Source organism: Oncorhynchus mykiss, chromosome 6, assembly GCF_013265735.2.
Source record: "Oncorhynchus mykiss isolate Arlee chromosome 6, USDA_OmykA_1.1, whole genome shotgun sequence".
Lineage (NCBI taxonomy): Eukaryota > Metazoa > Chordata > Actinopteri > Salmoniformes > Salmonidae > Oncorhynchus > Oncorhynchus mykiss.
In genome coordinates this window covers 96415582-96533081 of record NC_048570.1, presented here as the reverse complement: position 1 = coordinate 96533081, position 117500 = coordinate 96415582, and the positions used below count along the sequence as shown (strand labels likewise).

Here is a 117500-nt window from a genome sequence, read left to right as displayed (position 1 = left end):
GGTACATCCCAAAGTCATTCAGCAGTAGCTATTGATCTCTATTGATTTTACCATTGAGCTATGCTAACGCTAAGGTCACTGAGTCTCAGATTAAGTCATGTCTAATAGTAACGTCAGGTCACTGAGTCTCAGTTTAAGTCATGTCTAATGGTAACGTCAGTTTAAGTTATGTCTAATGCTGGCAATTCCCTCAGATCACCACAAGTCTACGATCACGCGGTGCCGGTTTGATCCTCAGAGTCAGCACGTAGCCAGTGTCTCTGAAGACAGAACCATCAAACTGTGGGACCTGGTCTCCACCCAAACAACCCTCTCCATCAACAGGTGAAGATACCACTCATTATATTAGACTTTACACACGGTCCCTGAGATAACAGATACCACTCATTATATTAGACTTTACACACGGTCCCTGAGATATCACTCATTATATTAGACTTTACACACGGTCCCTGAGATACCACTCATTATATTAGACTTTACACACGGTCCCTGAGATATCACTCATTATATTAGACTTTACACACGGTCCCTGAGATACCACTCATTATGTTAGACTTTACACACGGTCCCTGAGATAACAGATACCACTCATTATATTAGACTTTACACACGGTCCCTGAGATAACAGATACCACTCATTATATTAGACTTTGCACACAGTTCCTGAGATACCACTCATTATATTAGACTTTGCACACAGTCCCTGAGATACCACTCATTATATTAGACTTTACACACAGTCCATGAGATAACAGATACCACTCATTATATTAGACTTTACACATGGTCCCTGAGATACCACTCATTATGTTAGACTTTACCACTCATTATATTAGACTTTGCACACAGTTCCTGAGATACCACTCATTATATTAGACTTTGCACACAGTTCCTGAGATAACACTCATTATATTAGACTTTACACACAGTCCATGAGATAACAGATACCACTCATTATATTAGACTTTACACACAGTCCCTGAGATACCACTCATTATATTAGACTTTACACACAGTCCCTGAGATACCACTCATTATATTAGTCTTTACACACAGTCCCTGAGATACCACTCAATATATTAGACTTTACACACAGTCCCTGAGATACCACTCATTATATTAGACTTTACACACAGTCCCTGAGATACCACTCATTATATTAGACTTTACACACGGTCCCTGAGATATCACTCATTATATTAGACTTTACACACGGTCCCCGAGATATCACTCATTATATTAGACTTTACACACAGTCCCTGAGATACCACTCATTATATTAGACTTTACACACGGTCCCTGAGATACCACTCAATATATTAGACTTTACACACAGTCCTTGAGATACCACTCATTATATTAGACTTTACACACAGTCCCTGAGATACCACTCATTATATTAGTCTTTACACACAGTCCCTGAGATACCACTCAATATATTAGACTTTACACACAGTTCCTGAGATACCACTCATTATATTAGACTTTGCACACAGTCCCTGAGATACCACTCATTATATTAGACTTTACACACAGTCCATGAGATAACTGATACCACTCATTATATTAGACTTCACACATGGTCCCTGAGATACCACTCATTATGTTAGACTTTACCACTCATTACCACTCATTATATTAGACTTTACACACAGTCCCTGAGATACCACTCATTAAATTAGACTTTACACACGGTCCCTGAGATGATAGACAACATGCACTGCCAGGCTGACAAATGACCAGAGCATCAAGGAACATCATGACAGCTGTTTGTCGTTGTTGACATGTCTGACCGCAGACGTCCTTAATAAAGATTTGTCAGTACCAGATATTTCATAATTCTGGTCCACGGTGGACCGGGTGAACTCATTGGTCTCATAATTACACCTCAGATCGTTGTGTTGATGGTCCACGGTGGACTGGGTGAACTCACTGGTCTCATAATTACACCTCAGATCGTTGTGTTTACGGTCCACGGTGGACTGGGTGAACTCACTGGTCTCATAATTACACCTCAGATCGTTGTGTTTACGGTCCACGGTGGACTGGGTGAACTCACTGGTCTCATAATTACACCTCAGATCGTTGTGTTTACGGTCCACGGTGGACTGGGTGAACTCACTGGTCTCATAATTACACCTCAGATCGTTGTGTTTACGGTCCACGGTGGGCTGGGGTGAACTCACTGGTCTCATAATTACACCTCAGATCGTTGTGTTTATGGTCCACGGTGGACAGGGTGAACTCACTGGTCTCATAATTACTCCTCAGATCGTTGTGTTTACGGTCCACGGTGGACTGGGTGAACTCACTGGTCTCATAATTACACCTCAGATCGTTGTGTTTACGGTCCACGGTGGACTGGGTGAACTCACTGGTCTCATAATTACACCTCAGATCGTTGTGTTTACGGTCCACGGTGGGCTGGGTGAACTCACTGGTCTCATAATTACACCTCAGATCGTTGTGTTTACGGTCCACGGTGGACTGGGTGAACTCACAGGTCTCATAATTACACCTCAGATCGTTGTGTTTATGGTCCACGGTGAACTGGGTGAACTCACTGGTCTCATAATTACACCTCAGATCGTTGTGTTTACGGTCCACGGTGGGCTGGGTGAACTCACTGGTCTCATAATTACACCTCAGATCGTTGTGTTTATGGTCCACGGTGGACAGGGTGAACTCACTGGTCTCATAATTACACCTCAGATCGTTGTGTTTACGGTCCACGGTGGACTGGGTGAACTCACTGGTCTCATAATTACACCTCAGATCGTTGTGTTTACGGTCCACGGTGGACTGGGTGAACTCACTGGTCTCATAATTACACCTCAGATCGTTGTGTTTACAGACCACGGTGGACTGGGTGAACTCACTGGTCTCATAATTACACCTCAGATCGTTGTGTTTACGGTCCACGGTGGACTGGGTGAACTCACTGGTCTCATAATTACACCTCAGATCGTTGTGTTTACAGTCCACGGTGGGCTGGGTGAACTCACTGGTCTCATAATTACACCTCAGATCGTTGTGTTTACGGTCCACGGTGGACTGGGTGAACTCACAGGTCTCATAATTACACCTCAGATCGTTGTGTTTACGGTCCACGGTGGACTGGGTGAACTCACTGGTCTCATAATTACACCTCAGATTGTTGTGTTTACGGTCCACGGTGGGCTGGGTGAACTCACTGGTCTTATAATTACACCTCAGATTGTTGTGTTTACGGTCCACGGTGGACTGGGTGAACTCACTGGTCTCATAATTACACCTCAGATTGTTGTGTTTACGGTCCACGGTGGACTGGGTGAACTCACTGGTCTCATAATTACACCTCAGATCGTTGTGTTTACGGTCCACGTTGGACTGGGTGAACTCACTGGTCTCATAATTACACCTCAGATCGTTGTGTTTACGGTCCACGGTGGACTGGGTGAACTCACTGGTCTCATAATTACACCTCAGATCGTTGTGTTTACGGTCCACGGTGGACTGGGTGAACTCACTGTTCTCATAATTACACCTCAGATCGTTGTGTTTACGGTCCACGGTGGACTGGGTGAACTCACAGGTCTCATAATTACACCTCAGATCGTTGTGTTTACGGTCCACGGTGGACTGGGTGAACTCACAGGTCTCATAATTACACTTCAGATCGTTGTGTTTACGGTCCACGGTGGACTGGGTGAACTCACTGGTCTCATAATTACACCTCAGATCGTTGTGTTTACGGTCCACGGTGGACAGGGTGAACTCACTGGTCTCATAATTACTCCTCAGATCGTTGTGTTTACGGTCCACGGTGGACTGGGTGAACTCACTGGTCTCATAATTACACCTCAGATCGTTGTGTTTACGGTCCACGGTGGACTGGGTGAACTCACTGGTCTCATAATTACACCTCAGATCGTTGTGTTTACGGTCTTACGGTGGGCTGGGTGAACTCACTGGTATCATAATTACACCTCAGATCGTTGTGTTTACGGTCCACGGTGGACTGGGTGAACTCACAGGTCTCATAATTACACCTCAGATCGTTGTGTTTACGGTCCACGGTGGGCTGGGTGAACTCACTGGTCTCATAATTACACCTCAGATCGTTGTGTTTACGGTCCACGGTGGGCTGGGTGAACTCACTGGTCTCATAATTACACCTCAGATCGTTGTGTTTATGGTCCACGGTGGACAGGGTGAACTCACTGGTCTCATAATTACACCTCAGATCGTTGTGTTTACGGTCCACGGTGGACTGGGTGAACTCACTGGTCTCATAATTACACCTCAGATCGTTGTGTTTACGGTCCACGGTGGACTGGGTGAACTCACTGGTCTCATAATTACACCTCAGATCGTTGTGTTTACGGTCCACGGTGGGCTGGGTGAACTCACTGGTCTCATAATTACACCTCAGATCGTTGTGTTTACGGTCCACGGTGGACTGGGTGAACTCACAGGTCTCATAATTACACCTCAGATCGTTGTGTTTACGGTCCACGGTGGACTGGGTGAACTCACTGGTCTCATAATTACACCTCAGATTGTTGTGTTTACGGTCCACGGTGGGCTGGGTGAACTCACTGGTCTCATAATTACACCTCAGATTGTTGTGTTTACGGTCCACGGTGGACTGGGTGAACTCACTGGTCTCATAATTACACCTCAGATCGTTGTGTTTACGGTCCACGGTGGACTGGGTGAACTCACTGGTCTCATAATTACACCTCAGATCGTTGTGTTTACGGTCCACGGTGGACTGGGTGAACTCACCGGTCTCATAATTACACCTCAGATCGTTGTGTTTACGGTCCACGGTGGACTGGGTGAACTCACCGGTCTCATAATTACACCTCAGATCGTTGTGTTTACGGTCCACGGTGGACTGGGTGAACTCACCGGTCTCATAATTACACCTCAGATCGTTGTGTTTACGGTCCACGGTGGACTGGGTGAACTCACTGGTCTCATAATTACACCTCAGATCGTTGTGTTTACCGTCCACGGTGGACTGGGTGAACTCACAGGTCTCATAATTACACCTCAGATCGTTGTGTTTACGGTCCACGGTGGACTGGGTGAACTCACAGGTCTCATAATTACACTTCAGATCGTTGTGTTTACGGTCCACGGTGGACTGGGTGAACTCACTGGTCTCATAATTACACCTCAGATCGTTGTGTTTACGGTCCACGGTGGACTGGGTGAACTCACTGGTCTCATAATTACACCACAGATCGTTGTGTTTACGGTCCACCGTGGACTGGGTGAACTCACTGGTCTCATAATTACACCACAGATCATTGTGTTTACGGTCCACGGTGGACTGGGTGAACTCACTGGTCTCATAATTACACCTCAGATCGTTGTGTTTACGGTCCACGGTGGACTGGGTGAACTCACTGGTCTCATAATTACACCACATATCGTTGTGTTTACGGTCCACAGTGGACTGGGTGAACTCACTGGTCTCATAATTACACCTCAGATCGTTGTGTTTACGGTCCACGGTGGACTGGGTGAACTCACTGGTCTCGTTTTAAAGACACGTGATTGACTGTATTATTGACTGGCGCAGAGTAAAAATAAATTAGAATCTAACCTGGCATCATGAAATGTAGACGCAGTAGCTAGACAGACTTGGCATCATGAAATGTAGACCCAGTAGCTAGACAGACTTGGCATCATGAAATGTAGACCCAGTAGCTAGACAGACTTGGCATCATGAAATGTAGACGCAGTAGCTAGACAGACTTGGCATCATGAAATGTAGACCCAGTAGCTAGAGACAGACTGTTGTAACACTCTAACCTGGCATCATGAATTGTAGACCCAGTAGCTAGAGACAGACTGTTGTAACACTCTAACTTGGCATCATGAAATGTAGACCCAGTAGCTAGACAGACTTGGCATCATGAAATGTAGACCCAGTAGCTAGAGACAGACTGTTGTAACACTCTAACTTGGCATCATGAAATGTAGACCCAGTAGCTAGACAGACTTGGCATCATGAAATGTAGACCCAGTAGCTAGACAGACTTGGCATCATGAAATGTAGACCCAGTAGCTAGAGACAGACTGTTGTAACACTCTAACCTGGCATCATGAAATGTAGACCCAGTAGCTAGAGACAGACTGTTGTAACACTCTAACCTGGCATCATGAAATGTAGACCCAGTAGCTAGACAGACTTGGCATCATGAAATGTAGACCCAGTAGCTAGAGACAGACTGTTGTAACACTCTAACCTGGCATCATGAAATGTAGACCCAGTAGCTAGAGACAGACTGTTGTAACACTCTAACTTGGCATCATGAAATGTAGACGCAGTAGCTAGACAGACTTGGCATCATGAAATGTAGACCCAGTAGCTAGACAGACTTGGCATCATGAAATGTAGACCCAGTAGCTAGAGACAGACTGTGGTAACACTCTAACTTGGCATCATGAAATGTAGACCCAGTAGCTAGAGACAGACTGTATGTCAGATCTAGGACACCTTGTGTTTTACACAGTCATCTGATACGCCTGGGTTTGAACCTTCAAACTGTCCTCTTAAAATACAGGATCAAATATCGCTGTGTCCTCGTGATAGCACTAAACACAGGACTCTCATTATAACACATGCTCTGTAGTACAGTGAACTAAAATATAGCCTGGCATTATGTCAGAGAGATTGATGTAATACAGTGAACTAAAATATAGCCTGGCATTATGTCAGAGAGATTGATGTAGTACAGTGAACTAAAATATAGCCTGGCATTATGTCAGAGAGATTGATGCAGTACAGTGAACTAAATATAGCCTGGCATTATGTCAGAGAGATTGATGTAGTACAGTGAACTAAATATAGCCTGGCATTATGTCAGAGAGATTGATGCAGTAACAGTGAACTAAAATATAGCCTGGGATTATGTCAGAGAGATTGATGTAATACAGTGAACTAAAATATAGCCTGGCATTATGTCAGAGAGATTGATGTAGTACAGTGAACTAAAATATAGCCTGGCATTATGTCAGAGAGATTGATGCAGTACAGTGAACTAAAATATAGCCTGGCATTATGTCAGAGAGATTTATGTAGTACAGTGAACTAAAATATAGCCTGGCATTATGTCAGAGAGATTGATGTAATCCAGTGAACTAAAATATAGCCTGGCATTATGTCAGATAGATTGATGCAGTAACAGTGAACTAACATATAGCCTGGCATTATGTCAGAGAGATTGATGCAGTACAGTGAACTAAATATAGCCTGGCATTATGTCAGAGAGATTGATGCAGTAACAGTGAACTAAAATATAGCCTGGCATTATGTCAGAGAGATTGATGTAGTACAGTGAACTAAAATATAGCCTGGCATTATGTCAGAGAGATTGATGTAATACAGTGAACTAAAATATAGCCTGGCATTATGTCAGAGAGATTGATGCAGTACAGTGAACTAAAATATAGCCTGGCATTATGTCAGAGAGATTGATGCAGTAACAGTGAACTAAAATATAGCCTGGCATTATGTCAGATAGATTGATGTAGTACAGTGAACTAAATATAGCCTGGCATTATGTCAGAGAGATTGATGCAGTAACAGTGAACTAAAATATAGCCTGGCATTATGTCAGAGAGATTGATGTAGTACAGTGAACTAAAATATAGCCTGGCATTATGTCAGAGAGATTGATGCAGTACAGTGAACTAAAATATAGCCAGGCATTATGTCAGAGAGATTGATGCCTTACTGTAGAGTCGTGGATATTTTAATTAACACAGAGACCTAACTCTGTCCCGTGTTGACCTGTGAGGCTGGTTGATATGTTATTGATCCCCTATGACAGCAGTAAGACCTAACTCTGTCCCGTGTTGACCTGTGAGGCTGGTTGATATGTTATTGATCCCCTATGACAGCAGTGAGACCTAACTCTGTCCCGTGTTGACCTGTGAGGCTGGTTGATATGTTATTGATCCCCTATGACAGCAGTAAGACCTAACTCTGTCGCCGTGTTGACCTGTGAGGCTGGTTGATATGTTATTGATCCCCTATGACAGCAGTAAGACCTAACTCTGTCCCGTGTTGACCTGTGAGGCTGGTTGATATGTTATTGATCCCCTATGACAGTAGTAAGACCCAACTCTGTCCCGTGTTGACCTGTGAGGCTGGTTGATATGTTATTGATCCCCTATGACAGCAGTAAGACCTAACTCTGTCCCGTGTTGACCTGTGAGGCTGGTTGATATGTTATTGATCCCCTATGACAGTAGTAAGACCCAACTCTGTCCCGTGTTGACCTGTGAGGCTGGTTGATATGTTATTGATCCCCTATGACAGTAGTAAGACCTAACTCTGTCCCGTGTTGACCTGTGAGGCTGGTTGATATGTTATTGATCTGCTGTGACAGCAGTGAGACCTAACTCTGTCCAGTGTTGACCTGTGAGGCTGGTTGATATGTTATTGATCCCCTATGACAGCAGTAAGACCTAACTCTGTCCCGTGTTGACCTGTGAGGCTGGTTGATATGTTATTGATCCCCTATGACAGCAGTAAGACCTAACTCTGTCCCGTGTTGACCTGTGAGGCTGGTTGATATGTTATTGATCCCCTATGACAGCAGTAAGACCTAACTCTGTCCCGTGTTGACCTGTGAGGCTGGTTGATATGTTATTGATCCCCTATGACAGCAGTTTATTTATTTATTTATTTCACCTTTATTTAACCAGGTAGGCAAGTTGAGAACAAGTTCTCATTTACAATTGCGACCTGGCCAAGATAAAGCAAAGCAGTTCGACACATACAACGACACAGAGTTACACATGGAGTAAAACAAACATACAGTCAATAATACAGTATAAACAAGTCTATATACGATGTGAGCAAATGAGGTGAGATAAGGGAGGTAAAGGCAAAAAAGACCATGGTGGCAAAGTAAATACAATATAGCAAGTAAAACACTGGAAAGGTAGATTTGCAGTGGGAGAATGTGCAAAGTAGAAATAAAAATAATGGGGTGCAAAGGAGCAAAATAAATAAATTAATTAAATACAGTAGGGAAAGAGGTAGTTGTTTGGCCTAAATTATAGGTGAGCTATGTACAGGTGCAGTAATCTGTGAGCTGCTCTGACAGTTGGTGCTTAAAGCTAGTGAGGGAGATAAGTGTTTCCAGTTTCAGAGATTTTTGTAGTTCGTTCCAGTCATTGGTAGCAGAGAACTGGAAGGAGAGGCAGACAGCAGTGAGACCTAACTCTGTCCCGTGTTGACCTGTGAGGCTGGTTGATATGTTATTGATCCCCTATGACAGCAGTGAGACCTAACTCTGTCCCCGTGTTGACCTGTGAGGCTGGTTGATATCCTTCACCATGGGTTGCTTTGCTCGTTATCTTATAACCTGAGTAATAACATTTCAAACGAATTAGTGTTAGTCAAGGTCACGTTGAGGCTGTCGTAACCAAGCCTCTAGAGCTTGTGGGGGGGAGACCCAATATTTCCAATATGCATTATGACAATACACATTGTTGTTCTATCCTGTCCCAAACACAGCACCCACACCAACGTCATCTCGAACTGCTGTTTCACAGCTAACGGACGCTACTTGTGCACTGCATCATGGGACAAGACTCTGCAGCTGTGGGACGTCCAGACAGGAACATTCCGTTCCCACGGTGGCCTGACCCTTAGCAAGGGACACGACGGATCCGTCAGCTCCTGCACCTTCTCTGTGGACGGTATGGTAGACATATCAGTCTTCTCTGTGGACGGTAGGGTAGACATATCAGTCTTCTCTGTGGATGGTAGGGTAGACATATCAGTCTTCTCTGTGGACGGTAGGGTAGACATATCAGTCTTCTCTGTGGACGGTAGGGTAGACATATCAGTCTTCTCTGTGGATGGTAGGGTAGACATATCAGTCTTCTCTGTGGATGGTAGGGTAGACATATCAGTCTTCTCTGTGGATGGTAGGGTAGACATATCAGTCTTCTCTGTGGACGGTAGGGTAGACATATCAGTCTTCTTCTCTGTGGATGGTAGGGTAGACATATCAGTCTTCTTCTCTGTGGATGGTAGGGTAGACATATCAGTCTTCTCTGTGGATGGTAGGGTAGACATATCAGTCTTCTTCTCTGTGGACGGTAGGGTAGACATATCAGTCTTCTCTGTGGATGGTAGGGTAGACATATCAGTCTTCTCTGTGGACGGTAGGGTAGACATATCAGTCTTTTTCTCTGTGGATGGTAGGGTAGACATATCAGTCTTCTCTGTGGATGGTAGGGTAGACATATCAGTCTTCTCTGTGGACGGTAGGGTAGACATATCAGTCTTCTCTGTGGATGGTAGGGTAGACATATCAGTCTTCTCTGTGGACGGTAGGGTAGACATATCAGTCTTCTCTGTGGATGGTAGGGTAGACATATCAGTCTTCTCTGTGGACGGTAGGGTAGACATATCAGTCTTCTCTGTGGATGGTAGGGTAGACATATCAGTCTTCTTCTTTGTGGATGGTAGGGTAGACATATCAGTCTTCTCCATGGACGGTAGGGTAGACATATCAGTCTTCTCTGTGGACGGTAGGGTAGACATATCAGTCTTTTTCTCTGTGGATGGTAGGGTAGACATATCAGTCTTCTCTGTGGATGGTAGGGTAGACATATCAGTCTTCTCTGTGGACGGTAGGGTAGACATATCAGTCTTCTCTGTGGATGGTAGGGTAGACATATCAGTCTTCTCTGTGGACGGTAGGGTAGACATATCAGTCTTCTCTGTGGATGGTAGGGTAGACATATCAGTCTTCTCTGTGGACGGTAGGGTAGACATATCAGTCTTCTCTGTGGATGGTAGGGTAGACATATCAGTCTTCTTCTTTGTGGATGGTAGGGTAGACATATCAGTCTTCTCCATGGACGGTAGGGTAGACATATCAGTCTTCTCTGTGGATGGTAGGGTAGACATATCAGTCTTCTCTGTGGATGGTAGGGTAGACATATCAGTCTTCTTCTCTGTTAATGGTAGGGTAGACATATCAGTCTTCTCTGGGGATAGTAGGATAGACATATCTGTCTTCTCTGTGGATGGTAGGGTAGACATATCAGTCTTCTCTGTGGATGGTAGGGTAGACATATCAGTCTTCTCTGTGGATGGTAGGGTAGACATATCAGTCTTCTCTGTGGATGGTAGGGTAGACATATCAGTCTTCTTCTCTGTGGATGGTAGGATAGACATATCAGTCTTCTTCTCTGTGGATGGTAGGGTAGACATATCAGTCTTCTTCTCTGTGGATGGTAGGGTAGACATATCAGTCTTCTCTGTGGATGGTAGGGTAGACATATCATTCTTCTCTGTGGATGGTAGGGTAGACATATCAGTCTTCTTCTCTGTGGATGGTAGGGTAGACATATCAGTCTTCTCTGTGGATGGTAGGGTAGACATATCAGTCTTCTTCTCTGTGGATGGTAGGGTAGACATATCAGTCTTCTCTGTGGATGGTAGGGTAGACATATCAGTCTTCTCTGTGGACGGTAGGGTAGACATATCAGTCTTCTTCTCTGTGGATGGTATGGTAGACATATCAGTCTTCTCTGTGGATGGTAGGGTAGACATATCAGTCTTCTCTGTGGATGGTAGGGTAGACATATCAGTCTTCTCTGTGGATGGTAGGGTAGACATATCAGTCTTCTTGTTCTTCAGACGTTCATTTGTCCCCAAAAAGAGGAATAAGGAACTTGTCAGCACTGTCCTCATCCAACTTTACAGAAATATGATGAGTCCTCTGCCTCTAATACCACTGACTACTATATACTAATACTACTGACTACTATATACTAATACTACTGACTACTATATACTAATACTACTGACTACTATATACTAATACCACTGACTACTATATACTAATACCACTGACTACTATATACTAATACCACTAACTACTATATACTAATACCACTAACTACTATATACTAATACCACTGACTACTATATACTAATACCACTGACTACTATATACTAATACTACTGACTACTATATACTAATACTACTGACTACTATATACTAATACTACTGACTAATACATACTAATACTACTGACTACTATATACTAATACTACTGACTACTATATACTAATACTACTGACTACTATATACTAATACCACTGACTACTATATACTAATACTACTGACTACTATATACTAATACCACTGACTACTATATACTAATACTACTGACTACTATATACTAATACCACTGACTACTATATACTAATACTACTGACTACTATATACTAATACTACTGACTACTATATACTAATACCACTGACTACTATATACTAATACTACTGACTAATACATACTAATACTACTGACTACTATATACTAATACCACTGACTACTATATACTAATACCACTGACTACTATATACTAATACTACTGACTACTATATACTAATACTACTGACTACTATATACTAATACCACTGACTACTATATACTAATACTACTGACTACTATATACTCTGCCTCTAATACCACTGCTGCCAGACTGACTGTAGTTCTCTGTTGTTGTCCAAGGTCAGTCCTTTCATCTCTGACTACTACTGACAAACTGACTGTAGTTCTCTGTTGTTGTCCAGGGTCAGTCCTCTAATACCACAGACTGACTGTAGTTCTCTGTTGTTGTCCAGGGTCAGTCCCTGTGTCGGGGGCGTATGATAGACTGACTGTAGTTCTCTGTTGTTGTCCAGGGTCAGTCCTCTGCCTCTAATACAACAGACTGACTGTAGTTCTGTTGTTGTCCAGGGTCAGTCCTCTGCCTCTAATACCACAGACTGACTGTAGTTCTCTGTTGTTGTCCAGGGTCAGTCCTCTGCCTCTAATACCACTGCTGACAGACTGACTGTAGTTCTCTGTTGTTGTCCAGGGTCAGTCCTTGTGTCGGGGGCGTATGACAGACTGACTGTAGTTCTGTTGTTGTCCAGGGTCAGTCCTCTGCCTCTAATACCACTGCTGACAGACTGACTGTAGTTCTCTGTTGTTGTCCAGGGTCAGTCCTTGTGTCGGGGGCGTATGACAGACTGACTGTAGTTCTGTTGTTGTCCAGGGTCAGTCCTCTGCCTCTAATACCACAGACTGACTGTAGTTCTCTGTTGTTGTCCAGGGTCAGTCCTCTGCCTCTAATACCACAGACTGACTGTAGTTCTCTGTTGTTGTCCAGGGTCAGTCCTCTGCCTCTAATACCACAGACTGACTGTAGTTCTCTGTTGTTGTCCAGGGTCAGTCCTTGTGTCGGGGGCGTATGACAGACTGACTGTAGTTCTGTTGTTGTCCAGGGTCAGTCCTCTGCCTCTAATACCACAGACTGACTGTAGTTCTCTGTTGTTGTCCAGGGTCAGTCCTCTGCCTCTAATACCACAGACTGACTGTAGTTCTCTGTTGTTGTCCAGGGTCAGTCCTCTGCCTCTAATACCACAGACTGACTGTAGTTCTCTGTTGTTGTCCAGGGTCAGTCCTTGTGTCGGGGGCATATGATAGAACAGTGGCTGTGTGGAACATGGAGACCCTCTGCAAGACCCTGGAGTTGAAGGTAGCTTCATGCTCTAATGTGTGTGTGTGTGTGTGTGTGTGTGTGTGTGTGTGTGTGTGTGTGTGTGTGTGTGTGTGTGTGTGTGTGTGTGTGTGTTTTTCAAATAGGTGTGTGTGTGCGTGTGTGTGTGTTTTTCAAACAGGTGTGTGTGTGTGCCCTCGTGTGTGTTTTTGCTAACCCTAGGGACATGCGGATTGGGTGACAGATGTGGCAATCAGTGCTGACAAAAAATGGGTGGCCTCAGCTTCCAAGGTACAAACACATACCTCAATGTCATGTCCTATGTCATGTCCTATCCCTGTAGGTCACAGTAAACACATACCTCAATGTCATGTCCTATCCCTGTAGGTCACAATAAACACACACCTCAATGTCATGTCCTATCCCTGTAGGTCACAGTAAACACACACCTCAATGTCATGTCCTATGTCATGTCCTATCTCTGTAGGTCACAGTAAACACACATCTCAATGTCATGTCCTACATCATGTCATATCCCTGTAGGTCACAGTAAACACATACCTCAATGTCATGTCCTATGTCATGTCCTATCCCTGTAGGTCACAGTAAACACATACCTCAATGTCATGTCCTATGTCATGTCCTATCCCTGTAGGTCACAGTAAACACACACCTCAATGTCATGTCCTATGTCATGTCCTATCCCTGTAGGTCACAGTAAACACACACCTCAATGTCATGTCCTATGTCATGTCCTATCCCTGTAGGTCACAGTAGATATACACCTCAATGTCATGTCCTAAGTCATGTCATATCCCTGTAGGTCACAGTAAACACACACCTCAATGTCATGTCCTATCCCTGTAGGTCACAGTAAACACACACCTCAATGTCATGTCCTATGTCATGTCCTATCCCTGTAGGTCACAGTAAACACTCACCTCAGTGTCATGTCCTATGTCATGTCCTATCCCTGTAGGTCACAGTAAACACACACCTCAGTGTCATGTCCTATCCCTGTAGGTCACAGTAAACACACACCTCAATGTCATGTCCTATGTCATGTCCTATCCCTGTAGGTCACAGTAAATACATACCTCAATGTCATGTCCTATCCCTGTAGGTCACAGTAAACACACACCTCAGTGTCATGTCCTATCCCTGTAGGTCACAGTAAACACACACCTCAATGTCATGTCCTATGTCATGTCCTTTTCCTGTTGGTCACAGTAAACACACACCTCAATGTCATGTCCTATCCCTGTAGGTCACAGTAAACACACACCTCAATGTCATGTCCTATGTCATGTCCTATCCCTGTAGGTCACAGTGAACACACACCTCAATGTCATGTCCTATGTCATGTCCTATCCCTATAGGTCACAGTAAACACACACCTCAATGTCAGGTCCTATCCCTGTAGGTCACAGTAAACACACACCTCAATGTCAGGTCCTATGTCATGTCCTATCCCTTTAGGTCACAGTAAACACACACCTCAATGTCATGTCCTATGTCATGTCCTATCCCTTTAGGTCACAGTAAACACACACCTCAATGTCATGTCCTATCCCTGTAGGTCACAGTATATATACACGTCAATGTCATGTCCTACGTCATGTCCTATCCCTGTAAGTCACAGTAAATATACACCTCAATGTCATGTCCTATGTCATGTCCTATCCCTGTAGGTCACAGTAAACACACCTCAATGTCATGTCCTATCCCTGTAGGTCACAGTAAATATACACCTCAATGTCATGTCCTATGTCATGTCCTATCCCTGTAGGTCACAGTAAACACACACCTCAATGTCATGTCCTATGTCATGTCCTATCCCTATAGGTCACAGTAAACACACACCTCAATGTCAGGTCCTATCCCTGTAGGTCACAGTAAACACACTCCTCAATGTGAGGTCCTATGTCATGTCCTATCCCTTTAGGTCACAGTAAACACACACCTCAATGTCATGTCCTATGTCATGTCCTATCCCTGTAGGTCACAGTAAACACACCTCAATGTCATGTCCTATCCCTGTAGGTCACAGTAAATATACACCTCAATGTCATGTCCTATGTCATGTCCTATCCCTTTAGGTCACAGTAAACACACACCTCAATGTCATGTCCTATGTCATGTCCTATCCCTTTAGGTCACAGTAAACACACACCTCAATGTCATGTCCTATCCCTGTAGGTCACAGTATATATACACGTCAATGTCATGTCCTACGTCATGTCCTATCCCTGTAAGTCACAGTAAATATACACCTCAATGTCATGTCCTATGTCATGTCCTATCCCTGTAGGTCACAGTAAACACACCTCAATGTCATGTCCTATCCCTGTAGGTCACAGTAAATATACACCTCAATGTCATGTCCTATGTCATGTCCTATCCCTGTAGGTCACAGTAAACACACACCTCAATGTCATGTCCTATGTCATGTCCTATCCCTATAGGTCACAGTAAACACACACCTCAATGTCAGGTCCTATCCCTGTAGGTCACAGTAAACACACACCTCAATGTCAGGTCCTATCCCTGTAGGTCACAGTAAACACACACCTCAATGTCAGGTCCTATGTCATGTCCTATCCCTTTAGGTCACAGTAAACACACACCTCAATGTCATGTCCTATGTCATGTCCTATCCCTTTAGGTCACAGTAAACACACACCTCAATGTCATGTCCTATCCCTGTAGGTCACAGTATATATACACGTCAATGTCATGTCCTACGTCATGTCCTATCCCTGTAAGTCACAGTAAATATACACCTCAATGTCATGTCCTATGTCATGTCCTATCCCTGTAGGTCACAGTAAACACACCTCAATGTCATGTCCTATCCCTGTAGGTCACAGTAAATATACACCTCAATGTCATGTCCTATGTCATGTCCTATCCCTGTAGGTCACAGTAAACACACACCTCAATGTCATGTCCTATGTCATGTCCTATCCCTATAGGTCACAGTAAACACACACCTCAATGTCAGGTCCTATCCCTGTAGGTCACAGTAAACACACTCCTCAATGTGAGGTCCTATGTCATGTCCTATCCCTTTAGGTCACAGTAAACACACACCTCAATGTCATGTCCTATGTCATGTCCTATCCCTGTAGGTCACAGTAAACACACCTCAATGTCATGTCCTATCCCTGTAGGTCACAGTAAATATACACCTCAATGTCATGTCCTATGTCATGTCCTATCCCTTTAGGTCACAGTAAACACACACCTCAATGTCATGTCCTATGTCATGTCCTATCCCTTTAGGTCACAGTAAACACACACCTCAATGTCATGTCCTATCCCTGTAGGTCACAGTATATATACACGTCAATGTCATGTCCTACGTCATGTCCTATCCCTGTAAGTCACAGTAAATATACACCTCAATGTCATGTCCTATGTCATGTCCTATCCCTGTAGGTCACAGTAAACACACCTCAATGTCATGTCCTATCCCTGTAGGTCACAGTAAATATACACCTCAATGTCATGTCCTATGTCATGTCCTATCCCTGTAGGTCACAGTAAACACACACCTCAATGTCATGTCCTATGTCATGTCCTATCCCTATAGGTCACAGTAAACACACACCTCAATGTCAGGTCCTATCCCTGTAGGTCACAGTAAACACACTCCTCAATGTGAGGTCCTATGTCATGTCCTATCCCTTTAGGTCACAGTAAACACACACCTCAATGTCATGTCCTATGTCATGTCCTATCCCTGTAGGTCACAGTAAACACACCTCAATGTCATGTCCTATCCCTGTAGGTCACAGTAAATATACACCTCAATGTCATGTCCTATGTCATGTCCTATCCCTGTAGGTCACAGTAAACACACACCTCAATGTCATGTCCTATGTCATGTCCTATCCCTATAGGTCACAGTAAACACACACCTCAATGTCAGGTCCTATCCCTGTAGGTCACAGTAAACACACACCTCAATGTCAGGTCCTATGTCATGTCCTATCCCTTTAGGTCACAGTAAACACACACCTCAATGTCATGTCCTATGTCATGTCCTATCCCTTTAGGTCACAGTAAACACACACCTCAATGTCATGTCCTATCCCTGTAGGTCACAGTAAACACACACCTCAATGTCATGTCCTATCCCTGTAGGTCACAGTATATATACACGTCAATGTCATGTCCTACGTCATGTCCTATCCCTGTAAGTCACAGTAAATATACACCTCAATGTCATGTCCTATGTCATGTCCTATCCCTGTAGGTCACAGTAAACACGCCTCAATGTCATGTCCTATCCCTGTAGGTCACAGTAAATATACACCTCAATGTCATGTCCTATGTCATGTCCTATCCCTGTAGGTCACAGTAAACACACACCTCAATGTCAGGTCCTATGTCATGTCCTATCCCTTTAGGTCACAGTAAACACACACCTCAATGTCATGTCCTATGTCATGTCCTATCCCTTTAGGTCACAGTAAACACACACCTCAATGTCATGTCCTATCCCTGTAGGTCACAGTATATATACACGTCAATGTCATGTCCTACGTCATGTCCTATCCCTGTAAGTCACAGTAAATATACACCTCAATGTCATGTCCTATGTCATGTCCTATCCCTGTAGGTCACAGTAAACACACCTCAATGTCATGTCCTATCCCTGTAGGTCACAGTAAATATACACCTCAATGTCATGTCCTATGTCATGTCCTATCCCTGTAGGTCACAGTAAACACACACCTCAATGTCATGTCCTATGTCATGTCCTATCCCTATAGGTCACAGTAAACACACACCTCAATGTCAGGTCCTATCCCTGTAGGTCACAGTAAACACACTCCTCAATGTGAGGTCCTATGTCATGTCCTATCCCTTTAGGTCACAGTAAACACACACCTCAATGTCATGTCCTATGTCATGTCCTATCCCTGTAGGTCACAGTAAACACACCTCAATGTCATGTCCTATCCCTGTAGGTCACAGTAAATATACACCTCAATGTCATGTCCTATGTCATGTCCTATCCCTTTAGGTCACAGTAAACACACACCTCAATGTCATGTCCTATGTCATGTCCTATCCCTTTAGGTCACAGTAAACACACACCTCAATGTCATGTCCTATCCCTGTAGGTCACAGTATATATACACGTCAATGTCATGTCCTACGTCATGTCCTATCCCTGTAAGTCACAGTAAATATACACCTCAATGTCATGTCCTATGTCATGTCCTATCCCTGTAGGTCACAGTAAACACACCTCAATGTCATGTCCTATCCCTGTAGGTCACAGTAAATATACACCTCAATGTCATGTCCTATGTCATGTCCTATCCCTGTAGGTCACAGTAAACACACACCTCAATGTCATGTCCTATGTCATGTCCTATCCCTATAGGTCACAGTAAACACACACCTCAATGTCAGGTCCTATCCCTGTAGGTCACAGTAAACACACTCCTCAATGTGAGGTCCTATGTCATGTCCTATCCCTTTAGGTCACAGTAAACACACACCTCAATGTCATGTCCTATGTCATGTCCTATCCCTGTAGGTCACAGTAAACACACCTCAATGTCATGTCCTATCCCTGTAGGTCACAGTAAATATACACCTCAATGTCATGTCCTATGTCATGTCCTATCCCTGTAGGTCACAGTAAACACACACCTCAATGTCATGTCCTATGTCATGTCCTATCCCTATAGGTCACAGTAAACACACACCTCAATGTCAGGTCCTATCCCTGTAGGTCACAGTAAACACACTCCTCAATGTGAGGTCCTATGTCATGTCCTATCCCTTTAGGTCACAGTAAACACACACCTCAATGTCATGTCCTATGTCATGTCCTATCCCTGTAGGTCACAGTAAACACACCTCAATGTCATGTCCTATCCCTGTAGGTCACAGTAAATATACACCTCAATGTCATGTCCTATGTCATGTCCTATCCCTGTAGGTCACAGTAAACACACACCTCAATGTCATGTCCTATGTCATGTCCTATCCCTATAGGTCACAGTAAACACACACCTCAATGTCAGGTCCTATCCCTGTAGGTCACAGTAAACACACACCTCAATGTCAGGTCCTATGTCATGTCCTATCCCTTTAGGTCACAGTAAACACACACCTCAATGTCATGTCCTATGTCATGTCCTATCCCTTTAGGTCACAGTAAACACACACCTCAATGTCATGTCCTATCCCTGTAGGTCACAGTAAACACACACCTCAATGTCATGTCCTATCCCTGTAGGTCACAGTATATATACACGTCAATGTCATGTCCTACGTCATGTCCTATCCCTGTAAGTCACAGTAAATATACACCTCAATGTCATGTCCTATGTCATGTCCTATCCCTGTAGGTCACAGTAAACACGCCTCAATGTCATGTCCTATCCCTGTAGGTCACAGTAAATATACACCTCAATGTCATGTCCTATGTCATGTCCTATCCCTGTAGGTCACAGTAAACACACACCTCAATGTCAGGTCCTATGTCATGTCCTATCCCTTTAGGTCACAGTAAACACACACCTCAATGTCATGTCCTATGTCATGTCCTATCCCTTTAGGTCACAGTAAACACACACCTCAATGTCATGTCCTATCCCTGTAGGTCACAGTATATATACACGTCAATGTCATGTCCTACGTCATGTCCTATCCCTGTAAGTCACAGTAAATATACACCTCAATGTCATGTCCTATGTCATGTCCTATCCCTGTAGGTCACAGTAAACACACCTCAATGTCATGTCCTATCCCTGTAGGTCACAGTAAATATACACCTCAATGTCATGTCCTATGTCATGTCCTATCCCTGTAGGTCACAGTAAACACACACCTCAATGTCATGTCCTATGTCATGTCCTATCCCTATAGGTCACAGTAAACACACACCTCAATGTCAGGTCCTATCCCTGTAGGTCACAGTAAACACACTCCTCAATGTGAGGTCCTATGTCATGTCCTATCCCTTTAGGTCACAGTAAACACACACCTCAATGTCATGTCCTATGTCATGTCCTATCCCTGTAGGTCACAGTAAACACACCTCAATGTCATGTCCTATCCCTGTAGGTCACAGTAAATATACACCTCAATGTCATGTCCTATGTCATGTCCTATCCCTTTAGGTCACAGTAAACACACACCTCAATGTCATGTCCTATGTCATGTCCTATCCCTTTAGGTCACAGTAAACACACACCTCAATGTCATGTCCTATCCCTGTAGGTCACAGTATATATACACGTCAATGTCATGTCCTACGTCATGTCCTATCCCTGTAAGTCACAGTAAATATACACCTCAATGTCATGTCCTATGTCATGTCCTATCCCTGTAGGTCACAGTAAACACACCTCAATGTCATGTCCTATCCCTGTAGGTCACAGTAAATATACACCTCAATGTCATGTCCTATGTCATGTCCTATCCCTGTAGGTCACAGTAAACACACACCTCAATGTCATGTCCTATGTCATGTCCTATCCCTATAGGTCACAGTAAACACACACCTCAATGTCAGGTCCTATCCCTGTAGGTCACAGTAAACACACTCCTCAATGTGAGGTCCTATGTCATGTCCTATCCCTTTAGGTCACAGTAAACACACACCTCAATGTCATGTCCTATGTCATGTCCTATCCCTGTAGGTCACAGTAAACACACCTCAATGTCATGTCCTATCCCTGTAGGTCACAGTAAATATACACCTCAATGTCATGTCCTATGTCATGTCCTATCCCTGTAGGTCACAGTAAACACACACCTCAATGTCATGTCCTATGTCATGTCCTATCCCTATAGGTCACAGTAAACACACACCTCAATGTCAGGTCCTATCCCTGTAGGTCACAGTAAACACACACCTCAATGTCAGGTCCTATGTCATGTCCTATCCCTTTAGGTCACAGTAAACACACACCTCAATGTCATGTCCTATGTCATGTCCTATCCCTTTAGGTCACAGTAAACACACACCTCAATGTCATGTCCTATCCCTGTAGGTCACAGTAAACACACACCTCAATGTCATGTCCTATCCCTGTAGGTCACAGTATATATACACGTCAATGTCATGTCCTACGTCATGTCCTATCCCTGTAAGTCACAGTAAATATACACCTCAATGTCATGTCCTATGTCATGTCTTATCCCTGTAGGTCACAGTAAACACGCCTCAATGTCATGTCCTATCCCTGTAGGTCACAGTAAATATACACCTCAATGTCATGTCCTATGTCATGTCCTATCCCTGTAGGTCACAGTAAACACACACCTCAATGTCATGTCCTATCCCTGTAGGTCACAGTAAATATACACCTCAATGTCATGTCCTATGTCGTGTCCTATCCTTGTAGGTCACAGAATATGTCCCTTTTGTTACCATACCATTTTGCATCATCCTAAATATTGCTATGTGTGTTTTGAAGGACACCACTGTCAGGTTGTGGAATATAGAACACTCTGAAGAGATACCGGCCGTTATTGAGACCAGGAAGGCTCAGGGAATGGGCTATCATATCCTCCAGGTTGGTAATTGTACCACACACTGCTACCTTGTATGTAGAGTGAGACCTGATCCTAGATCACCACTCCTACCCTGAGACCTGATCCTAGATCACCACTCCTACCCTGGGGCCTGATCCTAGACCTGATCCTAGATCACCACTCCTACCCTGGGGCCTGATCCTAGACCTGATCCTAGATAACCACTCCTACCCTGAGACCTGATCCTAGATCACCACTCCTATCCTGAGACCTGATCCTAGATCACCACTCCTACCCGGAGACCTGATCCTAGATCACCACTCCTACCCGGAGACCTGATCCTAGATCACCACTCCTACCCTGAGACCTGATCCTAGACAACCACTCCTACCCTGAGACCTGATCCTAGACAACCACTCCTACCCGGAGACCTGATCCTAGACCTGATCCTAGATCACCACTCCTACCCTGAGACTGATCCTAGACAACCACTCCTACCCTGAGACCTGATCCTAGACCTGATCCTAGATCACCACTCCTACCCAGAGACCTGATCCTAGACCTGATCCTAAACCTGATCCTAGATCACCACTCCTACCCAGAGACCTGATCCTAAACCTGATCCTAGACCTGATCCTAGACCACCACTCCTACCCAGAGACCTGATCCTAGACCTGATCCTAGATCACCACTCCTACCCAGAGACCTGATCCTAGACCTGATCCTAGACCTGATCCTAGATCACCACTCCTACCCAGAGACCTGATCCTAGACCTGATCCTAGACCTGATCCTAGATCACCACTCCTACCCTGAGACCTGATCCTAGACCTGATCCTAGATCACCACTCCTACCCAGAGACCTGATCCTAGACCTGATCCTAGACCTGATCCTAGACCTGATCCTAGATCACCACTCCTACCCAGAGACCTGATCCTAGACCTGATCCTAGACCTGATCCTAGACCTGATCCTAGACCTGATCCTAGACCTGATCCTAGATCACCACTCCTACCCAGAGACCTGATCCTAGACCTGATCCTAGACCTGATCCTAGACCTGATCCTAGATCACCACTCCTACCCAGAGACCTGATCCTAGACCTGATCCTAGACCTGATCCTAGACCTGATCCTAGATCACCACTCCTACCCAGAGACCTGATCCTAGACCTGATCCTAGACCTGATCCTAGACCTGATCCTAGACCTGATCCTAGACCTGATCCTAGACCACCACTCCTGCTCTGAGATGCTTTGTGAATAAAAAATATTATTTTGGTGACACTGTTTTGGTGAACCTAATCCAGTCTTGTCTTTCAGTGTGAGGAGTGTGGAAAGGCTTTCTCCATTTCTCGACTGGAGAACTCCGACTTGGTCACAAAGTGTGTGTTCTGCCGATTGAAGACGGAAACCAGATCCCATCTTCAACCTCCTCCTCCTGTTGTCTAGTGTTCTGCCGATTGATGACAGAAACCAGATCCCATCTTCAACCTCCTCTTCTGTTGTCTAGTGTTCTGCCGATTGAAGACAGAAACCAGATCCCATCTTCAACCTCCTCCTCTGTTGTCTAGTGTTCTGCCGATTGAAGACGGAAACCAGATCCCATCTTCAACCTCCTCTTCTGTTGTCTAGTGTTCTGCCGATTGAAGACAGAAACCAGATCCCATCTTCAACCTCCTCTTCTGTTGTCTAGTGTTCTGCCGATTGAAGACAGAAACCAGATCCCATCTTCAACCTCCTCTTCTGTTGTCTCGGAATTTACTGAATGTACTGTATCCTAAAACTGTATTTGATAATTGATCACTAACCTTCTAGACATCCAAACAGCAATCACTAACCTTCTAGACATCAGAACAGCAATCACTAACCTTCTAGACATCAGAACAGCGATCACTAACCTTCTAGACATCAGAACAGCGATCACTAACCTTCTAGACATCAGAACAGCGATCACTAACCTTCTAGACATCAGAACAGCGATCACTAACCTTCTAGACATCAGAACAGCGATCACTAACCTTCTAGACATCAGAACAGCAATCACTAACCTTCTAGACATCAGAACAGCGATCACTAACCTTCTAGACATCAGAACAGCGATCACTAACCTTCTAGACATCAGAACAGCGATCACTAACCTTCTAGACATCAGAACAGCGATCACTAACCTTCTAGACATCAGAACAGCGATCACTAACCTTCTAGACATCAGAACAGCGATCACTAACCTTCTAGACATCAGAACAGCGATCACTAACCTTCTAGACATCAGAACAGCAATCACTAACCTTCTAGACATCAGAACAGCAATCACTAACCTTCTAGACATCAGAACAGCGATCACTAACCTTCTAGACATCAGAACAGCGATCACTAACCTTCTAGACATCAGAACAGAGATCACTAACCTTCTAGACATCAGAACAGCGATCACTAACCTTCTAGACATCAGAACAGCGATCACTAACCTTCTAGACATCAGAACAGCCATCACTAACCTTCTAGACATCAGAACAGCGATCACTAACCTTCTAGACATCAGAACAGCGATCACTAACCTTCTAGACATCAGAACAGCAATCACTAACCTTCTAGACATCAGAACAGCGATCACTAACCTTCTAGACATCAGAACAGCGATCACTAACCTTCTAGACATCAGAACAGCGATCACTAACCTTCTAGACATCAGAACAGCGATCACTAACCTTCTAGACATCAGAACAGCAATCACTAACCTTCTAGACATCAGAACAGCGATCACTAACCTTCTAGACATCAGAACAGCGATCACTAACCTTCTAGACATCAGAACAGCAATCACTAACCTTCTAGACATCAGAACAGCGATCACTAACCTTCTAGACATCAGAACAGCGATCACTAACCTTCTAGACATCAGAACAGCGATCACTAACCTTCTAGACATCAGAACAGCGATCACTAACCTTCTAGACATCAGAACAGCGATCACTAACCTTCTAGACATCAGAACAGAGATCACTAACCTTCTAGACATCAGAACAGCGAACACTAACCTTCTAGACATCAGAACAGCGATCACTAACCTTCTAGACATCAGAACAGCGATCACTAACCTTCTAGACATCAGAACAGCGATCACTAACCTTCTAGACATCAGAACAGAGATCACTAACCTTGTTTTGGTTGAAGATTTCTACTTCACCATTTGGCAGCTGGTGATGTACTGTTCATTCCATACCAGGCTCTAATCCCCGGGACTACAAAGAGGAAGAGACGGCACAAACGAGTCAATAAACCACCGCTCTCAAGTGGCGCAGCGGTCTAAGGTACTACAGACCCTGGTTCGATTCCAGGCTGTATCACAGCGATCTAAGGCACTGCATTTCAGTGCTAGAGGCGTCACTACAGACCCTGGTTCGATTACAGGCTGTATCACAACCGGCCGTGATTGGGAGTCCCATAGGGCGGTGCACAATTGGCCCAGCGTCATCCGGGTTTGGGTTTTGCCGGAGTAGGCCGTCATTGTAAATAACAATTTGTTCTTAACTGACTTGCCTAGTTTAAATAAAGTTACATTTTAAAATATACCCTCAGTTCTATTGGTAAACGTACAATCACTGGAGAATAAACTGGATGAGCTCTGCTGGAGACTATCCTATCAACGGGACCTGAAGAACTGGGATATCCTGTTTCACGGAGTCGTGGCTGAACTATGACATGCATAATATACATCTGGCTGGTTTTTCTGTGTGAAGACCCTACGGCAGCTTTGGGTAAGGTTAAAGGGGAAGGTGTCTCTTATGTTAACAACAGCTGGTGCACCATCTCTAATGTTAAGGAAGTCTCTAGGTTTTTCTGTGTGAAGACCGTACGGCAGCTTTGGGTAAGGTTAAAGGGGAAGGTGTCTCTTATGTTAACAACAGCTGGTGCTCCATCTCTAATGTTAAGGAAGTCTCTAGGTTTTTCTGTGTGAAGACCCTACGGCAGCTTTGGGTAAGGTTAAAGGGGAAGGTGTCTCTTATGTTAACAACAGCTGGTGCACCATCTCTAATGTTAAGGAAGTCTCTAGGTTTTTCTGTGTGAAGACCGTCCGGCAGCTTTGGGTAAGGTTAAAGGGGAAGGTGTCTTTTATGTTAACAACAGCTGGTGCTCCATCTCTAATGTTAAGGAAGTCTCTAGGTTTTTCTGTGTGAAGACCGTACGGCAGCTTTGGGTAAGGTTAAAGGGGAAGGTGTCTCTTATGTTAACAACAACTGGTGCTCCATCTCTAGTGTTAAGGAAGTCTCTAGGTTTTTCTGTGTGAAGACCGTACGGCAGCTTTGGGTAAGGTTAAAGGGGAAGGAGTCTCTTATGTTAACAACAGCTGGTGCTCCATCTCTAGTGTTAAGGAAGTCTCTAGGTTTTCCTGTGTGAAGACCGTACGGCAGCTTTGGGTAAGGTGAAAGGGGAAGGTGTCTCTTATGTTAACAACAGCTGGTGCTCCATCTCTAGTGTTAAGGAAGTCTCTAGGTTTTCCTGTGTGAAGACCGTACGGCAGCTTTGGGTAAGGTTAAAGGGGAAGGTGTCTCTTATGTTAACAACAGCTGGTGCTCCATCTCTAGTGTTAAGGAAGTCTCTAGGTTTTCCTGTGTGAAGACCGTACGGCAGCTTTGGGTAAGGTTAAAGGGGAAGGTGTCTCTTATGTTAACAACAGCTGGTGCTCCATCTCTAGTGTTAAGGAAGTCTCTAGGTTTTCCTGTGTGAAGACCGTACGGCAGCTTTGGGTAAGGTTAAAGGGGAAGGTGTCTCTTATGTTAACAACAGCTGGTGCTCCATCTCTAGTGTTAAGGAAGTCTCTAGGTTTTCCTGTGTGAAGACCGTACGGCAGCTTTGGGTAAGGTGAAAGGGGAAGGTGTCTCTTATGTTAACAACAGCTGGTGCTCCATCTCTAGTGTTAAGGAAGTCTCTAGGTTTTCCTGTGTGAAGACCGTACGGCAGCTTTGGGTAAGGTTAAAGGGGAAGGTGTCTCTAGGTTTTCCTCGCCAGAGTTAAAGAGTATCTCATGCACGATAAGCTGCAGACCATACTGTTTATTAAAAACAAAAAAAAAGTATGATTTAAGAAGTAAACATCGGTCTGAAGCCGAAAAAGAAAGGAAATTCACATGAGCACCAAAATGCCTACTCCACCCACGCTCTACCAAGGTTTAACAGCACCACAATGCCTACTCCACCCACACTCTACCAAGGTTTAACAGCACCACAATGCCTACTCCACCCACGCTCTACCAAGGTTTTACAGCACCACGATGCCTACTCCACCCATGCTCTACCAAGGTTTTACAGCACCACAATGCCTACTCCACCCATGCTCTACCAAGGTTTTACAGCACCAAAATGCCTACTCCACCCATGCTCTACCAAGGTTTTAGAGCACCACAATGCCTACTCCACCCATGCCCTACCAAGGTTTTACAGCACCACGATGCCTACTCCACCCATGCCCTACCAAGGTTTTACAGCACCACAATGCCTACTCCACCCATGCTCTACCAAGGTTTTACAGCACCACGATGCCTACTCCACCCATGCCCTACCAAGGTTTTACAGCACCACAATGCCTACTGCACCCATGCTCTACCAAGGTTTTACAGCACCACAATGCCTACTCCACCCATGCTCTACCAAGGTTTTACAGCACCACAATGCCTACTCCACGTAGGTTTTTCCATCACACAGCTTTGACCTGCGACAGTAACTATGTTGCTATTGTACTGCAGACTGTGTGTAGGCAGGTCACTTAGGATTCAAACCTTCTCAAACAGCCTGATTCATACTCTTGATGTGATTGGTTTCCACGTACAAGGGAACGTATTGGATTCTTCACTCACCACACTAATGCCATTCCACTACCATTTAATTAGACTATTAAGAAAACAATCTTTGATTTTATACTGACAAGACCATCGTACTTAATGGAGCTGTTTTGTCTTGTAGTAATGTGATGCCTGACTGTATTTCCTTGTATGTCCGTAGGTACTCAACATAACAGGTGTGTTTTATGTCCGTAGGTACTCAACATAACAGGTGTGTTTTATGTCCGTAGGTACTCAACATAACAGGTGTGTTTTATGTCCGTAGGTACTCAACATAACAGGTGTGTTTTATGTCCGTAGGTACTCAACATAACAGGTGTGTTTTATGTCCGTAGGTACTCAACATAACAGGTGTGTTTTATGTCAGTAGGTACTCAACATAACAGGTGGTGTTGTGTTTTATGTCCGTAGGTACTCAACATAACAGGGGGTGGTGTGTTTTACTGTGGGGAAAAAAAGTATTTAGTCAGCCACCAATTGTGCAAGTTCTCCCACTTAAAAAGATGAGAGAGGCCTGTCATTTTCATCATAGATACACTTCAACTATGAGACAAAATGAGAAAAAAAATCCAGAAAATCACATTGTAGGATTTTTAATGAATTTATTTGCAAATTATGGTGGAAAATAAGTATTTGGTCACCTACAAACAGGCAAGATTTCTGGCTCTCACAGACCTGTAACTTCTTCTTTAAGAGGCTCCTCTGTCCTCCACTCGTTACCTGTATTAATGGCACCTGTTTGAACTTGTTATCAGTATAAAAGACACCTGTCCACAACCTCAAACAGTCACACTCCAAACTCCACTATGGCCAAGACCAAAGAGCTGTCAAAGGACACCAGAAACAAAATTGTAGACCTGCACCAGACTGGGAAGACTGAATCTGCAATAGGTAAGCAGCTTGGTTTGAAGAAATCAACTGTGGGAGCAATTATTAGGAAATGGAAGACATACAAGACCACTGATAATCTCCCTCGATCTGGGGCTCCACGCAAGATCTCACCCCGTGGGGTCAAAATGATCACAAGAACGGTGAGCAAAAATCCCAGAACCACACGGGGGGACCTAGTGAATGACCTGCTGTTAATATAGGGGTAGAACACTGCTGTTAATATAGGGGCTGGCCAAGCAGATCCACTGGTAGAACCCTGCTATTAATATAGGGGTAGAACCCTGCTGTTAATATAAGGGTTGAACCCTGCTGTTAATATAGGGGCTGGCCCAGCAGATCCACTGGTAGAACCCTGGCTACGAGGTCCACTGGTAGAACCCTGCTGTTAATATAGGGGTAGAACCCTGCTGTTAATATAGGGACTGGCCCAGCAGGACCACTGGTAGAACCCTGCTGTTAATATAGGGGTAGAACCCTGCTGTTAATATAGGGACTGGCAAAGCAGGCCCACTGGTAGAACCCTGCTGTTAATATAGGGGTAGAACCATGATGTTAATATAGGGGCTGGCCCAGCAGGTCCACTGGTAGAACCCTGCTGTTAATAAAGGGGTAGAACCCTGCTGTTAATATAGGGGCTGGCCCAGTAGGTCCACTGGTAGAACCCTGCTGTTAATATAGGGGTAGAACCCTGCTGTTAATATAGGGGCTGGCCCAGCAGATCCAATGGTAGAACCCTGCTGTTAATATAGGGGTAGAACCCTGCTGTTAATATAGGGGCTGGCCCAGCAGGTCCACTGGTAGAACCCTGATGTTAATATAGGGGTAGAACCCTGCTGTTAATATAGGGGCTGGCCCAGCAGGTCCACTGGTAGAACCCTGCTGTTAATATAGGGGTAGAACCCTGCTGTTAATATAGGGGCTGGCCCAGCAGATCCACTGGTAGAACCCTGCTGTTAATATAGGGGTAGAACCCTGCTGTTAATATAGGGGCTGGCCCAGCAGATCCACTGGTAGAACCCTGCTGTTAATATAAGGGTAGAACCCTGCTGTTAATATAGGGGTAGAACCCTGCTGTTAATATAAGGGCTGGCCCAGCAGATCCACTGGTAGAACCCTGATGTTAATATAGGGGTAGAACCCTGCTGTTAATATAGGGGCTGGCCCAGCAGATCCACTGGTAGAACCCTGCTGTTAATATAGGGGTAGAACCCTGCTGTTAATATAGGGGTAGAACCCTGCTGTTAATATAGGGGCTGGCCCAGCAGATCCACTGGTAGAACCCTGCTGTTAATATAGGGGCTGGCCCAGCAGATCCACTGGTAGAACCCTGCTATTAATATAGGGGTAGAACCCTGCTGTTAATATAGGGGTAGAACCCTGCTGTTAATATAGGGGCTGGCCCAGCAGATCCACTGGTAGAACCCTAGGCAATAACTTAACCTTGGTAACGTTCGCAGATTGCATTATATTTTAGATTTTTAGTGGTAATTAAATTTAATTTATTTAGAATTCATCATAATTAATTTCCTATAAATGGTTTAACCAGCTCCGTGTTTTCTGGAGTCAAAGTGAAAGAGGAAGAGCCCGCGCTGCGGCAGCACGACACCCCAGATCAGTGTGTATTTAATTAGATTTCTTCCTCAGCATTGTTGGGAAGGGCCGTAAAGCATTTCACTGTTACTCACCTGTGTGTTTACGAAGCATGACACAAGTACATGTTGATTTGACACACAGGTTGAGTCTGGGGCGACGACGTTATGACCGAACACCATTGTCCGAGCTTGTAAATGTTTGAAATGTAAACTATGGGATCAATAATCGCTTAATTTATGTTCTGCAATGAAGCTCACTTGAGTAATTAATTAAATACACAACACCGTATAAAATGTAAATTACAAAGCTTGAGATATACATGATGGAAATATAAAGCCTTTTTTCACGGGCACATTCACCGGCGCCGTGGCTTAGTTGGTTAAAGCGCCTGTCTAGTAAACAGGAGATCCTGAGTTCGAATCTCAGCGGAGCCTTTTGTGAACATTATTATTTTGAAGTCCAGGCACCACTTGCTTAAATTACATTTTTGCATCTACCTATTTTGGAATTTGTTGGTATTTTGGTCAATTGATATTAGTATTTTCTAAAAGTAAACATGAAAATGTCAATTTTTTTTATTTTCCCATACTACCATCATCCACATTTATAAACCACTTTAAAATGGAAATACACCAATAGGTAACTACATACAATTAATTACACATAATGTAAAAGCCCATTTCATAGAGAATGTTTCAAACTGAACTATCTATAGTAACTTACTCTGAATAGGTGGTGATTGGGCCTAAATAGCCGTTTGGTAGTCTAAATTCAGTGTACTTTTCTTCAACATTCATTTCCCAATAGTCAGACTCCCTTATATCTTCCCACAAGCCAACACAGACTCGCCCTTAGTGTTTCTCATCTTCAGAACCATCTGCATTCACCACGTTGTGTGGTTATACTTAGATATATTCTCCAGACTTGCCCAGAGGGAATTGTTGATAGGTTGTTCATTTTTTTAATTCTAAATAACATTTTCGTTGGTAAAATGCGCCAAAAATGCATTTTAACGTTACATGACTTGTATTTTACAGACATAAATATATATATTAAAAACATATATATTTATCCTCTATCTGCTCTGGACAAGTCCGGTCCTGGAGTGTCTTAAAATGAAACTAACATCTTTAGTCTGACTTCATCCAGTTTCCAGAAACATTTATTTGCGCGATATGCAAATATAGCATATTTAACGTTGTATCGCCTCATTTGCATATTTTAATAAAATATTTCAGAAAAGTTGTAATACGAAAAAGTATTATGTTTGTGTCAATATTCAACTGGTAAAACCTGACTGCGATATGATGAAGCGAAAAAAACGACCTTTGGAGAACACGGCCCCAATCTCCCGTTTCACATTTTACCAACAGTAAAGACATTTACCCTTTTATTTCCTTCACGACTCGGCGGCGCTGTGGCTTAGTTGGTTAAAGCGCCTGTCTAGTAAACAGGAGATCCTGAGTTCGAATCTCAGCAGTGCCTTTTTGTTTCTGTTAATTAAGGACCTTTTCTCGAGGAGCTCCAAGCTTTGACAACGGTGACGACGAGGATACGTCCCTGCCTTCCGGCAATCCAACCATACTGATATGTTGTAGAAAATGACATGGGGCCAGCATTTTAGTAACTAATTCGAACGAATTTAAGTTAAACAGGGTGAATACCAAAAGAGTATTAAATTCAAATCAAAGTTTATTTGTCACATGCGCCCGAATACAACAGGTGTAGTAGACCTTACAGTGAAATGCTGAATACAACAGGTGTAGTAGACCTTACAATGAAATGCTGAATACAACAGGTGTAGTAGACCATACAGTGAAATGCTGAATACAACAGGTGTAGTAGACCTTACAGTGAAATGCTGAATACAACAGGTGTAGTAGACCTTACAGTGAAATGCTGAATACAACAGGTGTAGTAGACCTTACAGTGAAATGCTGAATACAACAGGTGTAGTAGACCTCACAGTGAAATGCGGAATACAACAGGTGTAGTAGACCTTACAGTGAAATGCTAAATACAACAGGTGTAGTAGACCTTACAGTGAAATGCTGAATACAACAGGTGTAGTAGACCTCACAGTGAAATGCTGAATACAACAGGTGTAGTAGACCTCACAGTGAAATGCTGAATACAACAGGTGTAGTAGACCTCACAGTGAAATGCTGAATACAACAGGTGTAGTAGACCTCACAGTGAAATGCTGAATACAACAGGTGTAGTAGACCTTACAGTGAAATGCTGAATACAACAGGTGTAGTAGACCTCACAGTGAAATGCTGAATACAACAGGTGTAGTAGACCTTATAGTGAAATGCTGAATACAACAGGTGTAGTAGACCTCACAGTGAAATGCTGAATACAACAGGTGTAGTAGACCTCACAGTGAAATGCTGAATACAACAGGTGTAGTAGACCTCACAGTGAAATGCTGAATACAACAGGTGTAGTAGACCTCACAGTGAAATGCTGAATACAACAGGTGTAGTAGACCTTACAGTGAAATGCTGAATACAACAGGTGTAGTAGACCTCACAGTGAAATGCTGAATACAACAAGTGTAGTAGACCTTACAGTGAAATGCTGAATACAACAGGTGTAGTAGACCTCACAGTGAAATGCTGAATACAACAGGTGTAGTAGACCTCACAGTGAAATGCTGAATACAACAGGTGTAGTAGACCTCACAGTGAAATGCTGAATACAACAGGTGTAGTAGACCTCACAGTGAAATGCTGAATACAACAAGTGTAGTAGACCTTACAGTGAAATGCTGAATACAACAGGTGTAGTAGACCTCACAGTGAAATGCTTACTTACAAGCCCTTAACCAACAATGTAGCACGCCCTGGTCGAAGTATTTTGTGTTTATCTTCATTTATTTGGTCAGGCCAGGGTGTGGCATGGGTTTTTGTATGTGGTGTGTTGGTATTGGGATTGTAGCTTAGTGGGGTGTTCTAGTTAAGTCTATGGCTGTCTGAAGTGGTTCTCAATCAGAGGCAGGTGTTTATCGTTGTCTCTGATTGGGAACCATATTTAGGCAGCCATATTCTTTGAGTGTTTCGTGGGTGATTGTCCTTAGTGTGTTTGTGCACCAGTATTAGGCTGTTTCGGTGTTCGTTACGTTTTTGTAGTGTTTGTATTTAGATTCGTGTTGCTTCAGTTTAATAAACATGGATCGCAATCTACACGCTGCATTTTGGTCCGACTCTACTTCACCCAAAGAAAGCCGTTACAGTAGTTAAGAAAAATGCGTTTTAAGTAACAAATAGACAAGGAAAAAATATAAAATAAAAGTAAAATAATTAAACAGCAATAGTCAAATAAAAAGTGAGGCTATATACAAGCTGGGCACGCCCCCCTGAACACGCCCCACTGAGATATACAGGGGCACGCCCCCCTGAGATATACAGGGGCACGCCCCCCTGAACACGCCCCTCTGCGCGCGCCCCCCTGAGATATACAGGGGCACGCCCCCCTGAGATATACAGGGGCACGCCCCCCTGAGATATACAGGGGCACGCCCCCCTGAACACGCCCCTCTGCGCACGCCCCCCTGAGCACGCCCCCCTGAGCACGCCCCCCTGAGCGCGCCCCCCTGAGCGCGCCCCCCTGAGATATACAGGGGCACGCCCCACTGAGCACGCACCCCTGAGCACGCCCCCCTGAGAGGCCCCCGTGTTGAGGATCAGCGTGCAGATGTGTAGTTACCTACCCTTACCACCTGGGGGACGGCCCGTCAGGAAGTCCAGGATCCAGTTGCAGAGGGAGGTGTTTAGTCCCAGGGTCATTAGGCCAACGATTACACTGAATACTTCTACGGAGAGCGTTATAGCTGCAGGACTCAGAGTGTTTACAAAGCAAACAGTCAGAGTAAGTCTCTTTACAAAGCAAACAGCCACAGTAAGTCTCTTTACAAAGCAAACAGCCACAGTGATCGTCGGTGTCCACATCACTAACAAACTATGGGTCTTCAGATCCTCAAAAAGTTCTACAGCTGCACCATCAAGAGCATCCTGACCGGGTGCATCACCGCCTGGTATGGCAAATGCTCGGCATCCGACCGTAAGGCGCTACAGAGGGTAGTGGGAACGGCCCAGTACATCACCGGGGACAAGCTTCCTGCCATCCAGGACCTCTATACCAGGATGTGTCAGAGGAAAACCCAAAACATTGTCAAAGACTCCAGCCACCCCAGTCATAGATTGTTTTCTCAAACCATAAGACTGCTGAACGGGACTGCTTGAATCAAGTGTCTATCTGGACTATTTGCATTTATTTCCCCCCACTGCTGTCATTCACTGTTTATTATCTATGTGTAACAGTATATCTTTAGACCGTTCCCTCGCTCCGACCTGGGCGCGAACCTGGGACGCTCTGCACACGTCAACAGTCCCGCTCGAAGCATCGTTACCGATTTGAAACGCAATTTAGCGCGCACCACCGCTAACTAGCTAACCGTTTCACATCCGTTACATATGCTTAGTCTCTACCCCTTACCTACATGTACATATTACCTCAATTACCTCGACTAACCTGCACCACCTCGGTACCTGTACCCCCTGTGTATATTCTCCTGGTTGTTCTTTTATTGTGTTTATCTAGTAAATATTTTCTTAACTGTCATTTAAAAAAAAACAACCTCATTGTTAGTTAAGGGCTTGTCAGTAAGCATTACACTGTAAGGTTTATTGTTTTATTAGGCGCATGTGACAAATAAAAATGTATTTTATTTTTTATTTTAATAGAATCACTGGTGCGAATATGCAATAGCACCATCCGGCCTTTCGGGGTCAGGATTTGACGACAACATTATAACGACGTATTCAATGAAGACCTCTCTGCACGGGATGGGGAAAAAACATTATTCAATTCAAAGAAGGATCTACTCGGCATACCAAACTGCAGCGACCGCAAAAACTAGGATTTGGGTTTAATTTAAATAGGACAGACAACGCGTAACTGCACGGTAAATGATCACTGCACCATTGTCCACTTTCATGCACAGGATAGTGCCTAAAGGGAGATGAAAATAGTCGGCTGTGGACGGAGAATAAATAACAGCTATAAACACCGAACAGTCCAAACCGAAATAAAGGACGGGACTGTGTCGTAAGTGCACTGCCGACGTGTCTTTCTCTTTCTGTCTCACAAACGCAGAGACTTTTCCCTTCCTTTAGGATATAAATCAACGCGGAAACCAAACGAGCCATTGAAGCAGAGACCGACGATGTACGATTCACATCTCCTCTTTTCCCTGTATCACATTGTCCTAGTGGGCTGCCTCTGAGTAGCGTATGAAGCTTCTTCTTTTTGCGCTACAAACACAATTTACCCACGTCCTAGTTTATTTATTTTTTTTATACAGAGAGGGGACTTGAGTTCATGACATCTGCAAAGGTCACGGAAGATATTCGGAGGCTATTGCTACAGATGTTACGGAAATTACCCCCAAGATGACAAAAGAACGAGCTGGGCTGCTGGAATGATGGATCGGATTGGAGCGCCGGGGCTTCTCCTGGTCATATGGATATTAATACGGTTCGCTTCGGTCTGTGTCGGTCAGTACTCTTATTTAGACATATTACTTTTTTCTTGTTGTTCAATTTGAATGTTTTCTGATACTCTACCTGTTTCCCGTTGGATAATATTCTGTATTGATCTAAAACTTTGTCATATTTTACAAAACCACGTCATTTTAAATCACGTGTTGTCCTGCTGCATTTGGTCACAGACTCCGTTCTTCATTTCCTTCATCTATTTACACAGACTATTAATGCTCATCTGAGTTAGGTGATGGTTCGGCTACTTCTACAGGCAGAACCAGAACCAGAACCGGACAGTGTGGGTGTTAATAGTATTGGAATGTTGTGTGCTTCCCTAGAGATGGATCATCGTTGCCATGGTGGCTGTCGTTGTGGGTCATCTGCAACATGTACCATGACGGGCTTTCATTGATTTCTACTGAGAAATGATAGTCTTAGTTTGTAAACATGGGTTCTCCTGTCAGTTGATGGTGTTATGTGCAAACACTCACGCACGCACACACACACACACACACGCACACACACACCAAAACTCAGCATCGATACAGCGGACCCTCTGGCTATCTGCATTACATCATCGTGCCCAGCGTCAATCCCTTAATGTATTGCTCTAGTGCAGATGAAAACAGGGCCAGCCCACAGACACAGAGCAGAGGATAGTCTGGCTACAAGCCAGCTCACAGACACAGAGCAGAGGGTCGTCTGGCTACGAGCCAGCCCACAGACACAGCAGAGGATCGTCTGGCTACAAGCCAGCTCACAGACACAGAGCAGAGGGTCGTCTGGCTACGAGCCAGCCCACAGACACAGCAGAGGATCGTCTGGCTACAAGCCAGCTCACAGACACAGAGCAGAGGATTGTCTGGCTACGAGCCAGCCCACAGACACAGCAGAGGATCGTCTGGCTACAAGCCAGCCCACAGACACAGAGCAGAGGATCGTCTGGCTACGAGCCAGCCCACAGACACAGAGCAGAGGATCGTCTGGCTACGAGCCAGCCCACAGACACAGAGCAGAGGGTCGTCAGGCTACGAGCCAGCCCACAGACACAGCAGAGGATCGTCTGGCTACAAGCCAGCCCACAGACACAGAGCAGAGGATCGTCTGGCTACGAGCCAGCCCACAGAGCAGAGGATAGTCTGGCTACGAGCCAGCCCACAGAGCAGAGGATAGTCTGGCTACGAGCCAGCCCACAGAGCAGAGGATCGTCTGGCTACGAGCCAGCCCACAGAGCAGAGGATAGTCTGGCTACGAGCCAGCCCACAGAGCAGAGGATAGTCTGGCTACGAGCCAGCCCACAGAGCAGAGGATAGTCTGGCTACGAGCCAGCCCACAGACACAGAGCAGAGGGTCGTCAGGCTACGAGCCAGCCCACAGACACAGAGCAGAGGGTCGTCAGGCTACGAGCCAGCCCACAGACACAGAGCAGAGAACAGTCTGGCTACAAGCCAGCCCACAGAGTTGGCATTTTTCCGATAGAGCCTCAGTAATGTTAGTGTAAGTCAAATGATTATCAGGAAAAACAACACAGATATTTGAATACGTCTACAGGTGACTGTATTGAAACTTAATGCCAGAGGAAACACAAGCAGAACCCAAAGACAATATCGCATTGAAAGATGAATCCTCTGTATATGTTTATTATAGTGTAATGATTAGCCACTCAGCTACTATGGTCGATCTCTGTCTGAGCAGACATCTTCCTTCCTCTGCTACCTCAGGAGGCTGCTGCCACGCCCCCATCCCCTCCCCTCCTCACCTTCCTCCCCCTCCTCCCTCCTCCTTCTCCTCCCCCTCCTCCTCCCCCCCCTCCCTCCACCTCCTCCTCCCTCCTCCTTCTCCTCCCCCTCCTCCATCCTCCTCCCCCTCCTCCTCCCCCTCCTCCCTCCTCCTCCTCCTTCTCCTCCCTCCTCCTCCCCCTCCTCCCTCCCCCTCTTCCTTCTCCCCCCCCCCCCCCCCCCCTCATCCTCCCTCACCCTCCCCCCCCCATCCTCCTCCCTCCTCCTCCCCCTCCTCCCTCCCCCTCCTACTCCTCTCCAGTCCCATGGGGCCCCTGGTTCCAGAGGTGGAGGTGTGAACTGAAGGGATCATTATGGAGCTACAGAGTGGTGTGTGTGTGTCTGTGTCTGTGTGTGTGTGTGTCTGTGTGTGTGTGTCTGTGTGTGTGGAGAGAGAGTGGGTGTAGACCTGTAGTTTGTTCCCTCTCTTTACCTGTCACACTAAAGAGGCCTCCTAACCCCCTACTCATTTCCCTCCTCCTCCTTTCCCTCCTCCTCCTTCCTACAGGAGCAGATATAGAGAGGCTTGTTCCTACCTTATTAGGAGGCAACCTCTTACCTCCACAAAGGGCTGTTTTCTTTATCTGCAAATTATAGACCGTAACTGAAGCAGAGACAGGATGCTGACAACCGTTGTGTTCAAAGTTAGAACCTGGTGTTTTCATTGGAAGTCCTCTAGCATCTCTGCTTTACAGGTGAGCTGATCATCAGAGTAAAAATCACCTTATAAATGATGAATAAATATCACTGTCCTCTCTGTTGTCATATATTAACTATCACTGTCCTCTCTGTTGTCATATATTAACTATCACTGTCCTCTCTGTTGTCATATATTAACTATCACTGTCCTCTCTGTGGTCATATATTAACTATCACTGTCCGCTCTGTGGTCATATATTACCTATCACTGTCCTCTCTGTGGTCATATATTAACTATCACTGTCCTCTCTGTGGTCATATATTAACTATCACTGTCCTCTCTGTTGTCATATATTAACTATCACTGTCCTCTCTGTGGTCATATATTACCTATCACTGTCCTCTCTGTGGTCATATATTACCTATCACTGTCCTCTCTGTGGTCATATATTAACTATCACTGTCCTCTCTGTGGTCATATATTAACTATCACTGTCCTCTCTGTGGTCATATATTAACTATCACTGTCCTCTCTGTGGTCATATATTAACTATCACTGTCCTCTCTGTGGTCATATATTAACTATCACTGTCCTCTCTGTTGTCATATATTAACTATCACTGTCCTCTCTGTGGTCATATATTAACTATCACTGTCCTCTCTGTTGTCATATATTAACTATCACTGTCCTCTCTGTGGTCATATATTAACTATCACTGTCCTCTCTGTTGTCATATATTAACTATCACTGTCCTCTCTGTGGTCATATATTAACTATCACTGTCCTCTCTGTCCTACTGTAGTGTTTACTACATCACCATGTGTCCTGTAGTGTTTACTACATCACCATGTGTCTCTGTAGTGTTTACTACATCACCATGTGTCCTGTAGTGTTTACTACATCACCATGTGTCTCTGGTCCTGTAGTGTTTACTACATCACCATGTTTCTCTGTAGTGTTTACTACATCACCATGTGTCCTGTAGTGTTTACTACATCACCATGTGTCCTGTAGTGTTTACTACATCACCATGTGTCTCTGTAGTGTTTACTACATCACCATGTGTCTCTGGTCCTGTAGTGTTTACTACATCACCATGTGTCTCTGTAGTGTTTACTACATCACCATGTGTCTCTGGTCCTGTAGTGTTTACTACATCACCATGTGTCTCTAGTCCTGTAGTGTTTACTACATCACCATGTGTCCTGTAGTGTTTACTACATCACCATGTAGTCCTGTAGTGTTTACTACATCACCATGTGTCTCTAGTCCTGTAGTGTTTACTACATCACCATGTGTCCTGTAGTGTTTACTACATCACCATGTGTCCTGTAGTGTTTACTACATCACCATGTGTCTCTGTAGTGTTTACTACATCACCATGTGTCTCTAGTCCTGTAGTGTTTACTACATCACCATGTGTCCTGTAGTGTTTACTACATCACCATGTGTCCTGTAGTGTTTACTACATCACCATGTGTCTCTGTAGTGTTTACTACATCACCATGTGTCTCTGTAGTGTTTACTACATCACCATGTGTCCTGTAGTGTTTACTACATCACCATGTGTCCTGTAGTGTTTACTACATCACCATGTGTCTCTGTAGTGTTTACTACATCACCATGTGTCTCTGTAGTGTTTACTACATCACCATGTGTCTCTGTAGTGTTTACTACATCACCATGTGTCCTGTAGTGTTTACTACATCACCATGTTTCTCTGTAGTGTTTACTACATCACCATGTAGTCCTGTAGTGTTTACTACATCACCATGTGTCTCTGTAGTGTTTACTACATCACCATGTGTCTCTGTAGTGTTTACTACATCACCATGTGTCTCTGTAGTGTTTACTACATCACCATGTAGTCCTGTAGTGTTTACTACATCACCATGTGTCCTGTAGTGTTTACTACATCACCATGTGTCTCTGTAGTGTTTACTACATCACCATGTGTCCTGTAGTGTTTACTACATCACCATGTGTCCTGTAGTGTTTACTACATCACCATGTGTCTCTGTAGTGTTTACTACATCACCATGTGTCTCTGTAGTGTTTACTACATCACCATGTGTCTCTGTAGTGTTTACTACATCACCATGTGTCTCTGTAGTGTTTACTACATCACCATGTAGTCCTGTAGTGTTTACTACATCACCATGTGTCTCTGTAGTGTTTACTACATCATCATGTGTCTCTGTAGTGTTTACTACATCACCATGTGTCCTGTAGTGTTTACTACATCACCATGTGTCTCTGTAGTGTTTACTACATCACCATGTGTCCTGTAGTGTTTACTACATCACCATGTGTCTCTAGTCCTGTAGTGTTTACTACATCACCATGTGTCTCTGTAGTGTTTACTACATCACCATGTGTCTCTGTAGTGTTTACTACATCACCATGTGTCTCTGTAGTGTTTACTACATCACCATGTGTCTCTGTAGTGTTTACTACATCACCATGTGTCCTGTAGTGTTTACTACATCACCATGTGTCTCTAGTCCTGTAGTGTTTACTACATCACCATGTGTCTCTGTAGTGTTTACTACATCACCATGTGTCTATGTAGTGTTTACTACATCACCATGTGTCTCTGTAGTGTTTACTACATCACCATGTAGTCCTGTAGTGTTTACTACATCACCATGTGTCTCTGTAGTGTTTACTACATCACCATGTGTCTCTGTAGTGTTTACTACATCACCATGTAGTCCTGTAGTGTTTACTACATCACCATGTGTCCTGTAGTGTTTACTACATCACCATGTGTCTCTGTAGTGTTTACTACATCACCATGTGTCTCTGTAGTGTTTACTACATCACCATGTGTCTCTGTAGTGTTTACTACATCACCATGTGTCTCTGTAGTGTTTACTACATCACCATGTGTCCTGTAGTGTTTACTACATCACCATGTGTCTCTGTAGTGTTTACTACATCACCATATGTCCTGCAGTGTTTACTACATCACCATGTGTCTCTGGTCCTGTAGTGTTTACTACATCACCATGTGTCTCTGTAGTGTTTACTACATCACCATGTGTCCTGTAGTGTTTACTACATCACCATGTGTCTCTGTAGTGTTTACTACATCACCATGTGTCTCTGTAGTGTTTACTACATCACCATGTGTCTCTGTAGTGTTTACTACATCACCATGTGTCTCTGTAGTGTTTACTACATCACCATGTGTCTCTGTAGTGTTTACTACATCACCATGTGTCTCTGTAGTGTTTACTACATCACCATGTGTCTCTGTAGTGTTTACTACATCACCATGTGTCTCTGTAGTGTTTACTACATCACCATGTGTCCTGTAGTGTTTACTACATCACCATGTGTCTCTGTAGTGTTTACTACATCACCATGTGTCCTGTAGTGTTTACTACATCACCATGTGTCTCTAGTCCTGTAGTGTTTACTACATCACCATGTGTCTCTGTAGTGTTTACTACATCACCATGTGTCTCTGTAGTGTTTACTACATCACCATGTGTCTCTGTAGTGTTTACTACATCACCATGTGTCTCTGTAGTGTTTACTACATCACCATGTGTCTCTGTAGTGTTTACTACATCACCATGTGTCTCTGTAGTGTTTACTACATCACCATGTGTCTCTGTAGTGTTTACTACATCACCATGTGTCTCTGTAGTGTTTACTACATCACCATGTGTCTCTGGTCCTGTAGTGTTTACTACATCACCATGTGTCTCTGTAGTGTTTACTACATCACCATGTGTCCTGTAGTGTTTACTACATCACCATGTGTCTCTGTAGTGTTTACTACATCACCATGTGTCTCTGTAGTGTTTACTACATCACCATGTGTCCTGTAGTGTTTACTACATCACCATGTGTCTCTAGTCCTGTAGTGTTTACTACATCACCATGTGTCTCTGTAGTGTTTACTACATCACCATGTGTCTCTGTAGTGTTTACTACATCACCATGTGTCTCTAGTCCTGTAGTGTTTACTACATCACCATGTGTCTCTAGTCCTGTAGTGTTTACTACATCACCATGTGTCCTGTAGTGTTTACTACATCACCATGTGTCTCTAGTCCTGTAGTGTTTACTACATCACCATGTGTCTCTGTAGTGTTTACTACATCACCATGTGTCTCTGTAGTGTTTACTACATCACCATGTGTCCTGTAGTGTTTACTACATCACCATGTGTCTCTGTAGTGTTTACTACATCACCATGTGTCTCTGTAGTGTTTACTACATCACCATGTGTCCTGTAGTGTTTACTACATCACCATGTGTCCTGTAGTGTTTACTACATCACCATGTGTCTCTGTAGTGTTTACTACATCACCATGTGTCCTGTAGTGTTTACTACATCACCATGTGTCTCTGTAGTGTTTACTACATCATCATGTGTCTCTGTAGTGTTTACTACATCACCATGTGTCCTGTAGTGTTTACTACATCACCATGTGTCCTGTAGTGTTTACTACATCACCATGTGTCTCTGTAGTGTTTACTACATCACCATGTGTCCTGTAGTGTTTACTACATCACCATGTGTCTCTGTAGTGTTTACTACATCACCATGTGTCTCTGTAGTGTTTACTACATCACCATGTGTCTCTGTAGTGTTTACTACATCACCATGTGTCCTGTAGTGTTTACTACATCACCATGTGTCCTGTAGTGTTTACTACATCACCATGTGTCTCTGTAGTGTTTACTACATCACCATGTGTCCTGTAGTGTTTACTACATCACCATGTGTCCTGTAGTGTTTACTACATCACCATGTGTCTCAGTTCAGATCAGTCTAATGGTTTTGTTCATTGATTTTGACCAATATGTACCTTGAAGCTGCGCTGTGTGTGTGTGTGTGTGTGTGTGTGTGTGTGTGTGTGTGCGTGCGTGAGACTGATCTGCGCTGTGTGTGTGTGTGTATATATGTGTGTATATATGTTTGTGTGTGTATGTGTGTGTGTGTGTGTGTGTGTTCGATGCCCTTTCTCCTCCAGGGTGAGAGACAATTAATGAGATGGATATTTTCAGCACCTGGTGCACTGCAGATTGAAGAAATGTAAATAGAGAATTCAGAGAGAGAGAGAGAGAGAGAGAGAGGGGAGGAAGTGTGAGAGAGCTAGGGGAAGAGACAGGGAGTGTGTGAGAGAACTCGGAGGAAGAGGGAGGAAGAGAGGGAGAGGAAGAGATGGAGAGGAAGAGAGAGAGGGAGAGGATCAGAGAAAGGGAGGAAGTGTGAGAGAGCTAAGGGAGAGAAAGGGAGTGTGTGAGAGAACTCGGAGGAAGAGGGAGGAAGAGAGGGAGATGGGGAGAGAGAGGAAGATAGACAGAGAGAGAGAGAGAGAGAGAGAGAGAGGTGGAAGAGTGTATTAAAGCTAAGGTGGTGTGAGGTCACTGGGCCCTTCCTCTCTTCCTTTCCATGTCTTTGAAGCAGGGGCTTGTGGGGAACGCAGTCCTGGTCCTGATAAGAGGCTCTTCAAACAAACACAGAAAGTATTCAGACCCCACGACTTTTCCCACATTTTGTTACATTATAGACTTATTCTAAAATTCATGAAATAGTTTTTTTTCTCATTACTTTACACACAATACCCCATAATGACAAAGCAAAAACAGGTTTTTATAAATTCTTGCTAATAATAATAATAATACCTTTTTTTTAATGAAGTATCACATTTCCATCAGTATTCAGACCCTTTACTCAGTACTTTGTTGAAGCACCTTTGGCAGCGATTACAACCTGGAGTGTTCTTCTTCGGTATGACGCTACAAGCTTGGCACAAATGTATTTGAGGAGTTTATCCCATTCTTTGCTGCAAAGGTATTTTCTCCATAGATGTTTGATCGGATTCAAGTCCGGGTTCTGGCTGGGCCAGTTAAGTACATTCAGAGACTTGTCCCGAAGCCACTCCTGTTTTATCTTGGCTATGTGCTTAGTGTCGTTGTCCTGTTGGAAGGTGAACCTTCGCCCCAGTCGGAGGTCCTGAACGCTCTGGAGCAGGTACTACATAAATCATCACGTTTTCATCAAGGATCTCTCTGTACTTTTCTACCTTCATATTTCCCTCAATTCTGACTAGTCTCCCAGTCCCCACAGCATGATGCTGCCACCACCATGCTTCACCGTAGGGATGGTGCCAGGTTTCCTCCAGACGTGAAGCTAGGCATTCAGGCCAAAGAGTTCAATCTTGATTACATCAGACCAGAGAATCTTGTTTCTCATGGTTTGAGAGTCTTTAGGTGCCTTTTGGCAAATTCAAAGTGGGCTGTCATGTGCCTTTTACTGAGGAGTGGCTTCCGTCTGGCCACTCTACCATAAAGGCCTGATTGGTGGAGTGCTGCAGAGATGGTTGTCCTTCTGGAAGGTTCTCCCATCTCCACAGAGGACCTCTGAAGCTCTGTCAGAGTGACCATCGGATTCTTGGTCACCTCCCTGACCAAGGCCCTTCTCCCTGATTACTCAGTTTAGCTTGGCGACCAGCTCTAGGAAGAGTCTTGGTGGTTCCAAACTTCTTCCATTTAAGAATGATGGAGGGCACTGTGTTCTTGGGGACCTTCAATGCTGCAGAAATGTGTTGCTACCCTTCCCCAGATCTGTGCCTCGACACCATCCTGTCTCGGAGCTCTACGGACAATTCCTTCGACCTCACGGCTTGGTTTTTGCTCTGACATGCACTGTCAGCTGTGGGACCTTATATAGACAGGTGTGTGCCTTTCCAAATCATGTCCAATCAATTGAATTTACCACAGGTGGACTTCAATCAAGTTGTAGAAACATCTCAAGGATGATCAATGGAAACAGGATGCACCTGAGCTCAATTTCAAGTCTCAAAACAAAGCTTCTGAAAACGAATGTAAATAAGGAACAGACACATGGTGGTATTGAACATGTTGTAGATATGTGGTGGTATTGAACATGTTGTAGATATGTGGTGGTATTGAACATGTTGTGTTGTAGATATGTGGTGGTATTGAACATGTTGTAGATATGGGGTGGTATTGAACATGTTGTAGATATGTGGTGGTATTGAACGTGTTGTAGATATGTGGTGGTATTGAACATGTTGTAGATATGTGGTGGTATTGAACATGTTGTGTTGTAGATATGTGGTGGTATAGAACATGTTGTGTTGTAGATATGTGGTGGTATTGAACATGTTGTAGATATGTGGTGGTATTGAACATGTTGTAGATATGTGGTGGTATTGAACATGTTGTGTTGTAGATATGTGGTGGTATTGAACATGTTGTGTTGTAGATATGGGGTGGTATTGAACATGTTGTGTTGTAGATATGTGGTGGTATTGAACGTGTTGTAGATATGTGGTGGTATTGAACATGTTGTAGATATGTGGTGGTATTGAACATGTTGTAGATATGTGGTGGTATTGAACATGTTGTAGATATGTGGTGGTATTGAACATGTTGTAGATATGTGGTGGTATTGAACATGTTGTAGATATGTAGTGGTATTGAACATGTTGTAGATATGTGGTGGTATTGAACATGTTGTAGATATGTGGTGGTATTGAACATGTTGTAGATATGTGGTGGTATTGAACGTGTTGTAGATATGTGGTGGTATTGAACATGTTGTGTTGTAGATATGTGGTGGTATTGAACGTGTTGTAGATATGTGGTGGTATTGAACATGTTGTGTTGTAGATATGTGGTGGTATTGAACATGTTGTGTTGTAGATATGTGGTGGTATTGAACATGTTGTGTTGTAGATATGTGGTGGTATTGAACATGTTGTAGATATGTGGTGGTATTGAACATGTTGTGTTGTAGATATGTGGTGGTATTGAACATGTTGTAGATATGTGGTGGTATTGAACATGTTGTAGATATGGGGTGGTATTGAACGTGTTGTGTTGTAGATATGTGGTGGTATTGAACATGTTGTAGATATGTGGTGGTATTGAACATGTTGTGTTGTAGATATGTGGTGGTATTGAACATGTTGTAGATATGTAGTGGTATTGAACGTGTTGTAGATATGGGGTGGTATTGAACGTGTTGTGTTGTAGATATGTGGTGGTATTGAACATGTTGTAGATATGTGGTGGTATTGAACATGTTGTGTTGTAGATATGTGGTGGTATTGAACATGTTGTAGATATGTGGTGGTATTGAACGTGTTGTGTTGTAGATATGTGGTGGTATTGAACATGTTGTAGATATGTGGTGGTATTGAACGTGTTGTGTTGTAGATATGTGGTGGTATTGAACGTGTTGTGTTGTAGATATGTGGTGGTATTGAACATGTTGTAGATATGTGGTGGTATTGAACATGTTGTAGATATGTGGTGGTATTGAACGTGTTGTAGATATGTGGTGGTATTGAACGTGTTGTAGATATGTGGTGGTATTGAACGTGTTGTAGATATGTGGTGGTATTGAACATGTTGTAGATATGTGGTGGTATTGAACATGTTGTAGATATGTGGTGGTATTGAACATGTTGTAGATATGTGGTGGTATTGAACGTGTTGTGTTGTAGATATGTGGTGGTATTGAACATGTTGTAGATATGTGGAGGTATTGAACATGTTGTAGATATGTGGTGGTATTGAACGTGTTGTGTTGTAGATATGTGGTGGTATTGAACGTGTTGTAGATATGTGGTGGTATTGAACATGTTGTAGATATGTGGTGGTATTGAACATGTTGTAGATATGTGGTGGTATTGAACATGTTGTAGATATGTGGTGGTATTGAACGTGTTGTGTTGTAGATATGTGGTGGTATTGAACGTGTTGTAGATATGTGGTGGTATTGAACGTGTTGTGTTGTAGATATATGGTGGTATTGAACATGTTGTAGATATGTGGTGGTATTGAACATGTTGTAGATATGTGGTGGTATTGAACGTGTTGTAGATATGTGGTGGTATTGAACGTGTTGTAGATATGTGGTGGTATTGAACATGTTGTGTTGTAGATATGTGGTGGTATTGAACATGTTGTGTTGTAGATATGTGGTGGTATTGAACATGTTGTGTTGTAGATATGTGGTGGTATTGAACATGTTGTAGATATGTGGTGGTATTGAACATGTTGTAGATATGTGGTGGTATTGAACATGTTGTGTTGTAGATATGTGGTGGTATTGAACATGTTGTGTTGTAGATATGTGGTGGTATTGAACATGTTGTGTTGTAGATATGTGGTGGTATTGAACATGTTGTAGATATGTGGTGGTATTGAACATGTTGTAGATATGTGGTGGTATTGAACGTGTTGTAGATATGTGGTGGTATTGAACATGTTGTGTTGTAGATATGTGGTGGTATTGAACATGTTGTGTTGTAGATATGTGGTGGTATTGAACATGTTGTGTTGTAGATATGTGGTGGTATTGAACATGTTGTGTTGTAGATATGTGGTGGTATTGAACGTGTTGTAGATATGTGGTGGTATTGAACATGTTGTAGATATGTGGTGGTATTGAACGTGTTGTAGATATGTGGTGGTATTGAACATGTTGTGTTGTAGATATGTGGTGGTATTGAACATGTTGTGTTGTAGATATGTGGTGGTATTGAACGTGTTGTAGATATGTGGTGGTATTGAACATGTTGTAGATATGTGGTGGTATTGAACATGTTGTAGATATGTGGTGGTATTGAACATGTTGTAGATATGTGGTGGTATTGAACATGTTGTAGATATGTGGTGGTATTGAACATGTTGTGTTGTAGATATGTGGTGGTATTGAACATGTTGTGTTGTAGATATGTGGTGGTATTGAACATGTTGTAGATATGTGGTGGTATTGAACATGTTGTGTTGTAGATATGTGGTGGTATTGAACATGTTGTAGATATGTGGTGGTATTGAACATGTTGTGTTGTAGATATGTGGTGGTATTGAACATGTTGTAGATATGTGGTGGTATTGAACATGTTGTAGATATGTGGTGGTATTGAACATGTTGTGTTGTAGATATGTGGTGGTATTGAACATGTTGTAGATATGTGGTGGTATTGAACGTGTTGTAGATATGTGGTGGTATTGAACGTGTTGTAGATATGTGGTGGTATTGAACATGTTGTGTTGTAGATATGTGGTGGTATTGAACATGTTGTAGATATGTGGTGGTATTGAACATGTTGTGTTGTAGATATGTGGTGGTATTGAACATGTTGTAGATATGTGGTGGTATTGAACATGTTGTAGATATGTGGTGGTATTGAACATGTTGTAGATATGTGGTGGTATTGAACGTGTTGTAGATATGTGGTGGTATTGAACATGTTGTGTTGTAGATATGTGGTGGTTTTGAACATGTTGTTGTAGATATGTGGTGGTATTGAACATGTTGTGGATATGTGGTGGTATTGAACATGTTGTGTTGTAGATATGTGGTGGTATTGAACATGTTGTGTTGTAGATATGTGGTGGTATTGAACATTTTGTAGATATGTGGTGGTATTGAACATGTTGTGGATATGTGGTGGTATTGAACATGTTGTAGATATGTGGAGGTATTGAACATGTTGTGTTGTAGATATGTGGTGGTATTGAACATGTTGTAGATATGTGGTGGTATTGAACATGTTGTAGATATGTGGAGGTTTTGAACATGTTGTGTTGTAGATATGTGGTGGTATTGAACATGTTGTAGATATGTGGAGGTATTGAACATGTTGTGTTGTAGATATGTGGTGGTATTGAACATGTTGTGTTGTAGATATGTGGTGGTATTGAACATGTTGTAGATATGTGGTGGTATTGAACATGTTGTGTTGTAGATATGTGGTGGTATTGAACATGTTGTGTTGTAGATATGTGGTGGTATTGAACATGTTGTAGATATGTGGTGGTATTGAACGTGTTGTAGATATGTGGTGGTATTGAACATGTTGTGTTGTAGATATGTGGTGGTATTGAACATGTTGTAGATATGTGGTGGTATTGAACATGTTGTGTTGTAGATATGTGGTGGTATTGAACATGTTGTGTTGTAGATATGTGGAGGTATTGAACATGTTGTAGATATGTGGAGGTATTGAACATGTTGTAGATATGTGGTGGTATTGAACATGTTGTGTTGTAGATATGTGGTGGTATTGAACATGTTGTAGATATGTGGTGGTATTGAACATGTTGTAGATATGTGGTGGTATTGAACATGTTGTAGATATGTGGTGGTATTGAACATGTTGTGTTGTAGATATGTGGTGGTATTGAACATGTTGTGTTGTAGATATGTGGTGGTATTGAACATGTTGTAGATATGTGGAGGTATTGAACATGTTGTGTTGTAGATATGTGGTGGTATTGAACATGTTGTGTTGTAGATATGTGGTGGTATTGAACATGTTGTAGATATGTGGTGGTATTGAACATGTTGTGTTGTAGATATGTGGTGGTATTGAACATGTTGTGTTGTAGATATGTGGTGGTATTGAACATGTTGTAGATATGTGGTGGTGTTGAACATGTTGTAGATATGTGGTGGTATTGAACATGTTGTGTTGTAGATATGTGGTGGTATTGAACATGTTGTAGATATGTGGTGGTATTGAACATGTTGTGTTGTAGATATGTGGTGGTATTGAACATGTTGTGTTGTAGATATGTGGTGGTATTGAACATGTTGTGTTGTAGATATGTGGTGGTATTGAACATGTTGTGTTGTAGATATGTGGTGGTATTGAACATGTTGTGTTGTAGATATGTGGTGGTATTGAACATGTTGTGTTGTAGATATGTGGTGGTATTGAACATGTTGTGTTGTAGATATGTGGTGGTATTGAACGTGTTGTAGATATGTGGTGGTATTGAACATGTTGTAGATATGTGGTGGTATTGAACATGTTGTAGATATGTGGTGGTATTGAACGTATTGTAGATATGTGGTGGTATTGAACATGTTGTAGATATGTGGTGGTATTGAACATGTTGTAGATATGTGGTGGTATTGAACGTGTTGTAGATATGTGGTGGTATTGAACATGTTGTAGATATGTGGTGGTATTGAACGTGTTGTAGATATGTGGTGGTATTGAACATGTTGTGTTGTAGATATGTGGTGGTATTGAACATGTTGTAGATATGTGGTGGTATTGAACGTGTTGTAGATATGTGGTGGTATTGAACATGTTGTGTTGTAGATATGTGGTGGTATTGAACATGTTGTAGATATGTGGTGGTATTGAACATGTTGTGTTGTAGATATGTGGTGGTATTGAACATGTTGTGTTGTAGATATGTGGTGGTATTGAACATGTTGTAGATATGTGGTGGTATTGAACGTGTTGTAGATATGTGGTGGTATTGAACATGTTGTGTTGTAGATATGTGGTGGTATTGAACATGTTGTGTTGTAGATATGTGGTGGTATTGAACGTGTTGTAGATATGTGGTGGTATTGAACATGTTGTGTTGTAGATATGTGGTGGTATTGAACATGTTGTGTTGTAGATATGTGGTGGTATTGAACATGTTGTAGATATGGGGTGGTATTGAACATGTTGTAGATATGTGGTGGTATTGAACATGTTGTGTTGTAGATATGTGGTGGTATTGAACATGTTGTAGATATGTGGTGGTATTGAACATGTTGTAGATATGGGGTGGTATTGAACATGTTGTAGATATGGGGTGGTATTGAACATGTTGTAGATATGTGGTGGTATTGAACATGTTGTAGATATGTGGTGGTATTGAACATGTTGTAGATATGTGGTGGTATTGAACATGTTGTGTTGTAGATATGTGGTGGTATTGAACATGTTGAACAGGAACTAATGGGGATCCATAATAAACCCCAGGAAGAGTAGCTGCTGCCTTGGCAGGAACTAATGGGGATCCATAATAAACCCCAGGAAGAGTAGCTGCTGCCTTGACAGGAACTAATGGGGATCCATAATAAACCCCAGGAAAAGTAGCTGCTGCCTTGACAGGAACTAATGGGGGTCCATAATAAACCCCAGGAAGAGTAGCTGCTGCCTTGGCAGGAACTAATGGGGATCCATAATAAACCCCAGGAAGAGTAGCTGCTGCCTTGGCAGGAACTAATGGGGGTCCATAATAAACCCCAGGAAGAGTAGCTGCTGCCTTGGCAGGAACTAATGGGGATCCATAATAAACCCCAGGAAGAGTAGCTGCTGCCTTGGCAGGAACTAATGGGGGTCCATAATAAACCCCAGGAAGAGTAGCTGCTGCCTTGGCAGGAACTAATGGGGGTCCATAATAAACCCCAGGAAGAGTAGCTGCTGCCTTGGCAGGAACTAATGGGGATCCATAATAAACCCCAGGAAGAGTAGCTGCTGCCTTGGCAGGAACTAATGGGGGTCCATAATAAACCCCAGGAAGAGTAGCTGCTGCCTTGGCAGGAACTAATGGGGGTCCATAATAAACCCCAGGAAGAGTAGCTGCTGCCTTGACAGTAACTAATGGGGATCCATAATAAACCCCAGGAAGAGTAGCTGCTGCCTTGGCAGGAACTAATGGGGATCCATAATAAACCCCAGGAAGAGTAGCTGCTGCCTTGGCAGGAACTAATGGGGATCCATAATAAACCCCAGGAAGAGTAGCTGCTGCCTTGGCAGGAACTAATGGGGATCCATAATAAACCCCAGGAAGAGTAGCTGCTGTCTTGGCAGAAACTAATGGAGATCCATAATAAACCCCAGGAAGAGTAGCTGCTGCCTTGGCAGGAACTAATGGGGATCCATAATAAACCCCAGGAAGAGTAGCTGCTGCCTTGGCAGGAACTAATGGGGATCCATAATAAACCCCAGGAAGAGTAGCTGCTGCCTTGGCAGGAACTAATGGGGATCCATAATAAACCCCAGGAAGAGTAGCTGCTGCCTTGGCAGGAACTAATGGGGATCCATAATAAACCCCAGGAAGAGTAGCTGTTGCCTTGGCAGGAACTAATGGGGATCCATAATAAACCCCAGGAAGAGTAGCTGCTGCCTTGGCAGGAACTAATGGGGATCCATAATAAACCCCAGGAAGAGTAGCTGTTGCCTTGGCAGGAACTAATGGGGATCCATAATAAACCCCAGGAAGAGTAGCTGCTGCCTTGGCAGGAACTAATGGGGACCCATAATAAATCCCAGGAAGAGTAGCTGCTGCCTTGGCAGGAACTAATGGGGATCCATAATAAACCCCAGGAAGAGTAGCTGTTGCCTTGGCAGGAACTAATGGGGATCCATAATAAACCCCAGGAAAAGTAGCTGCTGCCTTGACAGGAACTAATGGGGATCCATAATAAACCCCAGGAAAAGTAGCTGCTGCCTTGACAGGAACTAATGGGGATCCATAATAAACCCCAGGAAAAGTAGCTGCTGCCTTGACAGGAACTAATGGGGATCCATAATAAACCCCAGGAAAAGTAGCTGCTGCCTTGACAGGAACTAATGGGGATCCATAATAAACCCCAGGAAAAGTAGCTGCTGCCTTGACAGGAACTAATGGGGATCCATAATACACCCCAGGAAAAGTAGCTGCTGCCTTGACAGGAACTAATGGGGATCCATAATAAACCCCAGGAAGAGTAGCTGCTGCCTTGGCAGGAACTAATGGGGATCCATAATAAACCCCAGGAAGAGTAGCTGCTGCCTTGGCAGGAACTAATGGGGATCCATAATAAACCCCAGGAAAAGTAGCTGCTGCCTTGGCAGGAACTAATGGGGATCCATAATAAACCCCAGGAAGAGTAGCTGCTGCCTTGACAGGAACTAATGGGGAACCATAATAAACCCCAGGAAGAGTAGCTGCTGCCTTGGCAGGAACTAATGGGGATCCATAATAAACCCCAGGAAAAGTAGCTGCTGCCTTGGCAGGAACTAATGGGGATCCATAATAAACCCCAGGAAGAGTAGCTGCTGCCTTGACAGGAACTAATGGGGATCCATAATAAACCCCAGGAAGAGTAGCTGCTGCCTTGACAGGAACTAATGGGGATCCATAATAAACCCAAGGAAGAGTGGCTGCTGCCTTGGCAGGAACTAATGGGGATCCATAATAAACCCCAGGAAGAGTAGCTGCTGCCTTGGCATGAACTAATGGGGATCCATAATAAACCCCAGGAAGAGTAGCTGCTGCCTTGGCAGGAACTAATGGGGATCCATAATAAACCCCAGGAAGAGTAGCTGAACCAAGGTGTGTTTGAGACAGAATGAGACTGAACCAAGGTGTGTTTGAGACAGAATGAGACTGAACCAAGGTGTGTCAGACAATAAGTAACTTCTTTAGATCCCATATCACCCCACCAGACACACAGACACACAGACACCGGAGACAAGACACACAGACACCAGACACACAGATACCAGACACGCAGACACACAGACACCAGACACACAGACACCAGACGCACAGACACCCTGACACCAGAAACATATCTGTATGTCTCTTGTTGTTACCCACTGTGCCACCAGAAACAGGATGTTGTTACCCACTGTGCCACCAGAAACAGGATGTTGTTACCCACTGTGACACCAGAAACAGGATGTGGTTACCCACTGTGTCACCAGAAACAGGATGTGGTTACCCACTGTGCCACCAGAAACAGGATGTTGTTACCCACTGTGCCACCAGAAACAGGATGTTGTTACCCACTGTGTCACCAGAAACAGGATGTGGTTACCCACTGTGTCACCAGAAACAGGATGTGGTTACCCACTGTGTCACCAGAAACAGGATGTTGTTACCCACTGTGTCACCAGAAACAGGATGTTGTTACCCAATGTGACACCAGAAACAGGATGTTATTACCCACTGTGTCACCAGAATACATTAGAAACAGGACGTTGTTACCCACTGTGACACCAGAAACAGGATGTTGTTACCCAATGTGACACCAGAAACAGGATGTTATTACCCACTGTGTCACCAGAATACATTAGAATCAGGATGTTGTTACCCACTGTGTCACCAGAATACATTAGAAACAGGATGTTGTTACCCACTGTGTCACCAGAATACATTAGAAACAGGATGTTGTTACCTTCTGTGTCACCAGAAACAGGATGTTGTTACCCACTGTGTCACCAGAAACAGGATGTTGTTACCTTCTGTGTCACCAGAATACATTAGAAACAGGACGTTGTTACCCACTGTGACACCAGAAACAGGATGTTATTACCCACTGTGTCACCAGAATACATTAGAAACAGGATGTTGTTACCCACTGTGTCACCAGAATACATTAGAAACAGGATGTTGTTACCCACTATGACACCAGAATACATTAGAAACAGGATGTTGTTACCCACTGTGACACCAGAAACAGGATGTTGTTACCCACTGTGTCACCAGAATACATTAGAAACAGGATGTTGTTACCCACTGTGTCACCAGAATACATTAGAAACAGGATGTTGTTACCCACTGTGTCACCAGAAACAGGATGTTGTTACCCACTGTGTCACCAGAAACAGGATGTTATTACCCACTGTGTCACCAGAATACATTAGAAACAGGATGTTGTTACCCACTGTGTCACCAGAAACAGGATGTTGTTACCTACTGTGACACCAGAATACATTAGAAACAGGATGTTGTTACCCACTGTGTCACCAGAATACATTAGAAACAGGATGTTGTTACCCACTGTGTCACCAGAAACAGGATGTTGTTACCCACTGTGACACCAGAATACATTAGAAACAGGATGTTGTTACCCACTGTGACACCAGAATACATTAGAAACAGGATGTTGTTACTCACTGTGTCACCAGAAACAGGATGTTGTTACCCACTGTGTCACCAGAATACATTAGAAACAGGATGTTGTTACCCACTGTGACACCAGAATACATTAGAAACAGGATGTTGTTACCCACTGTGTCACCAGAATACATTAGAAACAGGATGTTGTTACCCACTGTGTCACCAGAATACATTAGAAACAGGATGTTGTTACCCACTGTGTCACCGGAATACATTAGAAACAGGATGTTGTTACCCACTGTGACACCAGAATACATTAGAAACAGGATGTTGTTACCCACTGTGTCACCAGAATACATTAGAAACAGGATGTTGTTACCCACTGTGTCACCAGAATACATTAGAAACAGGATGTTGTTACCCACTGTGTCACCGGAATACATTAGAAACAGGATGTTGTTACCCACTGTGACACCAGAAACAGGATGTTGTTACCCCCTGTGTTCCTGTAAGGAAGTGATGTGACTATGTCAGGGAGGTCTCAGACAATAACTAACTTCTCACAAACAGTTCTTTGTATCTCGGTTGTATTTTTGTGAACCACATACCACTCTGTTAATACCAGTCTGTTAATACCACTCTGTTAATACCAGTCTGTTAATACCACTCTGTTAATACCACTCTGTTAATACCACTCTGTTAATACCAGTCTGTTAATACCAGTCTGTTAATACCACTCTGTTAATACCACTCTGTTAATACCACTCTGTTAATACCACTCTGTTAATACCACTCTGTTAATACCAGTCTGTTAATACCACTCTGTTAATACCACTCTGTTAATACCACTCTGTTAATACCACTCTGTTAATACCACTCTGTTAATACCACTCTGTTAATACCACTCTGTTAATACCACTCTGTTAATACCACTCTGTTAATACCACTCTGTTAATGCCACTCTGTTAATGCCACTCTGTTAATACCACTCTGTTAATACCACTCTGTTAATACCACTCTGTTAATACCAGTCTGTCTGATTGTAGTCTCTCTCTCTCTCTCCCTCTCTCCCTCTCTCTCTCCCTCTCCTTCTCTCTCTCTCTCTCCCTTTCTCTCTCTCCCTCTCCTTCTCTCTCTCCCCCTCCATCTCCCTCTCCCTCCTTCTCCCTCTCTCTCTCTCCATCTCCCTCTCCCTCTCTCTCTCTCCCTCTCCCTCTCCCTCTCCCTCTCTCTCCCTTTCTCCCTCTCCCTCTACCTCTCTCCCTCTCCCTCACCCTCACCCTCACCCTCACCCTCTACCTCTCCCTCTCCCTCTCCCTCTCCTTAGCATCATGCAGTGGCAAGGTTGAGCTTCATACAGAGAGAAGAGGTGTAATCTACAGCCCCTCCTGGCCCCTCAACTACCCCCCCGGAATGAACTGTTCCTGGAACATAGAGGGGGACAGGGGAGAGGTTATCACCATCAGGTAACAACATAGAGGGGACAGGAGAGAGGTTATCACCATCAGGTAACATAGAGGGGGACAGGAGAGAGGTTATCACCATCAGGTAACAGAGGGGACAGGGGAGAGGTTATCACCATCAGGTATCAACATAGAGGGGACAGGAGAGAGGTTATCACCATCAGGTAACAACATAGAGGGGACAGGAGAGAGGTTATCACCATCAGGTAACATAGAGGGGGGCAGGAGAGAGGTTATCACCATCAGGTAACAACATAGAGGGGGACAGGAGAGAGGTTATCACCATCAGGTAACAGAGAGGGGGACAGGAGAGAGGTTATCACCATCAGGTAACATAGAGGGGACAGGGGAGAGGTTATCACCATCAGGTAACAACATAGAGGGGACAGGAGAGAGGTTATCACCATCAGGTAACATAGAGGGGACAGGGGAGAGGTTATCACCATCAGGTAACAACATAGAGGGGACAGGAGAGAGGTTATCACCATCAGGTAACATAGAGGGGGACAGGAGAGAGGTTATCACCATCAGGTAACACCATAGAGGGGGACAGGAGAGAGGTTATCACCATCAGGTAACATAGAGGGGGACAGGAGAGAGGTTATCACCATCAGGTAACAGAGGGGACAGGGGAGAGGTTATCACCATCAGGTAACAACATAGAGGGGACAGGAGAGAGGTTATCACCATCAGGTAACATAGAGGGGGACAGGAGAGAGGTTATCACCATCAGGTAACATAGAGGGACAGGAGAGAGGTTATCACCATCAGGTAACAATATAGAGGGGACAGGAGAGAGGTTATCACCATCAGGTAACATAGAGGGGACAGGAGAGAGGTTATCACCATCAGGTAACATAGAGGGGACAGGAGAGAGGTTATCACCATCAGGTAACATAGAGGGGGACAGGAGAGAGGTTATCACCATCAGGTAACATATAGGGGGACAGGAGAGAGGTTATCACCATCAGGTAACATAGAGGGACAGGAGAGAGGTTATCGCCATCAGGTAACAACATAGAGGGGACAGGAGAGAGGTTATCACCATCAGGTAACATAGAGGGGGACAGGAGAGAGGTTATCACCATCAGGTAACAATATAGAGGGGACAGGAGAGAGGTTATCACCATCAGGTAACATAGAGGGGACAGGAGAGAGGTTATTACCACCAGGTAACATAGAGGGGACAGGAGAGAGGTTATCACCATCAGGTAACATAGAGGGGGACAGGAGAGAGGTTATCACCATCAGGTAACATAGAGGGGGACAAGAGAGAGGTTATCACCATCAGGTAACATAGAGGGGGACAGGAGAGAGGTTATCACCATCAGGTAACATTGAGGGGGACAGGAGAGAGGTTATCACCATCAGGTAACAGAGGGGACAGGAGAGAGGTTATCACCATCAGGTAACATAGAGGAGACGGAAGAGAGGTTATCACCATCAGGTAACAACATAGAGGGGGACAGGAGAGAGGTTATCACCATCAGGTAACATAGAGGGGACAGAAGAGAGGTTATCACCATCAGGTAACATAGAGGGGACAGGAGAGAGGTTATCACCATCAGGTAACATAGAGGGGACAGGAGAGAGGTTATCACCATCAGGTAACAACATAGAGGGGACAGGAGAGAGGTTATCACCATCAGGTAACATAGAGGGGACAGGAGAGAGGTTATCACCATCAGGTAACAACATAGAGGGGGACAGGAGAGAGGTTATCACCATCAGGTAACATAGAGGAGACAGGAGAGAGGTTATCACCATCAGGTAACATAGAGGGGACAGGAGAGAGGTTATCACCATCAGGTAACATAGATGAGATGGGAGAAAGGTTATCACCATCAGGTAACAACATAGAGGGGAGAGGAGAGAGGTTATCACCATCAGGTAACAACATAGAGGGGAGAGGAGAGAGGTTATCACCATCAGGTAACATATAGGAGACGGGAGAGAGGTTATCACCATCAGGTAACATAGAGGGGGACAGGAGAGAGGTTATCACCATCAGATAACATAGAGGGGACAGGAGAGAGGTTATCACCATCAGGTAACATATAGGGGGACAAGAGAGAGGTTATCACCATCAGGCAACAACATAGGGGGGACAGGAGAGAGGTTATCACCATCAGGTAACATAGAGGGGGACAGGAGAGAGGTTATCACCATCAGGTAACATAGAGGGGGACAGGAGAGAGGTTATCACCATCAGGTAACATAGAGGGGGACAGGAGAGAGGTTATCACCATCAGGTAACAGAGGGGACAGGGGAGAGGTTATCACCATCAGGTAACATAGAGGGGACAGGAGAGAGGTTATCACCATCAGGTAACAGAGGGGACAGGAGAGAGGTTATTACCACCAGGTAACATAGAGAGGACAGGAGAGAGGTTATCACTATTAGGTAACATAGAGGAGACGGGAGAGAGGTTATCACCATCAGGTAACATAGAGGGGACAGGAGAGAGGTTATCACCATCAGGTAACATAGAGGGGACAGGAGAGAGGTTATCACCATCAGGTAATAACATAGAGGGGACAGGAGAGAGGTTATCACCATCAGGTAACATAGAGGGGGACAGGAGAGAGGTTATCACCATCAGGTAACATAGAGGGGACAGGAGAGAGGTTATCACCATCAGGTAACATAGAGGGGGACAGGAGAGAGGTTATCACCATCAGGTAACAACATAGAGGGGACAGGAGAGAGGTTATCACCATCAGGTAACATAGAGGGGGACAGGAGAGAGGTTATCACCATCAGGTAACAACATAGAGGGGACAGGAGAGAGGTTATCACCATCAGGTAACATAGAGGGGACAGGAGAGAGGTTATTACCACCAGGTAACATAGAGGGGGACAGGAGAGAGGTTATCACCATCAGATAACATAGAGGGGACAGGAGAGAGGTTATCACCATCAGGTAACATATAGGGGGACAATAGAGAGGTTATCACCATCAGGCAACAACATAGGGGGGACAGGAGAGAGGTTATCACCATCAGGTAACATAGAGGGGGACAGGAGAGAGGTTATCACCATCAGGTAACATAGAGGGGGACAGGAGAGAGGTTATCACCATCAGGTAACATAGAGGGGGACAGGAGAGAGGTTATCACCATCAGGTAACAGAGGGGACAGGGGAGAGGTTATCACCATCAGGTAACATAGAGGGGACAGGAGAGAGGTTATCACCATCAGGTAACAGAGGGGACAGGATAGAGGTTATTACCACCAGGTAACATAGAGAGGACAGGAGAGAGGTTATCACTATCAGGTAACATAGAGGGGACAGGAGAGAGGTTATCACCATCAGGTAACATAGAGGGGACAGGAGAGAGGTTATCACCATCAGGTAATAACATAGAGGGGACAGGAGAGAGGTTATCACCATCAGGTAACATAGAGGGGGACAGGAGAGAGGTTATCACCATCAGGTAACATAGAGGGGACAGGAGAGAGGTTATCACCATCAGGTAACATAGAGGGGGACAGGAGAGAGGTTATCACCATCAGGTAACAACATAGAGGGGACAGGAGAGAGGTTATCACCATCAGGTAACATAGAGGGGGACGGGAGAGAGGTTATCACCATCAGGTAACATAGAGGGGACAGGAGAGAGGTTATCACCATCAGGTAACATAGAGGGGACAGGAGAGAGGTTATCACCATCAGGTAATAACATAGAGGGGACAGGAGAGAGGTTATCACCATCAGGTAACATAGAGGGGGACAGGAGAGAGGTTATCACCATCAGGTAACATAGAGGGGACAGGAGAGAGGTTATCACCATCAGGTAACATAGAGGGGGACAGGAGAGAGGTTATCACCATCAGGTAACAACATAGAGGGGACAGGAGAGAGGTTATCACCATCAGGTAACATAGAGGGGGACAGGAGAGAGGTTATCACCATCAGGTAACAACATAGAGGTCTAATTGTGTTGCTGTCCTGGTTTTCTGTGGATTGTGTCTGTGAGGACTGAGAGAGAGAGAGAGAGACAGAGAGAGAGACAGAGAGAGAGAGAGAGACAGAGAGACACAGAGAGACAGAGAGAGAGACACAGAGAGACAGAGAGACACAGAGAGAGAGACAGAGAGACACAGAGAGAGACAGAGAGACACAGAGAGAGAGACAGAGAGACACAGAGAGAGAGAGAGACAGAGAGAGAACACCAGATGGAGGGATGGTTTCATATAATGTACAGACTATATATATATATATATATATATATATATATATAATGTACTAATCACTCTCCTCTTCTCTCCAAGACATGATATGTTACCACAGGGAGGACAGCTGCCACACACACACACACACACACACACACACACACACACACAGATAGAGCAGCAACCTGGGTAGTGTTGACTCAAGTGTCCTCTCCACCGTGTCCTGCAGGCTGCAGCAGCTGTTTATCAGATCACATAGAGGCCAATGGTTCCCTATTTAGTGCACTACTTTTGACCAGGGCCTATAGAGAATAGGGTGCCTATACGGAATAGGGTGCCATTTGGGACCAACTTTTGAAGTCGGTAGTTTACATGCACTTTTGTTGGTCATTAAAAACTCGTTTTTCAACCACTCCACACATTTCTTGTTAACAAACTATAGTTTTGGCAAGTCGGTTAGGACATCTACTTTGTGCATGACACAAGTCATTTTTCCAACAATTGTTTACAGACAGATTATTTCATTTATAATTCACTGTATCACAATTCCAGTGGGTCAGAAGTTTACATACACTAAGTTGACTGTGCCTTTAAACAGCTTGGAAAATTCCAGAAAATGATGTCGTGGCTTCAGAAGCTTCTGATAGGCTAACTGACATAATTTGCGTCATTTGGAAATGTACCTGTGGATGTATTTCAAGACCTACCTTCAAACTCAGTGCCTCTTTGCTTAACATCATGGGAAAATCTAAAGGTATCAGCCAAGACCTCAGATGAAAAATTGTAGACCTCCACAAGTCTGGTTCATCCTTGGGAGCAATTTCCAAACGCCTGAAGGTACCACATTCATCTGTACAAACAACAGTACGCGAGAATAAACACCATGGGACCACTGCTCCAAAACTGCCATAAAAAAAGCCAGACTACGGTTTGTAACTGCACATGGGGACGAAGATCGTACTTTTTGGAGAAATGTCCTCCGGTCTGATGAAACAAAAATATAACTGTTTGGTCATAATGACCATCGTTATGTTTGGAGGAAAAAGGGGGAGGCTTGCAAGCCGAATAACACTATCCCAACCGTGAAGCACGGGGGTGGCAGCATCATGTTGTGGGGGTGCTTTGCTGCAGGAGGGACTGGTGCACTTCACAAAATAGATGGCATCATGAGGTTGGAAAATTATGTGGATATATTGAAGCAACATCTCAAGACATCGGTCAGGAAGTTAAAGCTTGGTCGCAAATGGGTCTTCCAAATGGACAATGACGCCAAGCATACTTCCAAAGTTGTGGCAAAATGGCTTAAGGACAACAAAGTCAAGGTATTGGAGTGGCCATCACAAAGCCCTGACCTCAATCCTATAGAACATTTGTGGGCAGAACTGAAAAAGCGTGTGCGAGCAAGGAGGCCTACAAACCTGACTCTTACACCAGCTGTCAGGAGGAATGGGCCAAAATTCACCCAACTTATTGTGGGAAGCTTGTGGAAGGCTACCCGAAACTTTTGACCCAAGTTAAACAATTTAAAGGCAATGCTACCAAATACTAACTGAGTGTATGTAAACGTCTGACTCACTGGGAATATGATGAAAGAAATTAAAGTTAAAATAAATAATTCTCTCTACTATTATTCTGACATTTCACATTCTTAAAATAAAGTGGTGATCCTAACTGACCTAAAACAGGGAATTTTTACTGGGATTAAAAGTCAGGAATTGTGATCTCATCAGTAATACAGTCTGATAGAACCACACAGCCAGATCTCATCAGTAATACAGTCTGATAGAACCACACAGCCAGATCTCATCAGTAATACAGTCTGATAGAACCACACAGCCAGATCTCATCAGTAATACAGTCTGATAGAACCACACAGCCAGATGTCATCAGTAATTCAGTCTGATAGAACCACACAGTCTGATAGAACCACACAGCCAGATCTCATCAGTAATACAGTCTGATAGAACCACACAGTCTTATAGAACCACACAGCCAGATGTCATCAGTAATACAGTCTGATGGAACCATACAGCCAGATCTCATCAGTAATACAGTCTGATAGAACCACACAGTCTGATGGAACCATACAGCCAGATCTCATTAGTAATACAGTCTAATGGAACCATACAGCCAGATCTCATCAATAATACAGTCCGATAGAACCACACAGCCAGATTTCATCAGTAATACAGTCTAATGGAACCATACAGCCAGATCTCATCAGTAATACAGTCTGATAGAACCACACAGCCAGATCTCATCAGTAATACAGTCTGATAGAACCACACAGCCAGATGTCATCAGTAATTCAGTCTGATAGAACCACACAGTCTGATAGAACCACACAGCCAGATCTCATCAGTAATACAGTCTGATAGAACCACACAGTCTTATAGAACCACACATCCAGATGTCATCAGTAATACAGTCTGATGGAACCATACAGCCAGATCTCATCAGTAATACAGTCTGATAGAACCACACAGCCAGATCTCATCAGTAATACAGTCTGATAGAACCACACAACCAGATCTCATCAGTAATACAGTCTGATAGAACCACACAGCCAGATCTCATCAGTAATACTGTCTGATAGAACCACACAGCCAGATCTCATCAGTAATACAGTCTGATAGAACCACACAGCCAGATCTCATCAGTAATACAGCCTGAAAAAACCACACAGTCTGATAGAACCACACAGCGAGATCTCATCAGTAATACAGTCTGATAGAACCACACAGTCTGATGGAACCATACAGCCAGATCTCATCAGTAATACAGTCTAATGGAACCATACAGCCAGATCTCATCAGTAATACAGTCCGATAGAACCACACAGTCTGATGGAACCATACAGCCAGATCTCATCAGTAATACAGTCTAATGGAACCATACAGCCAGATCTCATCAGTAATACAGTCCGATAGAACCACACTGCCAGATCTCATCAGTAATACAGTCTAATGGAACCATACAGCCAGATCTCATCAGTAATATAGTCTGATAGAACCACACAGCCATATCTCATCAGTAATACAGTCTGATAGAACCACACAGCCAGATGTCATCAGTAATTCAGTCTGATAGAACCACACAGCCAGATCTCATCAGTAATACAGTCTGATAGAACCACACAGTCTTATAGAACCACACAGCCAGATGTCATCAGTAATACAGTCTGATGGAACCATACAGCCAGATCTCATCAGTAATACAGTCTGATAGAACCACACAACCAGATCTCATCAGTAATACAGTCTGATAGAACCACACAGCCAGATCTCATCAGTAATACTGTCTGATAGAACCACACAGCCAGATCTCATCAGTAATACAGTCTGATAGAACCACACAGCCAGATCTCATCAGTAATACAGCCTGAAAGAACCACACAGTCTGATAGAACCACACAGCCAGATCTCATCAGTAATACAGTCTGATAGAACCACACAGTCTGATGGAACCATACAGCCAGATCTCATCAGTAATACAGTCTGATGGAGCCATACAGCCAGATCTCATCAGTAATACAGTCTGATAGAACCACACAGTCTGATGGAACCATACAGCCAGATCTCATCAGTAATACAGTCTAATGGAACCATACAGCCAGATCTCATCAGTAATACAGTCTGATAGAACCACACATCCAGATCTCATCAGTTTCAAAGTCTGATAGAACCACACAGCCAGATCTCATCAGTAATACAGTCTGATAGAACCACACAGCCAGATCTTATCAGTAATACAGTCTGATGGAACCATACAGCCAGATCTCATCAGTAATACAGTCTGATAGAACCACACAGTCTGATGGAACCATACAGCCAGATCTCATCAGTAATACAGTCTAATGGAACCATACAGCCAGATCTCATCAGTAATACAGTCCGATAGAACCACACTGCCAGATCTCATCAGTAATACAGTCTAATGGAACCATACAGCCAGATCTCATCAGTAATATAGTCTGATAGAACCACACAGCCATATCTCATCAGTAATACAGTCTGATAGAACCACACAGCCAGATGTCATCAGTAATTCAGTCTGATAGAACCACACAGCCAGATCTCATCAGTAATACAGTCTGATAGAACCACACAGTCTTATAGAACCACACAGCCAGATGTCATCAGTAATACAGTCTGATGGAACCATACAGCCAGATCTCATCAGTAATACAGTCTGATAGAACCACACAGCCTGATAGAACCACACAACCAGATCTCATCAGTAATACAGTCTGATAGAACCACACAGCCAGATCTCATCAGTAATACAGTCTGATAGAACCACACAGCCAGATATCATCAGTAATACAGTCTAATAATTGAGGAATTGTTAGGTAGGAAGGTGTAACTGTGCACACAGCAGTTCTCAGCATTGCCTGAGAACAGCAACACCCTGACAATACTGGGAACAACTGCCTTAGTCTTAGACACTGGCATTCATTCTCTTTTCACCTGGTGAAACTTCACTGGTCGTTCACCCGAGGTAATATCAACCTGTTGATGATGGGTGAAGACAGTGGTCTTTTCCTCCCACAGGAAATACAACCCATCTCTATGGGTCTAGACCAGGAAATACAACCCATCTCTATGGGTCTAGACCAGGAAATACAACCCATAGCCCATCTCTATGGGTCTAGACCAGGAAATACAACCCATCTCTATGGGTCTAGACCAGGAAATACAACCCATCTCTATGGGTCTAGACCAGGAAATACAACCCATCTCTATGGGTCTAGACCAGGAAATACAACCCATCTCTATGGGTCTAGACCAGGAAATACAACCCATCTCTATGGGTCTAGACCAGGAAATACAAACCATCTCTATGGATCTAGACCAGGAAATACAACCCATCTCTATGGGTCTAGACCAGGAAATATAACCCATCTCTATGGGTCTAGACCAGGAAATACAACCCATCTCTATGGGTCTAGACCAGGAAATACAACCCATCTCTATGGGTCTAGACCAGGAAATACAACCCATCTCTATGGGTCTAGACCAGGAAATACAACCCATCTCTATGGGTCTAGACCAGGAAATACAACCCATCTCTATGGGTCTAGACCAGGAAATATAACCCATCTCTATGGGTCTAGACCAGGAAATACAACCCATAGCCCATCTCTATGGGTCTAGACCAGGAAATACAACCCATCTCTATGGGTCTAGACCAGGAAATACAACCCATCTCTATGGGACTAGACCAGGAAATACAACCCATCTCTATGGGTCTAGACCAGGAAATACAACCCATCTCTATGGGTCTAGACCAGGAAATACAACCCATAGCCCATCTCTATGGGTCTAGACCAGGAAATACAACCCATCTCTATGGGTCTAGACCAGGAAATACAACCCATCTCTATGGGTCTAGACCAGGAAATACAACCCATAGCCCATCTCTATGGGTCTAGACCAGGAAATACAACCCATCTCTATAGGTCTAGACCAGGAAATACAACCCAAAGCCCATCTCTATGGGTCTAGACCAGGAAATACAACCCACAACCAATCTCTATGGGTCTAGACCAGGAAATACAACCCATCTCTATGGGTCTAGACCAGGAAATACAACCCATCTCTATGGGTCTAGACCAGGAAATACAACCCATCTCTATAGGTCTAGACCAGGAAATACAACCCATCTCTATGGGTCTAGACCAGGAAATACAACCCATCTCTATGGGTCTAGACCAGGAAATACAACCCATCTCTATGGGTCTAGACCAGGAAATACAACCCATCTCTATGGGTGTAGACCAGGAAATACAACTCACAGCCCATCTCCATGGGTGTAGACCAGTCAGACCACAGCCCATCTCTATGGGTCTAGACCAGTCAGACCACAGCCCATCTCTATGGGTCTAGACCAGGAAATACAACTCACAGCCCATCTCTATGGGTCTAGACCAGGAAATACAACCCACAGCCCATCTCTATGGTTCTAGACCAGAAACACAACCCATCTCTATGGGTAGTAGATGGGTATTAGTTGGGTAGTAGATGGTGGTGTTTAACTGTAGTCTCATTGGGACAGCAGCGTCTATAATGTCAGTATAAGGCTGTGAAGGCATCCTATTCCCCAGGGGCCCTGGTCATCTCGTCCAATAGGAAAGGAGATATTGATCTGTGAAGGCATCCTATTCCCCAGGGGCCCTGGTCAGATGAAGTGCTTCTAATAGGGAGCCATTTGGGTGGTGGCCCGGTCATCTCGTCCAATAGGAGAGGAGATATTGATCTGTTGGAATCCTGCCATCCAACTCTTCTGATTCTCTCTCCCACTTAGTAATGATCTCAGCATATTTCTGGGTCATAACACACACACACACACACACACACACACACACACACACACACACACACACACACACACACATACATACACACACACACACACACAACACACACACACGCTCACACACACACACACGCGCTCACACACATACATACATACATACACACACACACACACACACACACACACACACGCTCACACACACACACACACACACACACACACACACACACACACACACACACACACATACATACATACACACACACGCGCTCACACACACATACGCGCTTTCATTCATTCATTCAATTAATGCACTCGCCGGAGTAGCTGAGCCATCAGGGATGATGTAATGCTTTTGTCAGTGCTTCCTGTTCCTCCTCCTGCAACTACACTTCCTGTTGAACACGTCCCTCATTCCTCGCTGCTCCGATCAGATCATCTAGCGTGTGTCTGGAGTGAAGGATCAACGTAGACACTACGTTGACCATGGTTCCCTAACCCTTTGTCTAACCCATGTCCCTCGTCTGTCTCCCTGTGTCCTCCCCCCCCAGCTTCCCTAACTTTGACCTGGAGGAGTCAGGTCAGTGTCAGGGGGACTGGCTGCTCCTAGGCCCCACCTGGAGAGAGGAGTACCGGGTGTGTGGCTCCCTCCTCCCACCTCCCTTCATCTCCTCCAGGGGAAGAGTCTGGCTCTACTTCCACTCACAGGCCAACAGCTCAGGACTGGCTCAGGGGTTCAGACTGTCTTATATCAGAGGTGAGAGACACTTCCTGGATAAATACAAGCTAGGGGGGAGAGGAGGAGGAGGGAGGGAGGGAGAGGAGAGGGAGAGGAGAGGGAGGGAGAGGAGGAGGAGAGGGAAGGAAGGGAGAGGAGGGAGAGGGAGATGAGAAGAGGGAGGGAGGGAGGGAAAGGAGGAGAAGGAGGGAGGCAGAGGAGGAGAAGGAGGGAGGCAGAGGTGGAGAGGGAGGGCGGGAGAGGGAGAGGAGGAGGAGGTGGGAGAGGAGGAGAGGGAAGGAAAGGAGGAGAGTAGGAGAGAGAGGAGGAGAAGGAGGGAGAGGAGGAGGGGGAGATTAGGAGGAGGGAGAGGAGGAGAGGGAAGGGAGGATAGGGAGAGGAGGAGAAGGAGAGGAAGGAGGGAGGGGGGAGGAGAGAGAAGGAGAGGAAGGAGGAGAGGGAAGGAGGGATGAGGGAGAGGAGAGGGAGGGAGAGGAGGAGGGATGAGGGAGAGGAGGAGAGGGAAAGGGAGGGAGATGAGGGAGGGGAGGAGGGAGGTGAAGGAGGAACAGGAACAGGCGGATACTGGTAGGCCAGACAATGGAATGCAGTGTGTTGGTTGCACAGGGAGCAGACTGGGTGTTCACCTTCTCTATCTAACTACCATCTGGCATCGATGGAGTCACTGATAACAGCTGTGGTGTTCACCTTCTCTGTCTAACTACCATCTGGCATCGATGGAGTCACTGATAACAGCTGTGAGAGAAAAACACAGCCAGTTTGCTTTTTACAGTGTGAGACCCACAATCAATACTGTGTGGGATGAGAGGAGAGGTGCACTAAGCACAGCTTGTCCTATTTTACCCCAGGACGACATGTCACAGATCACTAAGCAGGTATTGAGTACGTTAGTAAAGCTGTCTGCCATTGATCTGTATTGGCAGAAGACATTGATGAGCGTCGCCCTGTCCCCAAAAACACCACAGATTAATCTGGGTAGTTTGTTGTTGGGTAGTTTGTTGTTGGGTGGTTTATGTCTGTTATTATGTCTGTTCCTCCAGGTCCCCTGGGCCAGTCCAGCTGTCAGAGTGATGAGTTCCTGTCTGTAGTTTGTAGTAATGTGTCTGTTCCTCCAGGTCGCCTGGGCCAGTCCAGCTGTCAGAGTGATGAGTTCCTGTGTGGTAACGGTAAATGTCTTCCCCGAACGTGGCGCTGTAACGGCCTGGATGAGTGCGGCGACGCTACCGACGAACGGAGCTGTGCCCCTCCTCCGACCCCTCCCCGCACCTCCCTCTGCCCCCCCGGCACCGCCCCGTGTACCCAGGCCCAGGTAGGTAATCCAGAGGTTAGGGAAGCGGGCTAGCAACCAGGGGGGAGTAGAAACTCTGATAGGAACAATGCTCTACACTACACACATTGCTTCCTACGTTTCGGGGGGGATTGGGCCGACCCATTGCTCCCTACGTCTCGGGGGGGGGGGGGGGGGGATTGGGCCGACCCATTGCTTCCTACGTCTCGGGGGGGGGTGATTGGGCCGACCCATTGCTTCCTACGTCTCGGGGGGGATTGGGCCTACCCATTGCTTCCTACGTCTTGGGGGGGGGGGGGGGGGGGATTGAGCTGACCCATTGCTTCCTACGTTTCGGGGGGGATTGGGCCGACCCATTGCTCCCTACGTCTCGGGGGGGGATTGGGCTGACCCATTGCTTCCTATATCTGGGGGGGGGGGATTGGGCTGACCCATTGCTTCCTATATCTGGGGGGGGGGATTGGGCCGACCCATTGCTTCCTACGTGTCGGGGGGGATTGGTGCCGACCCATTGCTCGCTACGTCTCGGGGGGGGGGGGGGGGGGATTGGGCCGACCCATTGCTTCCTACGTCTCGGGGGGGGTGATTGGCCCGACCCATTGCTTCCTACGTCTCGGGGGGGATTGGGCCTACCCATTGCTTCCTACGTCTCGGGGGGGGGGGGGGGGGGGGGGGGGATTGAGCTGACCCATTGCTTCCTACGTTTCGGGGGGGATTGGGCCGACCCATTGCTCGCTACGTCTCGGGGGGGGGGGGATTGGGCCGACCCATTGCTTCCTACGTCTCGGGGGGGTGATTGGGCTGACCCATTGCTTCCTACGTCTCGGGGGGGATTGGGCCTACCCATTGCTTCCTACGTCTCGGGGGGGGGGGGGGTTGAGCTGACCCATTGCTTCCTACGTTTCGGGGGGGATTGGGCCGACCCATTGCTCCCTACGTCTCGGGGGGGATTGGGCTGACCCATTGCTTCCTATATCTGGGGGGGGGGGATTGGGCTGACCCATTGCTTCCTACGTCTCGGGGGGGATTAGGTTGACCCATTGCTTCCTACGCCTCGGGGGGGATTGGGCCAACCCATTACTTCCTACGTCTCGGGGGGGATTGGGCGACCCATTGCTTCCTACGTCTCGGGGGGGATTGGGTTGACCCATTGCTTCCTACGTCTCGGGGGGGATTGGGTTGTGAGTATAAAGACACATTTCCGTTCCCTGCCAGAGACAATAATAACGAACAATAAGGTGGTGTTCTTCTCCTCCAGTCCACTCGCTGCCTGCCCCCCTCGCTGCGCTGCAACGGAGCCCGGGACTGCCCCGACGGCTCGGACGAGGCAGGGTGCCCCGACACGGCCTGCGGCAAACGCCTGGGGAACTTCTACGGAACATTCGCCTCCCCGGACTTCTTCCGTCCCAACCGCAGCGCTGTGGGGGAGCTGAGGTGCTCCTGGCTACTGGACACTCAGGTAGGGAGGAGTTCAACATCTTACACATTCCATTATCTGATGGTTGCTAGGGCAGATTATTTAACCTTTAACTAGGTAAGTCAGTTAAGAACAATTTCTTATTTACAATGACGGCCTACACCGACCAAACCCGGACGACGCTGGGCCAATTGTCTGCCGCCCTACGGGACTCCCGATCACGGCCGGTTGTGATACAGCCTGGATTCGAACCAGAGTGTCTGTAGTGACGCCTCTAGCGCTGAGATGCAGTGCCCTGCGCCACAGATGAATCTGTTCATCGTCGTTTGTATTTTTCTAAATAAATAAGTTAAAAAATCATAGATTTCCTGACGTGTGAATGCATTACTAGACACATGCTGACTGATCTATAGCAGAGTTACACCGCTGAACACATGCTGACTGATCTATAGCAGAGTTACACAGCTGAACACATGCTGACTGATCTATAGCAGAGTTACACAGCTGAACACATGCTGACTGATCTATAGCAGAGTTAAATATGAACACATGCTGACTGATCTATAGCAGAGTTAAAGAGATTAACACATGCTGACTGATCTATAGCAGAGTTACACAGCTGAACACATGCTGACTGATATATAGCAGAGTTAAAGAGATTAACACATGCTGACTGATCTATAGCAGAGTTACACAGCTGAACACATGCTGACTGATCTATAGCAGAGTTACACAGCTGAACACATGCTGACTGATCTATAGCAGAGTTAAATATGAACACATGCTGACTGATCTATAGCAGAGTTAAAGAGATTAACACATGCTGACTGATCTATAGCAGAGTTACACAGCTGAACACATGCTGACTGATATATAGCAGAGTTAAAGAGATTAACACATGCTGACTGATCTATAGCAGAGTTACACAGCTGAACACATGCTGACTGATCTATAGCAGAGTTACACAGCTGAACACATGCTGACTGATCTATAGCAGAGTTAGAGATGAACACATGCTGACTGATCTATAGCAGAGTTACACAGCTGAACACATGCTGACTGATCTATAGCAGAGTTAAACAGCTGAACACATGCTGACTGATCTATAGCAGAGTTACACAGCTGAACACATGCTGACTGATCTATAGCAGAGTTACACAGCTGAACACATGCTGACTGATCTATAGCAGAGTTAGAGATGAACACATGCTGACTGATCTATAGCAGAGTTACACAGCTGAACACATGCTGACTGATCTATAGCAGAGTTACACAGCTGAACACATGCTGACTGATCTATAGCAGAGTTACACAGCTGAACACATGCTGACTGATCTATAGCAGAGTTACACAGCTGAACACATGCTGACTGATCTATAGCAGAGTTACACAGCTGAACACATGCTGACTGATATATAGCAGAGTTAAAGAGATGAACACATGCTGACTGATCTATAGCAGAGTTACACAGCTGAACACATGCTGACTGATCTATAGCAGAGTTACACAGCTGAACACATGCTGACTGATCTATAGCAGAGTTACACAGCTGAACACATGCTGACTGATTTATAGCAGAGTTAGAGATGAACACATGCTGACTGATCTATAGCAGAGTTACACAGCTGAACACATGCTGACTGATCTATAGCAGAGTTACACAGCTGAACACATGCTGACTGATCTATAGCAGAGTTACACAGCTGAACACATGCTGACTGATCTATAGCAGAGTTACACAGCTGAACACATGCTGACTGATCTATAGCAGAGTTACACAGCTGAACACATGCTGACTGATATATAGCAGAGTTAAAGAGATGAACACATGCTGACTGATCTATAGCAGAGTTAGAGAGATGAACACATGCTGACTGATCTATAGCAGAGTTACACAGCTGAACACATGCTGACTGATCTATAGCAGAGTTACACAGCTGAACACATGCTGACTGATCTATAGCAGAGTTAGAGATGAACACATGCTGACTGATCTATAGCAGAGTTACACAGCTGAACACATGCTGACTGATCTATAGCAGAGTTACACAGCTGAACACATGCTGACTGATCTATAGCAGAGTTACACAGCTGAACACATGCTGACTGATCTATAGCAGAGTTACACAGCTGAACACATGCTGACTGATCTATAGCAGAGTTACACAGCTGAACACATGCTGACTGATCTATAGCAGAGTTAGAGATGAACACATGCTGACTGATCTATAGCAGAGTTACACAGCTGAACACATGCTGACTGATCTATAGCAGAGTTACACAGCTGAACACATGCTGACTGATCTATAGCAGAGTTACACAGCTGAACACATGCTGACTGATCTATAGCAGAGTTAGAGATGAACACATGCTGACTGATCTATAGCAGAGTTACACAGCTGAACACATGCTGACTGATCTATAGCAGAGTTAGAGATGAACACATGCTGACTGATCTATAAGCTCCATTAAAACATAAGCTTGTTTAGTTAAACTGTCTGTCACAATGGAAAATCACTGAAATTAGTTGTTTTAGATTTTCACGTTTTTTAATCAATACGGTTGCCCTCGGTCGACTACTCGATGAATCTAAGTCATCCTTCCTCCTAGGACCCTAAGCCTATCGTGTTGCAGCTGGACCTGGGGTTAGGGCCAGGGGACTCCCTCCATGTCTATGATGGGCTGGTCCAGAGAGCAGAGCGCCTCCTGCAGGCCCTGTCGCATCATAACAACAGGAGACCAGCCCTGTTAGAATCCAGTAGAGGACAGATGAGTCTACAGTACCTGGCCCAACCACTCAGCCCTGGGCATGGGTTCAACGCTACATACCAGGTAGGCTAACCCTGACCTTAACCCTGACCCTAACCCTGACCCTAACCCTGACCTTAACCCTGACCCTAACCCTAAACCTGACCCTAACACCACTCAGCCCTGGTCATGGATTCAACGCTACATACCAGGTAGATTAGATTTGGGACAGTGGGATTGTAAATGGTTTTCTTGATGATGAAGTGCTCTGTTTTGTTTTCATGTGTTTTGTGTTTAGAACTGTCATTGGTCCAGAGTTTATCCTGACCAGACAGAAGACTAGTACCCAGAGTTTATCCTGACCAGACAGAAGACTAGTACTCAGAGTTTATCCTGACCAGACAGAAGACTAGAACCCAGAGTTTATCCTGAGCAGACAGAAGACTAGTACCCAGAGTTTATCCTGACCAGACAGAAGACTAGTACCCAGAGTTTATCCTGACCAGGCAGAAGACTAGTACCCAGAGTTTATCCTGACCAGACAGAAGACTAGGACTAGTACCCAGAGTTTATCCTGACCAGACAGAATACTAGTACCCAGAGTTTATCCAGACCAGACAGAAGACTAGGACTAGTACCCAGAGTTTATCCTGACCAGACAGAAGACTAGTACCCAGAGTTTATCCTGACCAGACAGAAGACTAATACCCAGAGTTTATCCTGACCAGACAGAAGACTAGTACCCAGAGTTTATCCTGACCAGACAGAAGACTAGGACTAGTACCCAGAGTTTATCCTGACCAGACAGAAGACTAGTACCCAGAGTTTATCCGGACCAGACAGAAGACTGGTACCCAGAGTTTATCCTGACCAGACAGAAGACTAGTACCCAGAGTTTATCCAGACCAGACAGAAGACTAGTACCCAGAGTTTATCCTGACCAGACAGAAGACTAGTACCCAGAGTTTATCCTGACCAGACAGAAGACTAATACCCAGAGTTTATCCTGACCAGACAGAAGACTAGTACCCAGAGTTTATCCTGACCAGACAGAAGACTAGGACTAGTACCCAGAGTTTATCCTGACCAGACAGAAGACTAGTACCCAGAGTTTATCCGGACCAGACAGAAGACTGGTACCCAGAGTTTATCCTGACCAGACAGAAGACTAGTACCCAGAGTTTATCCTGACCAGACAGAAGACTAGTACCCAGAGTTTATCCAGACCAGACAGAAGACTAGTACCCAGAGTTTATCCTGGCCAGACAGAAGACTAGTACCCAGAGTTTATCCTGACCAGACAGAAGACTAGTACCCAGAGTTTATCCTGACCAGACAGAAGACTAGAACCCAGAGTTTATCCTGAGCAGACAGAAGACTAGTACCCAGAGTTTATCCTGACCAGACAGAAGACTAGTACCCAGAGTTTATCCTGACCAGACAGAAGACTAGTACCCAGAGTTTATCCTGACCAGACAGAAGACTAGGACTAGTACCCAGAGTTTATCCTGACCAGACAGAAGACTAGTACCCAGAGTTTATCCTGACCAGACAGAAGACTAGTACCCAGAGTTTATCCTGACCAGACAGAAGACTAGTGCCCAGAGTTTATCCTGACCAGACAGAAGACTAGTACCCAGAGTTTATCCTGACCAGACAGAAGACTAGTACACAGAGTTTATCCTGACCAGACAGAAGACTAGTACCCAGAGTTTATCCTGACCAGACAGAAGACTAGTACCCAGAGTTTATCCTGACCAGACAGAAGACTAGTACCCAGAGTTTATCCTGACCAGACAGAAGACTAGGACTAGTACCCATAGTTTATCCTGAGCAGACAGAAGACTAGTACTCAGAGTTTATCCTGACCAGACAGAAGACTAGAACCCAGAGTTTATCCTGACCAGACAGAAGACTAGTACCCAGAGTTTATCCTGACCAGACAGAAGACTATGACTAGTACCCAGAGTTTATCCAGACCAGACAGAAGACTAGGACTAGTACCCAGAGTTTATCCTGAGCAGACAGAAGACTAGTACCCAGAGTTTATCCTGACCAGACAGAAGACTAGAACCCAGAGTTTATCCTGACCAGACAGAAGACTAGTACACAGAGTTTATCCAGACCAGACAGAACACTAGTACCCAGAGTTTATCCTGACCAGACAGAAGACTAGTACCCAGAGTTTATCCTGGCCAGACAGAAGACTAGTACCCAGAGTTTATCCTGACCAGACAGAAGACTAGTACCCAGAGTTTATCCTGACCAGACAGAAGACTAGTACCCAGAGTTTATCCTGACCAGACAGAAGACTAGTAATCAAATCAAAATCAAATCAAATCAAATTTATTTATATAGCCCTTCGTACATCAGCTGATATCTCAAAGTGCTGTACAGAAACCCAGCCTAAAACCCCAAACAGCAAGCAATGCAGGTGTAGAAGCACGGCGACAGAAGACTAGTACCCAGAGTTTATCCTGACCAGACAGAAGACTAGAACCCAGAGTTTATCCTGACCTTACAGAAGACTATGACTAGTACCCAGAGTTTATCCAGACCAGACAGAAGACTTGTACCCAGAGTTTTTCCTGACCAGACAGAAGACTAGTACCCAGAGTTTATCCTGACCAGATGATCAAGAGATGACTTCATGAGTACGTTTCCTGTTCTATCCTGTAGGTGAAAGGTTACTGTTTCCCTGGGGAACACCCGTGTGGATTGGACCAGGGCTGTTATTCTGAACGCCAGCGCTGTGACGGGTACTGGCACTGCCCTACGGGGCGCGACGAGGAGGAGTGTCCAGTTTGCCAGGAAGGGGAGTACCCCTGTGAGGGGGGCAGTGGGGCCTGCTACCCTGCCTCTGAAAGATGTAACAACCAGAAGAAGGTATCTATCAATCAATCAATCAATACTTTATTATCCTATTGTACAATTCTGATAAAAATCATTGTGCTAAATTCCTGGATCTAGGAGAGAAACCCTTCAGTTGAAAACATTCTAGTTACGGTCTATTTTCTCACTATGCTTCTAGTGATCGTTGTGTCGAAAAACAAGCAAGCTTTTAATACATCAAATCAAATTATTATTTAATAACAGTGAAATGCTGACTGATGGTCCTTTACTCAATAAAGATCCAGATTCAAATAAATTCAAATGAAATAGTGACATAAGGAATTAATAAAAGAGGACAGTGAATTAAAAATAATCTATTTAGTTGCTGAATTCTTCCAAATACTTTGTTGTGTTATCTTTGACGTCGGCCTTCTGCCAATTCTTAGATTCTTTTCAACAGTAAGTATTCACACCTGTCACGTTCTGACCTTTATTTCCTTTTGTCTTTAGTTAGTATGGTCGGGGCGTGAGTTGGGGTGGGCAGTCTATGTGTGTTTTTCTATGTTTGGGATTTGACTTCGGCCTAGTATGGTTCTCAATCAGAGGCAGGTGTCGTTAGTTGTCTCTGATTGAGAATCATACTTAGGTAGCCTGGGTTTAACTGTTGGTTTGTGGGTGTTTGTCGCCACACGGTACTGGGTTTCACTGTTGGTTTGTGGGTGTTTGTCGCCACACGGTACTGGGTTTCACTGTTGGTTTGTGGGTGTTTGCCGCCACACGGTACTGGGTTTCACTGTTGGTTTGTGGGTGTTTGTCGCCACACGGTACTGGGTTTCACTGTTGGTTTGTGGGTGTTTGTCGCCACACGGTACTGGGTTTCACTGTTGGTTTGTGGGTGTTTGTCGCCACACGGTACTGGGTTTCACTGTTGGTTTGTGGGTGTTTGTCGCCACACGGTACTGGGTTTCACTGTTGGTTTGTGGGTGTTTGCCGCCACACGGTACTGGGTTTCACTGTTGGTTTATGGGTGTTTGTCGCCACACGGTACTGGGTTTCACTGTTGGTTTATGGGTGTTTGTCGCCACACGGTACTGGGTTTCACTGTTGGTTTGTGGGTGTTTGTCGCCACACGGTACTGGGTTTCACTGTTGGTTTGTGGGTGTTTGCCGCCACACGGTACTGGGTTTCACTGTTGGTTTGTGGGTGTTTGTCGCCACACGGTACTGGGTTTCACTGTTGGTTTGTGGGTGTTTGTCGCCACACGGTACTGGGTTTCACTGTTGGTTTGTGGGTGTTTGTCGCCACACGGTACTGGGTTTCACTGTTGGTTTGTGGGTGTTTGTCGCCACACGGTACTGGGTTTCACTGTTGGTTTGTGGGTGTTTGTCGCCACACGGTACTGGGTTTCACTGTTGGTTTGTGGGTGTTTGCCGCCACACGGTACTGGGTTTCACTGTTGGTTTATGGGTGTTTGTCGCCACACGGTACTGGGTTTCACTGTTGGTTTATGGGTGTTTGTCGCCACACGGTACTGGGTTTCACTGTTGGTTTGTGGGTGTTTGTCGCCACACGGTACTGGGTTTCACTGTTGGTTTGTGGGTGTTTGTCGTCACACGGTACTGGGTTTCACTGTTGGTTTGTGGGTGTTTGTCGCCACACGGTACTGGGTTTCACTGTTGGTTTGTGGGTGTTTGTCGCCACACGGTACTGGGTTTCACTGTTTCAGGTTTTCATCACATCGTTTATTGTTTTTGTATTTCAGTGTTCAGTTCGTTTTTAATAAATCGTCATGAACACTTACCGCGCTGCGTCTTGGTCCGACCCTTCCTCTTCATCAGACGAAGAGGAAATCTGCCGTTACAGCACCCCTTGACATGTTGTTGTGTTACAGCCTGAATTTCAAAGGTATTACATGTAGATGTTGTTTTACTGGCCTACCCACAATACTACATAATGTCAAAGTGGAATTACGTTTTTTCTAAATGTTTACAAATTAATAAAAAAATGAAAAGCTGAAATGCCTTGAGTCAATAAGTGTCTCGCTCGTTGTCGTGGAAATGAGTCAACTAGTGTCCCGCTCGTTGTCGTGGAAATGAGTCAACTAGTGTCCCGCTCGTTGTCGTGGAAATGAGTCAATAAGTGTCCCGCTCGTTGTCGTGGAAATTAGTCAACTAGTGTCCCGCTCGTTGTCGTGGAAATGAGTCAACTAGTGTCCCGCTCGTTGTCGTGGAAATTAGTCAACAAGTGTCCCGCTCGTTGTCGTGGAAATGAGTCAATAAGTGTCCCGCTCGTTGTCGTGGAAATGAGTCAATAAGTGTCCCGCTCGTTGTTGAGTAAATGAGTCAATAAGTGTCCCGCTCGTTGTCGTGGAAATTAGTCAACTAGTGTCCCGCTCGTTGTCCTGGAAATTAGTCAATAAGTGTCCCGCTCGTTATCGTGGAAATGAGTCAATAAGTGTCCCGCTCGTTGTCGTGGAAATGAGTCAATAAGTGTCCCGCTCGTTGTCGTGGAAATGAGTCAATAAGTGTCCCGCTCGTTGTCGTGGAAATGAGTCAATAAGTGTCCCGCTCGTTGTCGTGGAAATGAGTCAATAAGTGTCCCGCTCGTTGTCGTGGAAATTAGTCAATAAGTGTCCCGCTCGTTGTCGTAGAAATGACCGGACCAAGGTGCAGCAGCTTACTTAGGCTATAATGCCCCTAACAAAGACAACTACCCACAACCATGAAGCTTACTTAGACTATAATGCCCCTAACAAAGACAACTACCCACAACCATGAAGCTTACTTAGACTATAATGCCCCTAACAAAGACAACTACCCACAACCATGAAGCTTACTTAGACTATAATGCCCCTGACAAAGACAACTACCCACAACCGTGAAGCTTACTTAGGCTATAATGCCCCTAACGAAGACAACTACCCACAAATACAAAAGGAAAAAGGCTGCCTAAGTTTGATTCCCAATCAGAGACAATGATAGACAGCTGTCCCTGATGGAGAACCCAAAACATAGAAACAAAGAACATAGAGTTTCCCACCCGAGTCACCAACCAACCAAACATAGAGAATAAAAATATCTCTACGGTCAGGGCGTGACAATAAGTATTCAACCCCTTTGTTATGGCAAGCCTAAATAAATTCAGGAGCAAAAAATGTCCTTAACAAGTCACATAATAAGTCTGTGTGCAATAATAGTGTTTAACATGATGTTTGAATGACTACCTCATCTCTGTACCCCCACACATACAACTATCCGTCAGGTCCCTCAGTCGAACAGTGAATTTCGAACACTGATTCAACCACAAAGACCAGGGAGGTTTTCCAAGGCCTCGCTGAGAAGGACCCCTATAGGTTGAGGCATAAAAATAATATATATATATTTATTTTATATATTTAACCTTTATTTAACTAGGCAAGTCAGTTAAGATGATAGTGCATTATGGGACCTGGTCAGATGTAGTGCATTATGGGACCTGGTCAGATGTACCTATTTATTTTACCTTTATTTAACTGGGCAAGTCAGTTAAGAACAAATTATTATTTACAATGACGGCTTAGGAACAGTGGGTTAACTGCGTTGTTCAGGGGCAGAACGACAGATTTCACCAACCTTTGAGGTTGGTGAAGTTATTAATTACACTTTGGATGGTGTATCAATACACACAGTCACTACAAAGACACAGGCGTCCTTCCTAACTCAGTAGCCAGAGAGGAAGGAAACCACTCAGGGATTTCACCATGAGGCCAATGCTGACTTTAAAACAATTACTCCACAATACTAACCTAATTGGCAGAGTGAAAAGAAGAAGCCAGTATAGAATACAAATATTCCAGTTGCCAGAGAGGAAGGAATTTTTTCATTTTCATTTTATTTATTTTTTATTGAACCTTTTATAGGGCAATTAAGAATATATTCTTATTTACAATGACTGTCTAGGAACAGTGGGTTAACTGCCTGTACTGCCTACCAAACATTACCAACATATTCTCAATCTAATCTACACACTGAGGAAGACAACATACTGATCAATATAATATAATATACACACTGAGGAAGACAACATACTGATCAATATAATATACACACTGAGGAAGACAACATGCTGATCAATATAATATAATATACACACTGAGGAAGACAACATGCTGATCAATATAATATAATATACACACTGAGGAAGACAACATACTGATCAATATAATATAATATACACACTGAGGAAGACAACATACTGATCAATATAATATAATATACACACTGAGGAAGACAACATGCTGATCAATATAATATAATATACACACTGAGGAAGACAACATACTGATCAATATAATATAATATACACACTGAGGAAGACAACATACTGATCAATATAATATAATATACACACTGAGGAAGACAACATGCTGATCAATATAATATAATATACACACTGAGGAAGACAACATACTGATCAATATAATATACACACTGAGGAAGACAACATGCTGATCAATATAATATAATATACACACTGAGGAAGACAACATACTGATCAATATAATATAATATACACACTGAGGAAGACAACATACTGATCAATATAATATAATATACACACTGAGGAAGACAACATGCTGATCAATATAATATAATATACACACTGAGGAAGACAACATGCTGATCAATATAATATAATATACACACTGAGGAAGACAACATACTGATCAATATAATATAATATACACACTGAGGAAGACAACATACTGATCAATATAATATAATATACACACTGAGGAAGACAACATACTGATCAATATAATATAATATACACACTGAGGAAGACAACATACTGATCAATATAATATACACACTGAGGAAGACAACATGCTGATCAATATAATATAATATACACACTGAGGAAGACAACATGCTGATCAATATAATATAATATACACACTGAGGAAGACAACATACTGATCAATATAATATACACACTGAGGAAGACAACATGCTGATCAATATAATATAATATACACACTGAGGAAGACAACATGCTGATCAATATAATATAATATACACACTGAGGAAGACAACATACTGATCAATATAATATAATATACACACTGAGGAAGACAACATGCTGATCAATATAATATAATATACACACTGAGGAAGACAACATGCTGATCAATATAATATAATATACACACTGAGGAAGACAACATACTGATCAATATAATATAATATACACACTGAGGAAGACAACATGCTGATCAATATAATATAATATACACACTGAGGAAGACAACATGCTGATCAATATAATATACTATACACACTGAGGAAGACAACATACTGATCAATATAATATACACACTGAGGAAGACAACATACTGATCAATATAATATAATATACACACTGAGGAAGACAACATGCTGATCAATATAATATAATATACACACTGAGGAAGACAACATACTGATCAATATAATATAATATACACACTGAGGAAGACAACATACTGATCAATATAATATAATATACACACTGAGGAAGACAACATGCTGATCAATATAATATACACACTGAGGAAGACAACATACTGATCAATATAATATACACACTGAGGAAGACAACATGCTGATCAATATAATATAATATACACACTGAGGAAGACAACATACTGATCAATATAATATAATATACACACTGAGGAAGACAACATACTGATCAATATAATATAATATACACACTGAGGAAGACAACATACTGATCAATATAATATACACACTGAGGAAGACAACATGCTGATCAATATAATATAATATACACACTGAGGAAGACAACATACTGATCAATATAATATAATATACACACTGAGGAAGACAACATACTGATCAATATAATATACACACTGAGGAAGACAACATGCTGATCAATATAATATAATATACACACTGAGGAAGACAACATACTGATCAATATAATATACACACTGAGGAAGACAACATGCTGATCAATATAATATAATATACACACTGAGGAAGACAACATACTGATCAATATAATATAATATACACACTGAGGAAGACAACATGCTGATCAATATAATATAATATACACACTGAGGAAGACAACATACTGATCAATATAATATAATATACACACTGAGGAAGACAACATACTGATCAATATAATATAATATACACACTGAGGAAGACAACATACTGATCAATATAATATAATATACACACTGAGGAAGACAACATACTGATCAATATAATATAATATACACACTGAGGAAGACAACATACTGATCAATATAATATAATATACACACTGAGGAAGACAACATACTGATCAATATAATATACACACTGAGGAAGACAACATGCTGATCAATATAATATACTATACACACTGAGGAAGACAACATGCTGATCAATATAATATAATATACACACTGAGGAAGACAACATGCTGATCAATATAATATACACACTGAGGAAGACAACATGCTGATCAATATAATATACACACTGAGGAAGACAACATACTGATCAATATAATATAATATACACACTGAGGAAGACAACATGCTGATCAATATAATATACACACTGAGGAAGACAACATGCTGATCAATATAATATAATATACACACTGAGGAAGACAACATACTGATCAATATAATATACTATACACACTGAGGAAGACAACATACTGATCAATATAATATAATATACACACTGAGGAAGACAACATACTGATCAATATAATATAATATACACACTGAGGAAGACAACATACTGATCAATATAATATACACACTGAGGAAGACAACATACTGATCAATATAATATACACACTGAGGAAGACAACATACTGATCAATATAATATAATATACACACTGAGGAAGACAACATACTGATCAATATAATATAATATACACACTGAGGAAGACAACATACTGATCAATATAATATACACACTGAGGAAGACAACATACTGATCAATATAATATAATATACACACTGAGGAAGACAACATGCTGATCAATATAATATAATATACACACTGAGGAAGACAACATACTGATCAATATAATATAATATACACACTGAGGAAGACAACATGCTGATCAATATAATATAATATACACACTGAGGAAGACAACATACTGATCAATATAATATAATATACACACTGAGGAAGACAACATACTGATCAATATAATATAATATACACACTGAGGAAGACAACATGCTGATCAATATAATATACACACTGAGGAAGACAACATACTGATCAATATAATATACACACTGAGGAAGACAACATACTGATCAATATAATATACACACTGAGGAAGACAACATACTGATCAATATAATATAATATACACACTGAGGAAGACAACATGCTGATCAATATAATATAATATACACACTGAGGAAGACAACATACTGATCAATATAATATAATATACACACTGAGGAAGACAACATGCTGATCAATATAATATACACACTGAGGAAGACAACATACTGATCAATATAATATACACACTGAGGAAGACAACATGCTGATCAATATAATATACTATACACACTGAGGAAGACAACATGCTGATCAATATAATATACACACTGAGGAAGACAACATGCTGATCAATATAATATACACACTGAGGAAGACAACATACTGATCAATATAATATAATATACACACTGAGGAAGACAACATACTGATCAATATAATATAATATACACACTGAGGAAGACAACATACTGATCAATATAATATAATATACACACTGAGGAAGACAACATGCTGATCAATATAATATAATATACACACTGAGGAAGACAACATACTGATCAATATAATATACACACTGAGGAAGACAACATGCTGATCAATATAATATAATATACACACTGAGGAAGACAACATACTGATCAATATAATATACACACTGAGGAAGACAACATGCTGATCAATATAATATACACACTGAGGAAGACAACATACTGATCAATATAATATACACACTGAGGAAGACAACATGCTGATCAATATAATATACACACTGAGGAAGACAACATACTGATCAATATAATATAATATACACACTGAGGAAGACAACATACTGATCAATATAATATAATATACACACTGAGGAAGACAACATACTGATCAATATAATATACACACTGAGGAAGACAACATGCTGATCAATATAATATACTATACACACTGAGGAAGACAACATGCTGATCAATATAATATACACACTGAGGAAGACAACATGCTGATCAATATAATATACACACTGAGGAAGACAACATACTGATCAATATAATATAATATACACACTGAGGAAGACAACATACTGATCAATATAATATAATATACACACTGAGGAAGACAACATACTGATCAATATAATATAATATACACACTGAGGAAGACAACATACTGATCAATATAATATACACACTGAGGAAGACAACATACTGATCAATATAATATAATATACACACTGAGGAAGACAACATGCTGATCAATATAATATAATATACACACTGAGGAAGACAACATACTGATCAATATAATATAATATACACACTGAGGAAGACAACATACTGATCAATATAATATAATATAATATACACACTGAGGAAGACAACATACTGATCAATATAATATAATATACACACTGAGGAAGACAACATGCTGATCAATATAATATAATATACACACTGAGGAAGACAACATGCTGATCAATATAATATACACACTGAGGAAGACAACATACTGATCAATATAATATAATATACACACTGAGGAAGACAACATACTGATCAATATAATATACACACTGAGGAAGACAACATGCTGATCAATATAATATACACACTGAGGAAGACAACATGCTGATCAATATAATATACACACTGAGGAAGACAACATGCTGATCAATATAATATACACACTGAGGAAGACAACATGCTGATCAATATAATATAATATACACACTGAGGAAGACAACATGCTGATCAATATAATATAATATACACACTGAGGAAGACAACATACTGATCAATATAATATAATATACACACTGAGGAAGACAACATGCTGATCAATATAATATAATATACACACTGAGGAAGACAACATACTGATCAATATAATATAATATACACACTGAGGAAGACAACATACTGATCAATATAATATAATATACACACTGAGGAAGACAACATACTGATCAATATAATATAATATACACACTGAGGAAGACAACATACTGATCAATATAATATAATATACACACTGAGGAAGACAACATACTGATCAATATAATATAATATACACACTGAGGAAGACAACATACTGATCAATATAATATAATATACACACTGAGGAAGACAACATGCTGATCAATATAATATACACACTGAGGAAGACAACATGCTGATCAATATAATATAATATACACACTGAGGAAGACAACATACTGATCAATATAATATACACACTGAGGAAGACAACATACTGATCAATATAATATAATATACACACTGAGGAAGACAACATACTGATCAATATAATATACACACTGAGGAAGACAACATACTGATCAATATAATATAATATACACACTGAGGAAGACAACATACTGATCAATATAATATAATATACACACTGAGGAAGACAACATGCTGATCAATATAATATAATATACACACTGAGGAAGACAACATGCTGATCAATATAATATAATATACACACTGAGGAAGACAACATACTGATCAATATAATATAATATACACACTGAGGAAGACAACATACTGATCAATATAATATAATATACACACTGAGGAAGACAACATACTGATCAATATAATATAATATACACACTGAGGAAGACAACATACTGATCAATATAATATAATATACACACTGAGGAAGACAACATACTGATCAATATAATATAATATACACACTGAGGAAGACAACATACTGATCAATATAATATAATATACACACTGAGGAAGACAACATACTGATCAATATAATATAATATACACACTGAGGAAGACAACATACTGATCAATATAATATAATATACACACTGAGGAAGACAACATGCTGATCAATATAATATAATATACACACTGAGGAAGACAACATGCTGATCAATATAATATAATATACACACTGAGGAAGACAACATACTGATCAATATAATATAATATACACACTGAGGAAGACAACATACTGATCAATATAATATACACACTGAGGAAGACAACATACTGATCAATATAATATAATATACACACTGAGGAAGACAACATACTGATCAATATAATATAATATACACACTGAGGAAGACAACATGCTGATCAATATAATATAATATACACACTGAGGAAGACAACATACTGATCAATATAATATAATATACACACTGAGGAAGACAACATGCTGATCAATATAATATAATATACACACTGAGGAAGACAACATACTGATCAATATAATATAATATACACACTGAGGAAGACAACATACTGATCAATATAATATACACACTGAGGAAGACAACATGCTGATCAATATAATATAATATACACACTGAGGAAGACAACATGCTGATCAATATAATATAATATACACACTGAGGAAGACAACATACTGATCAATATAATATAATATACACACTGAGGAAGACAACATGCTGATCAATATAATATAATATACACACTGAGGAAGACAACATACTGATCAATATAATATAATATACACACTGAGGAAGACAACATGCTGATCAATATAATATACACACTGAGGAAGACAACATGCTGATCAATATAATATAATATACACACTGAGGAAGACAACATGCTGATCAATATAATATACACACTGAGGAAGACAACATACTGATCAATATAATATAATATACACACTGAGGAAGACAACATGCTGATCAATATAATATACACACTGAGGAAGACAACATACTGATCAATATAATATAATATACACACTGAGGAAGACAACATACTGATCAATATAATATACACACTGAGGAAGACAACATACTGATCAATATAATATACACACTGAGGAAGACAACATGCTGATCAATATAATATAATACACACACTGAGGAAGACAACATACTGATCAATATAATATAATATACACACTGAGGAAGACAACATACTGATCAATATAATATACACACTGAGGAAGACAACATGCTGATCAATATAATATAATATACACACTGAGGAAGACAACATACTGATCAATATAATATACACACTGAGGAAGACAACATACTGATCAATATAATATACACACTGAGGAAGACAACATGCTGATCAATATAATATAATATACACACTGAGGAAGACAACATGCTGATCAATATAATATAATATACACACTGAGGAAGACAACATACTGATCAATATAATATAATATACACACTGAGGAAGACAACACACTGATCAATATAATATAATATACACACTGAGGAAGACAACATGCTGATCAATATAATATAATATACACACTGAGGAAGACAACATGCTGATCAATATAATATAATATACACACTGAGGAAGACAACATGCTGATCAATATAATATACACACTGAGGAAGACAACATGCTGATCAATATAATATAATATACACACTGAGGAAGACAACATACTGATCAATATAATATACACACTGAGGAAGACAACATACTGATCAATATAATATAATATACACACTGAGGAAGACAACATACTGATCAATATAATATAATCTACACACTGAGGAAGACAACATACTGATCAATATAATATAATCTACACACTGAGGAAGACAACATGCTGATCAATATAATATACACACTGAGGAAGACAACATACTGATCACTATAATATAATATACACACTGAGGAAGACAACATGCTGATCAATATAATATAATATACACACTGAGGAAGACAACATACTGATCAATATAATATACACACTGAGGAAGACAACATACTGATCAATATAATATAATATACACACTGAGGAAGACAACATACTGATCAATATAATATAATCTACACACTGAGGAAGACAACATACTGATCAATATAATATAATATACACACTGAGGAAGACAACATGCTGATCAATATAATATAATATACACACTGAGGAAGACAACATACTGATCAATATAATATACACACTGAGGAAGACAACATACTGATCAATATAATATACACACTGAGGAAGACAACATACTGATCAATATAATATAATATACACACTGAGGAAGACAACATACTGATCAATATAATATAATATACACACTGAGGAAGACAACATGCTGATCAATATAATATACACACTGAGGAAGACAACATACTGATCAATATAATATACACACTGAGGAAGACAACATACTGATCAATATAATATACACACTGAGGAAGACAACATGCTGATCAATATAATATACACACTGAGGAAGACAACATGCTGATCAATATAATATACACACTGAGGAAGACAACATACTGATCAATATAATATAATATACACACTGAGGAAGACAACATGCTGATCAATATAATATAATATACACACTGAGGAAGACAACATACTGATCAATATAATATAATATACACACTGAGGAAGACAACATGCTGATCAATATAATATAATATACACACTGAGGAAGACAACATGCTGATCAATATAATATAATATACACACTGAGGAAGACAACATGCTGATCAATATAATATAATATACACACTGAGGAAGACAACATACTGATCAATATAATATAATATACACACTGAGGAAGACAACATACTGATCAATATAATATAATATACACACTGAGGAAGACAACATACTGATCAATATAATATACACACTGAGGAAGACAACATACTGATCAATATAATATAATATACACACTGAGGAAGACAACATGCTGATCACTATAATATAATATACACACTGAGGAAGACAACATACTGATCAATATAATATACACACTGAGGAAGACAACATACTGATCAATATAATATAATATACACACTGAGGAAGACAACATACTGATCAATATAATATAATATACACACTGAGGAAGACAACATACTGATCAATATAATATACACACTGAGGAAGACAACATGCTGATCAATATAATATACACACTGAGGAAGACAACATACTGATCAATATAATATAATATACACACTGAGGAAGACAACATGCTGATCACTATAATATAATATACACACTGAGGAAGACAACATACTGATCAATATAATATACACACTGAGGAAGACAACATACTGATCAATATAATATAATATACACACTGAGGAAGACAACATACTGATCAATATAATATAATATACACACTGAGGAAGACAACATGCTGATCACTATAATATAATATACACACTGAGGAAGACAACATACTGATCAATATAATATAATATACACACTGAGGAAGACAACATGCTGATCAATATAATATAATATACACACTGAGGAAGACAACATACTGATCAATATAATATACACACTGAGGAAGACAACATACTGATCAATATAATATAATATACACACTGAGGAAGACAACATACTGATCAATATAATATACACACTGAGGAAGACAACATACTGATCAATATAATATACACACTGAGGAAGACAACATACTGATCAATATAATATAATACACACACTGAGGAAGACAACATACTGATCAATATAATATACACACTGAGGAAGACAACATACTGATCAATATAATATACACACTGAGGAAGACAACATACTGATCAATATAATATACACACTGAGGAAGACAACATACTGATCAATATAATATACACACTGAGGAAGACAACATACTGATCAATATAATATACACACTGAGGAAGACAACATACTGATCAATATAATATACACACTGAGGAAGACAACATACTGATCAATATAATATACACACTGAGGAAGACAACATACTGATCAATATAATATACACACTGAGGAAGACAACATACTGATCAATATAATATAATATACACACTGAGGAAGACAACATGCTGATCAATATAATATACACACTGAGGAAGACAACATACTGATCAATATAATATAATATACACACTGAGGAAGACAACATGCTGATCAATATAATATACACACTGAGGAAGACAAGATACTGATCAATATAATATAATATACACACTGAGGAAGACAACATGCTGATCAATATAATATAATATACACACTGAGGATGACAACATGCTGATCAATATAATATACACACTGAGGAAGACAACATGCTGATCAATATAATATAATATACACACTGAGGAAGACAACATACTGATCAATATAATATAATATACACACTGAGGAAGACAACATACTGATCAATATAATATAATATACACACTGAGGAAGACAACATACTGATCAATATAATATAATATACACACTGAGGAAGACAACATACTGATCAATATAATATAATATACACACTGAGGAAGACAACATACTGATCAATATAATATAATATACACACTGAGGAAGACAACATGCTGATCAATATAATATAATATACACACTGAGGAAGACAACATACTGATCAATATAATATAATATACACACTGAGGAAGACAACATGCTGATCAATATAATATAATATACACACTGAGGAAGACAACATACTGATCAATATAATATAATATACACACTGAGGAAGACAACATACTGATCAATATAATATACACACTGAGGAAGACAACATGCTGATCAATATAATATAATATACACACTGAGGAAGACAACATGCTGATCAATATAATATAATATACACACTGAGGAAGACAACATACTGATCAATATAATATAATATACACACTGAGGAAGACAACATGCTGATCAATATAATATAATATACACACTGAGGAAGACAACATACTGATCAATATAATATAATATACACACTGAGGAAGACAACATGCTGATCAATATAATATACACACTGAGGAAGACAACATGCTGATCAATATAATATAATATACACACTGAGGAAGACAACATGCTGATCAATATAATATACACACTGAGGAAGACAACATACTGATCAATATAATATAATATACACACTGAGGAAGACAACATGCTGATCAATATAATATACACACTGAGGAAGACAACATACTGATCAATATAATATAATATACACACTGAGGAAGACAACATACTGATCAATATAATATACACACTGAGGAAGACAACATACTGATCAATATAATATACACACTGAGGAAGACAACATGCTGATCAATATAATATAATATACACACTGAGGAAGACAACATACTGATCAATATAATATAATATACACACTGAGGAAGACAACATACTGATCAATATAATATACACACTGAGGAAGACAACATGCTGATCAATATAATATAATATACACACTGAGGAAGACAACATACTGATCAATATAATATACACACTGAGGAAGACAACATACTGATCAATATAATATACACACTGAGGAAGACAACATGCTGATCAATATAATATAATATACACACTGAGGAAGACAACATGCTGATCAATATAATATAATATACACACTGAGGAAGACAACATACTGATCAATATAATATAATATACACACTGAGGAAGACAACACACTGATCAATATAATATAATATACACACTGAGGAAGACAACATGCTGATCAATATAATATAATATACACACTGAGGAAGACAACATGCTGATCAATATAATATAATATACACACTGAGGAAGACAACATGCTGATCAATATAATATACACACTGAGGAAGACAACATGCTGATCAATATAATATAATATACACACTGAGGAAGACAACATACTGATCAATATAATATACACACTGAGGAAGACAACATACTGATCAATATAATATAATATACACACTGAGGAAGACAACATACTGATCAATATAATATAATCTACACACTGAGGAAGACAACATACTGATCAATATAATATAATCTACACACTGAGGAAGACAACATGCTGATCAATATAATATACACACTGAGGAAGACAACATACTGATCACTATAATATAATATACACACTGAGGAAGACAACATGCTGATCAATATAATATAATATACACACTGAGGAAGACAACATACTGATCAATATAATATACACACTGAGGAAGACAACATACTGATCAATATAATATAATATACACACTGAGGAAGACAACATACTGATCAATATAATATAATCTACACACTGAGGAAGACAACATACTGATCAATATAATATAATATACACACTGAGGAAGACAACATGCTGATCAATATAATATAATATACACACTGAGGAAGACAACATACTGATCAATATAATATACACACTGAGGAAGACAACATACTGATCAATATAATATACACACTGAGGAAGACAACATACTGATCAATATAATATAATATACACACTGAGGAAGACAACATACTGATCAATATAATATAATATACACACTGAGGAAGACAACATGCTGATCAATATAATATACACACTGAGGAAGACAACATACTGATCAATGTAATATACACACTGAGGAAGACAACATACTGATCAATATAATATACACACTGAGGAAGACAACATGCTGATCAATATAATATACACACTGAGGAAGACAACATGCTGATCAATATAATATACACACTGAGGAAGACAACATACTGATCAATATAATATAATATACACACTGAGGAAGACAACATGCTGATCAATATAATATAATATACACACTGAGGAAGACAACATACTGATCAATATAATATAATATACACACTGAGGAAGACAACATGCTGATCAATATAATATAATATACACACTGAGGAAGACAACATGCTGATCAATATAATATAATATACACACTGAGGAAGACAACATGCTGATCAATATAATATAATATACACACTGAGGAAGACAACATACTGATCAATATAATATAATATACACACTGAGGAAGACAACATACTGATCAATATAATATAATATACACACTGAGGAAGACAACATACTGATCAATATAATATACACACTGAGGAAGACAACATACTGATCAATATAATATAATATACACACTGAGGAAGACAACATGCTGATCACTATAATATAATATACACACTGAGGAAGACAACATACTGATCAATATAATATAATATACACACTGAGGAAGACAACATACTGATCAATATAATATACACACTGAGGAAGACAACATACTGATCAATATAATATAATATACACACTGAGGAAGACAACATACTGATCAATATAATATAATATACACACTGAGGAAGACAACATACTGATCAATATAATATAATATACACACTGAGGAAGACAACATGCTGATCACTATAATATAATATACACACTGAGGAAGACAACATACTGATCAATATAATATACACACTGAGGAAGACAACATACTGATCAATATAATATAATATACACACTGAGGAAGACAACATACTGATCAATATAATATAATATACACACTGAGGAAGACAACATGCTGATCACTATAATATAATATACACACTGAGGAAGACAACATACTGATCAATATAATATACACACTGAGGAAGACAACATACTGATCAATATAATATACACACTGAGGAAGACAACATACTGATCAATATAATATACACACTGAGGAAGACAACATACTGATCAATATAATATACACACTGAGGAAGACAACATACTGATCAATATAATATACACACTGAGGAAGACAACATACTGATCAATATAATATAATATACACACTGAGGAAGACAACATGCTGATCAATATAATATACACACTGAGGAAGACAACATACTGATCAATATAATATAATATACACACTGAGGAAGACAACATGCTGATCAATATAATATACACACTGAGGAAGACAACATACTGATCAATATAATATAATATACACACTGAGGAAGACAACATGCTGATCAATATAATATAATATACACACTGAGGAAGACAACATGCTGATCAATATAATATACACACTGAGGAAGACAACATGCTGATCAATATAATATAATATACACACTGAGGAAGACAACATACTGATCAATATAATATAATATACACACTGAGGAAGACAACATACTGATCAATATAATATAATATACACACTGAGGAAGACAACATACTGATCAATATAATATACACACTGAGGAAGACAACATACTGATCAATATAATATAATATACACACTGAGGAAGACAACATGCTGATCAATATAATATAATATACACACTGAGGAAGACAACATACTGATCAATATAATATAATATACACACTGAGGAAGACAACATACTGATCAATATAATATAATATACACACTGAGGAAGACAACATACTGATCAATATAATATAATATACACACTGAGGAAGACAACATACTGATCAATATAATATAATATACACACTGAGGAAGACAACATGCTGATCAATATAATATAATATACACACTGAGGAAGACAACATACTGATCAATATAATATAATATACACACTGAGGAAGACAACATACTGATCAATATAATATAATATACACACTGAGGAAGACAACATACTGATCAATATAATATAATATACACACTGAGGAAGACAACATACTGATCAATATAATATACACACTGAGGAAGACAACATACTGATCAATATAATATAATATACACACTGAGGAAGACAACATACTGATCAATATAATATAATATACACACTGAGGAAGACAACATGCTGATCAATATAATATAATATACACACTGAGGAAGACAACATACTGATCAATATAATATAATATACACACTGAGGAAGACAACATGCTGATCAATATAATATAATATACACACTGAGGAAGACAACATGCTGATCAATATAATATAATATACACACTGAGGAAGACAACATACTGATCAATATAATATACACACTGAGGAAGACAACATACTGATCAATATAATATAATATACACACTGAGGAAGACAACATGCTGATCAATATAATATAATATACACACTGAGGAAGACAACATACTGATCAATATAATATAATATACACACTGAGGAAGACAACATACTGATCAATATAATATAATATACACACTGAGGAAGACAACATACTGATCAATATAATATACACACTGAGGAAGACAACATACTGATCAATATAATATAATATACACACTGAGGAAGACAACATACTGATCAATATAATATAATATACACACTGAGGAAGACAACATACTGATCAATATAATATAATATACACACTGAGGAAGACAACATACTGATCAATATAATATACACACTGAGGAAGACAACATACTGATCAATATAATATACACACTGAGGAAGACAACATACTGATCAATATAATATAATATACACACTGAGGAAGACAACATGCTGATCAATATAATATACACACTGAGGAAGACAACATGCTGATCAATATAATATACACACTGAGGAAGACAACATACTGATCAATATAATATAATATACACACTGAGGAAGACAACATGCTGATCAATATAATATAATATACACACTGAGGAAGACAACATACTGATCAATATAATATAATATACACACTGAGGAAGACAACATACTGATCAATATAATATAATATACACACTGAGGAAGACAACATACTGATCAATATAATATAATATACACACTGAGGAAGACAACATGCTGATCAATATAATATAATATACACACTGAGGAAGACAACATACTGATCAATATAATATAATATACACACTGAGGAAGACAACATACTGATCAATATAATATAATATACACACTGAGGAAGACAACATGCTGATCAATATAATATACACACTGAGGAAGACAACATACTGATCAATATAATATAATATACACACTGAGGAAGACAACATGCTGATCAATATAATATACACACTGAGGAAGACAACATGCTGATCAATATAATATAATATACACACTGAGGAAGACAACATGCTGATCAATATAATATAATATACACACTGAGGAAGACAACATACTGATCAATATAATATAATATACACACTGAGGAAGACAACATGCTGATCAATATAATATAATATACACACTGAGGAAGACAACATGCTGATCAATATAATATAATATACACACTGAGGAAGACAACATGCTGATCACTATAATATAATATACACACTGAGGAAGACAACATACTGATCAATATAATATAATATACACACTGAGGAAGACAACATACTGATCAATATAATATAATATACACACTGAGGAAGACAACATACTGATCAATATAATATAATATACACACTGAGGAAGACAACATGCTGATCAATATAATATAATATACACACTGAGGAAGACAACATACTGATCAATATAATATACACACTGAGGAAGACAACATGCTGATCAATATAATATAATACACACACTGAGGAAGACAACATGCTGATCAATATAATATACACACTGAGGAAGACAACATGCTGATCAATATAATATACACACTGAGGAAGACAACATGCTGATCAATATAATATAATATACACACTGAGGAAGACAACATACTGATCAATATAATATAATATACACACTGAGGAAGACAACATGCTGATCAATATAATATACACACTGAGGAAGACAACATGCTGATCAATATAATATAATATACACACTGAGGAAGACAACATACTGATCAATATAATATAATATACACACTGAGGAAGACAACATACTGATCAATATAATATAATATACACACTGAGGAAGACAACATACTGATCAATATAATATAATATACACACTGAGGAAGACAACATACTGATCAATATAATATAATATACACACTGAGGAAGACAACATACTGATCAATATAATATAATATACACACTGAGGAAGACAACATACTGATCAATATAATATAATATACACACTGAGGAAGACAACATACTGATCAATATAATATAATATACACACTGAGGAAGACAACATACTGATCAATATAATATACACACTGAGGAAGACAACATACTGATCAATATAATATAATATACACACTGAGGAAGACAACATACTGATCAATATAATATAATATACACACTGAGGAAGACAACATACTGATCAATATAATATAATATACACACTGAGGAAGACAACATACTGATCAATATAATATACACACTGAGGAAGACAACATACTGATCAATATAATATAATATACACACTGAGGAAGACAACATACTGATCAATATAATATAATATACACACTGAGGAAGACAACATACTGATCAATATAATATACACACTGAGGAAGACAACATACTGATCAATATAATATACACACTGAGGAAGACAACATGCTGATCAATATAATATAATATACACACTGAGGAAGACAACATACTGATCAATATAATATACACACTGAGGAAGACAACATGCTGATCATAAATATACAGCAGTATCTCTCATCCATTCATCCGTTCCAGTGCCCAGACGGTTCTGATGAGAAGAACTGTTTTGACTGCCAGCCGGGTAACTTCCACTGTGGCACCAACCTGTGTATCTTCGAGACGTGGCACTGTGATGGCCAGGAGGACTGTCTGGATGGTAGTGACGAGAGAGACTGTTTGGGAGCTGTACCCAGGAAGGTACAGAAAAACATAATTTGATGAGTGCTTACATTTGTCCTACAGTTGAAGTCGGAAGTTTACATACACTCAGGTTGGAGTCATTAAAACTCGTTTTTCAACCACTCCACAAATTTCTTGTTGATAAACTATAGTCTTGGCAAGTCGGTTAGGACATCTACTTTGTTCATGACACAAGTAATTTTTCGAAAATTGTTTACAGATTATTTAACTTATAATTCACTGTATCAGAATTCCAGTGGGTCAGAAGTTTACATACACTAAGTTGACTGTGCCTTTAAAACAGCTTGGAAAATTCCAGAAAATGATGTCATGGCTTTAGAAGCTTCTGATAGGCTAATTGACACCATTTGAGTCAATTGGAGGTGTACCTGTGGATGTATTTCAAGGCCTACCTTCAAACTCAGTGCCTCTTTGTCGACATCGTGGGAAAATCAAAAGAAATCAGCCAAGATCTCAGAAGAAAACGCCTGAATGTACCACCTTCATCTGTACTAACAATAGTACACAAGTATAAACACCATGGGACCACGCAGCCGTCATACCGCTCAGGAAGGAGACGAGTTCTGTCTCCTAGAGATGAACGTACTTTGGTGTGAAAAGTACAAATCAATCCCAGAACAGCAGCAAAGGACCTTGTGAAGATGCTGGAGGAAACAGGTACAAAAGTATCTATATCCACAGTAAAACAAGGCCTATATCGACATAACCTGAAAGGCCGCTCAGCAAGGAAGAAGCCACAGCTCCAAAACCGCCATAAAAAAGCCAGACTACGGTTTGTAACTGCACATGGGGACAAAGATCGTACTTTTTGGAGAAATGTCCTCTGGTCTGATGAAACAAAAATAGAACTGTTTGGCCATAATGACCATCGTTATGTTTGGAGGAAAAAGAGGGAGGCTTGCAAGCCGAAGAACACCATCCCAACCGTGAAGCACGGGGGTGGCAGCATCATGTTGTGGGGGTGCTTTGCTGCAGGAGGGACTGGTGCACTTCACAAAATAGATGGCCATCACAAAGCCCTGACCTCAATCCTATAGAAACATTTTGGGCAGAAATTGAAAAAGCTTGTGCGAGCAAGGAGGCCCATAAACCTGACTCAGTTACACCAGCTCTGTCAGGAGGAATGGGCCAAAATTCACCCAACTTATTGTGGGAAGCTTGTGGAAGGCTACCCAAAACGATTGACCCAAGTTAAACAATTTAAAGGCAATGCTACCAAATACTAATTGAGTGTATGTAAACTTCTGACCCACTGGAAATATGCTGAAATAAATCAATCTCCCTACTATTATTCTGACATTTCACATTCTTAAAATAAAGTGGTGATCCTAACTGACCTAAGACAGGGAATTTGTACTAGGATTAAATGTCAGGAATTGTGAAAAACTGAGTTTGAATGTATTTGGCTAAGGTGTATGTAAACTTCAGACTTCAACTGTATTTAACAAATGTGTATTATACACGTGTTTATTGCATATCCCAACTCCCCCTGAGAAACCCTCAGAGAGTGGGGTCACGGCCAGGGTCACCGTTGTCCAGTGCCCCTGGAGCACTAAGGGTTAGGTGCCTTGCTCAAGTGCACATCGACAGATTTCTCACCTTGTTGGCTTCAGGATTCAAACGAGCAACCTTTCGATTACTCTAACCGCTGGGTTACCTGCCATCTGGCTACCTGGCACCTGGTTACCTGCCATCTGGCTACCTGGCACCTGTTTACCTGCCATCTGGCTACCTGGCACCTGGTTACCTGCCATCTGGCTACCTGGCATCTGGTTACCTGTTATCTGGCTACCTGGCACCTGGTTACCTGCCACCTGGCTACCTGGCACCTGGTTACCTGGCACCTGGTTACCTGCCATCTGGTTACCTGCCACCTGGCGACCAATCTACATTTGAATCTTACCCTACGAGGTCCAGAGTACTGCTGGTTCTCTGTTCTACCTGATAATGAATTACTCTCAACTGGTGTCCCAGGTCTAAATCAGTCCCTGATCATTAACACACCTGGTGTCCCAGGTCTAAATCAGTCCCTGATCATTAACACACCTGGTGTCCCAGGTATAAATCAGTCAGTCCCTGATCATTAACACACCTGGTGTCCCAGGTATAAATCAGTCCCTGATCATTAACACACCTGGTGTCCCAGGTCTAAATCAGTCTCTGATCATTAACACACCTGGTGTCCCAGGTATAAATCAGTCCCTGATCATTAACACACCTGGTGTCCCAGGTCTAAATCAGTCCCTGATCATTAACACACCTGGTGTCCCAGGTATAAATCAGTCAGTCCCTGATCATTAACACACCTGGTGTCCCAGGTATAAATCAGTCCCTGATCATTAACACACCTGGTGTCCCAGGTCTAAATCAGTCCCTGATCATTAACACACCTGGTGTCCCAGGTCTAAATCAGTCCCTGATCATTAACACACCTGGTGTCCCAGGTCTAAATCAGTCCCTGATCATTAACACACCTGATGTCCCAGGTCTAAATCAGTCCCTGATCATTAACACACCTGATGTCCCAGGTCTAAATCAGTCCCTGATCATTAGCACACCTGGTGTCCCAGGTCTAAATCAGTCCCTGATCATTAACACACCTGGTGTCCCAGGTCTAAATCAGTCCCTGATCATTAACACACCTGATGTCCCAGGTCTAAATCAGTCCCTGATCATTAACACACCTGGTGTCCCAGGTCTAAATCAGTCCCTGATCATTAGCACACCTGGTGTCCCAGGTCTAAATCAGTCCCTGATCATTAACACACCTGATGTCCCAGGTCTAAATCAGTCCCTGATCATTAACACACCTGGTGTCCCAGGTCTAAATCAGTCCCTGATCATTAGCACACCTGGTGTCCCAGGTCTAAATCAGTCCCTGATCATTAGCACACCTGGTGTCCCAGGTCTAAATCAGTCCCTGATCATTAACACACCTGATGTCCCAGGTCTAAATCAGTCCCTGATCATTAGCACACCTGGTGTCCCATGTATAAATCAGTCCTTTATCAGAAGAGAGAATGGGAAAAAAAGCAGTGGAACTGATTTGAATCTGATTTCAACTCATTCCATTGAGGTCCCAGTGTCTGCAGGTTTTGTTTTTTCTCCTTTCAATTAATCCCCAGACAACCGGTGTCCTTACTTCATTAATCAAGGCAGGAGCGAAAACCCGCAGACACTCGGCCAGCACAGTATGTTTATATTGTTTATTGTTTATATTATGTTTATATTGTATTACTAGTAGTAGTATGTTTATAATGTATTGTATTACTAGTAGTAGTATGTTTATAATGTATTGTATTACTAGTAGTAGTGTGTTTATAATGTATTGTATTACTAGTAGTAGTATGTTTTATAATGTGTTGTATTACTAGTAGTAGTATGTTTATAATGTGTTTTATAATGTATTGTATTACTAGTAGTAGTATGTTTATAATGTATGTTTTATTATGTACTGTATTACTAGTAGTAGTATGTTTATAATGTATTGTATTACTAGTAGTAGTGTGTTTATAATGTGTTTTATAATGTACTGTATTACTAGTAGTAGTGTGTTTATAATGTATTGTATTACTAGTAGTAGTATGTTTATAATGTATTGTATTAATAGTAGTAGTATGTTTATAATGTATTGTATTACTAGTAGTAGTATGTTTATAATGTGTTTTATAATGTATTGTATTACTAGTAGTCGTATGTTTATAATGTATTGTATTACTAGTAGTAGTATGTTTATAATGTATTGTATTACTAGTAGTCGTATGTTTATAATGTATTGTATTACTAGTAGTAGTATGTTTATAATGTATTGTATTACTAGTAGTAGTATGTTTATAATGTATTGTATTACTAGTAGTAGTATGTTTTATAATGTATTGTATTACTAGTAGTAGTATGTTTATAATGTGTTGTATTACTAGTAGTAGTATGTTTTATAATGTATTGTATTACTAGTAGTAGTATGTTTATAATGTATTGTATTACTAGTAGTAGTATGTTTTATAATGTATTGTATTACTAGTAGTAGTGTGTTTATAATGTATTGTATTACTAGTAGTAGTATGTTTATAATGTATGTTTTATAATGTACTGTATTACTAGTAGTAGTGTGTTTATAATGTATTGTATTACTAGTAGTAGTATGTTTATAATGTATTGTATTACTAGTAGTAGTGTGTTTATAATGTGTTTTATAATGTATTGTATTACTAGTAGTAGTATGTTTATAATGTATTGTATTACTAGTAGTAGTATGTTTATAATGTACTGTATTACTAGTAGTAGTGTGTTTATAATGTATTGTATTACAAGTAGTAGTATGTTTATAATGTATTGTATTACTAGTAGTAGTGTGTTTATAATGTGTTTTATAATGTATTGTATTACTAGTAGTAGTATGTTTATAATGTATTGTATTACTAGTAGTAGTATGTTTATAATGTATTGTATTACTAGTAGTAGTATGTTTATAATGTATTGTATTACTAGTAGTAGTATGTTTTATAATGTATTGTATTACTAGTAGTAGTGTGTTTATAATGTATTGTAGTACTAGTAGTAGTATGTTTATAATGTATGTTTTATAATGTACTGTATTACTAGTAGTAGTGTGTTTATAATGTATTGTATTACTACTAGTAGTATGTTTATAATGTATTGTATTACTAGTAGTAGTGTGAATATAATGTGTTTTATAATGTATTGTATTACTAGTAGTAGTATGTTTATAATGTATTGTATTACTAGTAGTAGTATGTTTATAATGTATTGTATTACTAGTAGTAGTATGTTTATAATGTATTGTATTACTAGTAGTAGTATGTTTATAATGTATTGTATTACTAGTAGTAGTGTGTTTATAATGTATTGTATTACTAGTAGTAGTATGTTTATAATGTATTGTATTACTAGTAGTAGTGTGTTTATAATGTATTGTATTACTAGTAGTAGTATGTTTTATAATGTGTTGTATTACTAGTAGTAGTGTGTTTTATAATGTATTGTATTACTAGTAGTAGTATGTTTATAATGTATGTTTTATTATGTACTGTATTAATAGTAGTAGTATGTTTATAATGTATTGTATTACTAGTAGTAGTATGTTTATAATGTATGTTTTATTATGTACTGTATTAATAGTAGTAGTATGTTTATAATGTATTGTATTACTAGTAGTAGTATGTTTATAATGTATTGTATTACTAGTAGTAGTATGTTTATAATGTATTGTATTACTAGTAGTAGTATGTTTTATAATGTATTGTATTACTAGTAGTAGTGTGTTTATAATGTATTGTAGTACTAGTAGTAGTATGTTTATAATGTATGTTTTATAATGTACTGTATTACTAGTAGTAGTGTGTTTATAATGTATTGTATTACTACTAGTAGTATGTTTATAATGTATTGTATTACTAGTAGTAGTGTGAATATAATGTGTTTTATAATGTATTGTATTACTAGTAGTAGTATGTTTATAATGTATTGTATTACTAGTAGTAGTATGTTTATAATGTATTGTATTACTAGTAGTAGTATGTTTATAATGTATTGTATTACTAGTAGTAGTATGTTTATAATGTATTGTATTACTAGTAGTAGTGTGTTTATAATGTATTGTATTACTAGTAGTAGTATGTTTATAATGTATTGTATTACTAGTAGTAGTGTGTTTATAATGTATTGTATTACTAGTAGTAGTATGTTTTATAATGTGTTGTATTACTAGTAGTAGTGTGTTTTATAATGTATTGTATTACTAGTAGTAGTATGTTTATAATGTATGTTTTATTATGTACTGTATTAATAGTAGTAGTATGTTTATAATGTATTGTATTACTAGTAGTAGTATGTTTATAATGTGTTTTATTATGTACTGTATTAATAGTAGTAGTATGTTTATAATGTATTGTATTACTAGTAGTAGTATGTTTATAATGTATTGTATTACTAGTAGTAGTGTGTTTATAATGTATTGTATTACTAGTAGTAGTATGTTTATAATGTATGTTTTATTATGTACTGTATTAATAGTAGTAGTATGTTTATAATGTATTGTATTACTAGTAGTAGTATGTTTATAATGTATTGTATTACTAGTAGTAGTATGTTTATAATGTGTTTTATAATGTATTGTATTACTAGTAGTCGTATGTTTTATAATGTGTTGTATTACTAGTAGTAGTATGTTTATAATGTATTGTATTACTAGTAGTAGTGTGTTTATAATGTATTGTATTACTAGTAGTAGTATGTTTATAATGTATTGTATTACTAGTAGTAGTATGTTCTATAATGTGTTTTATAATGTATTGTATTACTAGTAGTAGTATGTTTATAATGTATTGTATTACTAGTAGTAGTATGTTTATAATGTATTGTATTACTAGTAGTAGTATGTTTATAATGTATTGTATTACTAGTAGTAGTATGTTTTATAACGTATTGTATTACTAGTAGTAGTATGTTTATAATGTGTTGTATTACTAGTAGTAGTATGTTTTATAATGTATTGTATTACTAGTAGTAGTATGTTTATAATGTATTGTATTACTAGTAGTAGTATGTTTTATAATGTATTGTATTACTAGTAGTAGTGTGTTTATAATGTATTGTATTACTAGTAGTAGTATGTTTATAATGTATGTTTTATAATGTACTGTATTACTAGTAGTAGTGTGTTTATAATGTATTGTATTACTAGTAGTAGTATGTTTATAATGTATTGTATTACTAGTAGTAGTGTGTTTATAATGTGTTTTATAATGTATTGTATTACTAGTAGTAGTATGTTTATAATGTATGTTTTATAATGTATTGTATTACTAGTAGTAGTGTGTTTTATAATGTATTGTATTACTAGTAGTAGTATGTTTATAATGTATTGTATTACTAGTAGTAGTATGTTTATAATGTATTGTATTACTAGTAGTAGTATGTTTATAATGTACTGTATTACTAGTAGTAGTGTGTTTATAATGTATTGTATTACTAGTAGTAGTATGTTTATAATGTATTGTATTACTAGTAGTAGTGTGTTTATAATGTGTTTTATAATGTATTGTATTACTAGTAGTAGTATGTTTATAATGTATTGTATTACTAGTAGTAGTATGTTTATAATGTATTGTATTACTAGTAGTAGTATGTTTATAATGTATTGTATTACTAGTAGTAGTATGTTTTATAATGTATTGTATTACTAGTTGTAGTGTGTTTATAATGTATTGTATTACTAGTAGTAGTATGTTTATAATGTATGTTTTATAATCTACTGTATTACTAGTAGTAGTGTGTTTATAATGTGTTTTATAATGTATTGTATTACTAGTAGTAGTATGTTTATAATGTATTGTATTACTAGTAGTAGTATGTTTATAATGTACTGTATTACTAGTAGTAGTGTGTTTATAATGTATTGTATTACTAGTAGTAGTGTGTTTATAATGTGTTTTATAATGTATTGTATTACTAGTAGTAGTATGTTTATAATGTATTGTATTACTAGTAGTAGTATGTTTATAATGTACTGTATTACTAGTAGTAGTGTGTTTATAATGTATTGTATTACTAGTAGTAGTATGTTTATAATGTATTGTATTACTAGTAGTAGTGTGTTTATAATGTGTTTTATAATGTATTGTATTACTAGTAGTAGTATGTTTATAATGTATTGTATTACTAGTAGTAGTATGTTTATAATGTATTGTATTACTAGTAGTAGTATGTTTATAATGTATTGTATTACTAGTAGTAGTATGTTTATAATGTATTGTATTACTAGTAGTAGTATGTTTATAATGTATTGTATTACTAGTAGTAGTGTGTTTATAATGTGTTTTATAATGTATTGTATTACTAGTAGTAGTATGTTTATAATGTATTGTATTACTAGTAGTAGTATGTTTATAATGTATTGTATTACTAGTAGTAGTATGTTTATAATGTATTGTATTACTAGTAGTAGTATGTTTTATAATGTATTGTATTACTAGTAGTAGTGTGTTTATAATGTATTGTATTACTAGTAGTAGTATGTTTATAATGTATGTTTTATAATCTACTGTATTACTAGTAGTAGTGTGTTTATAATGTATTGTATTACTAGTAGTAGTATGTTTATAATGTATGTTTTATAATGTACTGTATTACTAGTAGTAGTGTGTTTATAATGTATTGTATTACTAGTAGTAGTATGTTTATAATGTATTGTATTACTAGTAGTAGTGTGTTTATAATGTGTTTTATAATGTATTGTATTACTAGTAGTAGTATGTTTATAATGTATTGTATTACTAGTAGTAGTATGTTTATAATGTATTGTATTACTAGTAGTAGTATGTTTATAATGTATTGTATTACTAGTAGTAGTGTGTTTATAATGTATTGTATTACTAGTAGTAGTATGTTTATAATGTATTGTATTACTAGTAGTAGTGTGTTTATAATGTGTTTTATAATGTATTGTATTACTAGTAGTAGTATGTTTATAATGTATTGTATTACTAGTAGTAGTATGTTTATAATGTATTGTATTACTAGTAGTAGTATGTTTATAATGTATTGTATTACTAGTAGTAGTATGTTTATAATGTATTGTATTACTAGTAGTAGTATGTTTTATAATGTATTGTATTACTAGTAGTAGTGTGTTCATAATGTATTGTATTACTAGTAGTAGTATGTTTATAATGTATGTTTTATAATCTACTGTATTACTAGTAGTAGTGTGTTTATAATGTATTGTATTACTAGTAGTAGTATGTTTATAATGTATTGTATTACTAGTAGTAGTGTGTTTATAATGTGTTTTATAATGTATTGTATTACTAGTAGTAGTATGTTTATAATGTATTGTATTACTAGTAGTAGTATGTTTATAATGTACTGTATTACTAGTAGTAGTGTGTTTATAATGTATTGTATTACTAGTAGTAGTATGTTTATAATGTATTGTATTACTAGTAGTAGTGTGTTTATAATGTGTTTTATAATGTATTGTATTACTAGTAGTAGTATGTTTATAATGTATTGTATTACTAGTAGTAGTATGTTTATAATGTATTGTATTACTAGTAGTAGTATGTTTATAATGTATTGTATTACTAGTAGTAGTATGTTTTATAATGTATTGTATTACTAGTAGTAGTGTGTTTATAATGTATTGTATTACTAGTAGTAGTATGTTTATAATGTATGTTTTATAATCTACTGTATTACTAGTAGTAGTGTGTTTATAATGTATTGTATTACTAGTAGTAGTATGTTTATAATGTATTGTATTACTAGTAGTAGTGTGTTTATAATGTGTTTTATAATGTATTGTATTACTAGTAGTAGTATGTTTATAATGTATTGTATTACTAGTAGTAGTATGTTTATAATGTATTGTATTACTAGTAGTAGTGTGTTTTATAATGTATTGTATTACTAGTAGTAGTGTGTTTTATAATGTGTTGTATTACTAGTAGTAGTATGTTTATAATGTATTGTATTACTAGTAGTAGTATGTTTTATAATGTATTGTATTACTAGTAGTAGTATGTTTATAATGTATGTTTTATAATGTACTGTATTACTAGTAGTAGTATGTTTATAATGTATTGTATTACTAGTAGTAGTATGTTTATAATGTATTGTATTACTAGTAGTAGTGTGTTTATAATGTGTTTTATAATGTATTGTATTACTAGTAGTAGTATGTTTATAATGTATTGTATTACTAGTAGTAGTATGTTTATAATGTATTGTATTACTAGTAGTAGTATGTTTATAATGTATTGTATTACTAGTAGTAGTATGTTTATAATGTATTGTATTACTAGTAGTAGTGTGTTTTATAATGTATTGTATTGCTAGTAGTAGTAGGTTTCATAATGTATTGTATTACAGGAATGTCTGTATTGTTTCAAGGTGATCACTGCTGCCCTGATTGGTTCTCTGGTCTGTGGCCTCCTCCTTGTCATCGCTCTGGGCTGTGCCTTCAAACTCTACTCCCTCCGGACAAGAGAGTACAGGTTGGAGGATTTTATCTATCTCTGGTTGTCTCTCCCTCCCTCCCTCCCTCCCTCCCTCCCTCCCTCCCTCCCTCCCTCCCTCCCTCCCTCCCTCCCTCCCTCCCTCCTTCCCTCCCTCCCTCCCTCCCTCCCTCCATCCCTTTGATTGGATTTTGAGTTTATTAGCTCCCCACCTTGTTTGTAAAGCCGCCCGGTTCCCAGTCACTAAGAGAGAGAGAGAGAGAGAGACCGAGAGAGACCGAGAGAGACCGAGAGAGAGAGAGAGACCGAGAGAGACCGAGAGACCGAGAGAGAGAGAGAGAGAGACCGAGAGAGAGAGAGACCGAGAGACCGAGAGAGAGAGAGACAGAGAGAGAGACAGAGCGAGAGAGACAGAGAGAGAGAGACCGAGAGAGAGAGAGACCGAGAGAGAGAGACCGAGAGAAATAGAGAGGTTAAACAGCTTTAATCTGACCCCTGCTATGAATCTAGCCCATTACTGCTGGGTGGTTAGCTGCTACGCTCAGCTCCCATTTCCCGCGGGTGGGCTGTTAGCATGGTGGCTCAGTTAGCGGTATGCTACTCTGCTGGTGCTATGCTGGTGCCCTACTAATCCAGACACCATGTAAGTCCCTTCAACTCCTCTCAGCTCTGTGTGTGTAAGCTGATCAGGCTTGGCCTGGTCCCGCAGTGTGGAACTGTAGAGAGGAGACAGAGAGAGACAGAGAGAGAGAAATGTATTCACTTTATATATTATCTACCTCACTTGCTTTGGCAATGTTAACACATGTTTCCCATGAATTGAATTGAATTGAATTGAGAGAGAGAGAGAGAGAGATGATACAGAGAGAGAGAGAGAAAGAGAGAGAGGGAGGGAGAGAGAGAGAGAGGTGGAAGGTGGGAGAGGGAGATAGAGAGAGGGGGTTGTAGAAAGAGGGAGAGAGATGATTGAGCGAGAGAGAGAGGTGGAAGGAGAGAGATGGAGTGAGGAAGGGATAAAGAGAGAGAATAGAAAGACAGAGAAAGGAGATGGTTAGTGAGAGAGATAGAGAGAGAGAGAGATAGAAAGAGAGAGATAGAGAGAGAGAGAGAGAGAGAGAGATAGAGAGAGAGAGAGAGAGCGAGAGACAGACAGACAGAGAGAGAGAGATGTGGTGGAAGTGGTGTATAATTAGAAGTAGGAATTAGTAGCTGGTTAATTGTATCTGCCTGGCTCTGCACAATCTGACCTGTCATGACTCACTATATTGATCTACTGATGTGTGAGATACAGAGAGAGAGAGAGTTTGCGAGGAGAACAAATACAAATTCCATCTAGACACCGTTGCCCTAGAAAACTATACATACCTCGTTCTAAACATCAGTGCCACAGGTAACTGCTGTGAACGATCTGAGAGACAAGGCAAGAAGGGCCTTATAGGCCATCAAAAGGAACATAAAATTCAACATACCAATTAGGATTTGGCTAAAAATACTTGAATCAGTCATAGAGCCCATTGCCCTTTATGGTTGTGAGGTCTGGGGTCCAGCTCACCAACCAAGACTTTACAATATGGGACAAACACCAAATTGAGACTCTGCATGCAGAATTCGGCAAAAATATCCTCAGTGTACAACGTAAAACACTAAATAATGCATGCAGAGCAGAAAAGAGCCATTAAATTCTACAACCACCTAAAAGGAAGCGATTCCCAAACCTTCCATAACAAAGCCATCACCTACAGAGAGATGAACCTGGAGAAGAGTCCCCTAAGCAAGCTGGTCCTGGGGCTCTGTTCACAAACAAAAACACACCCCACAGAGCCCCAGGACAGCAGCACAATTAGACCCAATCAAATCATGAGAAAACAAAAAGATAATTACTTGACACATTGGAAAGAATTAACAAAAAAACAGAGCAAACTAGAATGCTATTTGGCCCTAAACAGAGAGTACACAGCGGCAGAATACCTGACCACTGTGACTGACCCAAAATTAAGGAAAGCTTTGACTATGTACAGACTCAGTGAGCATAGCCTTGCTATTGAGAAAGGCCGCCGTAGGCAGACATGGCTCTCAAGAGAAGACAGGCTATGTGCACACTGCCCACAAAATGAGGTGGAAACTGAGCTGCACTTCCTAACCTCCTGCCCAATGGATGACCATATTAGAGAGACATATTTCCCTCAGATTACACAGATCCACAAAGAATTCGAAAACAAATCCAATTTTGATAAACTCCCATATCTACTGGGTGAAATTCCACAGTGTGACACCACAGCAGCAAGATTTGTGACCTGTTGCCACGAGAAAAGGGCAACCAGCAAAGAACACACACCAGTGTAAATACAACCCATATTTATGCTTATTTATTTTCCCTTTTGTCCTTTAACCATTTATACATCGTTACAACACTGTATATATATATATATAAATGTATAATATGACATTCGTAATGTCTTTATTGTTTTGGAACTTTTGTATATTATCTACTTCACTTGCTTTGGCAATGTTAACACGTGTTTCCCATGACAATAAAGCCCCTTGAATTGAATTGAGACAGAGAGAGAGAGAGAAGGAGAGAGAGAGAGAGAGAGAGAGAGAGAGAGAGAGAGATAGAGAGAGAGACAGAGAGAGAGAGAGATAGAGAGAGAGGAGAGAGACAGAGCGATAGAGAGAGAGAGAGAGAGAGACAGAGAGAGAGAGATAGAGAGAGAGACAGAGAGATAGAGATAGAGAGAGAGAGAGACAGAGAGAGAGAGAGAGGATGTTTTGTGGTTCTGTAATGATTTCCTATAACTGTGTTTTCCCGGGTTCAGTCCCTCAGAGGTTACAGTTGTAGTATGTGTCCCAAATGACAACCTATTCACTCTTTAGTGCACTACTTTTGACCAGGGCCCATAGGCACTATTTAGGGAATAGGGTGCCATTTGGGATGCTGACATATAAAGGTCAGAGGTCAAAAGGCTGTGCACCCGTTAACTTCCCTGGGGTTTATTACTAATCTGTTGACAGAGAGGGAAGAGGAAGCGAGACATCCCACTCGCTATATTCTTCTGGCTCATATACAGTCAGTGAACTAAGCAGACCAGACCCCAGCTGCTAATTCATTGGTTTCTATGGGAGAGCCCCTTAAGCAGACCAGACCCCAGCTGCTAATTCATTGGTGTCTATGGGAGAGCCCCGTAAGCAGACCAGACCCCAGCTGCTAATTCATTGGTTTCTATGGGAGAGCCCCTTAAGCAGACCAGAACATATCTTTTTTTATTCATTTTTTAAACAGCGTGAGTGGGACATCTTCATTCATCCACCATCTTTGATATTGATTGACTGTCACCCTTTTAGTGAAGGATGTGAAAGATGCTATGATAGATACAATCAATGTATTCTCCCACTGTACTGTAAACCAAATCACATTTATTTATATAGCCCTTCGTACATCAGCTGATATCTCAAAGTGCTGTACAGAAACCCAGCCTAAAACCCCAAACAGCAAGCAATGCAGGTGTAGAGGCACGGTGGCTAGGAAAAACTCCCTAGAAAGGCCAAAACCTAGGAAGAAACCTAGAGAGGAACCAGGCTATGTGGGATGGCCAGTCCTCTTCTGGCTGTGCCGGGTGGAGATTATAACAGAACATGGCCAAGATGTTCAAATGTTCATAAATGACCAGCATGGTCGAATAATAATAAGGCAGAACAGTTGAAACTGGAGCAGCAGCACAGTCAGGTGGACTGGGGACAGCAAGGAGTCATCATGTCAGGTAGTCCTGGGGCATGGTCCTAGGGCTCAGGTCCTCCGAGAGAGAGAAAGAAAGAGAGAATTAGAGAGAATTAGAGAACGCACACTTAGATTCACACAGGACACCGAATAGGACAGGAGAAGTACTCCAGATATAACAAACTGACCCTAGCCCCCCGACACATAAACTACTGCAGCATAAATACTGGAGGCTGAGACAGGAGGGGTCAGGAGACACTCATATCTCTCTCTCTCTCTCTCTCTCCCTCCCTCCCCCCCTCTCTCTCTCTCTCTCTCTCTCTCTCTCTCTCTCTCTGTCTCTCTCTCTGTCTCTCTCTCTGTGTCTCTCTCTGTGTCTCTTTCTCTCTCTCTCTCTCTCTCTCCCTCTCTCTCTCTCTCTCTCCGTCTCTCTCTCTCTCTCTCTCTAGAGCATTTGAGACCCAGATGACCCGTCTGGAGGCGGAGTTTGTTCAGAGAGAGGCTCCGCCCTCCTATGGTCAGCTGATCGCCCAGGGCCTCATCCCTCCGGTGGAGGACTTCCCTGTGTACAACCCCACTCAGGTAACGTCTGGTTTCACTGCTACAGTCTCCGTAGTATAGATAGATACATTATCATTACAACCCCACTCAGGTAACGTCTGGTTTCACTGCTACACTCCTTCCCTCCCTCTCTCCTCTCCCTCCTCTCCCTCCCTCCTCTCCCTCCCTCCTTTCCCTCTCTCTCTCTCTACCTCACCTCCCTCCCACCTCTCCCACCTCTCCCTCTCTCCTCTCCCTCCCTCCTCTCCCTCCCTCCTTTCCCTCTCTCTCTCTCTACCTCACCTCCCTCCCACCTCTCCCTCCTCTCCCTCCTCTCCCTCCCTCCTCTCCCTCCCTCCTCTCCCTCCTCTCCCTCCTCTCCCTCCCTCCTCTCCCTCCCTCCTTTCCCTCTCTCTCTCTCTCTACCTCACCTCCCTCCCACCTCTCCCTCCTCTCCCTCTCTCCTCTCCCTCCCTCCCTCCTCTCCCTCCCTCCCTCCTTTCCCTCTCTCTCTCTCTCTACCTCACCTCCCTCCCACCTCTCCCTCCTCTCCCTCCTCTCCCTCCCTCCTCTCCCTCCCTCCTTTCCCGCTCTCTCTCTCTACCTCTTCTCCATCCCTCCCTCCTCTCCCTCTCTCTCTCTCTCTACCTCACCTCCCTCCCACCTCTCCCTCCTCTCCCTCTCTCCTCTCCCTTCCTACCTCCTCTCCCTCTCTCCCTCCTCTCCCTCTACACTCCCTCCCTCCCTCCTCTCCCTCCCTCCTCTCCCTCCCCTCCCTCCCTCCCTCCCTCCCTCCCTCCCTCCCTCCCTCCCTCCCTCCCTCCCTCCCTCCCTCCCTCCCTCCCTCCCTCCTCTCCCTCCTCTCCCTTTACCTCCTCTCCCTCCTCTCCCTCCCTCCCTCCTCTCCCTACCTCCCTCCTCTCCCTCCCTCCCTCCCTCCTCTCCCTCCCTCCCTCCCTCCTCTCCCTCCTCTCCCTCCCTCCTCTCCCTCTCTCCTTTCCCTCTCTCTCTCTCTACCTCTTCTCCATCCCTCCCTCTCTCTCTACCTCACCTCCCTCCCTCCTCTCCCTCCTCTCCCTCTCTCCTCTCCCTTCCTCCCTCCTCTCCCTCTCTCTCTACCTCCTCTCCCTCTCTCCCTCCTCTCCCTCTACACTCCCTCCCTCCCTCCCTCCCTCCCTCCCTCCCTCCCTCCTCTCCCTTTACCTCCTCTCCCTCCTCTCCCTCCCTCCCTCCTCTCCCTCCCTCCCTCCTCTCCCTCCCTCCCTCCTCTCCCTCCCGCCCTCCTCTCCCTCCTCTCCCTCCCTCCTCTCCCTCTCTCCTTTCCCTCTCTCTCTCTCTACCTCTTCTCCATCCCTCCCTCTCTCTCTACCTCACCTCCCTCCCTCCTCTCCCTCTCTCCTCTCCCTTCCTCCCTCCTCTCCCTCTCTCTCTACCTCCTCTCCATCTCTCCCTCCTCTCCCTCCCTACCCTCCCTCCCTCCCTCCCTCTCTACCTCCTCTCCCTCCCTCCCTCCTCTCCCTCCCTTCCCTCCCTCCTCTCCCCTCATCCAGGCCTCCATGCTCCAGAACATCCGTACAGCGATGCGGAGGCAGATCAGAAGACACTCCTCCCGCCGGGCCACGTCACACCGCCGCCTGGGGCGCCTCTGGAACCGTCTGTTCCACCGAGGGACCCGTCTCCGCGGCCAGATCCCACTCCTCACACCCCCCGGGTCTCAGGTGGCTCTGGGCCTGCACTCCTACCACACCTCGGAGGGACCTGGAGCCAGGGCTGGGGATGGAGGTGGCGGGGCGGGCATGGTGGGAGGCATGGCGGGCATGAGACCAGCAAGGACCCCCTCCCGCTGCTCTACAGCAGTAGGCTTCGCCCTGCATGCCCACACCCAGGCCCTGTCACAGTCCCAGTCCCCCCACCCCTCCTTGGAGTCTCCCCACTCCCCACCCTCCCCCTCTGACAGTGAACCATCCGAGGGATCTCCTTGTTCCCCAGAGAGCCCCGGTAGCAGGGTTAGGTTGCCCCTCAGCGAGCTCTCCACCCCTGGGCAGCAGAGTGACTCATTAACGTCTGCCCCCGGCATACTGAGCCAGCAGTGCCCCCTAGAGGGCAGCACAGGTCATTACACTCGCCGGGCCTCCAGGAAGCTGGTCTTGGGGCTGGCTGCCAACCTGAGAGGGGTGGCTCTACGACACTACTCCCCCATGGGGCTCACCTCCCCCGTTACCCCCCCCCCTGTCCTTCCCCCTCCAGACTCCCAGCCGCCCTGCCAGACGTCATCCCCCTCGGGGTCTTCAGACGACAGTCAGAGGTTCCATGACCTGGAAGTGCCAACCCGGGAGAGGAGGAGGAGGAGGAGGGGTATAGGGGTGCCTAGTGGACTGAACACCAGCAGCAGTGAGGAAGAGGAGGAGGAGGAGGAGGAGGAGGAGGATGGAGATGAGACTCTACTGATCTGCTAGTATGAAGGAGCTGCCTTGACCATGTGGCAATAGACAGACAGACAGACAGACAGACAGACAGACAGACGGTCTCTCTGGCTGAAACACAGAGAGCTGCAGATTCTGTCTCTCTGGCTGAAACACAGAGAGCTGCAGACTGTCTCTCTGGCTGAAACACAGAGAGCTGCAGACTGTCTCTCTGGCTGAAACACAGAGAGCTGCAGATTCTGTCTCTCTGGCTGAAACACAGAGAGCTGTCGACTCTGTCTCTCTGGCTGAAACACAGAGAGCTGTCGACTCTGTCTCTCTGGCTGAAACACAGAGAGCTGCAGATTCTGTCTCTCTGGCTGAAACACAGAGAGCTGCAGATTCTGTCTCTCTGGCTGAAACACAGAGAGCTGTAGACTCTGTTTCTCTGGCTGAAACACAGAGAGCTGCAGATTCTGTCTCTCTGGCTGAAACACAGAGAGTTGTAGACTGTCTCTCTGGCTGAAACACAGAGAGCTGGAGACTGTCTCTCTGGCTGAAACACAGAGAGCTGCAGATTCTGTCTCTGGCTGACACACAGAGAGCTGTAGACTGTCTCTCTGGCTGAAACACAGAGAGCTGCAGATTCTGTCTCTCGGGCTGAAACACAGAGAGCTGTAGACTCTGTCTCTCTGGCTGAAACACAGAGAGCTGTAGACTCTGTCTCTATGGCTGAAACACAGAGAGCTGTAGACTCTGTCTCTCTGGCTGAAACACAAAGAGCTGTAGACTCTGTCTCTCTGGCTGAAACACAGAGAGCTGTAGACTCTGTCTCTCTGGCTGAAACACAGAGAGCTGTAGAATAACTGAATAATGGGACAGTGGATGATCTCAGAGCAGCACAATGATTTCAGTCCTCCCTCCACCCCCTCTATCTGCTCATCCCTCCACCCCCTCTATCTGCTCATCCCTCCACCCCCTCTATCTGCTCATCCCTCCACCCCTCTATCTGCTCATCCCTCCACCCCCTCTATCTGCTCATCCCTCCACCCCCTCTATCTGCTCATCCCTCCACCCCCTCTATCTGCTCATCCCTCCACCCCCTCTATCTGCTCATCCCTCCACCCCCTCTATCTGCTCATCCCTCCACCCCCTCTATCTGCTCATCCCTCTAACCCCTCTATCTGCTCATCCCTCCACCCCCTCTATCTGCTCATCCCTCCACCCCCTCTATCTACTCATCCCTCCACCCCCTCTATCTGCTCATCCCTCCATCCCTGCCTTACCAGAGATCTACAGCTGAGGGCTGTACATCAGCCTGTCTATTGACTCTGACTCAGTTACAGAGACTCAGTCACAGAGACTCAGTCACACAGACTCAATCACACAGACTCAATCACACTGACTCAGTCACACTAACTCAGTCACACTAACTAAGTCACTCTGACTCAGTCACTCTGACTCATATCACTATCGTCTGTTTTTGTAAACGTTGTCAGTGAGGTAAAAAACCAAACAGAGAATGACATCACCAGCTGGATCACTTGAAGTGATGAACAAGATGTAACACAAGAAGAAGATGTTTTGAGGAAGTTGTGAAATGGAATGTTATTATGAATGTGATGTCTGACTGTTATCATAGATGTTTAAGCAGTGGCCTATCTTGGTACCCTCTCTAGACGATGGTTGGACCACAGGCAGTGGAAGGGGTGTCTACTAGGTCACAGTGGCCTATCTTGGTACCCTCTCTAGACGATGGTTGGACCACAGGCAGTGGAAGGGGTGTCTACTAGGTCACAGTGGCCTATCTTGGTACCCTCTCTAGACGATGGTTGGACCACAGGCAGTGGAAGGGGTGTCTACTAGGTCACAGTGGCCGGGTCACAAATGGTAACCTATTACCTATATAGTGCACTACTTCTGGCCAGCTCTATGGGGTAAGCTATAGGGCATGGTTAGAGAACAGAGCTCTATGGGGTAGGCTATAGGGCATGGTTAGAGAACAGAGCTCTATGGGGTAGTCTATAGGGCATGGTTAGAGAACAGAGCTCTATGGGGTAGGTTATCGGGCATGGTTAGAGAACAGAGCTCTATGGGGTAGTCTATAGGGCATGGTTAGAGAACAGAGCTCTATGGGGTAGGCTATAGGGCATGGTTAGAGAACAGAGCTCTATGGGGTAGGCTATAGGGTATGGTTAGAGAACAGAGCTCTATGGGGTAGTCTATAGGGCATGGTTAGAGAACAGAGCTCTATGGGGTAGGCTATAGGGCATGGTTAGAGAACAGAGCTCTATGGGGTAGGCTATAGGGCATGGTTAGAGAACAGAGCTCTATGGGGTAGGCTATGCTGTGCTGTGGAGACAGCTCAGGGATGGTACAGAAATCACACATATCTTTCCTATCCGTTGTTACTGAAAGGCCTTCTGAGATGCGTCTGAAATGGCACTCCCTTTACAGCGTAATACTTCTGAACGGAGCCTCACTAACCTTGGTCTAAGACTTACCCCATATGGCTCTGGGCAACATGAGGGCACTACATAGACAACACAGGGGCCATTCGGGACACATTCTGAACGGAGCCTCACTAACCTTGGTCTAAGACTTACCCCATATGGCTCTGGGCAACATGAGGGCACTACATAGACAACACAGGGGCCATTCGGGACACATTCCAGGACAACAGTTGGTAATGATTGAGAGACAGGCGGCAGGAAGTCCTCTGGTGTTTAATTAAGGTCATGTTGGTACAGCAGGAAGTCCTCTGGTGTTTAATTAAGGTCATGTTGGTACAGCAGGAAGTCCTCTGGTGTTTAATTAAGGTCATGTTGGTACAGCAGATAAACAGCTAATGCTAGCCAGATCAACAACTAATGCTAGCCAGATCAACAACTAATGCTAGCCAGATCAACAACTAATGCTAGCCAGATCAATAACTAATGCTAGCCAGATCAACAGGTAATGCTAGCCAGATCAACAACTAATGCTAGCCAGATCAACAGCTAATGCTAGCCAGATCAACAGCTAATGCTAGCCAGATCAATAACTAATGCTAGCCAGAGCAAGATGAGCTAAAATCTAACAAAGGAACATTAGATAAAACCCTCTCAAA

General features: G+C 41.7%; 3 protein-coding genes and 2 non-coding genes across 6 annotated transcripts in view; all 5 read left to right on the top strand.

Annotated features, from left to right (window-relative positions):
- LOC110512044 (WD repeat-containing protein 88-like) overlaps positions 1 to 328 on the top strand; it is a 15222-nt gene extending 14894 nt beyond the window's left edge. The window contains exons 5-6 of the mRNA XM_036981814.1: position 1; positions 195 to 328. The exon at position 1 is cut by the window's left edge and continues 138 nt beyond it. Coding sequence (XP_036837709.1) covers position 1; positions 195 to 328 — 135 coding nt within the window. The remainder of the gene's footprint in view (positions 2 to 194) is intronic.
- A 9163-nt stretch (positions 329 to 9491) lies between these two features.
- LOC118965063 (WD repeat-containing protein 88-like) lies at positions 9492 to 23986 on the top strand. The gene is made up of 5 exons (XM_036981813.1): positions 9492 to 9717; positions 13485 to 13567; positions 13751 to 13819; positions 21982 to 22080; positions 23359 to 23986. Exons 1-5 carry the CDS (start codon positions 9492 to 9494, stop codon positions 23485 to 23487), a joined length of 606 nt encoding a protein of 201 aa, XP_036837708.1. The 3' UTR covers positions 23488 to 23986.
- A 6735-nt stretch (positions 23987 to 30721) lies between these two features.
- On the top strand, positions 30722 to 30795 carry trnat-agu. The gene has a single exon. It is a non-coding gene; the product is annotated as a tRNA-Thr (tRNA).
- Positions 30796 to 31772: 977 nt separating this feature from the next.
- trnat-agu lies at positions 31773 to 31846 on the top strand. The gene has a single exon. It is a non-coding gene; the product is annotated as a tRNA-Thr (tRNA).
- Positions 31847 to 35186: 3340 nt separating this feature from the next.
- Positions 35187 to 114566, top strand: LOC118936668 (low-density lipoprotein receptor-related protein 3-like). 2 transcript variants are annotated; one of them, XM_036981673.1, is made up of 11 exons: positions 35187 to 35922; positions 56285 to 56423; positions 67467 to 67672; positions 68770 to 68963; positions 70201 to 70401; positions 72970 to 73191; positions 75787 to 75993; positions 97593 to 97754; positions 107670 to 107773; positions 111899 to 112031; positions 113540 to 114566. In XM_036981673.1, exons 1-11 carry the CDS (start codon positions 35847 to 35849, stop codon positions 114443 to 114445), a joined length of 2550 nt encoding a protein of 849 aa, XP_036837568.1. In that variant the 5' UTR covers positions 35187 to 35846; the 3' UTR covers positions 114446 to 114566. The 2 variants fall into 2 exon arrangements, with proteins under 2 accessions (XP_036837568.1, XP_036837567.1); XM_036981672.1 differs by having other exon boundaries at positions 107649 to 107773.
- Positions 114567 to 117500: the final 2934 nt, after the last annotated feature.

Excerpts from the sequence above, each read along its gene's own strand:
- LOC118965063 (XM_036981813.1), top strand. The coding sequence starts at position 9,492 with ATGACAATACACATTGTTGTTCTATCCTGTCCCAAACACAGCACCCAC. Across the intron at positions 9,718-13,484 it reads CTGCACCTTCTCTGTGGACG|GGTCAGTCCTTGTGTCGGGG; the intron begins GTATGGTAGACA and ends GTTGTTGTCCAG. Across the intron at positions 13,568-13,750 it reads GCAAGACCCTGGAGTTGAAG|GGACATGCGGATTGGGTGAC; the intron begins GTAGCTTCATGC and ends TGCTAACCCTAG.
- LOC118936668 (XM_036981672.1), top strand. The coding sequence starts at position 35,847 with ATGATGGATCGGATTGGAGCGCCGGGGCTTCTCCTGGTCATATGGATA. Across the intron at positions 70,402-72,969 it reads CCTGGCTACTGGACACTCAG|GACCCTAAGCCTATCGTGTT; the intron begins GTAGGGAGGAGT and ends CCTTCCTCCTAG. Across the intron at positions 97,755-107,648 it reads TGGGAGCTGTACCCAGGAAG|GAATGTCTGTATTGTTTCAA; the intron begins GTACAGAAAAAC and ends ATTGTATTACAG.